This window comes from Podarcis gaigeae, assembly GCF_964106915.1.
Source record: "Podarcis gaigeae genome assembly, chromosome: 4".
In the NCBI taxonomy this organism is placed as follows: Eukaryota; Metazoa; Chordata; class Lepidosauria; order Squamata; family Lacertidae; genus Podarcis; species Podarcis gaigeae.
The window spans coordinates 84,680,610-84,816,962 of NC_139677.1; the positions used below are offsets into that span (position 1 = coordinate 84,680,610).

General features: G+C 43.0%; 2 protein-coding genes across 6 annotated transcripts; one reads left to right on the top strand and one right to left on the bottom strand.

Annotated features, from left to right (window-relative positions):
- The first annotated feature begins 9,213 nt into the window (after positions 1–9,213).
- ARHGAP20 (Rho GTPase activating protein 20) lies at positions 9,214–86,685 on the top strand. 5 transcript variants are annotated; one of them, XM_083736716.1, is made up of 16 exons: positions 9,214–9,610; positions 25,829–25,914; positions 59,493–59,663; positions 66,664–66,813; positions 68,892–68,933; positions 69,352–69,436; positions 71,561–71,638; positions 72,595–72,661; positions 75,042–75,230; positions 81,169–81,314; positions 81,502–81,663; positions 83,085–83,194; positions 83,576–83,765; positions 85,792–85,818; positions 85,879–85,906; positions 86,344–86,685. In XM_083736716.1, exons 1-16 carry the CDS (start codon positions 9,512–9,514, stop codon positions 86,601–86,603), a joined length of 1,890 nt encoding a protein of 629 aa, XP_083592842.1. In that variant the 5' UTR covers positions 9,214–9,511; the 3' UTR covers positions 86,604–86,685. The 5 variants fall into 5 exon arrangements, with proteins under 5 accessions (XP_083592842.1, XP_083592841.1, XP_083592845.1 ...); XM_083736715.1 differs by having other exon boundaries at positions 9,216–9,610; positions 85,792–85,906; positions 86,344–86,684; XM_083736719.1 differs by lacking the exon at positions 9,214–9,610 and adding an exon at positions 10,438–10,459 and having other exon boundaries at positions 85,792–85,906; positions 86,344–86,684.
- Positions 86,686–105,430: 18,745 nt separating this feature from the next.
- Positions 105,431–119,601, bottom strand: FDX1 (ferredoxin 1). The gene is made up of 4 exons (XM_083737512.1): positions 119,187–119,601; positions 110,342–110,466; positions 108,063–108,192; positions 105,431–106,741 (listed from the first exon to the last, which is right to left on the bottom strand). Exons 1-4 carry the CDS (start codon positions 119,339–119,341, stop codon positions 106,621–106,623), a joined length of 531 nt encoding a protein of 176 aa, XP_083593638.1. The 5' UTR covers positions 119,342–119,601; the 3' UTR covers positions 105,431–106,620.
- Positions 119,602–136,353: the final 16,752 nt, after the last annotated feature.

The window sequence follows — 136,353 nt, forward strand, 5'->3', positions numbered from 1 at the left end:
TGAATTCAACCATCAACCATCTGGACAGCAAGCGGAGGAATTGCACGAGTCACCTGTTTGGGTCTGTGTACACACTATACTTTCAAAGCACATGCAAAACGCATTCCCTGTCCCCCAGCAATTCTGGGCGCTGTTGTTTGCTAAGGGTTGCTCTATGAGAGCCCAGAATTCTTTGAGGGGAATATGTGCTTTAAAGGTCTACCCAGCCACAGTCTTAGTCTAGCCTCGCTTCAACACCATTTTAATGTGTAGCACAGTAGATGGCAGTAGGTGAAGTGGGGACAGGGTTGATCCCAACCATGGCCAGCCCAAGACATTTTGCTGCCTGAGGCAAAAGGCAAACTGGTACCCCTCCATGTCATGTACAGAAACTGCCTGAACTGGCAGATGAATCGCATTTTGACAGCAGTGACCACTGGGAAAAGCATACTAATGACAAGACAGCTAGCTATGGGGTTCAGGATAAGTCTCATACACACACATTTCTTCCCCCCAGTGTTCACCGCTGCTCCATTGCCCTGCCTTCCGCTGCCTAAGTTGTCTGCTTCACGCTGCCTAATGGTGGAACCACCCCGATATCTTTTAGGTAATCGCTAGCTTCTAGCATCTCCAATCTCATCTGGTTGTGTGCAGGAGCTCACAGGCTGGAACCAGATTTTGGTTCTAATGCTGCTAACTTAAAGGTAAAGCTAAAGGGACCCCTGACCATTAGGTCCAGTCGTGACCAACTCTGGGGTTGTGGCGCTCATCTTGCTTTATTGGCCGAGGGAGCCGGCATACACCTTCCAGGTCATGTGACCAGCATGACTAAGCCGCTTCTGGCGAACCAGAGCAGTGCACGGAAACGCCGTTTACCTTCCCACCGGAGTGGTACCTATTTATCTACTTGCACTTTGACGTGCTTTCAAACTGCTAGGTTAGCAGGAACTGGGACCGAACAACGGGCACTCACCCCGCCGCGGGGATTCGAACTGCCGACCTTCTGATCAGCAAGTCCTAGGCTCTGTGGTTTAACCCACAGCGCCTTACATTGTCCCAAGTGGCTCACCACAAGCTAGGTTTTCCACGTAGCTGTCACATGCTGATATGGTTGAGTTATTTTTGCTATGCTAAAGAAGAAAAACTGGTTGCACAATATGGGTGATGCATTTTTTTAAAAAAATATATTATTAGGACATTTGGTCAGATGTTAGTTCTCCTCCAAAAATACTAATTAGACATGAACGCTCAGTTCTATCCAGCATCTGCAGGAAAATTCACGATGGCACAACTGATGCACATGCCCAAGGCACCCTGTTTGCACCATTGCCTGCAGATACCTTAGTGCCTATGGGGTTTTTTTCCTGATCTAAGGGAGGCATAAAATGTTTATGAGGATCAGAAGCTAGGGTTGAGAAAACATTCCAGAATAGCAGTGGAATATCAGCTCAGTAAAAAATCCCAGTCCTCTAAACCAGAGCATCTCACCAGGAGCCCAGCAGATGGCAGCACCCCCAGGTTTGGTTTCCTTCTGACATAGGATCCAACTCCACAATTTCTGCCTCCTCAAAATACATTGGGCAAATTAACTGTCAATATCACTTTGGGCTTCTAAAAATCCATATTTGGAAGTAATGTAATAAATCATCATCATCATCAAACCTGTGCCAAGTGATGCCAACTTAAATCAAAATAACCTGCATTACAGCTGGAACACGTGACACCACTTCTGTGCCCTTTCTACTGGCTACCAGTGCAATTATGGATCTTTAAGGCCCTAAATAGTTAGGGACTGGATTAATTTGAGAACCATCTGCACTGGAGGAGACCCTTGAGAGTCCCATGGACTGCAAGAAGATCAAACCTATCCATTCTGAAGGAAATCAGCCCTGAGTGCTCACTGGAAGGACAGATCGTGAAGCTGAGGCTCCAATACTTTGGCCACCTCATGAGAAGAGAAGGCTCCCTGGAAAAGACCCTGATGTTGGGAAAGATGGAAGGCACAAGGAGAAGGGGATGACAGAAGACGAGATGGTTGGACAGTGTTCTCGAAGCTATCAGCATGAGTTTGACCAAACTGCGGGAGGCAGTGGAAGACAGGAGTGCCTGGCATGCTCTGGTCCATGGGGTCACGAAGAGTCAGACACGACTAAACAACAACAATATGCACCTGCACAACTGCCTGTAATCTAGGATCTGCTGCTGAGGCCCTGCTTATATGTCCTCCAGCAACACCAGTTAGGTTAGTGAGCACATGAGACAGGGCCTTCTGGGTGGTATCCTCACAGCTGTGGAACTCTTGCTCCAGTTAACATTTGCTTGGTCTCTTTAATTCTGGCATTGAATAAGGCCCCAAAATTATATTTTTACTATTGCCTTTCCTCAAGAACATTTAAGTGACCTAAAGCTGCAATCCTAACTTCACTTAATTGGGAGTACGCCCAGCTGAATTCAGTAAAACTGACTTCTCAATTGACATGATTAGGATTGCACTCTCATTCAGAATCTCTCTATTTGTCTGTGTCCACTCAATGCTCACTCAATGCTCAATACACTGCCTGAGGTTCTATTGCTTTGTTTTTCTCTGTACAGTGGTACCTCGGGTTAAGAACTTAATTCGTTCTGGAGGTCCATTCTTAACCTGCAACTGTTCTTAACCTGAAGCACCACTTTAGCTAATGGGGTCTCCCGCTGCTGCTGCACCGCCGGAGCGCAATTTCTGTTCTCATCCTGAAGCAAAGTTCTTAACCCGAGGTACTATTTTTGGGTTCTCTACCTGAAGCATATGTAACCTGAAGCGTATGTAACCCGAGGTACCACTGTACATCATTTTGTGAGGGCTCAGCCCCGAAAAGTGACTAATAAATAACTGGAATGGGATGAGTGAGTGAATGAATGAATGAATACAGTTCAGCTCCTTTTGATGTTCTTATCCAGCTACTCCCCTATCAGACCTCTAACAACAACAACAACCCAACAGATCTCTATTTATTCACATGAGATTTTGGCTCCTTTAGCTTTGAACAAAAAACACTACTTAGAATCTGTAAAGCTGCTGTGCAAAAAACAATTGCTTTCAGAACTCTTTGAATATTGTACAAAAAGTGACCTAGCCTTAACCATAACAAGATGAGCAAAGAGGTTCAGGGGAAAAGGTGCATATGTTTTAATATGAATTGCATGTTTTACGGTATATAGATTATTTGGCATATTTCCCAGGTACTACAATCTTTACCAGAATTTATACTCTTTTATTTTGGATTTTATGATTTATGGATTTTATGATGCAGCAGGAAGGACTGGAAATGTCGCCACCTGAAACTCTGGAAAGCCACTGGGAGAACATTGAACTAGATGGACCAATGGTTGGAATCACTATAAGGCGAGTTTCTGTGGTCTGTGGAATGTATGGTGAACCAGTGGTTGACCAGATGTTGTTGGGTACCAATTTCCATCAACCCCAGTCAGTGTGGATGGTGGTCAGGGATGGGAGCTGCAGCCACAACACCACAAGGTACCTTCCTGTGTTCCTATCTAGAGGACCAAAAGTTCCCCATCTTTGTTCTGTGAGATGTCTTTGGTCCATTACTTGCCATGAGGGTCAGTACTGCAGCCTTTGCTTGCTTGCTTTATGCTCCATGAGCTTAATAGAGCTAAGGTGGGGTGGCTGGCAGCTGGAGGGTCTTTATTTAGGTGCTTCCTCAGGATGCCTGCAGATTGCTCTCCTGTTCTTGCAGAGAACACCCTGTCCACTCCACGAAAGTACTGCATGTTCCAAAGCTCCTAGGAAGCGCAGTTCATAAATTGCTCCTTCCTCTGAGTCACTTCTTATACTTTTAGAACCTCCGCACACACTTTGTGACGGAGAAGGGAAGATGATCAGCCAACAAATGCTATCCAAGGTTACAAACATTTGAGTCTCACTAAAGGGCAGAACTACATGTTACATTGAGTCTGAGGTCATGGCATTGCAGGGAGAGCCAATGTGCCAACGTTGGACCCTGTCTCTCATCAGACCCTGCCAAGATGGCCAATGGTCAGGGGTAATAGAAGGTGTAGCCCATCAATATTGGGACTAGGGGCACAGGTTCCCCATCACTAACCTAGTCTATAGGTGGCTGCCTTCTCCAATAACATTTGCAGGCTATGCTTGCTTCACATCATTGACCTCTCCAGGCTAGGAATGCTATGAGATCAGAATTCACAGGTGGATCGCCCTAGATATTTCATGCAGATGGAAAACATTTAATGCAATACGTAGTTCCATCTTAGTGTTACATCAAGCCCAGTAACGAAAACAAAAAGAGAGAGAAATAACCCATAACTTAACTGAACTAAAACACATTGTATGTGGGAACCATAAATATACCAAAAAAATTTTTACCTTGTTGTTATACATAAACTGTTTGAAAAATACAGAATATTTCTTGTTGGCATTCATAAGTCTTGAAAGACAACGGAGTGCACCTGCAGGGGTGAAGTTAAACAGTTGTGTTAGCAGCACCAAAGTGACCTCCCTGGAGCACAAGCTTGGGCAGTGTGTATGGAGGTCCTACGCTGCCCAGATGACAAGACCCCCCTTCTTGGCCTCGCTGATGTGGTCTAAAGGAAAGCAGAGCAATACATTTGGCACCAGCTTAGCTGCAGGAGTTGCTGGAAGGGGATGCATAAGGCACCATCCACCCATCTTAGGGACTCCAGTCCAGATTTGTGTAGGGTTTACTCCTTTGCCTTGTCTTCTCCCAAATATATCCTGCAAGGCAACACAGATGGGCTTCCTTCCCAGGTGACAAGCCTCATCTGCCCATGACTTCCTCTACAGCTCATGCAGAAACCTCCTTCTTGACTGTTGTACCCATGATTGGTCTCATGAGAGCCAGTGTGGTGTAGTGGTTAAGAGCATGGACTCATAATCTGGTGAACCGGGTTCGATTCCCTGCTCCTCCGCATGCAGCTGCTGGGTGACCTTGGGCCAGTCACACTTCTTTGAAGTCTCTCAGCCCCACTCACCTCACAGAGTGTTTGTTGTGGGGGAGGAAGGGAAAGGAGAATGTCTTGTTTATAAAGAAGGAATGCAAGAAATATTTAAATATGAAACAATGGAATGTTTCTGTTTTTAAGACCATGAACCCTGATGTAAACTAGCTTGAAATTGTAATTATTCTTGCTGGGTGCACTCTACCAGTAGCTCCTATTTAATCACTGAAGACGACATTCTGCAATTTAATTCTAATGATGCTTAGAGATAAGTCAAATATGGGGGAATATGTATCTTCTTATGAATTGCCAGTGATATTTTTCTAGAAAAAGAGATGCCTGAATTCACCATGAACACCTCTCTCATTCTCTTAGAGAGGGAGCCAGTGTGGTGTAGTGGTTAAGAGCGGTGGACTCGTAATCTGGGGAACCGGGTTCGCATCTCCGCTCCTCCACATGCAGCTGCTGGGTGACCTTGGGCCAGTCACACTTCTCTGAAGTCTCTCAGCCCCACTCACCTCACAGAGTGTTTGTTGTGGGGGAGGAAGGGAAAGGAGAATGTTAGCTGCTTTGAGACTCCTTAAAATGGGAGTGAAAGGCGGGATATCAAATCCAAACTCTTCTTCTCTTCTAGAATGGCAATAGTGCCCATTTGAGATGTGCCAGAACTGAACTGAGTTCCAGCTGAAAAAAAGCACTGTAAACTACTATGAAGTACCTAAAGGAAGGGTGGCATAAATATGATTTTTAAATATTCATTAAAATAGGGCTGATGAACACAAACTCCCATCAGCTTTAACTAGCAGGAGGAATGACCAGGAATAACCGGAGCTGTATTAAAGGTTTGCATGGTATAATAATTCACACAATTCACTCCTCAAATGTAGCATATCTTTGCTGCTGTAGACATTTTAAAGGAGGGCAGAGGAGCTATGACTCCCATCTTCCCTGACCAGTGGCCCAGCACCCTTTTAAAGCTTAGAAATATTGTCTCCTCTTTTCCCATTTTTCAAACCTGATTGCCGTTGCTTATGTATCCAAAACAGCAGCATTCATACATAAGAGATTGGTTCTGAGCAAGCTTGGGGAAACCCCAAGGATTGGAGAACTCCAATTTTGCAGGGGAAGGGGATAACCTCAAAACAGACCAGCAGGCATGGAATGCTGACCGACCAGGGGACAAAAAGCAAAGGGGGTAGAAAGGGGATAGGGAATGGAGTATCCTGCAGGAGGGCATGGCTGGCTGGCTGAAATGCTGAACAGAAGCCCTATGCAGCGCAGCGCAGCATTTTGTTGCAGATCCTGCCTGTTTATTGTGCTTGCCTGAGTGTTATGATGCATGGCCTTACTTTGGCTTCTTACAGCTGATATGGAGAAGGCGCTATTTCAAATGAAAAATTAAAGGCAGCAAGGATTCAATGAGCAGGAAACATCTTTGCTCCTGAAATGTTAATGCTCATGCAGCTGAAGCAAATGTGCAGACATTTCTCTCTAAAGGCAATATGGTCTAGGACTAGAAAATAATTGTTTCACCCCAAAGCCAAGTAAACTAAGTCATACAGGTCAACTCCTCCATAGCAGAAGGGGTGTCCCAGGAACAGTGCAGTCACAGAATCACAGAATTATAGAGCTGGAAGGGACCCAGGGGGTCATCTATTGCCCATTCTCTGGACAGAGGGAAAGGGAAACACTTTCCAATTGCTAGGCAAACACAGAGAAAACTATCAGGCACTTATGGGAATTTGGAACGAGGCAACAAAAATAAAGTTCTATTGTTGTTTAGTCGTTTAGTCGTGTCCGACTCTTCGTGACCCCATGGACCAGAGCATGCCAGGCACACCTGTCTTCCACTGCCTCCCGCAGTTTGGTCAAACTCATGCTGGTAGCTTCGAGAATGCTGTGCAACCATCTCGTCCTGTGTCGTCCCCTTCTCCTTGTGCCCTCAATCTTTCCCAACATCAGGGTCTTTTCCAGGGAGTTTTCTCTTCTCATGAGGTGGGCAAAGTATTAGAGCCTCAGCTTCATGATCTGTCCTTCCAGTGAGCACTCAGGGCTGATTTCCTTCAGAATGGATAGGTTTGATCTTCTTGCAGCCCATGGGACTCTCAAGAGTCTCCTCCAGCACCATAATTCAAAAGCATCAATTCTTCAGTGATCAGCCTTTTTTATGGTCCAGCTCTCACTTCCATACATCACTACCGGGAAAACCATAGCTTTTATTATGCGGGCCTTTGTTGGCAAGGTGATATCTCTGCTTTTTAAGATTCTGTCTAGGTTTGTCATTGCTTTTCTCCCAAGAAGCAGGTGTCTTTTAATTTCGTGGCTGCTGTCACCATCTACACCATCATGGAGCCCAAGAAAGTAAAATCTCTCACTGCTTCCATTTCTTCCCCTTCTATTTGCCAGGAGGTGATGGGACCAGTGGCCATGATCTTGGTTTTTTTTTTATGTTGAGCTTCAAGTTATATAGTAGGGGCAAAATGCAAGCTACACATATTCCAAATGGACTGTGTTCCTTTGCGAACAGCCCTGCCTTAAGTTGTCCCTTTGTGGCTGGGGTGAGGTTTCAAAACAGTTTGGCAGACACAATTTCTCCCTTTGCTGCAAATAAAAGTGGAAGACGACAGTGGAATTGTGTCACAGAATTTCTAAAGGGGTGGAAATCTTATGCCACCTAGAACAGAACGAGTAATCCCAAGAGTGCCTACAAGGTAAGGGCTGCTGTTTAAGGTTCTCTTTGTCTGCCCAGCCATTTTCTCTGAAAATACAGAGTGGTAAATAGTGAAGTTAAAGCAAATGGGCTGTAAAAATACAAGCTGCTAAGCCCAGCCTTAAAAGGAAAACTTAGGGCAGAGCTGTTCCTACGCATGAACAATATGGATATAGGATCTGACTTGCAGGGAAGGCTTGCAGCTCCCTGAGACAGAGAAGTTAAAAGATGACGCTGGGAGGGGGTGGTGGAGATCCTTTATTCAGAAGGTCAAGACATGTGGTCTTAGCTCTTTGCTCGTATTTACATAAGGGGATGGACTTTTACCAATCTTTTCCTAGGAGGTCACCCAGCCCAATCCCCTGCCCAATGCAGGATGGAGCTGTAGCATTCCTGACCGATGGCAGTCTGGCGAAGAAAAGCTCAGGAAGGCTGTTCCAATGTCAAAGAGCTCATTCTATTAGGAAGCTTCTCCTTAAGCAAGAACAGGTGTGGGAAAGCTTTGGCCTTCCAGAAGTTGCTGAACTACAACATTCAACTTCCATAGCCATGAGCATGCTTGCTGGAGCTGATGGGTGTTGTAGTTTAGCAACATCTGGAGGGCCATGCTCTCCTGCTCCTCTTTAAGGTGTAGACCAGAGTTTGCATTTGCAGGAGCATCAACATCCTGGCTTGAAAGCCTCTCCCTTGAAGTGGAGTCCTCCCTAGCTAGTAAATTTTACAAGGGCAGCCGCTGCAGATATACCAGCTAAGGAAGGGCGAAATTTCAAGCAGGTGGAGCCCTCCTAAGATTAAGGATTTTGTTTCTAGGCACACTGCTGGAACACTGTTTTTGACTTTTGAAAATGGGCTGCAAGCTGCATTCTACACCATTCTGTTTACTCCTGATTTTTTATTATTTGCCTCACTGGGAGTGGGAGAGAATAAGGGAGGTCAGTTGCTGTCAGGAAGCATGAAAGGTCGTTCTGTTTACGATAATTGCGAAATTCCAAAGTTCACATCAGGGCAACACCTTCAGTTGGCCAACCTTAATATTATTTATTAGGCACACAGAAAAGTCCACATTAGACTGACGCCTTTATTGAGCCAACCCAGGTGCTTTTTCACTATTTCATGGCATTTTGGCTGCCCTAAATAAAGGTACACCCCACCCCCCTTACCGACACGATTGTTTTCCTTATAACAGCTCCCTCGGCTTGCAGTTGCAAGACGTTTCTTCAATGCTTACAACCCATAATAATAATGACAAAAGAAATAAAATAACCACCAGCGTTCCAGCGAGCCTCTTAATGAAGAAATTCAACAAGCAAAAATTAGCAACCATAATGGAAGACTAACAAACGAGCAAAATTAATCAAGCCGCTTTACTTCCACCGCAGATCCAACCACGCGGTGTGTGTGTGTGTGTGTGTGTGTGGTCCCGCTCGGCGGGCGTGGCGAGGGGCAGAGCTTGTAATTGCAGCAGGCGGGGTTGGAGAGGCGATCGCGGGGGCGTGGCTAACGTTGCTGTGGGGCGGAGCTTCGCGGCGGAGCTTCCCTGCGCTTCGCCCTGGGGGGCGTGGCCAGCTGCGCCGCTGCCTGCCGTACTCGGGTTGCTTCTATGCATTGGCGCGCGAGCTGTTCGTCGCTGCGAAGCTGCTGCTGCTGGGCTGGTGGAGATGCTGCAGTAGCGGCGACGTTGGCGTTGGCTGGGAAGCCTTTTGCTGCTGCTTCATTCATGGTGGCAGGAGGGGTTGCCGTGGCTGCCGCAGCCGCCTTCTCTTGCCCAGGACCAGCCTGTGATGACCCCGGGCGTATTTCGGGCTGTTTGAACGGCGGCGGCGGCGGGGGGGAAAGGGGAGCTTGATGAAAGCGATGTCTCCCCAACAGGATCACATTGGGCAGGGGCGCTCTCCCTCCCTGACCGGAGGGTCCCGGCTCTCCGTAGCTTCCGACGCCGGCAAGGTGAGTGAACCCGCCGCCTCCCCTTTGAAACCCTGCCTGGATCGGGGGACAGGGACGAAAACCACCTCCTCCTGTGCAGACAAGAGACAGACCGGTGGCCTCCTTCGCCCTTGAGTTTTGCAGCGAAGGCTCCCCGCTGCTAATAATAATAATACAGTAATATTAATAATAATAGCTTAACCTGCCCCTTCCTGAAACATGCAGGCTGGTCCTGTACGCGCAGCTCGGGGAGCAAGCCCTGTCGGTTTCCAATGGAGCTTTGCTTCCCTAGGAAGCCGGGCTGGCGCTGCAGCCTCTCCGCGTGCCCAACTTAAAGCACGCTCGTGGGGAAGCAGCTCCTGCAGAGTTCAAGTAAAAAGACCTCAGTGGCAACTGCAGCCTCTTAACTGGTAGGGAGAGCTCGAGTCTGTGAAAGCCCCTCGTTCACTTTTTTCATGACCCCCCCCCCGCTTCCCCCCTATGTAATTTTCTCTCCCTGTCCATCAATTTCGGGAAATAATGGGGGGGGGGCGGTGTACCCCCCCACCCTCGATGTCTCCTCTACACCATTTCCAGTGGGTTATCCTTGTCGATGCATTTGTCCTGAAGCGTGCTGGTGGTGGGCGGGGAAGGTCAGGGTGGTGGCGGCGGTGCAAAAAGCATCGCTGCAACCTGCGAAGGTTCCCGGTCCTTAAATGCTGCGGAAAGACGGTCCTGTGCGCGCAACGCGCACGTTTCGGGAAAGCGCAGTAGATGGAGGTCGCTTGCGCTGGGGGGTGGGGGGAGGGAGAACGGGGCTGCGCGCCTCGCGGGAAATGTGCTGCATAGCTAGCGCGGGGGATCGATCGATCTTTCCCTCCCCCGCCCTTGGTAAGATCTCCAACGGAGCGCCCCGCCACGCCGTTTCTTGTCGTGATCGAGAGAAACCACCGAGCTGCTGTTCTTGGCACATCGCGTTCCTTAAAAGGCCACCAGGGATCCCCCGGGAGGCGCGCGATCGCCTCCGTTTTCTTCCCCTCCGTCCCTCCCTCCGCGCCGCATGCGTGCTTCACCTTCCCTGCCCCAGGTTTGCATGCCTGGATTGGTGTGTTTTGCACTTGATGGATGGACAGACGCGGTTCTGTTTTTGAGTAGCCGCTGCTGCAAGGCGCTCTCGGGGCTTCTCTTTCCTTCTGCGCCGGCTGCTCATGGACGTGAGGCTCGGCGACCGGGGGACTTCGTGATCGGTCTGCTTTGAAGGTGGCATCGTCGCGACAGGCGGGCCGGGCGATCTCGTCGGAGTGGCATTTTCTACATAGATGCTGGCTGGATCTGTGGTGGCTCTCTTGGCATGTATTGTTCCAGGTAGTCTTATATCCTGGACTTAATGGTCTTAGTCGTCTACCTTCTCTCCCACGATTAATGTGTATTGATTCACTAGCGCTCCCCCACCATAGGAATGTGTATTAATTCACCTGCTTCAAATTGTGGGGTGATTGAGGGCCCACCTACTCATTTTGCTGAATGGGCACCTGGATTGTGTCCTAAAGCCCTGTCCTTGTGGTGCCATTTGATGCCTCTAAATGAGAATGGGACAAAAAGTGGAGAAGTGTTGGCATTCCTGGTTTGGCTCTCGCCTGCAGCTGTATTTCTATTTAAAATTACATATTTTAAATAGAGTTGTGCTCTTGCCCAGTGCAAGGTTATCTGAGATGTATGGGGAAATAAACCCCCCTTGAAAAAATAAGCATAAAATATTTGTGCAACAACCCTGTAAGGCAGGCCAGTATTGTTCTCCCCATAGTAACGACTGCAAGGTATGAGTGCAGAACTCAGGCTGAGAGATTGGGTCTGGCCTAATGCCATTTTGTGGTTGATGAGATTTCTGAACTTTTTGGAGAAGTGAACGGGAGGTGCACTTGTTCTTGCTTTTGCACGATGTTGTGGTTAATGTGTTGTTTGAATCAAGACCTGGGAGACCAGTGTTCAAATCTCTATGGAACTATGAAGCTCATTGAGTGACCTTGGGCCAGCCACTGTTTCTTCTCAGCTTAACCAACCTCACAGGGTTATTGTGAGGGTAATTGGGAACTGTGAATGGAGGAATGATGGGATTTAAATGGAATCTCTGTAATATACGCTGCAGCAAGGCTGCAGATAGATGGCTGCATCTTTTTAACATGTGTGTTCTGTGTACCTGCAGCCACTTCCAGCTTCTCGGCATGTCTGTGAGACAGAATAATGCAACTATAACTGTATGTGCAGCTGTCACACAGTTTTCTCTGCAGAAGTGACAGTAGTACAGGAAATCTTGCCTTTCAAATAATGGCCCCTTTCTCTGCATGAAATCTTAGGGTATTTCCTGGAGCAGGCCAGCAGATGATGGAGAGGAGGAGAAGAGTTGGGTAGTTCCTCTTCCCATCACCAAATAAGGGGAGTTTTAGACATTCCCTGCTGTTTCTGAATTGACTTTGGATAGTACAACGTTTTACATTGGCGTACAAATTGATTTTTATACCTGGTTTTTGTTATACTGCATAAGATTCCATATCTGCTTGTTTTTCCTTAAACAAACTCTTAAAAACTGCCCTAGGATAGTAATAAAGGACATGAACTTCTGCTGACCAAAAACTTAAGAAGAATCGCACCAAGGGTGCATCTTGTTCAGTATCCTGTTCTGGGAAGTCTGCATGCAGGCATGAAAGCAGCAGCCCTCTCCAATATTTGTCCTTCAGCAGCAACTGGTATTCTGAGGCATCCTGAACATAGAGGCCCCATTTAGGTTTTGCAAACTGGACCTGCTGCAACAAATTTTTGCAGTGTGGAGTGCTGCTTTTCAGGGTGCTGGTCAGCCCGCCCCGTCACCTTCAAGGATATTCTTTTCTATTACTCCTCCCGCTTGCTTTTCTGCGTACCTCCCCTCCTCCGCGACAGCTTGGCCACTGAGCATGCTCAGTCCTCATTGGGCTCTTTTGGATTCTTCTCCCTCCCCAAATATTTTTGTTCTTCTGCAGATCTTGGGTTTCCTTCAAAGCCTGCTGCTACCTCGCTTTTGTGCATAGGTGGCACTGTTTTTGCAGTGCCAGAATCCACATGCAGCAAATGAATGTGCTGTTAGAGTATAAATAATGTAATGTGGTGCCCTGAGGCTGATGGGATCTGTGGCAGGGGAGCATGTATGTGAAGTCTGGTATGTAGGTTGACTAGTAATATACAAAAAAGGCTAAAATCTTCAAAATCACACCCCCTGACCAAATAGAGACACCTGTTGTGTTGGAGTATTGCTTTTTCATATTCTTCCACCTGTTCTAACTCTTAACATTCAAAACATGTTTTGGGATGAGCCCTGGTTGAAAGTAAATGCTGCACTCGCTGTATTGACTCCGCTCAATACAGTTACACTATTTCTAGAGAACTTGTACATAAATTGATGGCTAAAAAAGACCATTTGTAAAATCTGTATTGTGTCCTGAAACACTTTTGCATATATGTTTATGGCAAATGGTGGTAAGCATTTCCTTTATTGTGTAGCCTACTGGTTTTCCAGTGGAATCCTGATCATGATACAGGTAACCTTTAACAACGTATAGGAATTCACTACCTTTTTATTGTTTCGGATCACAGGATCTGTGATCTTCCACTGCTCATCCTACAGGAGCTCAGCTTAAATTCTGGAGGTTAGTATTGGGTTATCAGTGTGGTGTAGCAGATAACATTTCAGTACTAGGCGTGAGAGACCCAGGTTCAATTATGTGTGCCACCATAAGGACCAGACCAGCAAGTCTCACCTTTTTGGAGGGATCACTTAGCTCTGGCCCAGCCATACAGTAAGGTGGAGTGACCAGGTTTGGGCTGCAGCATGAAAAAAACAGAATACAGTAGATGAAGACAGGAATTAGTGCTATAGCATCAGCTTAGCCAGCTGAGTATCTTAGGTTCAATCCCTAGTAACTCCAGGTATGGCCGGGCAGATGTGCGTGTCTGATAATAATAATAATAATAATAATAATAATAATAATAATAAATTTATTATTTATACCCCACCCATCTGGTTGAGTTTCCCAGCCTCCCTGGAAAGCGGCTGCCAATCAGTGCGAGTGAGATGGACCAATGGTTTGACTGAGTGTAAGGCAGCATTCTGTTTTGTTAATGGAGTAGCAAGATTTTTAAGAGGTTAGGTATATTGTTTGGGTATGTTAAATGAAATACAGGTAAATTAGAATAAGCAGAGTGTTATCAACCAAATGCACCACTCTTAAGTCGTTTGGATCATCTGTTGTGCTATAAACACCTAGAGAATTCGAGTGTAGAAACTGCACTATGCTACAAAATTTCCCTGCACTTCGGAACATGCTTTGGTGTGTGGGCTTGCCTTTGTGTGTGAAACCTGGCAGAAGAAAGAGTGTGATTTATGAGTCAGATATGTTGGGGGCTCAGAATATGTTTCAGCATACATTCTCTCTCCCCCCCATTTTTTGTTTTTTAAAAAACTGGCCCTGCCAGATACTATTCCAGAATAAATAGTGCGAAGACTAAAAGGAACCAAGCTGGGAAGGAAATCTCCTATTTGCAGGGTTTGCATTAAAATGTCATTAAATCCCCGCAAGCGCATTCTCCTTGGAGAATTGCTGCAGCAGGCTGCCAGATTGCTTATTGGGATTTTAATGCCTGCCTGGGTTATTACAGTACACTTCATAAATATTTCCCATCCTGATCATGTTGGGGAAAGAGGGAGAGAAATGGGGACTCCATATATGTAGTTTTATCCTGGACCACAGCCCTCAAGCACAATGTGAGACTCCTGTCCTGGTAAACATTTCATTTTTGCCCAGTGCATTGGCCCTTCAAAGTCAAGGACTTTGAGCATCTGAAATCCTGTTTGACTGTAGTTCTGGTGGAAATAAGAAATCATGCCTTAGCTTAAGATCAGAGGAGTAAGTGTGTTAGTCCTTTCTTATAAAAGCAACACAGAAATCCCAATGAAAATCCTCATCATTATATATTTTACATGTCTGCTTATTTGCACATATTTTAAAATGTTATATATGGATGTTTTATGATGGCCTATACTTATAATGCCTAGTAAAGGTTTGGCAAAGTAAAAGCAACACACATTCTTGAGGTACCTTAGTGACTATCAAATTTATTCTGGCATAAGCTTTTGTAGATTGGAGTCCAGTTAATCCAGTGCATTTGATAAAGTGAACCGTAAGCCACAAAAGCTCATACAGTAATATATTTACTAGTTTTAAGGTGCCACAAGATTATTTGTTAACATCAGTCGATACTGTATGGAGAATAGCTGAAAATGTTTTATTGTAGTACTGCCAATGCCTCCTATATAGATTTTTATTTGTGTGTGGGGCCAGGCTAGATTCCAGTGAGTATTTGAATTATCCTTGTCAAACTATTAGTGAGAGCATAAGTATATGAATACAAGTAACTATAAAATGAGACTGCACTATTTTGCAGTATCAAAATACTGCAGCAAGGAAACATTTGCTCAGGTATGTGTTCTCACTATGGTTGCCTGTAGACATCCTATTGGGAAGCTTTTATACAAGGAAGGAGTGGGTTCTTATTCCATGCATCTGATGTGCCACAAACATTTAAGTTACCTTCTTTGATCTCATCCTCCTGTAAAAAGTTTCAGTTCAACATTGGCATGCATGCTTCTTGCCACATCGTTGAGACAAATGGGATACTTGTGGGAATGAAATCTTCTGACCTTGGGGTTGTATCCAATGTTCGCCCTTCTCAGAGCAGACCCAATGAAACGGACTGACTTAAATTTAGCAGGTCTGCTCCTGAGTAGAACGTATTTAGATACAACCCTCGATTAGCAAATGTGTAAGTGGGAAGCCTCAATCCCTTATGAACAGAATTGAGCACACTATAACATTTTGTAGTGAGTCTAAGGAGTTGCTGGTTTTTAGAAAACGGTGGCAGGTGAATCAGTGTAAATATCAGCTTGTGAACATGTTCTTGCGTAATTTCAGATAACGTAGAGCTGAGTTCTGATAGCTACTTACAAACGTATCACACAGAAAATGTGTAGTGATTGTCCACACAATGAACTCATTTCCCTCTGTGGGTAGTAAGTATAACTAGCTTTACCATGTGGCCAAATTGTTACAAATACCTGGTGGCCCACATCTGTCCCATGGTGAGATTATAAGTCAGCACCATGTGGTGTTCTCCTTAAATTGCATAGACACCTTATATTTTAAGAGGATGCCTTGCAGTCATAACACAGGTATGCCCCTAATGCCTTTGAAAAGGAGCCTGTTTAGGCAGTGTTACTCTATAAGATAGAGCTGTTGGTTTGGTGTTAGTAAGGCTGGGGAAAACTGGCTGCCTGAGCCTCTAAAAAATGCTCTTCTGGAGCACAGGAACAGTATACAGTACAGTAAGCTCCTAATCACCTGATGATGGATGATAAAAGAATAATAATGCCGGCTTTTTGGAACTGAAAATATTTTTCCCCAGCTGTGGAGTTAGCTGGGTCAGATTGGGGATTTTGCTGTATACTATGCTGGTGATACCCTGTACTGCTTATTATTTATTAAGTTTCTATACTACCCTACATCCAAGGATCACAGGGCGGCTTACAATATAAAAACACAATAATACATAACTTAGTAACAGAAACAACAACAACATACCCCCCCCCCCAAAGTTTAAAAGGCCATAGATTGTTTAATTAGCCAAAAACCTTGGAGAAATGTTTTTGCCTAGTGCCTAAAGATATGTAAGAAAGGTGCCAGGTGAGTCTACCTGGGGAGAGCATACCACAAACGGAGCCACCACAGAAGAGGCCCGTTTTCATGTTGCCACCCTCCAGACCTCTCGTGGAGGAGGCACATGAAGAAGGGCCTCAGAGTATGATTGCAGGGTTCGTATCTGTTTATATGGGAAAACGTTCAATTGTAATATCTGACTAACCAACCTCCTGGGTGTATTCTGTCTCTCACAAAATAAATGCAGAATGCATACAGATCTGGGTGTCGGTGTGGGTGTGTGAAAATATGCCGTGAAATGCATCAGTGTTTAATAGGTTATCCCTAAACTGGAATAGACAGGATAAAGTGGGTGGGGTAGATTTTCCAGGAATGGAGTGAGAAACTATGGTTTGTGTCAAGCTTCTATCAAAATTTGGCCTATTAATAATTATCATTGTGAAGTCTGCTACAGGTCTTCTCTAATCACATCTTTTGAAACCAAGAGACAAATGACATTGTATGCTGGAAGATCTGTGGCTTCCCCCAAGTGGGCTAACTCCCCTTGGTATAAACAGTGCTGAAGAAATACAGGTACTTGGTGCCAATGGTAGAAATGTGAACTTTTTAGGTAGCCAACATTTTTCTTCAGTGCTGGGACTTGGGTAGTTGCCTCAGAGAATTTGAAAGAGAAATTCTGTGATCTGGAAAGGAGCTTGTGAGTCATCAAACTGAATAGAGAGGAAGATGTTTATATTAATTATCACATCATGTCTCGTGCATCAGAGAGAGGGTTTAAGGTTGGTTATTTAATGCAAATAATTTAAATTGGTTTAGGGAAGCAAATGCTTTGAGAATAAGACTTAAGCACTTCAAACAGATGCACAACATATTGACTAACAGGGGTTAGAAATTTGCAGTGACTTAAAGGCCCCTGTAGTATGTAATAGGCACATTTTTGAGAACTATTATACACATTTCCATTTAGGATAACAACTTTCCTAAAAGGTAACTTGTATAATAGTTATGCAAGTCAGAATTATCACAAGTGTAGGCTTTTCAGCATTCTAGAAGTGTTTATACATATTTAGTAGCAGCATGGCAGGCAGAAATTCAAAAGAGGAAGCTTTCTAAAGTGTAATCGCAAGAAAAGCTGCATATTTCGAAATTCTTCCTCATATCTGTTTGGCGCAGGAAAACAAAGGTTTATGTACCTGTTAGTGACCGCTGCTCCCCATGTGACAAGCTGTTCTTGTTCATAGATCATTTTTCTATGTGAATTCTTTCAAGAACCTAAGGACAGTTTGTTATAAAGCCGGTTGCTGCCAGGACAGCTCAGGCGTTGTAATCAAGTGAGTACATTACATACTGTGACAGCCATGTGTCGGTCCTTTGTATTCTCCATTGTTTGTTATCAGAGGTGTTCATAATACTGTACTGTAGTTGTGTTTCTCCGTATCTCACATTTGCTTTCTGCTGGAGCATAGCTCAGGGTGACGTGTGGCTGGCTGGCTGGGACTGATGGGAATTGTACTTCAAAAAAGTTGGAGGGCACCAGGTTGGCAAGGCCAGGGGATTCCTCCCTGATTCCTCTGTAACCGTGTGTATGTGAGTCGGGAGGAGGTAGGATGCTTTTTGAAATAGTATTGCTTCAGATGGCTTATATCTTTCTGGCCTGACTTCTTCTGGGCAAGAAGATTGGATCCTGTTTTGTGTGTCTGAGTGTTTTATTTGCTTTCCTATGCTTTTTATAGAATCAAAGAGTTGGAAGGGGCCGTAAGGGTCATCTAGTCCAACCCTGTGCGATCCAGGAATGTTTTGCCTAATCTTGAACCCACAACCCTGAGATTAAGAGCTTCATGCTCTGTTGACAGAACTATGTGTTTTTATTCTTATTGGTTTTTAGCTGTGTTTTTGTGTTATATATACCATTTTTTGAAACTTTAAGCTATTTATAGGTGCTTTCAAATAAAGAAAAATACAGGATTCCTTTAAGGCTGCACATTTCGGAGCTCATCACATTGAACACTGAAACATTGAACGTCCATGTAAACATGCCTCAAACAGAGTTGCAGGGATCTTGAAATGCTTCCAAAAACTTTAAAAATTGATTTTGTAAGGGTCAGCAGGTACGATCAGGTTCACTTCAGGTACTGGGTTAGGTTGTCTCCTTCTGCATGATTTTATATCGACACCCTTAGACTTTCAGACTGTGTCTATCAAAAAGCGTTCATGTGGTAATTATAGCTGAGACGACAATGGAATTCCGGCACCCAGATAAAATGGGAACGGTGACAGCGGCCAGGGTTCACTTTTTGGCCTTGTAGGAAGGAGGGTTGCTCTAGCCTTTGACATCTCTGTGATGGAAACTGGAGTAGAAAACCAGTTCAGTTTTTAGACTGAAGTGCTGGAGTCAGAGGGATGTTGGACTTTGTATCTGTTTCTGTGGTCCTTCCTTTGTTTTGGGCGTCCCCATTTGGGGGCCTGTTCTCTTCCTGGAGGCCATTTTGAAGAAGGAAATGGCAGCCGAACAAAGTCACTCGCTGTGGGATCCCCTGGTTCAGTGGAACTGGTGCTACCTTGACAAAATGTCAAGACAGGAAGAACATATATTGAAACCCTGTTTAAATATGGTCATATTCAAACGAAATTAGCATTTCGTGACAGGAACCATGTAAAGTGAGGTAAGTTCATAATGGAGGGAACGTGCTTCATTATATCCCATAAACGCATGGGCAAAGGCTGCATGTACAAATGTAACATTGGTTGTACATCAGTGCCAAAGTTTCCACACAGAACTCTGGAAAATTAAAAAGGCGGTTCTGCCTTAGGCCTCTTTGCAGAACTAACCACAAGACCTGAGTCGCTTCGAACGAGGCAGTCGGTGTTAACTTGTCTTTTGGTTTGCAGCTCAGGAATTTCTCGAGACAGCAAGGCCAAAATATTAAGAACTGGAGCTAGTGCAAGAGGTATTGATGTTCGTTTTTTGGAACTGTGTACGTATTGTGGCAGATTTATTTGTCTCCTGTCTCACATAAAGACATGTATCGGTGTGACTGGCTTCAGGTTTGCCTGAACTAAGATGTCCAGATTTGATTTTTAGTGTTCCTATTTCGTTGTTTCTCAAATATGGAAAGATAAGAACGAAATGAAAAGAATGTTGACCAATGAACAGGAGAAAAAGTGAATTTTATTTAAAACAGTGTTGACCGTGTCTGAGAACTTTCAGATTCACTGAGCACCTACATGTGGTATTTCTAAATAGAGCTAGAAAAACTCTAAATTTTGCTTATGGCAATGAATTCTTACGTAAACTCTATACAGGGCGCTTAGAAATTGAAAACATTTCCCCTGCGTTGTTTTGAAGCACACACTAGTGAAGATTTTTATTATTACTGTATACTGATTCCTAGGGTGGGCTATAATTGGGTGATACCTTAATATATTCTGTTTTTGGCTTGGTCCTGCACAGTTGCCTATGAGTTCAGTGTTGGATTCAGAGTAGGATTGTACATGTTGTAATTACATTAAAGATAGGATACTTATTTACAAATTAATAGTGTGCCATTGTACTTCCATGCTACAAACATTATAACTTTCATTATTACCTAGGTGAAAATTGAAGTAGTCTTAGGCTGTGACACTAAACACAATTTCTTTGGAAGCTGCATTGAAATCTTGGGCAATTTTATTATCCCAGCCGTAGGCCAATGTAAGTTCATCCAACAGCAGCTATGTGTCAGTTAGCACAACATACCATGTTTAAATCAACACTAATATGCCAATAAAAACTACAATATCAAAAGCAGAGAATACATTCTCAGATTGCCCAGGATAGCTGATTACATTAGAAACAACCCAATTGGACCTTAACCTCTGTTTAGCTATTGCAAAAGCTGCTTCTCCCCTGGCCACAAACCCATTTCTGTGCGCATATTTTATTCTCTGTGTCCAGTGATGATATTTTTTTTAGGAGTGGCCTGAATAAGGAACATTCTAGTAAAGACCAAAGTTTGTTTTTCCTCTTTCTTTAAAATATTTATATACCATTTTTCTATTAAGATACAACTAGAGTGTAGAACAGTAATAAAACACATAAAAATATCAAATATAGAGAACAATCACTGCAAAGTGGGTAAATGGCTTAGCCTTAGGATCACCTCTCTCCATATGCAGTTAGCCAGACTTTGAGATCATCCACCAAGACCCTCCTTTGTCTGCCTCCTCCACGAGACGACCCAAGGGTGACAACACAAGAACATTCCTTTTCTTCATTGGCTCCCCATTTCTGAAATGCTCTCCCCAGGGAGGTTTGGCTGGCGCCTTCATTATACACCTTTAGGTGCTAGACAAAAACTTTCCTCTTCTTCTAAGCATTTGGCTGATTGACATCCTTTTAAATATTTTGCAGGAGAGGGGATTATTCACTTGTTTTTGTTCTTGTTTTTGTGTTTTTTATATTATAATTTAATGTTGTGACCTGCCCTGAGATCAACAGGTCTAATAGGACTGTATATAATTTTAATAAATAATAAAATAAAATAAAAGTGCAGGCAACCAGCAGGTAAAAGAATTAACAGGCCCAGCAGCTTTAGGCACAAATTTATCAAGGAGGAATCAAAATAGCGGGTGGAGAAGCTGTGGCTCTTCAGATGTTGCTTGATTACAATTCATGTAGGTCCTGCTGGCTGGGGTTTTTGGGAGTTGGGCTCACAACAACATCACTTTTGCTACCCTTTCTATATGAATTACTTTAAAACAAGCAAACAGGTGGTCTTTACACTGCTCAAAAGGCCACTGAGACAGGCTTCCCTGGGATTTCCAAAGTTCAGCCACAGAGAAGTCTCTGCCTAGTTCATGCCAAACATCCTCATATGTTAGTGGAACATGTAAGAGAACCTGCTGTCCCAGGCTCTTTCAGGAGGAAGAGTGGGATATAAACTGAATAAATAATAACCTCTGAAAGTCATGATGAATGGGCGGGCTCATATTAAGAAGACCATTCTTCTGGTATTCTGGTCTCAAATCATATTATTATTATTATTACTGTATACCGCCCTATACCCGCAGGTCTCATATTGGACAGGAATGGTGAATATATGGCTCATGGGCTGCATTCAGCCTGTAAAGGTGTCTTCGGGGGCCTACCAGTCCTCTGCTAAACTTTGATGTCTCTTCTATTCCTGTTTCCTTAGCACTAAGTCATATTAGCAGGGTGCCATGCCAGAGAGAGAACAGGTTATTTTGCAAGCTAAGTGGAGGGCTTTCCTACTTGTTGCAGTGCTGGACTGGGAGAAGTGCTGCAATCGTGAGGAAAAATAATTGGTTCTGATCTTCAGAAACCAGTCTCTGAAGAGTGATCTTTTCTTACTCATTGATTCCCCTTCCACTGCTGCTTCTTACTGATCAACAAGCATCAATCCTCTCTGTATGTCTGGTATGTATGTGGTTGTGAATGACTGAGAGCCTACGTTTTAATGGTATAGCTTCTTCTTGGTTTTATTCATAATAAACCCAACTACTGGTGATTGAGTCAGGTTGTGCAGAAAAATATATTCCTGGTGAATCCAGTAACTGGAATACAGAAGTTGGTCATCCCTTATCTGGGTAATGCGGATTCAACATTGTGCATATGTGATGTGAATGGATACTAGTGTAGCCTGCTGTAGGGTAAAGATGTTTAGGACTTTCAGCTTCTTCCTTGGCTTTATTTATATGTTTTGGTATTTCTTCACACTTTGAATGAGTTTCACTCTGGGTGAACTTTTAAATTCACTTTTGTCGTCATCTCGTTGCCCTTGAGAGGGAGTTCACGCTGAGAAACAGTATCTGAGAGCCAGTAATTTGCTTCAAGCTTTCCTACATGTTTTGAGGTCTCTGAGTGGGGTTTCTTCGGCATTGGAACTTGGCACATTTTGCATTGGCTCACTTGCAAAGAGACGTATCCCTGGTAGCAGTTTGGAACAAGTTTAGGACTGTCTGAGCCATGTCATTTAAAAAAATCCTGCTGGGAAAGCCCTGAAGTCTAGGAGGATGGGCACACTCTGCCAAGTGTTAATCTACTTGCTTTGTTTGTGTACATTTGTGTGTGCATGCACACTCTTCTGGTTAAACAGAAGCTGGAATAAAGAAGCATGTCAAAGTTGTGCTGCAACACTACAATGTCGTAGTCCTGGGCTGAAAGCCTATTGGCAAAATGTCTTGTTTAAAACCAAGTTTTTTAAGCAAATGGTTCTTTCCACCCAAGTTTGATTAAATGGCAAGTGATCTCCTGCTGGCAAATGTAAATTATAGCCATAGTCTTGTATAATCTTTTCACCCTTCCACTATTGATGATACATAATGTACAGGCTTTTCTTTTCTCAACCTTGCAACAACCCTGGGAGCTGACTTGGGATGTAAGAAGCTGCTCTGTTTTTGTTCCACTGCAGTTCATCTTTCAGTAAAAACGATTTTCATCTTGCTGTTTGTAGCGCTGAAATTACATAAGTGACATTGTCATTATGTTATTCCATCCCATTCATTTACAGATAGGTAGCCGTGTTGGTCTGTCAAAACAAAACAAATTCCTTCCAGTAGCACCTTAAAGACCAAGTGCATGCACACTTCTTCAGATACACTGAAAGAAGGGTCTATAGAAGGGTCTGGAAACTTCTGTTTCAGTGTATCTGAAGAAGTGTGCATGCACACGAAAGCTCATACCAAGAACTGACTTAGTTGGTCTTTAAGGTGCTACTGGAAGGAATTTTTTTTGTTTCATCCCATTCATTTTATTGCAAAGGAAACAGTGCAAATGTGGTGTGGTGTGGAAGTTATCAATTTCATAGTGTTTGTGGACAGAAAGCAACAGTAACAGTGTATACTAATTGTATTCGCTGGATTGATTTCCATTCCGGGCATGGGATGAATAAGTGAATATTGGCAATTTGTGCTTCAATTTCCTCCAGACTTCTCCAAAATCCCTACAGCTAAATGAGTCACAGTACTCCCATTTTGCAGGTGGAATGAGGCTGACAGCTGATCTTCTGACCAAGGTGCTAGACTTGGGCTTGAACCCTATTTTCTAGGGCCCACGCTATGGACTCTCTTTTCTGGGCTGTACTTAGTTTCTTAGGACAGAGGGAGCAGTTTCATACTTTGACTAAAGGACTTCTAGCCCAGTACTGTCTCCTCTGATTGGCAATTGTTCTCTAGAGTCCTCAGCAGATGCCTTCTAATATATGCAGAAACATTTGTATGACCACTAACCACCCTCTCTCTTAATTTCCCTATGGGCTTGCTTCGCAAGACGAAAACATCTTGCGAGTCTTTTCGCTCCCCCCCCTTTTTCTAAGCCGCTAAGCCGCTAATAGCCTTAAGCCGCTAAGCCTTTAATAGCTGCTAAACCGCTAATAGTGCTAATCTGCTAAGCCACTAATAGGGTTGCTTCGCAAGACGAAAAAACCGCTAGACGAAGAGACTCGCGGAACGGATTATTTTCGTCTTGCGAGGCACCACTGTAGTCTGAAGGCGCCCAGTATCATTCCTAAAGTGTATATATTGATTGAAATGCAAGTAGGAACTAATGGGCCTCAACCCAGGCTCAGATACAGTAATGGGAAAATTTAGTTCTATTATCAGGGTTCTCCCCACCCCTCAAGTCAAGAAATGTATGTGCAAACTGGCTAGTAATTCCTGTACGGCAGGGGGTTGAACTATAAGTCCCTTGGGGGTTACATCCGATTCTATGATTCTAATAAATTTTGAGGACTGGTAACTTGTTTGCAAGTCTGCATATACTAGGGTTGTCATCTGGCTAAAGAAAAGTTAGCTGATTAATCATATAAATGTTAATCTATTTCAGCAGTTTAATATTGTTGTTTATTAATTGCCTTCTGCGCAAGCGTTTCAAGGTGATGAACAATAAAACTGTGAAATACAGTTAACACAAATGAAATACAAGGGATAGATTTAAAAAGCAAAAACAAAACGAAATCGACATCCATGTTATAGACCCATTCATTTAGTTGGGAAAGCCTGTTGGAACAAAACTGTCTTCACTTGTTCCAAAAAGGGCAAATGGTGAGCACTTGTCATCTCTCAACAGGAATGCTGTACCGCAGAGTAAGGACAGCCACACTGAAAGTCCTACTCTGAGTTAGTATGAAGCAGACTTTGATATCTTTGAAACTTTTAGGAGAGCCAGTTTCTCAAGTAACCTGATCCTGAGTTAGTATATATGAGAAAAAGATGTAGTTCTAAATTTTTTAAAAAGTTACTTGTTATTAGATTATGTATGCATATGTTGCAGTTAGGCATGAGTTTAGAGCAGGGGTCCTCACTGTGGGGCTTGCGGACACCAGGCTGCCCCCAATGCCCCCCATGGTGCCTACAAAAAGGTCCTGTGCCCATTCCTGCTCCTTCAGATGTGGCAGCCATTTTGTGTTTGTCACACACCTCACAGCCACCATTTGTGACTAGCGCCTGCACCGCTTCCTCAAAAATCCAAATGTGCACACTGGTGCAAGAAACCTCACTATCCTTTCGTAGAGGCCTTCTCCCTTCTCAAGCACTGGACTGAATGCCTCTTAACATATGCTTGCGATCTGCAGTTTATAAGTACTTATATTAAACACTTTGCCAAAATATTTTAAATTCCTTTATTTAACCGATTAAATGATGCCCTGACACTTACCAGTCTGTATAAGGCTACAATCTTGCAGTTACTTATTTGGGATTAAGCTCTAAGGAAGGGAGTGGTATTTTATTTTTTTATATTTGGTGGTGTCTCGGGAGACAGTTCTCTTTTCTCTGGATTTCATCAATCCTGCATGTTGGACATAGTTTAGAAGTGTATTTTTAACTAATCCCAGAATGTGTGTTCGTGCTGATATTTTTGTTGCTCAAACTGCGAGTGGAGCATGTTACCATGAAGCATTAATTGTGTTATAGTGGAACCTTATGGAAAGCAGGTTTCCTATGGTGAGTGTATGTAATATATATACAAATATAGCTAGTAGCAGGTGCCAGACTGGGACCTCCAAGCAGCAAAGTTTTGTAAAGTCCAAACAGGATATGGTTATTAACAGTGGGCACATTACTCTGTCGTCTTTATCTTGTTGTTGAACCTTAATCCATTTTTAAGGCAGAAAACTTTGAGTCTGCAGACATACAGTTTACTTTCTGTATGTGAGAGGACACTTCCATAAGAACAAGTAGGATCTGGAACACAATAATTGCCAATTACGACCAGAGATGTAATTAGTCAGTGGGCAAACAAGTTTAGTAACTCTTCCAGAATAAAACGTGCTAGAGTCCAATAGTCTTCTATATTCCCTTGCCTAGCGACCACCACATTGCCAGCATGGAATATTCTGCAGACATTTCTCTCTTAGCTTCTGAGAACTGGTGAAGCCATTTCTGCCAACCTGATGTTTTAGGACCTTCAAATGGAACTGATTTGGTTGTGGTTGTAATTTTTTTCCCTTTTGTGTTTTTCTTCCATACAGCTGCTGTTGTGAAACATTTCTTACATTTTAATTTTGTTTCTGTTTTTCATCAGAAAATGAAGAGCTTGGCCCAAAGGCGTCAATCGGCACCATCCTTGGTTCTCAGCAAAGCGCTGACCAAGTCCAGAACAAGTGTCAGGTAAGGTGGAATGTGTTGTTTCTGGCTGTACTGTTTTGCAGGTTTCCTGGCCCAGATCATAATGTGTTATTGACAAGTAGTTAACCACACAAGGCTGAAACACTGTCTGGAGAGAGATTGTAAGACACCCCCACAGCAGCCTTTTCCAGGTGGTATTCATTCTGAAAAGCACGTACTTGTATTGAGCAGAATGTGATCAAGACTTCATAAACCAGGCTTCCCATATTTGAATATATCTTGGATTAGAATGTTGATAATTGAAAAGTTATTTATTTACTTAAATGTATACCATATCTTCCATTCAACTAAGTTTTATTCAGAGTAGACCCATTGACATTAAGGAACATAACTAAGATCCGTTAATTTCAGTGTTCTACTTTGAGTAAAACTTACCGTATTTTTCGCTCTATAACACGCACCAGACCATAACACGCACGTAGTTTTTAGAGGAGGAAAACAAGAAAAAAAATATTCTAAACGAAATAGTGGATATATGATTTTTGTGGTTCATGCTGTGGCCACAGGCATGTGATCTGACAGTGAGTTTGGAGTAGCCCAATGCAAAAATCCTGAGGATCCATGTGGATCCATGCTTTGTAACCACGGAGGAGGGAAGGAAGGGGAACCATGGATCCTATGCTCACAACCGCAGCAGATCCCCACCGCTAACTGCAAGCATTCGCTCCATAACACGCACAGACATTTCCCCTTACTTTCTAGGAGGAAAAAAGTGAGTGTTATGGTGCAAAAAATACGGTAGTTTCATACTACCTCAAGGCAGTATATACAGACCTGCTTACATTTAGCATCTTATGAATTGCCCAAGGAAAGTTTTGTTCTAGGTTGGCCTATAAATGGCATACATACTTAATAAGATTTTCCAGTGGGGGATCTTTGCAAGAAAATTAGTTATTTGAAATCAAGTGCAAGTAGTATACGGCCTGCAGGCTGCATGTAGCTTACATACCCTTTCTGCAATTTTTTACCTCAGTTTGCTCTCTGAGGACCCCTGTCTGATGCTGAGTGGGAGCCCATTGCTATTTACCGAATGAACATTTTCCTTCCACCCTTTCTCCCAATTGATCCCAGTCAGCAGTGTAGCTAGCCGCTCGGGTGCCGGGTGCGGCATGTGTGTCCTTCAGCCGGGGGCAGGGCAAGCTGCCCATGGGGGCGAGGCGCACTGCATGGAGCCTCTCCACCACCGCCTCCTCAGCTGTAGGGCGGCTGAGGGAGAGGTGGTGGGCAGACACAAGTCCCACGCTGCCGTTTTAGGCAGTGTGGAGCCTTCAGGTGCTCAAGCCACCACATCACTCCCAGGAGACATGTGTGGCTTGGGCATGCTGCAGGCCCTGCAGTAAGTGCCAACCACGTTTCGTTACGTTTGTTGACTGAAGTAAAAAGTTTCATGATCCCAATTTTTATTAGTATTATTTTTTAAAACTCTTATTTTTGTCATTGTCACCCCCCTCAGTGATGACACCCAGGGCGGACCACACACCCCACACACCCCTTCCTCCGCCATTGACCCCAGTTTATCCTTTCCACCATCCTGTAGGCAGGTTATGCTGGAAAACTGTGTGTTTGGTCTTAGGCCTTTCTAGTCCAACCTCAACCATACTGGCTTTCCACTGAAGACATGGCCCCATGTTGAAAATGATTGATGGGAGTGTGGTTTCCTGCCTTACAACCAACCTACCCATTGTTTTGCTGTGAAAATTGCTTTCATTAGTCATGGATATGTTAGTTGGCTTATGAAGCTTTGAATTGTGGAGATAATTCTGGCCGCAGTTACAGTGGCGGATGAAGGGGGCGAGGGGGTGGTCCACCCTGGGCGCCGCTGCTGCAGCCATGAGCAGAGGATCCCTCTGCTGCTGCTGCAGCCGCGAGTGGAGGACCACGCAGCCGCGAGCAAAGGATCCTGCCACCGTCCATACGGTGCCGTCTGTAGCGGCGCATGCGCTGCTGGGAGGTTCGCCCCGCCCCTGTGGGCAGTTTGCCCCACCCCTTGACACCCCACACCAGGTGCCGGAGAGCTTCCTTCACCCCTGTGCAGTTATCCATGTGCTAGGAACAATTGCAGATAACTCAAATGAGCTGTATAGGAGACTATCTTATCTGCTAGAGATGGTGGGTTTCAAACTTCCCATCTTCAGGGAACCACTTTCACATTGACTTGCCCGTCCCAGAAAGCCTGTCTACTGAATTCCTTTGCTTGTGCAGCAATCTGGAGCATATAGGGTGCAGTCAGTTCATGCTGAGCACTGCATTGTAAACTTGCTCTTCATGGAATGAGTGAACCATAGAGCACCTCTAGTACTTTTCAAGGTACTTTTCAAGGAAGTTTGTACTTGATAGACTCGGAGCTCAAACTAATTTCTATGACACTGCATGCGACTTGAGATATATCTGGATGATAAGATTTAGCTAATGCTTGTGCAGCATTTTCTACCTGTGTTGTCTGTCTTAAAGCGCTTATGTATCAACTATCCTCAGATTAACTGGCACTAGAGAAAACAAAAAAAAATCCTTCCAGTAGCACCTTAAAGACCAACTAAGTCAGTTCTTGGTATGAGCTTTCGTGTGCATGCACACTTCTTCAGATACGAAGATATTGTATCTGAAGAAGTGTGCATGCACACGAAAGCTCATACCAAGAACTGACTTAGTTGGTCTTTAAGGTGCTACTGGAAGGAATTTTTTTTTGTTTTGACTATGGCAGACCAACACGGCTACCTATCTGTAACTGGCACTAGAGAGATATGTTTCTCTCTCCACATTTTAATGTTCTATCCCAATAACCTTTTGAAGCAATTCCTACTAATTTATATAATAGTTCATATAATTTACAGGGATTGCATCTGTGAAAGTAATTGGCAAAATTACATAGGAGCACAGTTTCAATGAACTCTGAGCTCAGTTCAGTTGATTATTTTTTCTCTTACTCGCCCGTCCCCCGCTCCCCATATTTCCTTCTCTGATTAACAAGAATTCATTTTCTTCATCAATAATCAAACAAATGGTGTTTTGATTTTCTGGTCTGTGCTCGGTAAATGCTTGACTCTTGTAGATAGCTCCTTTTTATAAGCAGAAAAGAGCAATGAGTGACATGACCTCTGGTATGTTCAGATCTTCAAATATTTTGTTTTTAAAGCTGTCTTAATACTTAGCACCCTTTTGTAGGCAAAACATTGATTTCAAGCTTAAATGGATTATAACTTTATTCTGGCACTAAATCCTGTTGTTGATACTTAGTGCACTGTCTTTTTAGTGGTTGATTAATGATCTGTAGATTACAAAACTCCTGTCCAAATCCAACTTACATCTGTGGGGGATTAATATGAATTGCCTTTCCTTAGCAGTTGAGTCATTTCTGTATTTATTAAACATAATGAGGGAGTTTGGTCAGGAAATATTTAGAAAACCTAGTAAGTTTATAGCTTCATACCATTTTATGGTCCATTCTCAAATGTCTTCTTAGTACATGTATATAAACAGTACCTCAACATAGCATTGGCCTATGGGATTATCCCACTTCCTCCTCCTCCTCCTCCTTCTCCTCCTCCTCCTTTAAAAACTCTGAATGACTGTTACTAGGATCCAACTATTCTAACGTCTGCATTAGCATTAGTAGGTGGCATTAGCATTTTATAGAAATTACAGCATGACTGTAATCATGCCCTGGTTAGATAAAGGTAGAGGCTGTTGACCTAGAATCATAGAATCGTAGAGTTGGAAGGAAATCTCAACTAAAGCATCCATGACAAATGGCTATTCAACCTCGGCTTAAAACCTCCAGTGAAGGAGAGTTCACCACGTCCCTAGGAACTCTTTTGTTGCAATACTATGAGCAAGATTGGACAGTGCTCTCGAAGCTACAAACATGAGTCTGACCAAACTGCGGGAGACAGTGGAAGACAGAAGTCCCTGGCATGCTCTGGTCCATGGGGTCACGAAGAGTCAGTTACGACTAAATGACTAAACAACAATGAGCAAGATAGATGGATATTTTTGTGCACATCTGCAATTTCCATTTTGTAGAAAGAAACGTGGCAGGAGGCACCCTATCCTGCTCTGTACCCAAGGTTCCAGGTTGATACCTTCAGAAACATTGGATGGTGTTCCCCTGCAAAGAATGGCCCAGCCATGTTTGTTAATTTCATTGGGTGTTGTTGTTAGTCATTTAGTTGTGTCTGACTCTTTGTGACCCCATGGACTAGAGCATGCCAGGCACTCCTTCTTCCACTGCCTCCCACAGTTTGGTCAAACTCATGTTGGTAGCTTTGAGAACACTGTCCAATCATCTCGTCCTCTGTCGTCCCCTTCTACTTATGCCCTCCATCTTTTCTAGGGAGTCTTCTCTTCTCATGAGGTAGCCAAAGTATTGGAGCCTCAGCTTCAGGATCTGTCCTTCCAGTGAGCACTCAGGGCTGATTTCCTTAAGAATGGATAGGTTTGATATTCTTGCAGTCCATGGAACTCTCAAGAGTCTCCTCCAGCACCATAATTCAAAAGCATCAATTATTCAGCGATCAGCCTTCTTTATGGTCCAGCTCTCACTTCCATACATCACTACTGGGAAAACCATAGCTTTAACTAGACGGACCTTTGTTGGCAAGGTTTTTGGTGTACTCTTGAGTAAAACTTAATTCACTGCCACCCATTATTTCCTTTAGTATTTCCTTTAGTAGCAAAGCTGGGTAATAAGTGTTGACATAGACATAATTAGAACAAAAAATGTGGCTACTGAGAAACAAGGGAGAGATATTGGAATCTTTAGGGGAATCCTGAGATTTGCAGAATTATTTTTTAAATCCCTAAGAGGACAACATTTTTTAAAAGCCCAGTGACAATTGATCATGCTTAGCACCAACATATAAAGTTCAGTTTCTCTTGGAAAAGGAAAGTGGGAAACAGAAGGAGGAGCAAAATGGCTTGATTGAGCTCCTTATAGCTTATAGTATTCCATGGGATGACTGGCACCAACATTTCTGGTTGGGACTAAGGATCACAGCATCATTTTATTGCAGAGCCTCCTTGCATAAATATAACATAAATCTAGTTAAAACTAGGATGCAGTCTACTTGCTAATGGCAGTGTACCAACTGACTATGGGAGGTTTAAGCACACAATTGATAGGAGCCACCCTACCCTTGACCCATCATTATTATTTCAGGCTTGTCTGGATTCAGTGTCAATTAGTTTTGCCAGTTCATAGTACTGATAGGACAGCATTGGTAATATTCAGATATCCTTTCTATTTCTATGTTTGTTTTTCCTCTTTCTTCCATCAGTGCTGGAAGATTTTACAAAATACTTGCAGAATTTTTCCCTATAAAAGGACTTTTGTGGGAAATGCTAAGCAGGTTTGCACTAGATATGTTGAAAATGACAGTCCAGGTTTCAGCAAAAACTGGATCTTGCATTTAAATCTGTGAATATCCGATAAAAGGATAGCTGGCTGTGAGTATGGTACACAGCTGTAATCCACTTGTTTACCATTGGGACCTCATTGTGTGGGAGGCATCTCAATGCTAACTCGTAATGTGGTGCTTGAGATATGCCTGAAACCAAATAATTCTATTCTTTTCCAATTCTAGTAAAAAAAATTACTAAATGAAGACCAGCTAACAAAGCCCTGGTGGTTTGAGCTATGCAAACACAGAACTTTTGGGCCAAAACTGTTTTGTTTTCTTCATACTTGCTTCCACTTCTACCCTGAGTGAAAGCATTCCAAAATTGATTTATTATTATTATTCATAGCCATGGTTGGAGGCAATATGCTTCTGAATACCAGTTGCTGGAAACTGCAGGAGGGGAGAATGCTGTTGTCCTGCTTGAGTCTTGCTTGCAGGTTTCCCATGAGCATTTGGTTAGACACTGTGAGAACAGGATGCTAGACTCGATGGCCCACACAAGCAGGATTGTAGCCTACCCATCATCTGCATTGTGTGGCAAACAGGTGGCACTCTGGATGTTGTGGACTGCAACTACTATTATCTCTATTGGCCATGTTCACAGGGGCTGATGGGAGTTGAAGTTCACAACATCTGGAGGATACCACGTTGGCTAGTCCTGACCTATATAAACAACATGGTAGGGTACTGTACAAAGCACAGACAAAAACACAATAAAATTCTAAAAGCACCAGCCAGCACATCAGAATAGTGATATGGAAAAACAAAGCAAGAGCAGCAGAGCAGGTCAAAGAGCAAAATTCCCTAAAAATTGCCAAGAAAACGAAGTACTGATCTGGCACCAAAACAACAACAATGTTGGCACCAGCTATTCTGCATAAAGAAAGCTGATCACTGAAGAATTGATGCTTTTGAATTATGGTGCTGGAGGAGACTCTTGAGAGTCCCATGGACTGCAAGAAGATCAAACCTCTCCATTCTTATGGAAATCAGCCCTGAGTGCTCACTGGAAGAACAGATGGTGAAGCTAAGGCTCCAATACTTTGGCCACCTCATGAGAAGAGCTCCCTGGAAAAGACCCTGATGCTGGGAAAGATGGAGGGCACAAGGAGAAGGGGACGACAGAGGACGAGATGGTTGGATAGTGTTCTCAAAGCTACCAGCATGAGTTTGACCAAACTGCGGGAGGCAGTGGAAGACAGAAGTGCCTGGCGTGCTCTGGTCCATGGGGTCACGAAGAGTCGGACACGACTAAACGACTAAACAACAACAACAATTCTGCATAGAGAGGGCATTCCACAAATGGGACAGTACCACAAAAAACGTCTTCTGTGCCAATGAATGATGAGAACATGGTTAAGAGCCCTCTCTGAAGATCTGGATCTGGTAGGAGTTCAGCATATAGAGAGCCACAGTTTCCTCATTTTTGCTCATTTTTTACTTGGGTCTCCAGCTGTTTTTGGAGTAAAATTTCCATCATCCTTGACCACTGGTGCTGCTAGCTGGGAATGGGACATGGATGGTGCTGTGGTCTAAACAACTGAGCCTCAAGCTTGCTGATCGGAAGGTCAGCAGTTCGAATCCCTGCAACCGAGTGAGCTCCCGTTGGCTCTGTCCCAGCTCCTGCCAACCTAGCAGTTTGAAAGCCACCAGTGCAAGTAGATAAGTAGGTACTGCTGTGGCGGGAAGGTAAACGGTGTTTCCGTGCGCTCTGGCTTCTGTCACAGTGTTCAGTTGTGCTAGATGCAGTTTACTCATGCTGATCATATGACTCTGAAAGCTGCCTGTGGTCAAACGCCGGCTCTCTCAGCCTGAAAGTGAGATGAGCGCCGCAACCCCATAGTTGCCTTTGACTGGACTTAACTGTCCAGGGGTCCTTTACCTTTACCTTTTACATGCTAGCTAGGGATGGTGGGAGTTGTAATCCAAAAACAGCTGAAAGGCCCAAAGCCACCCCAGTCTAGAATTATCAGAAATATATAGCTGCAGAATGAGACTTTATCACTGCACTATGATTATTGTTCAGAGACCATCATTTTAAGTTAAGCAACCTGTCTGTACATTTTCTAAGAGAAGATGGTGTACTTTGTACAGGCTGTAACCTTTTAAAAGGTTTCAAGTAACTTGTGGTTTTGAAATATCCTTTTGTAAAGATGTCAGAAATGGAAATCCCTATGATAGGCAATATAATACAGTAGTCTAGAGATGAAAACTACTTGTTCTAAAGGAAAATTTTTTAATAGACTTTATAAATAAATGTATTAGAATCCTGTTTATAATTTGAAGTTTAGATTTGCAGACACTGAGAAAAGATGTGGGTTTTTAGGCATTTCCCTTACTTTCTTCCATCCATGTTGAAGAATACCAAAGATCAATGTTTCATGGAAATCCTGCAGTTTAAATCACAGTAAATGATTTTGACATGTTATTTTATATCCTGTGCCAAATGCTAAGTATTTCTAGATAACAAAGATCATGTGTATTATCTGGTAATGCAATAGGCTTAGCTCTACTATGGAGATACAGTGTGTACCCTAAAGAATTGCACAGAGCGTTCTCAAGGGTTTAATCAGAAGACATGTGGATCATCTGAGCTATGTGACTCGAAGTTGATGACGGAGATCTATTAAATATAAATTGCAAATTGCCAGAAGGCCTTAATTGTCCAGTCCAAGTAGACAGTACTTTGTCCAAACTATTGTGAATAACAGCTTTGCCATTCACATTATTTTACATTTGTGTAAAAATGAGTTGTGTAAAATGAGTTTGACCAAACTGCGGGAGGCAGTGGAAGACAGGAGTGCCTGGTGTGCTCTGGTCCATGGGGTCACGAAGAGTTGGTCATGACTAAACGACTAAACAACAACAATCATACAGTTTTCTGAATTTTGGTTGGTATTCATGATAAACAAAAAATTAACTTTCTCATGAGTAATCATAGTACACTAAACTGGTATACCTAATCCTTAGTCTTTGTCTTGTAGATTACCCTAAGCCATTTTAATGCATAGACAAGAGGTTAAACTTGTGACCATGTTGGCTGGGATTGAAAGGAATTGAAGTCCAACAACATTTGCATGGGTCACAGTTTTCCCATCCCTGGTGTACAGGAAGACCTCCCCTCTGGAATGACTACAGCTCTGGGAGAGCTGATAGCAGCTATAAATGAACTTGTCAAGATACTGGCTAAAAGGGTACAAGGGTAAAACATGGTTAGTTTTGTAACTCCGGTTCACTCAACAAATCGTAGTCATCTCAAGATGAACAGACAAGCAGGGGTGTAGGTAGCTGCTCCGGCACTCGGAGTGGTGGGGGCAGGGCAAGCTGTCCACGTGTGATCCATGCCTGGCAGGGGCAAGCCCCATGCTGTCGTTTCGGGTAGCGTGGGGCCCGAGCCACCATGTCATTCCCAGGAGAGATGCGTGGCTCAGGCGCACTGCAGGCCAGGCTCCGCGGTAAGTGCTCCCCCCCCCCGCGGTGTGCCATTTTGTCACACCCTCAGGGATGACACCCGGGGTGGCCCACATCCCCCACACTCCCTTCCTACGCCCCTGCAGACAAGCCATGGTATGATTTTTTCCAAAGCTTGATTTGTTTTCCAGCCGCTATTACCTCATAAAAGCACCTGGGTTGAAGTGGCCAAATAAACCATGGTTAGGCAAAGCTATGAAGTTTGTTTATAATGCCAGATCATAGTTAAAGTAACCTCTGGCCTTGCAGAATATTGAATCAGATGCCCCTTGCAGTTCCTTATCCCTTGAATCAGATGCCCCTTGCAGTTCCTTATCCCTCTACAGTTCAATGATTCTATGAAGCCATGGCTTCATATCTGCTGGGCAGGGTTCAGACCTTCAGACAAACCACACTTTAGTTGAACAAATCATGGCTCAAAGCTATGTGTGAACCAGGCCACTGTCCCAGGTATTGTCTGAAATAATAATGATAATGATAATGATAATAATAATAATAATAATAATAATAATAAATAAATAAATAAATAAATAATTTATTATTTATACCCTGTTATCTTGGGTATCCCACACATTTTGGGATGCGGGTGGCGCTGTGGGTTAAACCACAGAGCCCAGGACTTGCTGATCAGAAGGTCGGCAGTTTGAATCCCCGCGACGGGGTGAGCTCCCATTGCTCAGTCCCTACTCCTGCCAACCTAGCAGTTCGAAAGCACGTCAAAGTGCAAGTAGATAAATAGGTACCGCTCCGGTGGGAAGGTAAACAGTGTTTCCGTTGCTCTGCTCTGGTTCGCCAGAAGCGGCTTAGTCATGCTGGCCACATGACCCGGAAGCTGTATACCTGCTCCCTCGGCCAATAAAGCGAGATGAGCGCCGCAACCCCAGAGTGGGTCACGACTGGACCTAATGGTCAGGGGCCCCTTTACCTTTACTTATCTTGGGTAGTTAAAAAGTCACCGTAGTTGCGGTTCCTTCCCTATTTGTATACTAAAGAAGATAACGAGGCTTTTTGTATACAAATAGCAGGGGAACAAATAGCAGGGGAGGTGGATAATAATGTCTTTATGCCCCTTCTATAAAAACTTATGCTGGTTATCTAAAAAGAAAATAAGTTCTACCTAGCTTTATCCATTACTGGTTTTCTATACAGGAAAGTGCTCTAGCATACAGTCTCTACCATTACTACTTACAATTTCTTTCTTGTAGCGTAATCCAGGAACACTTTTACTTCTCTATCTGCTATTTATTTAGACCAAAAGTCAAGAACATCATAGGCTTTTTTATGATTTTCAATTTTCTTCAACCTGAAACCTGTTGTTCTGTGCTGGCTGACAGGACACATAAATGGGGTTTGAGCCAAGTGATCAGCCTGATGGAAAAAATGGGGTAAAGCATGATGCCTCTTCTCTCCCACCTTATCTCCATCCCAGCTGCCCATCTTGTTTTAGGGCAAATAAAAAGGTCAGATTCAAAAGAGCCTTTACAAAGGACAGGGAATGTGGAGCACATATTTTTCAAGAGGGAAAGATACAACAGTGATGGCTATGGAAGCAAATGATAACTACTGAAGGTACCACAAGCCAAATGTTTACTGCAGTCCTAAGTGGAGGTGGAATATGCATACATCAGAGAAGGAGGAAGAAGACAAAGTTATTTTCAATGCCTGGGAACTGCTGTGGAAGACGGGAGACTGTGAAGCATTTTAATTTTGTTTTGAAAGGCTGTGTGTGTGATAATGAGAGCAAGCACTCTCCTTTTACCTGGTTATATCTTTTAGAAAATAAACTTTAAGATGGCACCAAACCCTCATTGGCGTTGTGTTTTGATACCAGTTATGTGGGCAATATTCAGGAACTTGTGTTAAACAGTTTCCTCCAGACACACATGTATGCACACTCTATTGTTGTGCTTTTGGATGGGAGGTTTTTAATATTAGCAAATATTCCTCCAATAATGCTATTTTCTGTGCACTCATTTGAAGTTAAGCCCCATTGGAAACACATAAAGATGTATCAGTTAGTTTGGGATTACTTAAAAGGACCTCACAACCAAGTGTGCCACTGGTGTGTGTAATAGTGGGGGGAGGTGTGTGTTATATGCACCGAGAAGAGGTTGAGTGCTTCTTCATCTCTAAAAGCACATAAGACAACCTCTGCTATTGAGTTTCAGAAGTTAAAGCTTTGAAAATATAGCACACTCACCCCCCCTACAGCCACTTTTGTAAGCAGCTGAAGAATTGCTATGTGTAATATTATCACATTGAGTAATTGTGCTATTGTATCTTCAGCTGCAAGTCATAGACAGACCCTGCAGGGAGCTCTACTGAGAGAGAATTACAATAATCTAACCTCATAGTTATGAGGGCAAATGTTGCTCTTATGGAGTTGTCCCAGGATAAATAAGGATATGACCTGCACACCTAAGAAAACACCTTTGCTCATCCCTGCACTGGCCTGCATAGTTAGAGAAGAGATGTAGTAAAATCAAGTGACCAAGTTCTCTTAAAAGCCAGAGACTAGGAGAAAACCCTGCCCTTTCCTCTTTTGATGTTTATCTTCCAGCAGAAAGCTAATGCCTGACGATACATATAATTTCAGTATTTTTCCATTTACCCAGATTGATAAATCTGATAAACATGGCATGGGGTATGATATGGGAAAACGTTGGGGGGGGGGAGACACCCAGAAAAATAAAACCACAGTCATTCTCATGTACTGAGAATATATTACACTCCAAAACTTGAGCACTTTAGCTCTGTGATAGGAACAGCTTGAACTTCTATCCTTGCTACTTTGTTATTCCAGTTTTGTTTTTCTGTAAAGGTAAAGGTACCCCTGCCCGTACGGGCCAGTCTTGCCAGACTCTAGGGTTGTGCGCTCATCTCACTCTATAGGCCAGGAGCTAGCGCTGTCCGCAGACACTTCCGGGTCACATGGCCAGTGTGACAAGCTGCATCTGGCGAGCCAGTGCAGCACATGGAACGCCGTTTACCTTCCCGCTGGTAAGCGGTCCCTATTTATCTACTTCCACCCAAGGGTGCTTTCGAACTGCTAGGTTGGCAGGCACTGGGACCGAACGATGGGAGCACACCCCGCCGCGAGGATTCGAACCGCCGACCATGCGATCAGCAAGTCCTAGGCGCTGAGGTTTTACCCGCAGCGCTACCCGCGTCCCCATACCCCTTGTAGCAAACGTCAAATAGCAGTTTCCTGTTTGGGATGTGCTACCTGCATCCTGGAGTGCAGGGCTGACCTAGGAAGCCTACTATGTGCCAAGCCAGTGCTTTGCTCCCTGTTACGTAGACCATACTGGTGTGGTTGGTGCTGTCATGCGGTAGGATGTCTTTACCCATGCGCACAACATTCTGCGCATATGAAATTGGCATGCTAGAGAGAAAACAGGAGCTCTTCTACATTAAACTCTCATGCTTCCCACATAACAATCAGAACTCATGGGTTAACTTTCTTTGGAATGTTTCTTTAGAAAGTTAACCCATGAGTTCTGGTGGTTAATGTTGGAAATGGCCTTAAGCCCAACTCAAGAAACAAATGGCAAAAATATAAGCAGTCCAGTTCCAAGCTTGGTTCATTGGAAGTCATAACACTGCCCTTTCTCAAAGTCAATGTGACTGATATTTCCCTGTGACTTTAGTATATCACGGCTGGATCCTAAAGGAGAAAGGATAATAGAAACAGATCTAGCTATGTATAAAAATGTGGGAGTGGGCAGAATGCCAGCAAAGCAGGGCGCTTAGTCCTCCTCATATGAATTCAATTACACCCAGTTCAAATGACTGACAATGCTATTGCACAAAATGAAATTTTGGATCCTCTAATTCCTGTTTCATTTGGGTCAATTATGATGCTAGTATGGGCTTTTTCCCCCTCTTCCAAAATTCTGTGCACTTGAACGCAGGGTATTTTTTGTGCAATAATAACGAGATAAAATTTCATTAAAACTGTTAATAAGGGACAACATGAACTCTCTGAGGCCTCCAGTAGGCTCTCTCCTCCCTCCCTCCACCCCAACCTCCAAGTTAACTTACAGACTTGAAATCCTTTCCTCCGCCTCCTCCTCCTGTGGTTTTCTTCCTTCTGTTTTTGTAGGACGTTTCAATTCTACGGTTATTACATAAAAGTGGCTTATGGCTGTGTTTGTACACCTGGAAAGTGAAATGGGCTGTTTCTCTCTCTCTACACGCACACACACACACTTTTTTATTAGAGCAAAAGGTAGAGTGAGGAAAGCAAAAGGAAGAAGGAAGGTTCCAAAAGTGCATTTTCTGAGAATAACTTCATTTTATCCAGTGTGGATCTATAATCAAGTTTTCTTTCTGCAATAACTTTGCCCCTTCTAAATCAAAGGGAAGATTGAAAATGTTTTGCCCAGCTCTGAAAATGTATTCACAGAATTAAATTTCTAGAATGTTTATTAGACCAGCATTTGACCAGTGTTCATCATACCAAATAGGGCATTAAGAAAAAGAAAAAAAAGAGTAGAGATGTGACTAGCAGAATACATTCTCCAACCAAAGAAGTTTCTGAAACTTTTTATTGGAAAACTAGAAGGGTTCCCAGCTAAGTGACCCATTATATACTGCTTCTAAATGGGCTTAAAATGAATTATTTGCTCTGTGTCTGCCTTTCTGCACAGCAGGTGAGTTTCAAGAATTGGGAAGACTTTCTCTGTCGTCTTCTCAACCAACCAGTGTGATACTTCCAAATAACAACCTGCTAAGGTTAGGTTCTCAACAGTCCAGTTGGCGTATATTTGAATGTCAGCCTCACCCACCAGTCTCTTGTACCAGATCATATGGAATCTGGGTCATTCTGCATTTACCACAGCTACCAAGTACCGTGGTACTTGGGTTAAGTACTTAATTCGTTCCGGAGATACGTTCTTAACCTGAAACTTCTTAACCTGAAGCACCACTTTAGCTAATGGGGCCTCCTTCCGCCGCCGTGCCACCGCTGCGCAATTTCTGTTCTCATCCTGAAGCAAAGTTCTTAACCTGAAGCACTATTTCTGGGTTAGCGGAGTCTGTAACCTGAAGCATATGTAACCTGAAGCGTATGTAACCCAAGGTACCACTGTACAGAGGAACTGATTTAAAGTGAATAATCACTTTAGTATAACAGAATAATTCCTATCCAGTGGGACATGTATTTAAAATATTGTCTAAAGCTCTACAGATCAATCAGGGTTATAGTTATTCATGTTAAGAGCGCATCCATTGTGGACAATTTGTGCTTGGAAATTTTCCCACAGTATCCGCACAATACCACCCTGGGCTCCTCTGAGAGAAAGAGTGGGATATAAATTCAAGAATAAATGAGTGTGTGTTCTCATCAGAATGCTAGACCATACTTTTTTGTTTTGTTTAATCTGGATTTCCCTTTAGTGCAGAAAATCTGGTGAGGCAGAAATAACCTGATATACTTCTGTAGTCTCTGCTGCTGTGGAATCATCCCTAGCATGCTTTTTGGATGGGCTGTTTGTCAGGTGTGTGGTGATGGTTCAGGGGATAGCATCTTTCGCCACACCCGTACTCCTCTTTACTCCTCGCATGAACAGATTTGTCATGCTCTGTAATTATATAAAAAAAAGTCTTCAGGGGCTGCTATGAGTGGGGTTTCTACTCTTTCTGCAAATTAAGATAGTGCCTCTTCCTTAGCCTTCTCCAGCTGATAATCAGCATCAGCTTAAAGCACCCAAGAATCCAGTTGTGCTGCTGGGAACGGTGAGAGGATTCAAATAACTCTTGAGCCACCTCTAACTGCTTTTTCAAACTTCCTGAAGATTGTTCTGCAGTAGGAGAACAGGTTTTTTTGGTGGGGTGGACAACAAGAAGAGGCAAGCATCTCTGTGCAGCAGGAAGGCCTCTTGCCCCCTCTAGCGGGTTTCAAACCCCACCCAACTTTTCTGATGCTACAGGTGACTCTTGGCATTACTTAATTTACAGAAAGATTGAGATTGGCGTATGAACAGGCTACACTTAGAGAAAGAGGCAGCCCCAGAGGATTGTAAACATTTAACAACACTGACAGGACTAATTTAAAGCACCGATTTACAATTAACATAATTTTGTGATTCCCAGAATTAAATAGAGAGTAAAGAGGGGAAATATGGAATGCAATTTAAAAAGATATAATTTAAAGTAATCATGGACTGGGAGGGAGGGGAGTCAAGTGCTCGCGAGAGCAGGATATAATGTGAAAAATTTGAGTATGTTATATTTATATAAAATGGAAACTTAATAAAAATGATTTTTAAAAAATAGAGAAAGAGACAGCCCCATTTGTTTTTATTATAGGTTTTTTTAAAAAAGAACAATCAAACAAAATAGATCATAGAATAGAGACATAGAATCATTGAGTTGGAAGGGACCATGAGGGTCATCTAGTCCAACCGCCTGCAATGCAGCAATCTTCTGCCCAACATGGGACTTGAACCCACATCCCTGAGATTAAGAGTCTCCTGTTCTACCAAATGAGCTATAATCCTACAGGATAGGGGAAGGGGAAGTGATTATAGGGAGGGACCAAAAGCCACACCTGGGAAATAGTCTGTCACACTCCATGCACTGGTGTGGACAGCCCAAGCCTCAAAGTAGCAATGGATATGTTGATTGAAAAAACAGAAATGTGTAGACTCTCGTGTACCAAATGCTCTCCTAGCAACTGTAGATTGGAATGACCCATTTGCAAAATACAGCCTCTGCCTGTACAGGGTCTAATTCTGTGGTCTTGGTTTGACCTTCCAGAGGCTCTTCAGTCGTTTAATATTCAGTTTGAGTTCCAGATTCCAACCTGGACTTCAGTTGTATTGAAAGATTTCCCTGGCACCAGTGGTGGAGCTAATGCTTTTTCTGAAACAATGGCGTAGGAAATGTATATCATACTGTGGAATGTGGCATCTGGCCTGTCAAATGGAATTGATTAACTAGAAAAGAGAATCTCCAGTTCAGACAAGCTGCATATTGCATATTTATCTGTAGGGGCTTCAGTGGTAAAAACAGAACTTCACAATACTGCAAACACCAAGGCATCCTCTTCCTATCAAGGGAGGAAGAACTGTCTGGTTGAGGTGCCAAAGGTTTCCCATTTGTAGATCTGTATCCTAGTTTGGAAATCTTGAAATGTACTTTTAACCCAGTGTACACTTTTGCAGTTTCGTTTTACTTGCATGTATACATTCATAGGGTTGAGATGTTAAACAGTGATAAAGAATAGGGTTTTGGTTTTTTTAGAAAGAAGAATCTAACCTTTTTCTTTCCTCTTCTGAACTCTGTTATTTGAGTTCAGGATCTAGTTGTTGTGATCGACATGGAAGAACAACAGAGAGATCTTTGTGCTATTTAAAAGAGATAGCAGTGCTATTTAATTGATGTAATTGTTACGGGAATGCTGCACAAGGTGACTTCTGCTATGAATAAAACTTTAATGAGAGTGGTGGTTTGGGAACAGAGGGTCGATTCTTCTGCAGTCTCTATTTCAGCATACATCTCTCTTTCCATATTTATAAATATTCTTCTGGGTTGATAGGTATGCTCTGTAGACAAGTTGCTTCTACTCTTTGGCACGGTTGAGTTCAGTGTTTGGGGTGGGATAGATGGCCTCTGAGTGATCTCTCCTCCTTCTTGCTACTGTTGGTGCTGCCCGTCCATTTGTCCTCTTCCTTCAGGCCCAATTGCAAAGCCGTGCCAGAGGGAGAAGGTAAAGCAAGTGGGGTTCACTCACCCAAAGAGAATAGCAGGTGGACAGGCAGCGGCAGCAACAGCAAGGAGAAGCAGGGCTTGAACTGTGCTAGATTGGGCTGATGGGAGTTGTAGTTTAAAACACCTGGAAGGAACCAGGCTGGGGGCAGCTGTTCCAAACTATGGAGGATATGTGCTCATGGATTTTGCTGCTTAACGTTTTACTACAGAACCTTGAAAGCCATTTTCCTCTCAGTCTTGGATTCTTTCATCTTGCTAGTGCTTAAAATCTTTTTCCAGATTCCTCTAGCCACCTCTTTTACTTTTCACTTCAAACATTAAGCACTGTGCTCTGGCTCAGGACTCCTTTCTCTCTCTCTCTCTCTCTCTCTCTCTCTCTCTCTCTCTCTCTCTCCCCCTCCCTAAGTTTTTTTTTATGATTTTCAATTTTATACATTTTAATAATTTTATAACCATTTTAACATTTCAAAACTTGACTTCCTTCCCCCTCTTTCTGCGGTTCCTAAAATTAATTTTTAATATTTTCTGCATATCCAAATTAACTTAATTTGCTCATTTATTCATCTACTTTAAATATATACACTTTTAAAACTGCAGGTTATTACAATAATCCTGCCAATGTTCTTATCTGTTTGCAGTTTATTTGTAAATATTCAATAAATCATTTCCATTCTTTTATAAAAAGTTTGTTTTCTTGTTTTTCTGGTAAGTTTTGCCATTGGTGGCTCAGGACTTCTCAAAGCACGCCTGTTCTGAGGCGTGCCAGAAAGGCAGGTAGACTTAGGGTTCAGGACTGCAATACCTCAAGGACTGCCTCTCTCCGTAGCAACCTACGCGGACCCTGAGATCATTATCTGAGGCCCTTCTGCATGTGCCGTCTCCACGAGAGGTTTGAAGGATGGCAACATGAGAACAGGTCTTTTCTGCAGTGGCTCGCCGTTTGTAGACTGCTCTCCCTAGGCTGTTCGCCTGGTGCCTTCATTATACATCTTTAGATGCCAGGCAAAAATGTTCCTCTTCAGCAAGGCCTTTGGATGATTAACATCTTATCCCCCTTTTAAATGTGGGAGGGGATGTGAAGAAAGAAGAAGAATTGGTTTGTTCTTTTAGTTCTCGTTTTTATCGAGTATTTTGTGCTTTTATATTGTATTTTTATGTTTGTGAACCGCCCTGAGATCAGCCAACAAAAGGCGGTATACAAATTTAAATTACAACAACAACAGTATTTATCTACTATATTTTTACCATGCTTTTTCAGGCAGTGATTGGAATGTGGAGGGGAAGGTTAGAGGAGAAAGATCAGTTCTTCAAGGCCAGAACAAAATGGTGATCCATAAGATGGCTTTATATCTGGTTCTGGCCAGTTCGATCTGTCTGTTGCTGGTGTTGTTGCTTGAATAACAACAGCTGGTGGTTCTTGTTCCACCAACCGATGGATGGCATCTGGTTGTTCTGCTAGTATCCTTTTGAATAGGCAACTGTCATTTGGAGAGGAGTTGTGGTAGAGCGAGTATTGTTTGATTGTTGCAGCCACAGTGATCTTTCTGGTAGAAGCGAAAGTGCCTTTCCAGCGATCCTTGGTCCCTGAAATATACTCAGAGTTGAAAGTGGATTTCATGCTCTTTATTCAGCTCATAGTGGTGAGGAGGAATGGAAGTTCCCCCACAATGTCTGCTTCATATACCGTATTTTTCGTCCTCTAGGACCCACCGGCCCATAGGACGCACCTCGTTTTTTGGGGTGGGGAATGAATTAAAAAAAATTATTTCCCCCCTCCAGCTGCAGTGGCTGCCCCAAGCCTTGCACATGCCTGCCCGAAGCACGGGGCACCCTCCGGAGGGCTCCGCGTGCTTCAGGCGGCAGGCTGCCGCCCCAAGCCTCGCGCGCCCGGCGGGAGCTCCTGCCAGGCGCGCAAGGCTTGCAGACACTCGCCCGAAGCACGGGGAGCCCTCCTGCCGGGTGCGCAAGGCTTGCAGACACTCGCCCAAAGCACAGGGAGCCCTCCGGAGGGCTCCCTGTGCTTCGGGCAACAGGCTGCCGCCCCAAGCCTTGCGCGCCTGGCGGGAGCTCCTGCCGGGCGCGCAGGGTTGCAGACACTCGCCCGAAGCACGGGGCACCATCCGGAGGGCTCCGCGTGCTTCGGGCAACAGATGCCACCCCAAGCCTTGCGCGCCTGGCGGGAGCTCCTGCCGGGCGCGCAGGGTTGCAGACACTCGCCCGAAGTACAGGGCACCATCCAGAGGGCTCCGCGTGCTTCGGGCAACAGATGCCACCCCAAGCCTCGCGCGCCTGGCGGGAGCTCCTGCCGGGCGCGCAAGGCTTGCAGACACTCGCCCGAAGCACGGGGCACCCTCCGGAGGGCTCCCTGTGCTTCGGGCAACAGGCTGCCGCCCCAAGACTTGCGCGCCTGGCGGGAGCTCCTGCCGGGCGCGCAAGGCTTGCAAACACTCGCCCGAAGCACGGGGAGCCCTCCGGAGGGCTCCCTATGCTTCGGGCAACAGGCTGCCGCCCCAAGCCTTGCGCGCTCGGCGGGAGCTCCTGCCGGGTGCGCAAGGCTTGCGGACAGCTTCCTGAAGCCTGGAGAGCGAGAGGGGTCGGTGCGCACCGATGCCTCTTGCTCTCCAGGCTTCAGCGAAAGCCTGCATTCGCCCCATAGGACGCACCCAGATTTCCCCTTCATTTTTGGAGGGGAAAAAGTGCGTCCTATGGGGCGAAAAATACGGTACATTATTTACACAATGGGCCAACGTGAATGGCTAATTCCAGGATTCTCCTGTAGGCCAATCAGGTTGCGGATTCACTTCCACCTGGAGCTGGATTGGGTGGCTCCTGTGGACCAATCAGACTGCTGCATTCTGGGTCCTATTGTTCTAGGACCAATCAGACTGCTGCATTTTGAATCCTATTCAACTCTGTACATAACAGTCCCCTAAGAGGGAGAGTGAGTAAGGCGGCACAGGTAGAATGAGTTTGAAGCAAGCTCCCTGTTGCTGTTCCTTCTTTGATTGTTGGTGCCACAGTGATCTTTGGAGAACAGTCAGTCACCATTTGACATACTGGCTTTATTAAGCTATTTTGCAAGGCATGTGCAAATAAACGCTGATTTCCAGTGGTCTGGCAGATCCAAGCTTTTCCAGATGTTGTTGGGAATTGTTTTGTTTGGCTATCAGATTCTGCTTTTTGTTTTTTGCTCATGTGGATAATTGCTGTTTTTTATATCATGGAAGTTTGTGCTTCTTGATGCGCTGTTTTAACACCAATAAACTTATGCTGATAATAAAATCCCGATTCCTAGCTGCATCTTTTCCAAAAAGTGCTTGTATAATGGTATTATACAAGTGGCAATTTATTGTCAATTCCTTTCCTAATCATTGCTGAAATTGAATTTGCCTTTTTCACAGCTACCACACACTGAGTCAATGTCTTCACTGAGCTATCCACTATGACCCCAAGGTTTTGTTCCTAGTAAGTCACCATCATGGGTGTAGCCAAATGGGGGCTCAGAGGGCAGTCCCCCCCATCAATAAAACTCAATAAAAATACATAGCAAACTGATGTTCTGCCCCCACCCCCAGCAAAAGGCCTGCCTCCCCCAACAAAATCCTGGCTACACCCATAGTCACCACCAGTTCAAAACACATGAGTGTATAGGTGAAATTTAGGGGGGGGGTGTCCCAATTTTCAACAGGAAACTGACCCTGAGCCCAAATCCTGCTTGATAGGGGCCCGTAGCTGCTTTTTCTTCAAAATAAGCGACCAGTTTTTAGCACACTTCCCCTCAGAATGAATACAGTTGTTTGACCAGTTTCTTGGCTGCTGCCGTACATTGGCTCTCTAAGGAAGATAAAAATTCAGCTTTCATCTCTACAGGTGAAATGCTTATTTAAAACTAAATTTTAAACTGGCAACAAAATGTATTTCAGGCACAGAGAGCTGCATCCTGTTTTAGTAGTGAAGAAGGGCCTTGCTGAAGGGCCCTTTATTTTTTCTTTTCCAAAATCATAAGCTTTTTTAATCACAGAACTACTTCGACTGTTACAGATTGGCCATTGTTAAACAAAAGGACCGCATTCTTGGAATGAAGCTGTCCTAGAGCTGAAGGGATCCGGTTGATGGTAAAATTTCAAAACAAGGTTGGCTGTCCTTAGGAGAAAGGAAGTTTGATGCTTTCCTGCATCCGTGTACTGTCTATTAATAGTATAATACAGCAACTTCATTGGAAATCTGGAAAGTTACTCTTATTTATCCCAACTTCTCAAAAGAAAAGAATCAAAACAAAAAATAGCTGGCATTTTTAAAATAAAATGTGTCACAGAGCAATGTTATTTAGGCCTACTCAGATGTAAGCTCCACTGAGTACATTGGGAATTGCTCTCAAGCAGTGGCCTTTGGGGGAGAACTTACCTGACCTGGCAGGTGAATCAGCACAGCTGCTTACTGGGAGGGTGGGGTAGCAGGAAGGGTGTTAAGGTGCAAACACACCAGTAGATCCCAATCTGGCACCCCTGCCAGTGTGTTTGCCCCACGCTGCCCACTTCACCCTCCTCTTCCTCCCAGTAAGCCGCAGCATCTCACCTGCTTGGAGATCAGGTAAGCACCTCTTTCCTCCAACACCATTTACTGCTGCTCCCAGGTAAGTAGGTCACAATCCTGTACATTAAACTATAATGCTGTGCCCATTAACCCAAGTGGAAGATCCAATGAACTTAGTGGAGATTACTTCTGAGTGACGTGATCGTAGAATTAGAATTATAGAGTTGGAAGGGACCCCGAGGGTCATCTAGCCCAACCCCCTACAATGCAGAAATCTCCACACACTGCTCCCCATCCAATTTCAAACCATACTAGACCCTGCTTAGCTTTGCAAATGCGCTGGCAGTTTTATTGCTGGTCTCAGACCTTTTTAAATAACTTACCGTAAGTATACTTGGCCTCTCTGTTTTTAAATCTGTGTTTTAGCTGTAGGTGGTGCAGTGAGTTTTGCTTATGTTTACATTTACGTAGTTTTCAACTTTATGACTTTGTCTTAAAAAGAACATAGTACAAAAACAGTAGCACTACTTCACTATGATGGAGAAGAACTAAAATATGGGAAATCAAGTAATTAAACCGTTCTACTTCACAGGATTGAGGGACGCAGGTGGCGCTGTGGGTTAAAGCCTCAGCGCCTAGGACTTGCCGATCGAAAGGTCGGCGGTTCGAATCCCTGCGGCGGGGTGCGCTCCCGCTGCTCGGTCCCAGCGCCTGCCAACCTAGCAGTTCGAAAGCACCTCCGGGTGCAAGTAGATAAATAGGGACCGCTTACCAGCGGGAAGGTAAACGGCGTTTCCGTGTGCAGCTCTGGCTTGCCAGAGCAGCGATGTCACGCTGGCCACGTGACCCGGAAGTGTCTCCGGACAGCGCTGGCCCCTGGCCTCTTTAGTGAGATGGGCGCACAACCCCAGAGTCTGGCAAGACTGGCCCGTACGGGCAGGGGTACCTTTACCTTTACCTTTACTTCACAGGATTGGAAATGGACATTGGGGCTGTTAAGAGATGCTGTTCATCACTAATTTCCCACTCATGTACATCAGGAGACACTCAGATGGGTTGAGCCTTAAAACAGGGTTTAATTACAGACACAGGAGCCCTTAAAAGCTTTGACAGCATTTTACCTGCCCACATTAGACAGGCTGACACTGCCACTGTCTTTTATTAGAATAAAATAACCACAAATCAGATCAGGGAAGGGAAGCAGGAAATGGAAAACAAAAAAGGGGGAAGCTACAATCTGACAGCAATGCTGTCTAGTTGGCTCCGTAAAAATAAAGAAAAATAGATTGGACAAAAGATGGCACAAAAAGACCTAGAGTGGAAGCAGCAAGTCTTCTCTTGCAGCCAGAAAGAGTTTGTGGTTTTTTGTGTGTGTTTTTTTGTAAGCTTCCCAGAGGTTTCTGGCTGGTTGCTGTTGACAGCTGGATTCTAGACTCGATGGATTTTTGGCCCTTCGAGGTTCTTCTCATGCTATGTTTTTTTGCCAGGCCAAAATGGTTGACCAGTCTGAGGGAATGATAGATAATAATAATAATAATAATAATAATAATAATAATAATAATAATAAATTTTATTTATATCCCTCCCCAGCCGAAGCTGGGCTCAGGGCGGCTAACAACAATCAAAATAATCCAACATTCTAAAAACATTCATTATAAAATTAATTAAAATCAAATTAAAATCAAATTGATGGCAACCATTAAGCAAAATTCTGTGCAGATTGCCAGAGGAGGGGGTCAGGCTGCGCCCTGACCAAAGGCCTGGTGGAACAGCTCTGTCTTGCAGGCCCTGCGGAAAGATGTCAGGTCCCGCAGGGCCCTAGTCTCTTGTGGCAGATGCCATTTATGGCCTTGTCTCAGAGCATGAATTTGCTTGAATTAAGCAGGACTTGTTTGTGAGTAAATCTTAGACTAAGATCTTGGTCACAGAGAAGTGATGTTTCTATGTAATGAGGATAAGGACCTTTTTCAGCCAAGAGCCACATTTCGTTGTGGGCAGCCTTCCGGGGGCCACTTGGGCAAAGCAATGGATGTGCATCTTATATTTGCACAATAGGCTACATTCCAAACAAGCAAGAGTTCCCAGTTGAAGGATACCTTCCAGCCAGGCAAAAGGATCCAAGGAGGTTGTGGCCTATGGAGAGTCCTGAGGTCCAAATAGAGATGCCTGGAGGGCCAAATTAGGTCCCCATCCCTGAGGTTTTTAAGCAGAGGTCAGATGGCCATCTGTCATGAATGCTATAGCTGAAATTCCTGCATTGCAGGGAGTTGGACTAGAGCAGGGGTCCCTTCCAACTCTGCCATTCTATGATTCTATGAACTCTAATGTGGAAGTGAGTATATATAAGGATGTAATACTCGTAAGATGCCAGCTGAATATAATTTATATATGTGGTCAAATGGATTAAATCTGTGTTTTCTTGCAACTGTGACACCGCCTTCAAGCGCTCTATAAATAGCTGTGGTATATGTTTACTTTTTGCCATATTCTTCTGTCCTCTGATACCTAGTTTGGAGGTTCATTATAAGATAATAGCTCTGAATGCAAATGATGTAGCAGGCAGAATTAGTTAATTATCAGCACTTTGAAGTCTGCTAATAATGAGAAATCAGTTTGGTTGCTAAGATCCAGTTAGTTACATGTTTAAGTCACATTTTTTCAAACAAGCTTTGAATTAATAGTGCACCAAAGGTTTCTTCTCAAGAGGAATTGTTGTGAGAATCTGAAAAACTGGCCATGAAATAGAGCAGAGGCTGCCATCTGCTCATCAGAATAATCTTTTTCAGAGTGAACTTGACCTAGCTTTGTCATCTTTGGATAATACCAAAAGAGAGCGTCACAGCATCGGTCCTCTCAATATGTGGCATGAAACGTTATTTGACACAGACTGGGTAATAAAGGAATTAGAGCAGGAATAAAATAAACTCAGGCGGAATGAATTGTACATTAGAGCACTGTGGCCTAAGTGGATGCAATGGGCCTAGTGGGTTCTGTTTGGCAGTGTTAGGGTTATATAGGTTAGCTGATGCTGGGTTCCCCATCTAAGTTTTCCCAGTTCTGTGGATGACCATCTGTCATGGATGGTTTAGCTGAGGTTCCTGCATTGCAGGGGGTTGGACTAGATGACCCTTGGGTCCCTTCCAGCTCTTAAGATTTGATGATGTATAAAGGAAGGAAGACATGAGTAAGTCAAGTGGAAATGGCAACCCTGGTATAGATAGATAGCTGTTGATAAGACAGTATTTAGTTTTAAATATTTATTCTAAGTTGAGAATTCTCCTTGGCCATACCATTATGAAAACTAACTAAGTTGGGGGTACTAGGGTTTTCCTGTTCTAGGCCAAATGCATGATAAAAAGTTTCCCCTTCCGTAAGCACAGACTTCTGGGCATGTGGCATGACTCCATTGCCTGCATTGCTCATAAAATCGTAGAATTGTAGAGTTGGAAGGGACCCAAGGGTCATCTAGTCCAGGCTTCCTCAACCTTAGCACTCCAGGTTTTTTTTGCCTACAACTCCCATGATCCCTAGCTTGCAGGACCAGTGGTCAGGGATGCTGGGAATTGTAGTGTCAAAACATCAAGGGGGGCCGAGGTTGGGGAAGCCTGAGTCCAACACCCTGCAATGCAGGAATCTCAACACATGGTCTCTCATCCAATTTTAAACCATACCAGGCCCTTCTTATCTTTGCAAATGTGCCAGCAGTTTTATTGCTGCACCTCTTACAAAGGTTAGGACTCTTATAAGGCTACCCAGTGGTCTTCATGGAGGAAAGTGCATGGAGCATATGCCAAAATCCACCCTGAGTGGCCTGCATTTGCACAGTTTGTCCAATTGCCAGTGCGGATGACTAATTGAAAGGTACAAGTTTGAGGTGTCTGGTGGATAAGTTGACAGGTTCAACTTAAGTGGGGAGGAGGAGAAACCAGGTTTGAATTCTTCAGACATGAATGCAACAGTTCTGGTGCTAGGAATAGTAACCAGACATCTTTAATTTACCTTGCTGCCATGATAGGTGTCCCTTGTGGGATATGGATTGGAATTTGCTTTTGTGTTCATCAGTAGTGCTGGAAGCAAAAGGTATTTTTCTCCCAGTCCTCTAAGATTTTCCCCCATTCCCCATCATTTGATGGGTGAAAGCCAACCCATGATAGGATTATCACCAGCAACTTGACTCTCATTGTTGGGTACTTACCTAAGATGATAAGAAGAGTGAACCATTATGACTCAGCGCAGGGATGATTGTTTATATTAGTTTCACACATTCTGGTAGTAGACGACTACAGTTGTCACTCAAAACTAGTGGCTCACGTCCCTTTTGCAATAGTGAGAGTTTTCTTTGCACAGAAAGGCTTATTCCATTAGGATGGAATAAAAATATATGAAAGCTCCCCCCCCCCCCAAGTCTTGTGTAAAATTAATTGGAAGGTGGTTTCCACAGCTCATCTAGATACAGGTAGATATCCTTGACTGTATTACCTGCTTCTGTCTTCCTGTTATCTTCCTTTCTCTCCCAGTCCCCTTTTTCACAGCTAAAAAAAAAATGGGGAGGAGATACTCTTAGATGGAAATGGTTTTATCTTTGAACAGTATGTTTTTAATTCTAAGGGCATAGGTTGGGGTGGAAAATCTGCTAGTAACAACCTTGATACTTGGCTAGAAAATATATTTTCTAGATTTTTTAGACTGCTGAAGATTCTAACTGTGCAACATACCCGCTGCTTTCTTTGATTTCAAGGCATGCTAATAATAATAATATTAATAATAATATGGTGATAGTTTACGGAATTTCTATTTCCAAGGGGTTATATATCTGGTTTCTGCCCAATTAAATTATTATCATGGGGCTCTTGCAAAGTAGAACGAGCAATTTGTGCAAAGTTGAGCTGAAAAACACAAAGTGAAAGGAATGCCACAGTTCTCCATGGTCCTTTAAGGTGGGAGTTGCTTTGGCAAATGAGACACATTTTTTAAAACAAAACCTTGCTGGATTGGACCAAAGCTCTGTTTCTGGCAGTGGCTGCCTGGAGGACGCTTCTGAGAGCCTTGCAACTTCTGAAGGCAACAATTCCCTCACTGTTCTCTATCCCCAGCATCTGATATTCAGAGGAATATTATAGGCTTGTAAGTAGTTATTTGTGTGCTTGCAAATGGCTAAAAATTATTGTCTCTGTTTTGTAGATGGCTTGATTTCAAATGTTCATGGTACTTCTCATAGATCACAATGTTGTAATTACCATATGGGGTGGGGACAAGCGAGGCTTGTGGAATTCTGACTTGCCTAAAATCAACTAGTTGCCTTGTGGCTAAGGGGGATTTGAACTAGGGACTTTGGCACACAACTCAAATTTTTGTCTGCTGTGCAGAAATAGTACCACCAAATCCTCCAGGGCAGCCCTTAATCATTCTTCATTCTTTTAAAAGTGCATTGTTACCCAATCTAGATTGGCTCAGTGTTGTTCCATTTCCCAGTATTTAACAAGTCCATTGCTATCCCTTTGCTACACTTGATTTCTATGCCTTGTAGATTGCAAAAGCCCAGTTCCAGTTTTGCTTCAATGGATGTTGCTGCTAGTGCTTCTATTTAAAATTATAGTAGGTTAGTAGGTTTCTAAGAGGCGTCATGATTTATTGGTTCTGTTTTCATCTAGCAATAGATATTAAAATATAGTATTAAAATAAACATTTTGGCATTCACATAATAAAGATATTGGTTTTATTTAGAAACACTGATGAAAGCTTTGGAGGAAGAAACTTTGCTTGTGGGCTCTTGGTTTAATTTTACTAGTGCAGATGATGTCATAATGATGTGAGACCGACGGTGTTTGTTTTCACTCTGGTCGCAGCAGGATGTTCTTTTCAATATTCAGCTGCTTCTTAATGCTGGGCGCAGAGTTATCAGTTACCCATATTACACAAAACCTGACCAAGCTCTTTCAGGATGACTTCAGGAACCTGCTAGCTAAGTCAGAGGTCAGGATGTCACATAATGAGGCAAAGTAGGGAATGGGTTTAGGCAGAATGCCGGATTTTGCCATGAAGCTGCATTGTGCAGAAAACCTGTCTTTGACCAATGGTGCTGTCCAAGCAGGGCTTTGGGGTCCAAGGCCCTATTTAGCGGCATGACCTGAAGGGCTACCGAATGCAGTAGGGTGAGCTTAACCACATTAAGTAAGTGAAGTAATAATTACCGGGGAGGGGGGTTAAACTGTTACCTACAGAGTCTAAGATTACTTATTGCACCGTCTTTCCCCTTTTGGAAGTTTCCATTTTACCAGATATATTTTAAAAAGGAAACAAAGCTCTGGTTGAGAATTACACTGTCATTTGGGGAAGGGGCATGGGCATGAATTGTCCACATCCAAGATGACACATTCCTTGCTTCCTGTCATTTCCTGTGTTCTTGGAGCAAGTTGGCTAAATCCAGAAACTGGGGAGGTGAAGCTTCTGTCAGACCAAAGCTGTCTGTCAAAATAACTTTCCTTAAGTAATTAAAGGACCAGGGGAATCCAGTTCTCACTCTGAAGGCAGCACTTGAGAAGGAGAGAGTTATCCCATACCACTGCTATATAGCTCCGTTGGTTAGAGCATGGTGCTGATATCACCAAGGTTGCTGGTTTGATCCCTGCATGGGACAGCTGCACATTCCTGCATTACAGGGGGTTGGACTAGATGATCCTCGGGGTCCTTTCCAACTCTATAATTCTGTTATCCTATCTTGTAATTCCCTGCTGATAGCAGAGTGGAGATTGCTCTCCTCACATACAGGGCTAGGAAAATTAGGAAAAACTGGTACCAATGGGGATCCCCCCAAACCCCCTCCAGACTGTGTGGCTAATCTCCATGTTGTCTGCTTACTGGGTCCTGGGGTGGGCAGTAGTTTTGACCGATCACAACAGGCCCTGATCCTGGGGAAGCAGTGCTGGGCTAGGTGGCCAGCCTTTGGGAAATTCCCAGGCTGGTCGCTTGGGGAGAAAGAGAGAATTGTTCTCTACAGTGAGCATTTGCAAAGATATCTGGGTGCCTTGTCCCTGTAGTCAAGGAAAATATACAAAGCTCCCTGCTACTTATTAAGCGCAGGTGTAGTTTGGACCTCAGTCACCAGCTTCTGGGTTTCTGTCAGTGACTTTCTGTTGGCCATCTGCCATGCTGCCCTGGAGCTAGATTGTATGTCTGAATTGTGGATAGTATCCAGGTGCTTCAAGTGCTAGGGTGGTCCTTGGTTCAGTTCCAAAGCTGGCAGCTGCTATTTTAAAAATATAACCAAGCAGTTATAGGGTTCTTTAAATTTCAGGAAAAGGTCATTCAGAGTTGACTGACTCGGTGATGCACCAGCAGCAGAGACAACTGCAGAGCAGGTAGAACCTTTGCCATCTTCCTGCTCTGCTTTCACTGCTGCCGCCTCAGGAACGACAAGAGAGATGCTGAAGGAACCTCCCCACCTACCTCTACTTTAAACCACCTGGCCTTGATGCCAGACTTCTTGATGGGTGAGGAGAAAACAAAAAAGTCACTGGGTTGATGTGGATGGTTTTTGGGTGAGGGAGGGGGGTGTCAGTGTTGAGCTTTTATTTTTGTCTGTTAGTGGGTGGGAGTATTGTTTTGTTTATTGTCTGTGTACTGCTAATGTTTTTTATTATTGTTATGGGGTGCTGGTGGGTTTTTTATTTCCTCAATATATCGTATGGCATATTCATAGAACTGTAGAATTGGAAGTTACCACGGGGGTCATCTAGTCCAGTCCCCTGCAATGTAGGAACTTTTCGCTCAATGTGGGGCTCGAATCCACAACCCTGACCTGAGATGAAGGGTCTCATGCTCTTCCGACTGAGCTATTCCTCACCAGATGTATTAATGTGTCATATACCCCTCCCCACTGCTTTTCAAGGTATAGTGTAAGTCACTTGAAGAGCCTTTGGGTGACAAGAAACTAATAAATAAAAAATGTTGAGATGAATTAAGCAAAAGCTTACTTCAATTAGAAAAATTAAGGTCCCTGTCGCACATGCACACACACATACCGAGCACTGAAAATTCAGGGGTTCTGGGTAAACAAATAATGTGATTTAACTGACAAACCTTTGTTTCTCTTCGTTGTTGTTGTTTTAAATAAGAATGCTTAAAGTATTAATAGCTGATAAGAAAGAATACATAAAATACTAACGATAAAGAATCTAACACCCTATCCCTACACCTTTTGGGACCCTAGGCAAGTCCCAAAAGCTCAGGATAAAAGCACAGGATGTGCCCCTTTCCCTTATGTCAACCCAATAGAATTACTTGGAAGTGACCTTTGATAACAGTCCACCCTGATGCCTGCTAATGCTCTCTAACTTGCTTGCTGTTGGGTTCCCAGTGGGTGGTGGAAATGGAAAGTGGCTTTTCAGTGACTCATTCAGCCACTTACCTCAGCCTGTGATCTTACACCTCTTCCAGAATCAGAGGTACTGTGTAGACCAGGCACCCCCAAACTCGGCCCTCCAGCTGTTTTGGGACTACATCTCCCATCATCCCTAGCTAACAGGACCAGTGGTCAGGGATGATGATGCCTGGTGTAGACAAAGCGCTGGAAGTGGAAGAGGGCTGCTGCCCTCATGCCCTGCTTGTGGGCTTCTCGTAGATAGGCATCCAATTAGCTACCATAAGGAACAGGATACGGGACTTTGGCCTGATATACCCGGGCTTTTCTTACGTCCTTAGGATATTGTATGATTTATTTTGTTGATGGAGAAGATTACCGATCAAGTCAAAGTTGGTAGGAGCCAAGCCAGTCTGGCATATTGGCTTGGTTGCTTTCCCCGTCCCCCTTAAGTATACAGAAACTTCAGCATGATTTTATCTTAGGGTCTAGTAAATATGCTTCTGTTTATGTACATTCTAAATGGTTTGGCTTTAATTCAAGCAAATATGTTCTGAATGTTTTACTTCGTGTGAGTTGATATCAAAATGAGGGATGAGAGCAGGCTTCTCAGTTCCTCCCTGTTTACATTACTATTTATTTTGGAGGATTTTATTTTATTTTTGTAAATGGTATTATCTGCACATGCCTGGAACGTGGTGGTGGGGGTCCTCAGTTGGTGGCATTTCTGTCCATTTTCTTATTTTATGAATAAAGTGAAAACAAATAGTTTGAAAAGAGAGAGAAGAGCTTTGCTGCTTTGCACCCTTTGGTGCATAATATTTCTCGGTCAAAAGTTCCATAGTACACTTGATTGAAGCTTTAACCCTTTGACTTTGCTTTTTTATTGCATGTTACTTTGGCTTTAATAAAGTAGCTCTCAAAAACTGTGCACACCCTTTGGCCCCATTTAAAGCAGTGGTTTAGCAGTTAATCTCACTTTCCAGGGAATTCTGGGAATTGTAGCTCTTTGAGGGGACTAGTCTTTTAACAACTCTCAGCACCCTTAACAGATTACAGTTCTATGGATCCTTTGCGGATAGTCATGACTGTTTAAAGTGATGTTACGGTATATTGCTTTAAATGTATACTGCAAATGGGGCCTTTCTACACTTGCTGCATTCTTCACACTGCACCTGAAAAACCCTCTTTATGCATATTTGCCCTCCTGGATAGTAATGCAAGAATTAAAAAAGGAGAAATTGCTTATTATCCCACTGGGGTTACAGTTACTATTTGTGAACGTCCTGAACCTTGGCTGTTACAGGATTTCTTAGTAATAAAGGCTTTCAAAATTGTTCACCTCACCTCAACTACCCTTTCCTCTGCTTGTCTCTCACCTCCCAGTTTGAGCACACTGTTCAGACATTATCACACCATCCAGTTTAGCATGTGAAATTTGAAGCTTTAATGATTTCTGCTTGCTTTTGTACATAACATAGGAGACTTGCCAGGCAAAAATCGAAATGAGACCGAAAATCCCGAACACTGTGCCACCAAAGTGTACCATAAAAAATAATTCTTGAATAAGTTTCCATAAATGCTGAAATCCCCATTAGTTTAATAATCTGAGTTCAGTACCCTGGTATGACCCAAATGCACCAAGCAAAGAAGAGTAGAAAAACTTCTTTGTGCATTTACTATCTTTAAAAAAAAATGAAGAAAAGAAAAAAGATGATAAATTGAGGGTTCTCCCTGTTTCTGAAGTAATGTCCCTATGTCTTCAGAAATGGGTACTTTTTCTACTTGAGCTTGCATGAAGGACTGCTGTTTATTTCTAGTTTTCCCACTGTACCTATTTAACAGCAGAATGCAAGCAAGAATTCAACAGATGCCATTTCCTTTACACTTTAGCTTCAGGGTTCCATTTCCATACGACTTTGTCAAAAAACCTTTGAACATCTGCTGTGGAACACTAGTGTGTTGTAGATGATTCGGGGGTGTTATAAGGTTGCATACACAGTTAATGCGGGGCCTGCTCTTCTGGGCCTCCCTGTTGATTTACATGAACTGAACAAGCAACCTAGAACATACCTCATATTCACTTGCAAACAAGAAGGTGATGGTCAATCTTATTCATTGTTACTGATCTTCCCACTGAAGGAACCCAGCTAAGTATGGAAGGAACCCCTGTGTTTCCTCGAACACGGTTTGAACACTGCATTATAGTATTGTGGTGCGTCAGCTATTGACTCGTTGTCATAGAGGCCTTCAAGGTGCAGAGGCCTTCCAGGAAAATAATGTGGTAATGGAATCCAAATTCAAAAGTTGTCTCAAGCTGTAATCTGTAGTGTTTTAGTCACACTTGATGAATTGCACATCATTTATAACTTTTGTTTAGTCTAAGAGCTGCAAATCCTATCCATTAATGGGCAGTGGTGGTGACAACAGGCCTACTTTTCATTGTTTAGGTCAGGCATAGGGAACCTGTGGCATTTCAGATGTGCCTGGATTACAATCTTCATTCCCCAGGGATGAGACTAAGAGTGCCTCTCCCACCAGATAGCCTTACCGGGTTTATGATCCACCCTGGGTGAGGGGCCACCCCACTCTCCCCAGACCAGCCCTGCTTCATGAGTGGAATGGTCAGGTTTATGAGAGCTCTGAGTGAACTCCTTTTTTAGCATAACTGTCCCTCCCCCCCTTTTCTTTTCCCTCTCCTACTTTCTTCCCCTTTCTGCTCTTTCTCTTGTCATCCCCACTCTTCCTTCTACCCCACCCACTCTCTCTAGCCAGGTGGGGGCAGGAAGAAACTTCCTGAGCAGCTTTGTGGCACGGTTATTCCTGATGATTGACTATGCTGGCTGGCTGGGAGTATCACAAAATCCGGAGGGCACCTGGGTTGTCTATCCCTGATTTAGATTAATATGGGGTGGAATAAGATAATAAGTACCCAAATTAGGACAGGGTTTCTTGATTAACTGTTCTCCTTCTTGAAGATTTAAACCAAGGAGAAAGGGGGCCTGTGGTATATGGAGAGAAGGGTTTTGTCAGTTTTGCAGAGTAGTTAAAAATGGCAGATCTGATCCAAACTGGATATTAAACCTGTTTCCTAACCTAACTGGGAATTAACCCACACAGTCAGCAGTTAATCTCTGCTAGTTTATGAATTCACCACTTAGATTCACCACTATAGAAGTGAAAATATTCATCAGACTTAAGAAATAATAAAATACAGCATTTTTGACCCAACAAACAAATGATAAGGCTGGATTCTCACAGTCAGGCAGCAACTATCTGCATCCTCCCTGTGGTTGTAGTTTGTGTCCTCTCAGCACCAGCTGTTAGGGTTTCCCAAGTCAGCATTGTCATTAGACACCTCTGAATTATCCAGCTGCACTCAGCAAGGGCCATAACAAACACCAGGATGGTGAAGCCAAGAAGCATCCAAACACAGCATGAGTCTCTCCACTCGGGGAACGTTCCTGCAAAGTTCTTTGGGTGGTCAGCTGTTTTGATTGTTGTTGTTCCCAGTAAATAGGATTGGGTGGGGAAGGATGAAGGATTCTGGGAAACTGTGTGCACAGCCAGATGCAGAAGAGGTGTGTGTGTGTGTGTGTGTGTGTGTGTGTGTGTAAAAATCTGGGTAAAGGAAAGCTGGGGACAAAGCTGGGTTTCCCCAAAGATAAAATAAATATTGCCCCACACATCTATGATACCAATAACTAAATCACAACTTGGATAAAACTGAAGAATTGTAATTTAGCAGATTTTGATGGTAAAATTAACACTAGAGGGTGTTGCATGGGGTGTCACTGATATTCAAATAAGAGTTTGTGAGGGGTTTTTCTAAATACCGTAGGTTCTGAGTGTGACCATTTTCAAAGATTTGTTTTTTTTTTTTGTCAGAGTTTGGAGGAAATCCTGTTCTGATCCCTGAAATGATACCTGAATTTCACCTCTGTTCTGAGTACATGAAACTTGTTTGGTTCTCAGCTGGATTTCAAATTTGAAATGGTTTCTTCATTCATATTGCTGTGTGGACAAGGATGGCATGTGGATTCTTTGGTTCAGCTCACACTGTCTTCCTTTCACATTTGCTACAGGGAAAGTTGCTTCTCTCCCATCAGTCCAGAGACATGTCCGCTGGTGCAGTCCTTCCTTTGTCCCAGCAGAACATTCCTTATGGATGGACATGTGCAGCTGAAGACGGGCCTGCAGACCCAGGAGCGACACCTTTTCCTCTTCACAGATATTCTTGTGGTCGCCAAACCCAAGTAGGTCTAGTGCTGAAGAAAGGGCTCTCTGTGATTCCTGATAATTTTCTTTCTTTATAAACTACTTTTCTGGGGTTTGAAGCTCAGAATATTCCTGTAGTTACCTTGTTATTACTATTTATTTAGCCATATTTATTACACCTAATACATGGGGATAGCTACAGCCACTGTTGACTTGGAAGTAAAAAGTGTGTCCAGTTCTATTAACAAGAGTGTACTTTTTGCACATGGCACTTAAAAGGAGCCCTTTTATTTAACTTGCTTAATGTGTCTCTTTTGAGCATTGTTATTTAAAGCTTTCACAAACAAATCCATGTGTAAGAGGAACAACCAGCTCATTTGTTGTTGCAATAGGGCCCTGTACAGTTTTTAGTTACTGCAAATGCAAATGTCATCTAATAATTATTTTAAAAATGTGAGAGCAACCCTGCTTTGCTGAGAACTCTGATCCCTAATTTAAGTATGCATTTTTAGCACCTTGGAAACCCAATCTGTGACTTTGGGCTAATGAAGGCATAACTGTAGTTCAGGAGTCAGTTGCAGCACTGCATTCCATATCACCTCCCATCTTCTTGTAAGAACTTAGCCACAACTGTAGCTGTTTCCAGGGAAGAAGTTTATTGCTTGGGCAGTTGCACTGGTGGCGAGTGCATGAATGCAGCCCATGCAAGCCCATTCATGGTGGGCCTGGGGGTTTGCTATTTTATGATTTCATTGTATTTATTGATTGTGCAATTGTATCTGTATTTATGGTAGTTTTGTTGTATTTTTTTGTATTAATCTGTTCACTGCTTTGGAGGCAAAAAAGTGATATATCAATAAACCAATGATGGTCCTACCTACTATACCAAACTTTCCCAACCTGGTGCCCTCCAGATGTTTTTCACTTCCACCATGGACGATGGGTGTACACCAAATTGGGGAAGGCAGTACAACACTTACTATATGACATCAGGCTTTTTCCTTCTTAGCTTCTTCCTCGCATATAATCACATGTGAAAGAACCCCCAAGGATTGCCTGAAACCACAAGCTCTACAGGAGGCTGGAATGCTAGAGCTCCAGCTTGTAAATTTGATTTAATTTGTGTATGGCTGAGTGAATAATCCAAGCTCAGTGTCAAGCCTGACTGCACACAGACGGCTTACCCAGACTCCTCGGTGCTCTCACCTTCTGTTTCGGAGCATCTTCCAAACAGGTCTTGCTAATACAAGATCATTAAAGCAAAAGGGTATACTCGTGATAACAAAGCAGAGAGTAGTACTGAATGAAGTTTTATTCAGAGCAGACCCATTCAAATGAATGAACATGACTAAGTTACGTCCATTACTATTAGTGGGTCTGCTCTAGTAAAGTTTATATGAATACTACTCACTTAAATAAATCTATTTATGAGATAGTTATCGATAGGAGCTCTCTTTGTTTTTAAACCACTCATTATTAAGAACTAGATAGATTTCCTTACCCGAACTCACTGCCGCTTGAACTTGTCGCAAATGCACTCTGAACCCCAAAATCAAATTAAAGAAGGATTTTATTAGAAATATGAAGGAGGAGACAAGAAGGGAAAATAGGTTGGTACTTTAAGAAAAGAAACATCAAATACCAAACACCAAACTTTCCTGTCTATTAGACGCCCCCATGTATTAGACGCCCCCTATTTTGGGGGGCTCACATTTAAGAAAATAAGCAATTGGGGGGGGGGATATGCCGAACCAAATGTCACTCACCCAACTGGCATACGCTAACAATCGCAAGCAATGCAAGCCAAATTGCTGAAGCGGAAGCCAATCCAAAGCAGCCCTTGACGCATCCGCTAATAACCCACCCATTTGACAAAGCAGCAGCCAATCCAAAGCAGCCCTTGATGCATCCACAAATAATCCACCTGATTGACAAAGCAGCAGCCAATAGAAATGCAGCCCTTGCAGCAGACACCATTCACCCACCCAATCGCTAGATCCTGCTTACGGAGGCAACTACCCATGTATAAGACGACTCCCCCCCCCCCCATTTTTTTACTTTATTTTGGAGTAAAAATTTTTTACTTTATTTTGGATTGCCAGGTCTGTTGCTGATACACAGGATATATAATCAAAGGCTGGCTCAGATTGTGTACTCAGTAGTGACAGGAGTTAAATGACTCGGTTCTTGGGAGGAATGGTGACTTACATGCCTCAAAGAAAGAAATTCTGACGGGGAAAATCTGCATCTCCATGACAAAGTAACTGTTGATGTTTATCAGAATACCAGACTTCCATATTGCTTCTGTGCAAATTTTAATTAATTTCAGGCGGAACAGTTCTATATATGTTTACTCATAAATGCAGGATTGCTTCCTCTTGTTTCTTTTGCTATCTTGTTTTCACATTCTAATCCACTACATTAGATCTTAGTATTTTTATGTTATAATCCATACCTCTGAGTCTGTGTGTCAGTCTTCTCCTTGCAAACTGCTGTGTTAAAGCACACAAGAGGGATACATTAAGATAAATAATGTGTTTGGGGAATTTTTCATCTAGAAGTTCAGAGGTTCCTCACCTGTATGTAGTGCATAAGGAAATGGCAATTGCTTTTCCCTGCTTACAGGAAACTTGAGGACCTTTGTGATGTTGGCAGCTATAACTTCACCTTCGATCCTGGCAATTTGCATATCTGGCAAAGATATGGGAGGAAAAGATCAAGAATGAGTGTAGACTTAATCCCACTTCAGAAATAACACGTCATGGATTCCATCAATACACAAATTAGCCCCTCTTTCTGGCATCTGAACATGCAGCCTGAACATCTGTAGCAGAGAAGCTGTATGTGTGAAAAATTCACATGATCTGGGAGAGGCTTTGGAGGGAAGATAAAAAATTCACAGCGTGCTATGATTTAAAAGAGAACTGCATGAAAATGCTCTATAGGTGGTATTTAACACCTGTCAAACTGGCCAAAATGTTCATATCTAGGCGAAACATCTGTTGGAAATGCAGGGAGGTGGAAGGCACATTGTTCCACATGTGGTGGAACTGTAAAAAGATCAAAAAAAATTGGGTGATGATCTATAATGAACTTTAAAAAAATTGTTTAAATGCTCTTTTCCCAAGAAGCCTGAAGCCTTCCAGCTAGGAATAATGAGTAATGAAATCTTAAAGAAATTCAGGAGAATTTTCATGTATGCTACACTAGCAGCCAGAATTTTAATCGCAAAAGGTTGGAAAGGAGAAGCTGTCCCATCCAAATTAGACTGGCAAAACAAATTGCGAGAATATGCAGAACTAGCCAGATTATCAGCAAGGTTCCAAGATGTTACCGATGAGAAATGTAATAGAGAGTGGGATGTATACAGAGTTTATTTAAAAGAACATTGCAAAAATATAAATTTGTTGGCAGGTCTGGATTGACTTTCTGCATGTAATAGGAGAATCTTATAAAATTATCGTAATTGAAACAACCTAGAAGAGACAAAGTTTAGTGTGCAGATAAAGAATGTAATCTGGGAACCACAATGGGGGGACTGGAGGTCATGTTGAATCCAACTACAAACTGTTACAACAAGCACCAACTATGGAATGAATGAATGTTTGTTTATTTTTATTTTCATTTTCTGTTGATTACTTAGGTTACACGGTTTTTAAAACCAATAAAACATATTATTTTTTTTAAAAAATCACATGATCAGGAGCCATTTCACCGTTCATTATCACATGGCACCCTTGTGTTTCATCTGTAAAGTATTTTTTTGCTACAGGTTTGCTATATGTACAGGTGCCAGAGGGCAGGGTCAGTCAGTAATACCCCCTCTCAGACTGGTCAAACATATGGGTGTAATTTCTGAAGAGGGCTATAGAAATGAGAGCATCCACCAGAACAGTTACTGTCTAGAACACAGCTGATTTGACTGTGCTGAGGAAGCAAGAACATACGTTTTAGTGAATTGGGGCATTTCACAGACACGGTCACCACAAAGATGGGGCTATAACTGAATAGAACAGAAAGGATATGGCGGGGGGAACTGAGGTAATGATACACGTGAGGCGGTGGACAGAGGCAATTAAAGAAACTCTTGGAAGCACTAGTCTAAATATGCTATTTCCATAGGAATTAGAGTAATGTTCATTTGAGTCATGCTCATTAAAAGTAAATTACCAATTGAGCATGGGACAGATCTGGGTTACAAGCAAGATTTTATAGTATCAGAAATTGGGAGCAGCTCTTGTTGCCTTAGCCCATAGTCCTAGGTGTGTAACGTGGTATCTGGCACCTGGGAGGAATTTACTCAACTTGCAATTTGCATCATGGAACTTTGTCTACAAGCTGATCTCATGACTACAACATCCTACTTGATTTTTATACTTATTCTTTATTTTTCCTTCCTGTGTAGCATATTGCCTGATTAAGAGTTCTCAAATCTTTCCCCAATTTTGTGACAATCTGCTTGTTCTTAATAAGGGCATTTCCCAACAGCAGATTTAGAAGGAGGTTTTAAACAGAGCAACATAGCTACTTTTGCTTTCCCCGTCACATTGTGATGGTTACAAAAAAAAGAGGGGTAGGAAGTTTACTTAGTGTATTTGAAATGTCGGTTCTTATTCAAATTTTATTTGAGGCTGGCTCCTAGGAGATGGCCATTAGTACCGACTCCATTATTGTAAACCACCTCTGTACCGTTGTTGATTCAGGCAATTTGTGTTGAAGTGGTTTCAACAAAGAACTGAGCTGCTTTTAATTGTTTAATTAGACAATTAATTGTCAGCTTGGCGTTCTGTGTTCAAGAGAGCTTTATAGCTGCCAACTTTTTGGCTATTGCTTCTGTGGCTTTAATGGCTGCTCAGTATGTGGAAATTTAACAGATAAAATGAAGCGTTTCCTGGCATGGGGATAAAGTGATGAGGAAAAGCTGTGTATCTCAGATTTTCCTGGGAAGATCCCTGCCAGGAAAAATAGGTTAGCCATAAGAATATAACATTTCCCAAAAATGAAATATCTGAAACTGAGATAGCAGAAGGGAGGTTTGGGGTGGATGTGACCAAAGTCTTGTGGCACCTTATTTTAGTCCCAACATTCGGTTTCATTGGATGCCCTGGGTTCCCATACCATGAGAGAAGAAGATAAACTTTTGTTTATCTAGTTTTTCCAAACCATATATGTATCTTCCACTTACTTACCTTAAAAAAACAACACAATATCTCCCAGTGTTGTAATCATTTCTCATTGGGAGGAATGCTCTATAGTCCTGCTGATTTACACTGCCATTTTCTGCATCACATTAACCCCTGATAATTTCAACATTAAATGCTGAACTAGGAGCAGGAGCTATGATAGGGAATACAGGAGCTATGATAGGGAATACAGATGTTTGATTCTCAGAAGGCGCTGTCTTCCTAGAATGCCTGGGGAAACATCTTACCAAGAACTAACTTAGTTGGTCTTTAAGGTGCTACTGGAAGGAATTTTTTTTGTTTTGACTATGGCAGACCAACACGGCTACCTATCTGTAACTGGGGAAACATCAGTGGAACTTGAGAGAATTGTCTAACGGAATGGCTGTGATCTTGCCCAACTCCTGTTCATTTTGGTGAGGTTTTAATTGGAGGCTCTTCCCAGTGAGTTGTGTCCAGAGCTATGTTTACATCTGTGGATATTTGAACTGGTGCCAGTTCCTCTGCGGCACAGCATCCAGCCACAGCTGTTAACAGACTAGATATTAAAAGCTTTGGAAAAGTAAGAGCATCAGAAATGTAGGTCAGTCCTTTGAAATCCACAAGGGTCAAGTGCTTTCACATTGGAGATCTAGATTGCTGAATGTGTCCTATGTTGTTTTTACTGCAAATTAGACTAATACTGAAGAAGGAATTCCACTTTGCCTATCCCTCCCGGAGCTTGTTCTGCCCTTGCTTAGCCTTTGGGAATCCTCTTGAAATGAGCCTGGGAATGTGGAATTAAGGCTCATGTGTACCTTCCCCATAACGAGAACATGGAGAGATACCACATTTATTTGAATGTGAGATCTTCCTTACCCTGTGATAGAGATCAGCTACAGCACCTTATAATGAGAATGACTGGTATGTGTGTGTATGGTATGGGGGGATTAAGGCATGCTCTCAGTTTCTAATGCATCAGATAACAGTAAGTCAAACACTTCCGGGCAGAAGTGACTGTTAAACAAGGCTATTTGAACACCAACTGGAAGGTAGGTCTTCTCTGAACTCCTAATGCAAGGCTGATAGAAACTCTCCCATCAGCATTTTGGTTGATGGGGCCTGCATATATAAAAGCGAAGGTGTCTAAAGTGGCTTGCGGTATAAAAACACAATATAACCAACCAAAAGCAAGGCAAATTAGAAACATCAATACTAATATCAGCAGCAAAACCACACAAAGCAGTAATAGTCAGCAAAATTGTGAATATGCTCAAGTCAGGCGTCTCTTCCATGTCTGTGGTAAGCCTGCTTGTCCCATTGATGCACATCTGACAAGAGTTGAGGGAAAGGCCAAGTACATGTGACCTTCCCCATACTTCCTACGTCAGCCTTTTTATGCTTCCACACCAGGCTTCACACACAACTGAGGTCAGCAAGTCTGTTCATTTTCGTTTTTATTTATATTAATGAGCTGCTTTGTACAGAATGACTCGAAGTGGCTTGAATACCAAAGTGGCATCAGAACATTCTCTGACCTTTCTTGACATGGCTTTGAGATTACCCTTGTTTCCACTTGTAAGGGCAGATATATACTCCTGGATTCATTGTTTTTCTTGAAATACAGCATTTGGCAGCAGTCTTTGTTTCACTAGAGAACTTGGTCAGGTCCAACGAAGCCCATTTTTGAATTGGTGATCATCTGTTAGTTCACCCTTTTTGCCTCCAGGGCTGTGGCAGTTGCCACTCCTGTGTGTAGTTCCAACAGAGTCCATTGTTTTTATAGTTTTTCGCTGGCTGAAATGTGCCTGTTTCGTAGTTATTTCTAACCTTCAGTTGCCAGGGATGTACTATAACAGACTTCTTTTAATTACAGGTCACACTTGCATTTCAAACTGAAGAGCCAGGCTCGTCTCTGTGACATATGGACAGCTTCTTGCCTGGAAGAGGTCTGTGAAGGTAGCACGGACCTGGAGAAGTCTTTTGTTTTAGGATGGCCCACCACCAACTGTGTTGCCAGCTTCAGGTATGAGAGACCATTTGCATTGGTTGCCCCCCTTCCTTCCTTCCTTCCTTCCTTCCTGCCTGCATTCATCTAACAGAGTTAAAGTTCATGAAAAACCAAGAGTTGAAAATACCCAGTACCCTTTTTTATGAATTACCTCAATGAGAGACCCTTCATAGCGCAAATGAAGTTGGTGTCGAATCATGATTCCTTCTGCAGCTTGGAATGAGTGGAGCCCTCTGGGTCTTGCTTTTCAGAGTAACAGTACATACATGCAAGTCAAACTTACTTTTCTCATGGTTTTTGTGGTGCATTTGTGGTATAGACTTTCTGCCTTTACAATTTGACTGTCATGGCTTCTCTCAAAATATTCTGGAAATTGTCATTTTGATAAGGCTGCTGAGATTTTTGTTAGAGATCTGTAGTCACCCTCACAGAGCTTCAGTTTCTAGAGTTTCTGGGGAGAGGGATGCTATTGAGGTCCTCCTGGTGGTCCCCGCAATGGATATAGAGCAGAAAAGGAAAACAGTTGAGCCAGTTGGTCAGTCTGATTGCTTTTAACAGCCAAGAAGGGCAGGAGAGATGAGAAGACATAAGATAGGTTGGACCCCTTCTGGTACTAGTATCAATTACTGTCCATGCCTGAAGGAAATGAACTTCTCCTTATGGAATGGACTTCACCTCCAAAATCTGCTCTGAAGGGTTAGGGAGCAGATTTTAGGGTGTGTAGAGGTCTTCAGGGCAAACATAGGAAGGTGAAGTCCCATTTTGTGAGTGAGAGATACAGTTGTGCAGTGTTGGATTCTATCCAGTGAACTTCTGTCATTCTATTCTAGAAATCTATTGGCACTTCACCAGTCATAATAAAACCTTTATTTTTAACAACAGCAAAATGAAGTCTAATTATATTGAGATAAATCCAGGTTTTTATCATGCCCTTTGGTATCTCTAATTCTAGGTAAAGATTATATTTTTGCTTTCATTATTGGAGAAGACTGGGGCAGGAGGCTCCCCTAAGAAGATACTTGGAATATGAGTGACAGTATAGGGCAGGCTTGTATGTGGAAGGCTTTTTCTCTGAGATATTCTGTCCAGGCCAGAACTATGTACGTACAGTGGTACCTCAGGTTACATACACTTCAGGTTACATACGCTTCAGGTTACAGACTCTGCTAACCCAGAAATAGTGCCTTGGGTTAAGAACTTTGCTTCAGGATGAGAACAGAAATCGTGCTCCAGCAGTAGCGGGAGGCCCCATTAGCTAAAGTGGTGCTTCAGGTTAAGAACAGTTTCAGGTGAAGAACGGACCTCCGGAACGAATTAAGTACTTAACCCGAGGTACCATTGTACCTTGAATCAAGCCTGGAAACAGATTGGCAGCCTGGCTTATAAATGTCAATGTCTGTATCTAGAGATAATGTATAAGGTGGCACTTTTATTTCTTGCCAAATAAATTTGACAGAAAAGTTTTGATTGTCTATGCTGCAGTCCACAACCCACTTAATAGGAATTTCACTGATCTCCACTTTTACAATTTTAGAGTAAGTAGGTTCTGGTTTATGGTGATAGCGTAGCTTTGATTTTATGAAAAAAATGTTTTAATAGGTACTTTTTCTTGACTGTCTTTTGTTGACTCTGAAATAGTCTGACTTTATAAATATTATGGCCTCTGTTAAAAAGGGAATTTTAGATTTTATGTAAGCCAAGCCATTCACAATGGGAGGTAAAGAGGGCATTTGAAGAATTTTACAAGAGTTGTTGTAAAGAAAAGTCCAAATATTTATGAAGTGCATGATGTGGAAGCAATTTATACTTCCCTTAACATTCTCTGAATCCATGGGAGGCTTTGAAACACTTTCTGAGAGATGAAAAGATACAAAGACAAGAGGTACATGAATTGATGGATCGCTTGCTAAGGCCACAGCTATTGGTGCCATTTACCAGCTGGCTTCATCCAACCAGTTTAGTTTCTCAGCTAGCTCTCAGCTTGGGCATGGAAGGAAGGATCTACTTGGTAATTTTGATTCTAAAGCTTTTATTAAGTTGGGAAATGTGGTACATAGCTATCATTTAAAACTTGTTGTTGTTTTTTGTTTCAGTTCCATCGAGCAGAAAGAGAAGTGGCTTACTTTCCTACAAAGGTATTTCTGTTTTGCCATAATAGCCCATACAAAGTCTTGTCTGTCATTTTAAACCTAGGACAGTTCCTTGTTGCCATCTAGTTGATATGTAGTTTCATTTTGTGCCTCCAGAAATTGAAAAAGTTTTGTGAAAGTAGATTAGAGAAACTGGCATGTTGCTTAGATAGCAAAATTGGATGGAGCTTTTCTTACTGAATAGGATTTAATTTTGCAGACTCCAAATCTACCATTTGAAGGGAATAATCAAACTATTTGTGTAGAAGAGGTCCTTCTCATTTTAAAGGTGCTTTTTAGAGGCAAACCGTTTCAGAAGAGCTCTTCGCATTTAGAGCATCAGCATAACATATTTTCCCTTCTATTATTCTGTTGTTTCAATCTCCGTTTTGTTAAACAACTCCATTTCTGCTTGCTTTGACAGCCGTATCAAGGAAGAGAAGGAAAAAGACTATCCCAAGAGCATTCCGTTGAAAATCATTGCAAAGGATATTGGAAGCTGTGCGTATGTAAGTGTTCATAACCCGTGCTGAATGAAGAGCGCGTCAGTGCTATCGTTGTGCCTGTTCCTTGGCAAACAGCTGTGAAAATTCAAATGCTGCATGATGTGTAACACTTATTTCTGAGAACAAAATTTAGGTGTTTGTTTACAAGACCATTAACCAATACAGCACAGAGTCTTTGCAGACTATGGTTTCACATTACATGAACAAGCCATGGGTTTGAACACCATACCCCATCTCATCTGCTATGATGGCAAGGAGGCAGTCAGGAGCATCTACTTTTAAACTAATCAGAACTCCCTACTGCATCCAAACATGGGGGAGCTGTGGTTAGTTTAAACTATGGCTAGTTCAAACCATGGTTTATGATCTTGGCTTCTTCACAAACCATGGTTTATGACCACGGTTGAACAGCTCTTACTGCCAGAAAGTTCTTCCTAGTGTATAGTTGGAATCTCTTTTCTTGTAACTTGAAACCAGTGGTTTGGGTCCTACCCTCTGAAGGAGGAGTTAACAAATTTCCTCCATGTGACAGCCAGTTAGATATTTGAAGGTGGCTATCATGTCTCTTCTCAGTCTCCTCCTATTTCCTATGTTGGAGACTGTTCAGCAAAGAGAAACCCAGCATCTTGCCTGTTGTTGTTTCTACAGATATATGTAGGAAACCTCTAGTAGGCATCTCAGAAGCCCTTTGAGATTTTCCCTATGCTGTACTCGGTACTCAGAAAATTGTAGTCTCCTGCGTGAATTCTGCTGGGGAGCATTCTCCTAATACTTCCTCGTTCCCCCAAAATTTCCTTGTATATCTCAGAACTGAATTCCAGCACTGGGATTTTATCCAGTCACATTTTACCAATGGTCCATGATCTTCTTTCTCATTTTTTTATCACTCTGGCTCATTATAAAATTGGCTATAAGGAACTGAGGATCAAAGCATGTATTTCTGATTATATCCTCCAAACAAAGGGCAATCATACTGGTTTAAGACAGTTTGAACAAAACTCAGCTGAGATGTTTGGGGAGAGGCATCTGTCAGTTTTGTGTACGCACAAAAAATGTGCAGTAGTTCAGAACCTTTACAACTGAGTCACTGGAGGCTCCCTTGGACTGGTCATCCTTGAAGTACAACACAGTAGTGCCAGAAATATCACTGATAAAACAGTAGAGTGGCAGATGGAAGCTTCCTAAAAATCTGAACACTTTCTATGAAGCTTGCCTTCCCTTTTTTTGCAAGAGCAGCTGGAGATCTTGGGGAATTGTTTCATTTTATGCTAGAGTAAGGGCTACTTAGGGAGGAGGCATATGCAGCACAAATTATTTTATTATATTCTCTAGCCAAAGGCAAGCCTTATGCAAATGTGCTGACCTACTCCTGGGTGCCAGATGTCATTGCTTTGGGAAAATGTTATCCCCCCCCCCTTTGTTTATGTTCTGATCATTCAGCTATATCCCCAGGCAAAAATAGACTGCGTTTGTACTCCTTCGCTTAAGTCTTTTTGTCAGTTTATTATTTTTCAGTAGCTCATGCAGAAGGCTGTATTTGATATTTTGCAGAGAAAAAACTGGCGCAAGATTCTGAAACCGAGAGGTCCTGTGGACATTTTTTTACTTTATTTGTCTCACTATCTGCTAGGGCAGAAGCTTTTGCAGTTAATTATGTAATTAATTTTAGTGCATTTCAGTGGAAGAGAAGCGTCAAAAGCAATGTAGAAGATAACATTATTCACATAATGTTTGCTGACTGAAAAAACAACAATTGCATCAAGCACTCCTATTCACTTACATGATTTCTGTTAGTGACCTCAGACAAACATGCAAGTTGTGAGAATTTCTGCTCTGGTTTCAGTTTCTGATGGAATTCTTCTATCTCCCTAATCACAGGTGTGGTTTCCATGCAACCATACTGTATAATTATTTAAGAATACTTTTGATCTGCCCTTCCTCAAAAAGGTTTATGGTAAAGTTAAATGTTGCTTCATCAGGTGTGCTTCTTGGATGTAGATATTACATCAAAGTTCCAGCTAACATTTCCTCCTGCAAAAGAATAAGCTTCGTGCAGTACTTAACTACTTTTAAAGTGCTGTGATTTGGGTAATAATGTTCTCTTCAACCTCTTTTCTCCCCCAACAGTCAAAAACCTTAACTATAACCAACACAGACACAGCAAGTGACATAGTCCTCATGGCCTTGCAGCAACTTGGAATCAACGTGAGTATTCATGATGTCATTTTAAAAAATGTACTCTTTAACAACTTGCATTATTGGCGGATGTGTGCTTACGTTATCCCATAGGTAGTAGAAAGCTATAGCACTCTCTAACTTGGGCCACCAGGAGAAATCATTGGTGGGGGAATGAACATTAACAGGACCCAGAGGAAATATATTTATTTTTCTGAGTTTTAATCCCTCCCCAATCTCTTTTCAGCAGAAAAGACAATCCACCTCTTTGCCTTAATGAATCTGTGTGTAGAGGAAGGCTTGGCTCTTGTTTCCACTTAGCCACCCACTTCTAAAGCCTCAGTTGGCCCAAGAACTCATTCAATATGTACAAAACCTACAGTGTGGGGCTCTGGACCAAGATTGTAGCTGGAGTCTGGATAAAGCAATTTGTTCTGCCTGAAATGATTTGAGATTCTTCCTCTTGCCTTAATTTTGCTTCTTAGGTCAGAGTTACGAATTGCCAAATCTGGTATATGCCCTGAATTGTAGGAGTCCCTTCCGTTAGCTGTGGTCCTCTGTTTCAGAGCCACGTGTATAAATAGCAGGACAATTGCACTGGGCTTTGAGCACTGATTCTGTGGGGAAAAGAAACTGCATGGTCTGCAGGCCACTGAAGTGAACCCTGCAATGGTATTGAAGTAACACCCATGGTACAAGATGTGTATTTTAAAGAAGACCAAGAGCCATGGGGATACCATCAAAGACATAACATTTCTTTCTTTCACCTATGTAATACCTAGCATAAAATACCACTCTGCTGCATATTTCCATACTCATGGGAGCAGGAAACCACAAAGCATAGTACCAGTTTCTGTGACTGCCCTGTATAATAGGAGCTGCCTTAACTGTGGAATTGCATTTCTTTATTTTAGTTTTATTTGGTTTTCTTCAATATAGAATTACAAACAACAAATTGCAATACCTGTGTGATTGTGTTTTTAAAGGGCTCTGAAAAAGAATATCAGCTTTGGGTGAATTCTGGTAGAGAAGATGCTCCATATCCCCTTATTGGTAAGTTTCTGGGAAGTTTATTTGTTAGTTCCTTTTCTATCCTGTCCCCTCCTCAGGGCTTATGAGCATGTAGCAACAGCCAAAAAGCAAGCAACACACACACAAAAGACCAAAAGGAAACCCAATCCTTACTTGCACAAGTTTGGTTGTGGAGAGCCAGAAATTTTTATGGTGTTCTCCATTTGGGATTTAAAATATGAAATATATGCATCAGTCCATTAAAGTTCCCTTGGGAGGGTGGCTAGTCCTTTTCAGCTGAAGATGACAATCAACTTACATGAGGCACAGGCCTACGGATGGTAATGCAGGTCTAGATCCACTTCTTTATTTCTGCAGACTAGGTAGGCAAAAATGTCTAGGATGGTGGTGTGTTTGCCCGTACATCACTAAAGATAAATAATTGACCAATGAAATCCAAGCATCCTCCCTCCACCCTTGCAGTTAAGAGCTATTGTAGTTACAGGCTCTTAATAATAGTAGTACTGCTTGATTACTAATAACCTGGACATTTTAATTGAGAAAGATACCCATTTGTCTTCTTAGATTCTGCACATGTTCTTTAATTCTATATCTGTTGGTGCAAAATATCAGGAACATGTTGAAAAGCAGATGGAAGGATGTTGAGTTCACAGAATCTCTTCCCCTGAAAGTTAGAACATAATTGTCTCTTATTAAAACTGTGCCAGATACTAAAGTGATACTCATTTTTTACATTCCCCCAGAAGCTTACCTAGAGCCCAGTTTCCATCTCTACTTGATTTGCAGTGGGAGTTGCACAGATGCAGATCAGAATCCAAATTGGTGGCCCTTGTTACTTCAGCTTTGTTCTCTGACTCCCATTACACCCACAAACAGATTTCCGGTTTCATAGCTTCCAAGTACATTTTAAACGATTAATCCCCTGCAAAATTTCACAGAAGTGATCAAGCGTGCTATTCCAGCATTAGACAGGATGTGTTTGAATTAATTTTGGAATATCTCCTTTTCCTTTTGGAGCCATAAAGTGCCTTGGCTGTTCATATTTGTTGTGATCTGAAATGTACTTCTCTGTGCAACTCAGCAGTGGCCAGACAATGCATCTGGAAGCTCCCAAGCAGCCGCACAACCACCCCCACTTGTTTGTCTACATGGTGGTTCCATTTAGCTACCATGGCTAGTAGCAGTTGACAGATCTATACTCAGATCCAGACCAGGGCAGTGTAGTGTAGTGGCTAAAGCATTGGGCTAGGACTCAGAAGATCCTGATTCATATCCCCACTCAGCCATGAAGTGCACTGGGTGATGTTGGGTCAGTCATGTTTTCTCAACCTAGCCTACCATAGTTGTTGTGAGGGTGAAGGTCTATGTATGGTACCTTAACCTCCTTGGATAAAAGGTGAGGTAGAAATGTAATTTAGAGGAAGGGCTTTTTTTCAGCCTGAACCTGCCAGAAATCAGATTGGGCACCATTGCCATTATAAAAGAACAAGGGAGATGTTCAAATTGAGTTCCAACACCTCTTTTTCTAGTAAAATAGCACTATTTAAATACAATGCAACATTTGGGTGCCTGGGGAAACAGACAAGATGGCATTCCTCACCTCTCCCAATTCCAGATGCTGAACTTTATAGGACTGCCAGTTAGGTATTATTTCAGCACTGGCGGTGGAACAGTGACCTCTATTGCACCTGAGGGCAGCACCTTGTCTTAAAGGGTACAAGAAGGTCTTTTGGTGGGAAAGATGGAAGTAAATGGGCAAAAGAAGCTAAACTAAGGAGCCCTAAGTTGAAGCTTCATCCGGTCAACTGGGCCACCAGAAACACATCCTTTGGCTGGCCAGTGCCAAAATGCATGTGTATGGGGCATTTCATTTCCCTCTATTTCTGATGTTTCGGGTTATGCAGCCAAAACAGCAGGCTTGGGAGAACCCTGAAGTTTGCCAAAGTAAGGGAAAGAAATATTTAGATAAACCCTAAAGGCTTGGGACCCAAAGCAGCCCAAGGACGGTTGAATGTGTTCAGTGCCCATGCAATCGTGACTGACTGTTGAGGTCAGGAGAGTAAAAACCAGGAATACAGTGGAGGAGAGGGAACCCCAACCTGGGGACATGCCATGCCGCAGCAGTCTAAAATCAGGCGAGTAAAATGAGCACCAAACTGCTAGCTAAGGTTTCGGGAAATGAGGGAGAACAGATACTGAGGCTTATCAGAAGAAACATTGCACGGAGATCATAGTGTAGTGTAAGTCTGGTAGAGAGCACTTATTCTGAGGCTGCTGTGTGTTTTCTTTCTTTGTTTTTAAAGAGATAATAAATATCATTGCAGCATCCTTGGGAGGTGCTCATTTGTTGCCTGACCGCCACTCGGTGAAAATTAAACCCTCTTCCTCTTTCTTTGATAAGGACATGAGTATCCATTCGGAATTAAAATGAGCCACATTCGTGACACTTTGCCTCAGACCCAGGAATCAAAGGACTGCGTCTGCCCTCTGGAAGTTCAGGAGGCCATCCTAATCGAGCAGCTGCCCCGTGAGCGCCAGTGCCAGTTTGTAATCAAGCCAAGGCGCCTGGCCACTGGCCATGAGCTGAATGGTGAGTCTCTCTGCTTACAGAAGCTTCGTTCAGAGAACATTTGTCAGATTAACTCTGTGTGGTAATAAGCCAGCATCCATCCTGGAGAATGGGCAAAAGGAAGCACAGGGGCATGCTTGACAGGGGGTCGTGCCAAACAAACGTCTTACTCCAGGGTTAGGTGGAGGTGGGGGCATTTTAAGAATTCTTTTCTTATTAGACCAAAGCTTACGTGAAGCCAGCCAAAGCTCGCAAGGAAATGGCCAGATTTCTTCATTATAGAGCCTGTGCTTGTGAATGACTAGAGCTTTTGTTCAAAGCAATCATACTTCAGCTTCAGAAGGCCTCCTTGGCTAAAGAGAGAACGCATTGAGTCTAGTTGTCCCTTTTTCCACTGTTTTTTTTCATAAGTGAACATTTCTCAAGGCTTACCTGAATGGTTTATCCATACTTTTGCAATTTATTTATATATCATCAATTCACATATCTGGTCTCCTCTTGAGGGCCTTGGGGAAGTAACAATACTTAAAATGAGGGAGGGTGAATGGGTGATGGACTGCACATTTGAACTCTCTCATTGCAGTGTTGCATCAAAGGTTGTGGCTTCTGGAACCTCTTTTTTATGAGTTGAGGAACTCCTGAACATTTGCAGAGGAGCTCCTGTGTGTGTGTCACAGAGGATTCTGGAAGGTGGTCTGGAATGCCCATGCAGTTCCCATGGGATTCCTGCTGAGCTTCTCACTGTTACTTCCTATGACTTTGGCCTACAGGAGGGAATGGGCTTCTTTTGAGAACTGCACTCCCTCAGATGTAAGCTGTCAAGGGCTGCCTACAGACTCTGGCCAGAGCCGGAGCCAGTGGTGAATGCAGCCACTCACTTCTCTTGCTTAGCCCCCCACCAACACCTCTCTCCTTTCACCACTTTCAGTCCTGGTGGGGAAGCTTGTTTGCTAGATGAAATGCTAGATAAGCTTCCAGTTATGAATTTGATGAGGTCCCATCCAGGCCCTGTTTATAATCTTGTAGAAGAGGCTGCTGAACTAGCCCAAACAGTTCCTTTGTTAAGATAATGGCTTTGGTTGGCCAGTTACGTACTGCTATTTACTATATCCAAAGAGGTGGCTCTGTTGGCATAGAGATGAATGGATGGACCATTTCCCATCTCACCTGACTGGATGCTACCATCATTTTAGGATGGAGAACAACAGGACGGGGGGGGGGGGGGCCTGTGCAAGAGAGAGTTGTATGTATAAGAATTTGGCTGAAACTGAAAGCTGGGGACACAGAAGCATGTCTTGCTTTGTGCTGATCTCAAACTGGCTGCGGGGGCTTTCCTGGAAACCTGGCAAGATCTGTTGGGATGTTGACGGTGCGAACTCCTTCAGCCTGTGCTCAGGTTGTGTAAATGAAACCATATATCCTAAAGGCATCACCATCTCTACTGACCATAATTCCATGGAAACTGAACCCTGGGTAAGCACAAGCGCCTCAGCACTTTCTTGCTGCTCAGAGATTGGAGTTGCACGCAACAATACATAGAAGACTTCGCCTACTGTTTTCAGGACTACAGCTTTGCATTGTTTTTGCGTAACAGAATGTAATGCCACTATCTAATGTAAGCGAGTGTATTATAGCATAGCTGTTCCAGTCACAGAAGACACCTGCCTCCTCTGCCCTCCTGCCCAGGCTCCTTGCCACATGGTTTGCTATTTCTGAAGCAACTTTGCAAGTATAAAGGACATGTTTATTCTCTTACCCATCACAGTCAGCAAAATGCTCCAAGTGCATTGACCAGGGCACCCTACTTGTGAAAGCGGAAGTAGTTTCCAAATTTAGCCTCTCTTATGACCTCTACAAAGACCTCTTTCAGATTCTCTTCTTTATTTTGTTTGGGGTGGTGATAATTTCCACATTCAAGCTTCATATAATGCTTCTCTGAACCTCCAGTATCTCTGTTTCATCCACACACTGCCCCTTCTTATCCACATTCATATTATGACCCTTTATAGCTTATCTTTTCCATCTGGTCTGGGCAGACACTTCCTGCCAGGCTGAAAAATGTAGGTCCTTTTCTTCTGTGTTCATCAGGAGTTTGTTCTCTGTTCTCTGCGGAGTTATTTGGCAACAGAAGCACCCCCTTGTGGTTATTCAGTGCTACAATAAGAAGCATTCATCAGTAAAACCTTCCGGACGTGCATATATTCATTATTTTTTCTTGAAATAATGATGGCTAGAAACTTAAGAATCTGAGGAAAGTGTCTGAAACTCCCGGCTTTGTTGCTTTGTGAAGTGGTTGTATATCTTTGCTATCTTTAGCCTCTACAATTGTTAAAAGTTAGCAGTCCAGAATCCAGAGAATAGTCTGTTGCTGCATCATTGCTGCAGATGTTGATCTGATTTTTTTATATGTAAAAAACAAACAAACATCAGTAGGAGGCTATTGGGAGCTGCATATAGAAGTGGGTTGTTATTTTTAAAAATGTTAGTGCAGATGTCTTTGGCTTTTGTTACAGAACCTGACCTTCCTTTGTCTCATTGTACTTCCTTCTGGACATCTTTTCTGCCTGCTGAGATGCCATATGGCAGCTGCCCAGGCTTTCCAGAATTCACCAGCAGTGTGAAATACGTTTGCATAGGAATTAGATTTTCAATCGCTTCCAAAATGGATGTGCATTGCCTTGCAAGGCAGACACTCGACAGCTCTGTTTTTTGACACAGTCAACTGGCCAAGTCACAACTTGAGTACAAAAATATATCCAAGCCATTCTGTGTAAAAGAAGCCTTTCCTTTCTGAGCAGGTTTCTACCACCCCCTCAATATTCATAGGCAGATGTCCCAACATTCGCTTCTCCACACAGTCTTTTATATTGATATTGCTAACAATCAATGTGATGTATTTTATCATTGCAGAGGGTCTGCCCTACAAGTACCGTATTTTTCGCTCTATAACATGCACCTGACCATAACACGCACATCGTTTTTAGAGGAGGAAAACAAGGGAAAAAACATTCTGAATGAAACAGTGGATGTATCATTTTTGTGCTTCATGCTGTGGCCACAGACATGTGATCTGATGGTGAATTTGGGGTGACCCAATGCAAAAATCCTGAGAATCCCTGTGGATCCATGCTTTGTAACCACGTTTTTGCACCATTGCAGCCCCAGGCAACAGTGGGTGCGTGATTTTTGGGGGGCAGGCTGTAGCCATGGACATGCTATGTGCTCTGATGGTGAATTTGGGGTGACCCAATGCAAAAATCCTGAGAATCCCTGTGGATCCATGCTTTGTAACCACGTTTTTGCACCATTGCAGCCCCAGGCAACAATGGGTGCATGATTTTTGGGGGGCAGGCTGTAGCCATGGACATGCTATGTGCTCTGATGGTGAATTTGGGCTGACCTAATGCAAAGATCCTGAGGATCCATGTAGATCCATGCTTTTTAACCACGTTTTTGCACCATTGCAGCCCCAGGCAACAGTGGGTGCGTGATTTTGGGGGGGCAGGCTGTAGCCATGGACATGCTATGTGATCTGATGGTGAATTTGGGGTGACCTAATGCAAAGATCCTGAGGATCCATGTGGATCCATGCTTTTTAACCACGTTTTTGCACCATTGCAGCCTCAGGCAACAGTGGGTGCGTGATTTTTGGGGGGCAGGCTGTAGCCATGGACATGCTATGTGATCTGATGGTGAATTTGGGCTGACCCAATGCAAAGATCCTGAGGATCCATGTGGATCCATGCTTTTTAACCACATTTTAAGTGGGGAGGGAAGGAAAAACACAGAACGGACAAGGAGCACGAGAGGGGTGTGCACAGAAGCAGCTGGCTAAGAATGCAGGACAGGGGTATAACAGGAGGGAGGAAAGGAAGGCAAAAGTTTTCCCTCACCTACCCACCCAAGCCAGCCAGCTCGCACGCGAGCTCTCTCTCTCTCTCCCTCCTGCACGGAGCTTTCCCTTCTGCTTGCCTGGAGGGAGGGGCTTTCCCTGCTCTTTGTTCCGTTTGAGCAAACACAGCAAGGAAACAGAGGTAGGTGGGCAGTAAGACCCTGAGGCAGAATGCAGGAAAGCAGCCACTTCCTCTTTTCAGCTTTCCCTTCTAGGAGACGCGCGATTTTTGCCTGCTTTTTTTTGCCTCCCCTTGCACCATTTGGCTCCAGGGACCACACATTCGCTCCATAACACGCACAGACATTTCCCCTTCCTTTTTAGGAGAAAAAATCTGCGTGTTATAGAAGGAAAAATACGGTACTTATATAGCCATCTCTTACAAGGCAACTGAGCACTGTCATTTGGTCTCAAATCTTAGTAACTGAAGAAACACAGAAGTCTGCTGCACAAGTAGAGCTGTAATGTTGGATACAACCCAGTATTTTGGATCAATTTCATGCCAATTACATTGATGCAAATTACATTTGTCTTCTCTTGCCTACGCAGCTTCCCCCATTCTCTTCAAATGCTGGTTTTAACTTATAAAGTGTTAAGCAGCTGCAACCCAGCACTTCTCCATGGAGCTCACATAGGAAAGGGGTTGAAAGTGAAACTGCCCAGATCATAACGCTGCTATACATATCTACAGTATCTGCCTGATGCAACCTTACTGAAAATCAGCAGGGCCTTCGTGAACTTGGGGTTACGTCAACTACTTCTGGTTCCAAGAAGATAACTGCTACTGTTGTCCTCTCCTCTGGCCAGCAGCCATGGTAACACAGAGGGCACAGCTGGTTGCTGAGTCTGGGGGCCTTGGGCTCCAGAAAGGTGATTGCTGACATTACCATCCAGTGCAGCATCAGATTCCTGAATGGTTAAGTTTTTAGATCTCATGGTTTGGAAAGACAATTAAGCAAAGAACTCCTACCTCAAAGTTTGCATTCAAAAGCAAGCCAAGCAGTGATAGTTTTCACCAGGCTGCTAGGCAGTTGGCATTGTTTTCATTTTTACATCACTGAATATTTTATGGAAAGAATTCGCCAGCCAAACAAGTTTAAGTCAAGTGCTGATGACTTTTAAGCTTAAAGTATTCCTCTCATTTCTATAGTTAAAGCAAACTTCTGTAACTACATGCTGTACAACGAAAACAATTTTCCCCTGCCTGAAATCATATAGGGTACTATTGCATGATCAATATTTTTCTGTATAACATGGCCAGGGATGGGTAACCGTTTTGGTTCTAATGATCTCACTGCCATTTTTTATCATTATTATATTTCTTTATTTGATGGGTTTCTAGTCTGCCTTTTAGCTTATATACACTCCCAAGATGGTGGCTTTGAGAGATGGAAGGGTTTGTGGCTAGAGCTGGAGGAGGTACATACGCCTGAAATTCTGTGCACTATCAGAACTTTAAAGCTTCAATCAGAAGTGGTCACCTTTTTGTACAGTTACATTGGACATAAGTAGACTTTCTGTGCTCCTTCCCCCTATGAAGTGAAAGCAACATGGGGAAAAACAAAAACTACCTGCACCTGCAAAAGTTTTGGGGTGGTCATATGCTTTGTTTGCAATAAGTGCATGTCCTGTAATTTCCTACTGAAATATCATAACTATTCATGCCACAAATAGTTGAGGTAGCGGGGTTGATCCCACTTGCATTGCACTAACCCACCCCACCCCCACAGTAATACTGTTGCAGCACTGGGGAAGTAAAGCAGAATAAAGCTGAATAAATCCAATCCTAATGCAATATTTTTGTGTCAAGAGCATGTTGCGGAATGTAGCTGCAAAATACCCATCTGGAGAAGGCCTTAGTGAGCTGGATTTTTAAAATATGCCCTTCATTGTATGAATGCAGCCATCGCTAAACACAGTTCTAGGAATTCCTCTTAAACCCATGGATGTTACCATATAGTGTGATAGACGGTTGGTTCATCGCAACCACTAAAGAGAAGGAAATAAAGGATATGACATGAATTTGTCTGGTGTAGTGTAACAAGAAACCTCTTTCTTTCCTTGCAGAGTGTAGCCAAAAGCCACTTAAAAGGAAAAGATCCACTATAAACTGGGCCTTCTGGCGGGGTGCAGAAGCTCCTCCTTCCCCAACATCTGCCCAAGGGAAGCTATTCGGACACCCTCTGCCAGACAAGCTGCCCAAGCCAATCTTTGTAAGTATGCCATACATTCAGTGACTGGTGACTGAACTTCAGTAGAATCCCTTTGGGTTTTTTTTTTTTTTTTTTTGAGATTATCTATGACGACTCATTTTACATGCCTGTGAAAAAGAGGACATGTCCTGGAAAAATAGGACATATGGCAACCCTAAATATGCATATATTTCTTTTTCTTTAACAGGACATGCTTTCTTTCCTGAACCAAGAGGGGCCTTTCACTGAGGGCATTTTCCGACGTTCTGCAAGTGCAAAATCTTGCAGAGAGCTAAAGGAGAAGCTTGATTCGGGAGCTGAAGTGAATTTACTCAGCGAGTCCATTTTGGTGATAGCCTCTGTGCTTAAGGTAGAGCCTCTGTGCATTTGTCCTCCTTCATCCCCTCTGCCACCCTCTAGGATTTATGTTATGGATTCTGTAGCCTGGGATGTTAAGAGCTGCCCTTCTTTCTTTTTTTGAACCTAGTTAGACTTCCAAAATAGTCATCTGTGTTGATCTTATCAACAACTGGATTATGGGCATTCTTGAACTATTTTTGGACTCAATAGGATTTCCTCTGGGCAGCCAATTCAGATCTGCTCTTCCATAATTGAGCCATCCTTTAGCCTTCTGTTGTGGCCATGGTAGATCTCTTACTCTCCTCTATTGGCAGGACCATAGTGCAGGGATGGGAGGCCAGGATGGTAAAAAAATTCCTGCCCGATCCTGTGATTTTACAGGGCTTTCAAAAAAAGAAAACCTTGTTAGGAATTTTAAAGAAAATGTAACATCTTAGTAAGGATGTATCTTTCATCTTTGTTGGAAGCTGCCCAGAGTGGCTGGGGAAACCCAGTCAGATGGGCGGGGTACAAAAAATAAATTATTATTATTATTATAAGGAGAGAGAGAGAAATCAGAGCAAGTGTCTTATTATAGTGCCTCCTGGTGGCTTTCAGGATGTTCTGTAATGGAATGTGGTGGTGTCTAGATTAAAATAAATGTTAGTAAATAGAATGAGCTACTTGTGGGAGAGTAAGCTGGGATAACTGGGGCCACAGGATAACTTCAGAGTGGGATAGGTTTCAAAATTCAAGTGCTTGATGCCAAACACATGCTGATGGATGGAAGAAGGAATAGCCACCATGACACCCTCCAGATGTTGTGGGTCCAACTCCCATCATCCCTGGCCATGCTGGAGGGCACCACATTGGTCACCCTTTCTTTAATACAAAAGGAGATGTTTTCTTTGCTCCTTTGGAATTTTGCCCTTCTTCCAAGGAGCTCAAAGGGGCTATCCAAATAGATTTGTGTAGTAAGCCTCAGAGGTTGATTGGGCTAAGAGGTGCTGAACTGCATAAGGCTACCCTGGCTGCGTTGGACTTAGAGACGTTTTGTGTGTTATTCTGCACTGGCTGATAACAAATTAATTTTTTCAGTCTCAAACCAGTGAAGGTGCTGTTGCACTCATGCCCTGCTCATGAGCTTCCCATAGGAATCTGGTTGACCTCTGTGCAAGCGGAATGCTGGGCTAAACAGACCTTTGGTCCAGCAGGGCTGTTCTTAGCATTATGAAGTAATTAGCTACTGTTTCATTTACTCTGTGAAAAATGATTCAAATCCATCCATAGCAATCAAAATGGTTCAGACAGGACCAAAATTATTCAATGATGCACTAGTAGACAATCTTATGGTCTACAGGGATTTTGTTCCAGTAGTTCCATGGTTTACTTCTTATGAAACAGTCCCCCACAAATGGTTGCTCATCCAAACTTTTCTTCCTTCTTCCTTAGGATTTTTTGCGTAATATCCCAGGGAGCGTTTTCTCATCCCAGCTCTGTGATCAGTGGGTTTCCTTAATGGATGAAGGGAACGATGAAGAGAAGATAAAAAGCACCCACAGGTAGAATTGCTTGTGTAACCTCCTGTGCTGCTTCCAAAATGAATATCCAGAAAAAAGCAGAATGTTTGAGGTGCAGTTCTTGTTGCAGACAAGCTTATGAATTTAGATTTGATTATTCAGCATTCCATTTTGGTCCCCTGGTCAATATTCTCACCTGTTCATGGCATGCAGGAAAGAAGATACACGGTGCAGATCTCTGTGCTTTAAAATAGAATGTGGGGAGATTTATTTCCTTTGTGGATTTCCACTTACCATGAAGTGGGCTCCAGATTGGCATAGCTAGGAGGCTAGGCTGGGGAATGGCAGAAGGAAGAGACTTGAGTGATTTTTTTTGCAAGCAGTCTTGTGTTCTGAAGAGTTGTGTGTTTTGTGTGTTGCTAGGCTAATGGAACAACTACCTGGAGCCAATGTGATGCTGCTGCGTTACCTGTTTGGAGTCCTACACAGCATAGAAAGGCAGTCTGAAGACAATAAGATGACTGCGTTCAATTTAGCAGTGTGCATTGGACCCAGCTTACTCTGGCTACCAGCTGCCACAAACTCTTGGACTGAAGAAGAATTCACCATGAAAGTAGGCTTAGAAACAGTTCTGCTTAGAGGTTCTGCCTCAGAGGTTCCCATAAAGTGGCAGAAGGGCCAGTTAGTCTGCCTTAAAATTAAGCTATTTGCTGTGTAGGCAGGGCAACCTTAGTGAGTTCAGACCCAAATCCCTTGCTCCTGATTTTCCCCAGCTTTTTAAGCTCCAGCGTTTACATCTTTCCACCATTATATTACCTGTTTTACTTTCCCTACTTCATTGGTCTTGCTCTGTGCACCTGGCCAAAAAGCTGGTGAGATGCATTACTTGGGAGGTGGTGGTGAGGAACGTCATAAGTTTCTAACCTAGTACCATAGTATACCCTGTTCCTTCTTCAGATATCGCCTTTAGATTTAGGTGTCATACATAGCTGCTTTTGAAGAAACAGATGAGCCTGTGAGCAGTATTCAGCTAAGTTTTACGTATGGTAGACCCATGGAAATTAATGGACCTCACTTAAATATGTCCATTAATTTCAGTGGGTCTACTCTGAATAAACCTTGGTTGACTACTAACCTGTATTACTGAGACAGTGAAGATTTGTGATGATCCAAAATCCCAGTACAACTTTTGTACTGGGAAGGCACAGTTGCAAGATGGGATTTGGGATGCAAATAGTGGCAAAGAGTTTGCCTCACTCCTGGTGCCATTTGCGCTACCTGCTTGCTTGGAGCAATTTCTTCAGTTCTTCCTAGTTTCTTCTACCCACAAGACACTAGTGTGAGGACAAGAAATGTGACTGAGGTCAGGAATAGGAAGTAATGCTTTCTGCCGTCTGTCTGGAATCACCTTTGGAGGTGCAACTAGGAAGCACTGAACAAAAAGCCTTCTCCACCCAGCCACCCCTGGCAGCAGCAAGGAACGCAACCTCTCCTGGCAGTAGGACCATGTGAACCAACACCAGAAGCAACAGAAATATGTGGGCAGGGGCACAGCTTCAGGAAATCTTACCACCACCATGACACTGACCACTCCCAAGCACCCAGCTTCAAGGTGCTGTTGTAGCAAAAAGGACAAGCTATGCACATTTCTTTTTAATGTCTCTGTTAGAGACAGGAAGCTTAGATGGATCTGTCATTAGCTTTAAGACCACTTTTGTACAGTTAACAGAATCAAGTAGTAAAGTTCTCCCTCGACTGTAGCCAGTGAGAGTTTGCTTGTGTGCATATTCTCACACACACAAAAAAGGAATCAACATTTTTATAGAATCTTTATTTGAGGAAGAGAGAAAGACATTTCCCCCTCTGTGCAGAGAGTTTTTGTTTGTGGACAAGTAGCCAAATGTGCAGCTTCCAGTGTGCAGCTTGAAGTGTTTTAATTTCAAAAAAGAAGAAGAGGAGGGGATCAAATTATTTTGTTGAATGCATGCATTTGCCTGAAGCCAGTGGTGGCTCCTGTGCTCTGTTTTGCCCAAAAAATGAATAAATGTTATTTTTGTTAACTGAAAAGACATGCCTGCACAGATGTTTAGCTAGGTGCTTTTAAAGTCAAGAGCACCAGTCATCCCACCCTGCTTTCCATATGCATCCAATAACTCTTATAGGGCACTTTCAGATTCCAGTCTAGTCTTTGGGAGGCAGCCTAGAACAAACAGGTTGAACTAGGAGGATTTGTGTGGGAGGAAAAGAACTGGCACAGAAATGAGAGCACACAACAGATGACAGGAGGCAGGCAGGCAAGGGAAATGTTCTAGCGCTAAGCAGAAGAGGAAGGCGTTGTGGAAAGAGCCTGTCCTGTGCCAAGGAAACAGCAGGGACTGGAAGGAAGGCTCATTTGCTTTAAAAAGTTCGTGCTAATACATATATATGCTTTCTGTAAAAGAAGCATTTGCATAAGTGCACATTTGTCTGTAGCATACAACCCCAGAATTAAAAATGATGCACTACATAATGTGATATACAGAATGTGATAATGGGAGGAACAAGAGGAACGTCTTGAGGATGGACCTGCCAAGGGAGGGCCAAGTTGGAGCTTTATAATAAACTATGTGGTTTTCACAATTATTTTTCTTTGCTTGCAGGCTTCTGTCCTCATAGAGTTTATGATTCAAAACGGAAGCAGGATTTTTGGGGATGAAATTAATTACATCTTTGCAGCCATGATGCCCCAAAATGACAACCAAGAAGATAGTTCAGGTAAAAGAAACTTTTTAAGAAAAAGGAAAGTGGAGAGAGAGAGAGAGTGAGAGTGATTATCTAGCATTTTGACTTGGACTCCATAGGAAGCCTGTTTGGCATCTTCTCCATAGTGGTTGTAATATGTACTCCAGGTCTCCAGGTCACAGTATGGTACAGGGAAGTGGGCAATGTGTGGTCTGGATGCAAGGCTCCTGGGATCAAATCCCATAAAGCTGACTGAGCAGCCTGCAGCAAGTCCACTCTCCTCTGTCTCTGTTCTGAACCATCACAGGATGGCTGTGAGAATGACCAAATTTAAATTAAGAATGGTAAAATACGTCGCCTGCTGCAAAATAGTCGATAAAATTCTGCTTATGTTTTAATTAAGCGATGTTGCTTTTGATGGAGTGAGTGACACCTGAGGGTGTGCTGACACCTATTTCATCCTCTTGCAGATCTCTCTTCTGTTCGTCTGCATGACTCCTCATCCGACAGTTTGGAAAATGAATTGAATGACTGCGCAAACCTCAATAAAAAAGAGGAGGGGAGCAAAGAGGTGGTGTCCCTGAGTGACATAGATTTGGACCTACTGGAAGCAGAGGACCCCCAAATCCGCTGCACCTCGTCAGGAGAGCACTCTGAAAGTGAGTCTGGGTATTCATCAACACCCATTTCTGATGCTCTCGAACCGCCTTCTCCCACCACCTCCACTTAAGTTGAATATTTGCTCAAGGGTGAGCTTATCATCCCTGCGCACTTTCCCTTCAGGGTCTTCAAGGGGAGACATTGAAGGGGAAGCGCCCAGGGATGATAAGCTCATCCTTGAACAAATAAGTGGCGGTGGTGGGAGAAGGCGGTTCAATGCATCTCTCTTTTCACTGCTATGGCTTTCTGGATCATCTTTGCCCACATCAATCCCCATAACCCCATGGCCTTCCACAAATCGCCACAAATCTTCTGCCAAGTTGCCAACCAAATCTCAGCCAGTGTCCATTTCTGCCGGCTTCCGCCACAAATCTCCATCAGGAGAGCACTCAGATGCATCAGAGTGCTCTCCTGATGGAGATTTGTGGCGGATTTGGGCGGGAGGTGTCCTCTGCTTCCGGCGGGTCCAAATCAGTGTCACTCAGGGTCAACATGGAGTCCCTACTCCTGTTCTCTTGATCTAATTTTTAAGATGCATCAGAGTGCTCTCCTGATGGAGATTTGTGGCGGATTTGGGGGGGTCATTGATGGAAACTTACATGAAACTCCGCCTGAGTTAAGAAACCCACTGATCACAGAGCTGGGATGAGAAATACAAGGAACTCTGCTCTTTTCACTGCTATGGCAAATATTCAGTCTAATTGGAGGAGGTAAATCAAGAGGAATCAAGAGGAAAGGAGAAGTCATTTTCTTCAGCAAATAAAGGACATACCCAGACTCGCTTTCAGAGTGTTCTCCTGATGAGGTGCAGCAAATTTGGGGGTCCTCTGCTTCCGCAATATGACACCATGGCAGTCCAAAAGTCATAAAGGCAAAATGTCACAGACATTTCCACACTTTCTTGGACCTTGGATCAGGGGTTGGCTCTTTCTCTGGCCTGCGTGAAGAGAGTCTGGAGTGGCCTCCGCCCCAGCATGTGGCTAAAAAGCAGAGCCTCCACCATGGAACGAGAAAAGAACTGTCCCGTTAAAATAACCTTGGAGTCACAAGCGTATCCTTTGGATGCCAGGAGAGTAGTTCTTCTGAGGGAGCTGGGCAGCTCAGCAGCCTTTCCTTTAGACACTTATCCTTGACTCTTGATTTTAAGGCAGAGTTTTGGTCAGTCTGGGCTCCTTAGCTATGGTATCATATTGCTCTTTCGAAGCTCCAAGGCGTTTGGTCCAATGGAAGTCAAGTGTCTCTTCAAAAAAGGGAAAGAGCCTCCAAGCAGGAAGAGTCCAGTCTTTCATGTTGGAGGTTCCGCTTTTTACCCACATGCTGGGTGGAGACAAGAAGGCCTTTTGTGAGGAGGCCACCCCAGACTCTCTTCACACAGACCAGGGAAAGAGCCACCCCCTGATCGAAGGTCCAAGAAAGTGTGGAAACATCTCTGGCATTTTGCCTTTATGACTCTTGGATTGCCATGGTATCATATTGCAGAAGCAGAGGACCGCCCCAAATCTCCATAAGGAGAGCACTCTGATGCATCTACACCCACCTCAGATGGATCAAACTGCCTTCTCTCACCATCTCCATTTATTTTCTGTCAAACTGTACAGAAGCCTGCAAGCAAAGAAAAATAGTTGTGAAGACCACCTAGTTTATTACAAAGCTCCAGCTGGGCCCTCCCTTGGCAGGTCCACCCTCAAGAAGTTCCTCTTGTTCCTCCCATTGTCACATTCTGTATATCACATCTGCCTTAAGAGAAACTCTTGATTCTACAGCACTTGCAAATAATTATACACGTGCTTGCTATTCTGTTTTTCTCTGATCCATTCCTGTACATTCTAAACATTTATTTTAAGGCAGTTTCACTCTTAAGGCAGAGTTTCATTTAAGTTTCCATCAGTGACCCATTGACCATCAGTGCTGAAGACAGCACCTGGCTTGGGTCTATGTTCAGCACTTCGATTAAGGGAGGAAGGCTGCCTTTTAAGGGCAAGGGGGAAATGAAGAGCTTTCTTCCTCTTCTCCTTCCTTGCTTTGCTCAGCCAAAAGCTCCAAGGCATATGGCCCACTCTGAAAATGAGTCTCTGTGCTTCACATGAGGCTATGCATCTACACCCATCTCTGATGGATCAAACTGCCATCTCTCACCACCTCTACTTATTTGCTCAAGGGTGAGTTTATTATCCCTGGGCACCTCCCCTTCAAGGTCTTCAATGAGCTCTCAACACCATCTCTCTGTTCACTGCTATGGTTTTCTGGATCATCTTTGCCCACATCAATCCCCATAACCCCATGACCTTCCACAAATCTTCCACAACAAATCAAGTTGCCAACCAAATCTCAGCCAGTGTCCACTTCTGTGGGCTTCCGCCACAAATCTCCTTCACGACAGCACTCTGATGCATCTACACCTATCTCAGATGGATTGAAGACCCCCGCTCTCTATTCACTGCTATGGCAATTATTCAATGTAAGTGGAGGTGGTAAAATGCACAATCAAGAGGAAAGAAGAAGTCATTTTCTTCAGCAAAAAAAAGGGACATTTTTAATTGAAGCATAAATCCTGCACTCCTATAACTTACAACTCCCACGTTTCGTGTGCATCTCCTTATTGTGTTTAATTTGGATATTACATTTTTCTTTCCCTTGTGAATTGTATTTAGGATTGTATAATATATATTGATAAAACTTTGCTATTGTATATGTTCTGAAATAAATGTGTATTTTTGTACTTGCAAAAAACGCTGCTAACTTTTTGGGTGGTTCGGGCTCTGATGGTGATGTGTATCCATTGAGTAGTGTATTTTGAAATAAATATAACATTTTTGCCATAAAGCTGCTGGGATGAAAACTGCTGGGCAAATGGCATTCTTCTTGGTGACTTTTCATGCTTATCTCTTCAAAGAATGAGACGTTCCTTTGAAAATAGAGAGCACAATTCATAAATAATGCAGTCCTCACAGAAATAAATTGCAGTCATGCAAGAGTCCTCACACCATTGCTGGATATTCCTGAGGATGACTTGGAAGTTATCCATGTAATATTGAGGGTGATCCATGTCCGGTCATCCTCTGGTTCAGTGAATATGATGAGGAGGTTGGGACATCCATCTTCAATTGCTGTTATAAAGACTTCTGGGTTTAAACAATCTGCTCCTCTCCTCTTCCCTTGGGGGTGGCTTGGAGAAATTTGCAATATAATGACACCTGTAGATGAATTAACATATATAAAAACTGTTAAAAACAATTGCAAATAAAAACAGTGTGTGTGTTTTTTAAAAAAGACAGAACAAAACTCTAAATATAAACAGTTTAAAAGAGCAACACATGCATAAAATCAACTCAGATCCAGAACTGATAGCAACTGGGATAAAGATTTTTGAAGCTTGTTGGAAAATGAACACCTTTAGCAGGTGCCAAAGAGCCAGTGGAGAAGACGCCCGTTTAATGTGCAATGGGAGGGAGTCCCCAAGAGTAGGTGCCACCACCCTAAAGGCCCAATTTTGACAAAGGACCCCTTGAAACTGGGATAGCTCAGGCAGTAGAGCATGAGACACTTAATCTCCAGGTTGTGGGTTTGAGCCCCATGTTGGGCAAAAGATTCCTGTATTGCAGGGGGTTGGACAAGACTAGGTGATCCTTGTGGTCCCTTCCAACTCTCTGATTCTATTACAGGGTGTTATCTGGAGGATGCTCTCTCCTGCAGAACACAGCAATCAGTATGTAGTGGATGGTGTAGCTACAAGGTCTTTATCACACTCGGCTCACAAGTTACGTTACCAGTCATTCATCCATAACTGAAAGTCTAAAATTGGTTTGTGTACATGTGAACTGAGTCCCCATCTATCTTTTCAGATTACAAAACAGTGGCTCCTTCTCTTTCCCTCGCAGCTCCCTCTGGTACAATGGCTTCTCATTTCTGTTACCCCTTTTCACCTCTGCCTCCCCTTTTTGTATTACTTAAACCTTCCTGGAATGGTTTAAGTTGCTCTGCCGGAGTGACAAAACAACAGCCAATGAAACACCCGCCTATCAAAAGCAAGAGGAGTCTTTTGGGTTGAGGGTGAAAGGCTGTAATCCTGGCACCAGTTGCTTCATGACCTTTCCTTGAAAATGTGAGGCTTCAGGAACATGGCATGCTAAGATTCTCATCATTTTAGCAAAGACTTCCTGAGCCAGGGGAGGGGAATGTTGTTTGGTGGGCTCAACGCAGCCTAAATACCATATGTTTATCTGAGCATATGGAAGAATCCAGAAGGGATGTCTAGTTATCTTTTCTCATTGTAATAGTTTGGGATGGTGTCAAAATTTGTGGTAGGGGGAGCTGAAAAACTCATTCCTGATTTTCCAAGGAGATCTACTAAAATGGCTTAAAATTGTTTTGCCCTTTGTCTTGTTTCATGGGTTAAGGCTCTGTGTAGGTGGGAAATAGAGCTGACCCATGTGTGAGTAATTAAAAAAAGAATTAGCTGAGTGTCTAGATTCAAAATGTGGGGCTTTGCACAATTTCAAGCAGGACAGAGCCCACAGCAGAATTTAAAACACTCTTGGAGTTAAGCAGCAGCAAAGTGTGGAATATAGATTGTTCAGTCCTTTTGCATATCCTGTTTAGTCTGCTTTAAAGCTCTTGCCCCTCTACCCCTTTAGCAATGAACAGGCCACACACTGTTGAAAAGCTTAGAAGCTTTACTTATTAAATCCAAAGATCAGGTTCATGTGTTATTCCATGCAGCAGCAAGGATAACATAAGTAGATTACTTGTGTGCAACAAGCAGAATGTAGTTTCAAACATGCAGTCTGAACTTGGACCAACTTGGTGTGGAGAGAAAGAGAATGGGAATAGAAGCAGCTTCACTTCCTCACAGAGAAGAGGGGGCATGACCCAGCCAAGTCTAGGAACAGAACTCTACAATCTTAACCCCTTCATGCATTAACTTGAGCTATCTCAGTGGTATGAAATTGCATCCCAGTTCAATTGCTCTTACATACAACTAGTCCAGGGGGTGGCTCTAGCTATGGTTGGCTTCCTCCTTCTTAAACCCTTATGTAGAACTGCAGGGAGGGCCAAAGTAGGGCTGGTTTTCTTTGTCTGTCATTGACTCTGGTGCCACCTACAGTTAGCCTCCCTGCATTCCACCTACATTTAGCCTTGTCCTGCATTCTAGCTCAGTGGGCAACCAGCCATCACTGTAGGAAAGCAAACTGCGTTTCTTCTGCTGGAAAAAAAGTATTGGTGTAAAAAAACCCAATAAGAGGGAAGGCTACATCCCTGCCTGAGAAATCTCCACTAAAGTACGTTCACTTTCATAGTTTCCTCAGGCAGAAATATGGTCTTTGAAATAGCTGGCAGGAAAGTCTGATCTTGAATTGTTGGCATGCATCTGTCTCGAGAGACAACTGAATGTGTCTCTCAGGGGGGAAGTCAGACCACTGCATTAGGGTGGCCTCCCCAGTGTGTATAGAGGTCCTGGGCTGCCCAGGAAACAAGACCCCCCTCTCGACCTCGATGATGTGGTCCAAAGCAAAGCAGAGCAATACATTTGGCACCAACTTGGCTTCAGGACTTTCCCGAAGGAGGCGTACTAGGTGCCAACCAACCATCTTGGGGACTCCATGCCAGATTTGTGTAGGATTTACTCCTTAGTCTTTCCTTCTCCCGAAGATATCCCACAAGGCAGCGGATGTTTAGGGTCAGAGTTTTCTTTCTCCTGGATGGGCTAACTTTCCAGGTTGATGAGCCCCAACTGTCCCTCACTTCCCTCCAAACCACATGCCTTCTTGACCAGTGAACCCAGTATTGGTCTCATCTGCCCAATTGGTCAAAGCCTGTCTTTGTATGCAGGCGAAGTCCCTAACTCAACCATGGATTTGAGACCCATCGGCTACCCTCACTTCGTTTAAATGGCGAGTTGAAGCCGTTCCCAGGGTGTTCCTGTTGTCGTATGCTGACAGCTTCTGGAAGCCACAGGTGAGAGCTGAGAGCAGGGTAGAGATCAAAGGTGGACAAACTACCCCAGAAGGAGCACAATATGTCCCCCCACCAGAGTTACTACCCCTCCCCTAACACAAAATTTACATCCGAAATGTGATGTAAATAAATATGATGCTCATTACTTACAAAATACTTTACATCCCTTGTTTCAAAGTACACTTCCTGTGCATTTATCAACATCAACTGCAACAGCAGGCGGGCACCATTGATCATATTTGATTAAACACAATATTAAGCACTATCACTATAAATGAAATGTGTTGTTTTTTATGTAAGGGGAGGGGTGGGCAACAATTTACCAGCCAGCTGATAATTACATACTTGCAAATGTATATAGCCTTGGTGCAGCATGCTGACAACATGTGAAATGTATTCTGGACTTGCGAAACTGTGATAGATTAAGAGGGAAGGTGGGATATCCATCACCCTCTGGCTGTGATGAAACAGACACAACCAGGCCAAACGCTTTGAAAGGAAAAACGAATTCTCAATACAAAGCCTGAGCAGATTCGGTTACTATTTGAGTGGCAATATTTGCTCGGATTTGTAGCTGCCAGGAGAAACATAACATAAATCCAGGGTCCTGCAGATTAAAACATTTTGCTGGCAAAACACAATAGGCCTATTTAAAGTGACGTTACAGCAAAATGATTTGTTTTTATTTACTGAATTCCCATGCCACCTTTCATCCAAAGATCAGAGGGCAGTTTACAATATGAAAACACAAAAATGCACACCATAGTAACAAACAAAAGCAATATACCACACACACAGTTTTAAAGGTCATTGATTGTTTACTTACCCCCAAGGCCCGAGAAAGAAGGAATGTTTTTGCTTGGCGGTTAAAGCTGTGTAGTGAAGGTGTCAGGTGAGTCTCCCTGGGAAGAGCAGTCCACAAGCGGGGAGCCACCTCAGAAAGCCCATGCATGTGTTGCCACCATCCGAACTTCTCACACAGGAGGCACATGAAGGAGGTCCTCAGATGAAGAGCTCAGAGTCTGGGCTGACCTGTAGAACATCATCTTTGCATATGTGGTGCTCCAGCACAGTTTACTCTGAATTTGTTCGGTGATGGTGATGGTGATGATCAAGTGAAAACCACCTATCACATCATTGGTTGCTATGGGCCACAAGTGAAGAATATCATTATGATGTCATGCTATGAGGTCAGTTCTTCCAGATGTTAAGACTTAATACTGAACATGCAGTTGCAGCCTGACTTTTACTATCGCATCTAGTTTTGCCTGCGGTGAATTGAAATGAAATATCTAGCTTTAATATTTGTTTTCTTTTATTTTGAATAGGTTAGCTTATATTTTCATAAAGAAATGGTTTTTTCTTTCTTTTGCAAATACAACCAGTGTTAATCTACCCCCCCCAAGCAAGTATGCCAATGAAAACTTTAGAGATACTTCCCTTCTTATCTTAGTTTGGTAAAAAAAGAGAAAAAAATAGTAATATTTAAGATTTGCTCATCCTCCCAGCAGCCTCATTCCATATATGAGGAAATAGTAGACAAGAGGTTAAGACCATTGCCTGAAGGCATATTGAGGGAATTGATGTGAAACCCAGCACTGAGTATTTGAAAACTTCACCAGTGTCTCCAGTTTTGACTTCTCCTCTGTAAAGCAAGGTCACTGTGATTAAGTATAAAATATGATCGCGTCAGAATTTCACTCCTGTGGCAACACTGGAATTACAGGCACATTCGGCAGAATGCATTTCATAACAGGTTATTTGACTTGAATAGTAAGTGACAACAGGATCAAGTGAAGGGAAATGTTTTCTGTGTTGAAAACGCGTCTCTTAAATAAGGTCACTGAATGGCTAAATTCTGGACTATTTAAGCTTGGCTACGGCTGGTTGTCCCCTAGAAACAGGTACCCGCCTACTTGTCCCCTAGAAACAGTTGACATTTTCAGTCAAGCCACAGAAATATTTTGATGTGATGGAAGCCCAGGGCAGCCCTCCCGTTGAAGGGAAGTCCATGTTCAGCATACAATTCACATTAACAAATTGAGCTCATGTGCCAAGCTTAATAGGCCTCATGTGGTAGACGTGTCCCATTTGGAACCCAAGAATGATGCAGACCCCCCTTCTATGTAAATGTGGATGAATTAATCTGTGTATCCACTGTGACAACAATATTGCAGCTGTTCTAGCAAAGCGAAAACATTTGTGGAGGCTGACACGCCTAGCTCTCCACCTGAGGGACGCTGCCCGTAAGTCAGGGAACTCTCCTGTTTAAATGCGCTTCAGATATGAACTCACCAGGCGTATTTAGGGAAGGATTGACACTTTTTTTGTTTTATAATAAATAAATGCTATCTTCAGACATTAGCAAAGCTGAATAAAGTGTAGTTGAATGAGTGAGTGGCTGAGTGGGGAGAGAAGAATATGTCAAAGCACTAAGAGATCTCAGCAAAATGACTTTCTTTTCTTTCCTTTTTGCTACTGCGCACACTAGGCATCTTCACATCTTTGCCCAGGGGGCTTTTTGTTAATTCTGGCCTGGCCACAGGGCTGAGGTTGTGAGAGTCTATGATTCTATGAGACAGTGACTTGCCTAAGGGTAAAATGCAACTTACAATGGCATGTTTCCCTTGTATAACATTACTGCAGGGTATTGGCAGGGGAGAATTGGTAGGCAGGAGTGGGTGGGTCAATGTGCAATCCTCCTCTCACTCCTATTTCCCCAAGTGAGTTATTTTTAATCATCCCACCACCCAGCCAGGCTCTGAAATCATCCTCTGGTGTGAGAATTAGCAGGCACAGGAACACTTCGAGTACACCTTTCTCTTTGTTCACCAATTCTCCCCTGCAAGTGTGCCCTTGCCATACATTATCTCCTGAAAAGGGTCTGGGAATGTGCATTTGCTGAAGTGATGGCTAGTTCCTGCCCTAGGTGAACTGCTGAGTTCATGCCTGGCTTCTTTATGGAAAGTGGACTACAGATATTTAAATAAATCAGCAGAAGTTGGGAGGCAATCATAAAGCTGGGTATGCGGGCAAACAGCTACGCAATAGGACTTTTCTGTTTCAACAATGGGTAGGCAATGTAGGTCAAGGAGCTTCCTGTGACCCTGCCTGCCCGTGTCTCGTTCTGCCGCTATGGTTTCCGAGCCAGCTGAAATAACATGGGCAACAGAGGCTGTCAATCCCTTGTTGACCCCCATGCAAATCCAACATTACACTCAGCAGATTGGGCCGTCACTCACAGTGATGTGAAGCAAACCGAAAGATGTGGTCTGCACTGTCAAGTCGCATTGCGAGCCGTCGTGTTAACGGCACACGACACGGTGGTGTTGTACATAGCCTGGCAGCAGATTGCATAAACTGCTGATGGGCTTGTGCTAAAGAAGGAACAAATGTCTCCCAAATTGTAGCATATATAGAACCTTTTCCCGGGCAACCTATGCATTGTGTAGTAGGGATGCTTCAACGACTCATATTTGGGAATTCCAATACCTCTCCCAGACTAGCATGTAGCTCAAAACTAACATATCCACGTTAGGCAAGCTGGTGCCCTCAGATGTAGTGGGAAGACGCTATAGAATTGCAAGCAGCAAAGGAAAATTAAACTACTACTAGCCTGGTCTTGCTGAGTGAGATTCTGGCCCAGTCAAAGGTTTTGACATCTTTGTGTATCCTAATTGTGTCTAAGACAAAACACACATTATTTTCCCTATGGTCCTAAAGGTAGCAGATAATTGATGGCTGCCACTTCCCTGCTCCGTGCCGATCAGATACTTGTTTCTAAGACTACCCCCGCCCCAATGTGTCACACATATTTGCTCATTTTATACGCTGTGATAGTTTGCCGCTCTGGGGAATGACAGAATCGCCTCCCTTCTGTTTTACGCATCAGTCATTCAGCAGCGATGCTTCTGGCTGAAGAGTGTGTTTCTGTATCAGGCAGGAAAAGGTTGACAAGTTGAATACTTATTAGCTCCTGCGGTCAACCCTGCAGGCCCGAGTGCATAGACATTTGTTTCCATTAGCAGACTGAATAAATATGACATAGATCTCCCCGCCCCCAACAAATAAATATAGAAGACATGAGTAAACAATAGAGATGCTTAAATGCGTCTCCTGGCATTGAATAATTGTAAAGAGTTGCTGCTTTGAAATTTGGCAAATTACTTCTACAGCCTTGTCACTTCTGTTTGATTGAATTATTCAGGGGCCCTCTCTGCAGAAGTCCATTTGCCCTTTCTCAAGAGAGTGGCTTTGTGGGCAGGCTCCCAAGCCTCCTCTCTGAACTGGCCTATTGCTGGCCAGATCATCCTCCTGCCACCAAATTGGCCAATGGTGGCAGGAATTACAGGGCATTTCCCTGGGCATGGGACCAGCTAACCAATGGTGGCGCTTGGCCCTGCATGCCCAGGGTAGGGATAAATTCCCATCCTGCTGGGCCCTTCGGTCCTCTCCCCAGAACAATGGCTCTGGGGTTGGTATCTCTCCACCATCCCTTGTTGTGAAGGCTGATGTGTCTCACTACATTATCGACATTTGCATATCCATAGTAATATGCCATTGCCTGTTTGTTGACTGATGTTTTCCTCCAACGTCAGCTTGTTGGTCAGATGCTACAGTATTACTCGTCTGCCATTCTGGAAGGAACCAGGTTGGCAAAGGCTGCCCTGATTATCTGGAGGACAAGGCAGATGCAACACTTTCACAGCAAAATCCAGGAGGCCACTCACCTGCAGGTTGTGTCTCCCTTTGCAATTTAGCTTGCAAGCAAATGTATCAACATGGCAAATGTTGCTTCCTGTTCGAACATAAGAACCTTGCGGGATCAGGCCAACAACCCATGTGGTCCAGTATCCTGTTCTCCAGGTCAGCCAGATGCCTGTGGTAAGCCCATAAGTAAGATGAGCACAGCAACACTGCTATCAGGTTTGCTCCGCCACACCTCCTGCAGGTGGGCTATGTACCTTAAAAATATTGGTTAAGACACCATATGCACATTTATCCTTCATATTAAAACAAAGGCAAACAATCAACTCTACTATTGTATGATTTTTAAAAAATCCAGCAAACTGGCCAAGGGCTTGTGAAGGAGTAGAGGCAGACATGTTTTAGTGATTTCTTCTTCTTCTTCTTCTTCTTCTTCTTCTTCTTCTTCTTTGGCAACCACTCATAGCTGAGTAAGATTGTCTTCCAGAGACACGGTCTTAACAGTGAGTCCGCAAGTGACTATGGAGGCCAATTCTGGATCAACTCATCCTCCCAAAGTGGGGACATAGGTTTCTGGGCGAGAGTTGATCATGGTGAGAGTTTGCCAAATGTGCCTTCCTCTTAACACATTTCTCCCTTTTGTCCTGAGTTTGAGTGTCTTCAAAGCCCATGACACCTTTGGTAAAGGCTGTTCTCCAACTGGAGCCCTCACAGGCCAGTGTTTCACAGTTGTTGGTGTTTATACTACATTTTTAAAGATTTGCCTTGAGAGAGTCCTTGAACCTCATTTATTGACCACCAGCATTACACTTTCTATTTTTAAGTTTGGAATAGAGCAGTTGCTTTGGAAGAGAATAATCATGTCATAGGTACACAGCCATAAGCACTTTCCACTATTGGCTTTTCCCTTGATTCAAACAGGACTGTGCTGAAAACATGCAAAACTCTGCTTTCAGAGCCTACTTTGGGACAGAAATTATGTTACCCTGCTTTCAAGACACAAGTCCTGGTCTGAATGTGTTACTTCACCCCCTTTTAACCTTGAATACTTTTCTGGGGAGGGGGTGGGAACCTTATCTATCTGTCCAACTGTTACATTTTGGAGGCAGCGTAATAATCTTTTCAAAGTGGATATTTAAAAGAGCAACAGCCATGACCTCGGCCATCTTTACAGCAAAGCAGGCAGCATGAAGTCTCCAACAATATGATCCGTCTGGGCTGCCCTCTTACTTGACTCCTGCGGTATGTTGACTTTCACTAACAGGGTGGATAGCATCACCCCTCTGGCCCCTGTCTTTTCTAAAAAGCATTTCCAGTAGGGATGGATGGTCCAGTTCTTTGGAAAGAGACACCAGTGGAAGTGTCAAAGTCACCTCCTGGGCACAACGCAGGAGACCGGTGGCTGGCTGGATGTCCAAGTCAGCTGAATACACAGCATTAACTGCCCTGTGGGCATATTTACGTTCCTTTCAGTGCCAGCTCCCCAGAAGCAGAGGCTTGTCAGAGGAAGACATATTCTTGCTAAGTGATAGCTCTGGAAGTGGTATGCCATTTGAAGCAGCTTTAGCGACAAGATCAGGCAATGGACCAAAGCTAGAGACAGACACCTACAAGGGGCACGCGGAGAAGCAGAGTCCAATCTTATGGCTAACAAATATAACTGTACATTGACACACAATTCTCACCTTCCTTCATACTAGGGGGGCCAGCAAGTGACTTTGGAGATTAATAGGATTAGTAGGATTAGTAGGCAACAGGCATTATGATAATTTTCCAACTATTTGCAGAGATGTTGCAGCATAGGTCTTAATACTTGGGTTCTGAGACAAGTTGATACTCTGTCAATTTCCCTACCTTCTACAAATCTATACTCCGGAGGCTCCTCTATTAGTATAGCAGACCAGGGGAGACAACACGCCTCCTAACTAGTTTGGGATTCTTCTTTTCTCTTCAGAAGAGCTATCCCCAATTGAGACCCAAGTACAGCATTCCCTTACAACTCCACTTCTCCTTTCTCAAATTCAACATCCCAGTTCTCAATTGTCTGTTTATTCTTAAAAAACACACAAAACCCTGTCTTTCAATCAATCCCCCAACACAAAGACTTCCTCCCCTGGCTGTAGATATTTCCTCAGGGCAAATTACACAGAGCTAAGAGGCTATACTTCTATCCAGCTGAACGCCAAGTACCTCAGCTTTTGACTGCTTTTCTTTTTCCCTAAGTACTAGCTGTACCTGCAACCAATCAAAATGAGTCTCCAGTCCATCACTCTGAAAGTTAACACCACCATTGAGAAGATGCCTTTGCCAGGAGTCCTTTGAAGGCCTATCAGAGGACCGTTCTCTATTTGAAGGTGAAGCAGATGGGGCTCGTCCACCCAGGAAGGTAGCTGTGATGGAAAGCTAAGGTAGACCAGTGTTTGGTGATGCAGTGCTGCGGAATTCCACCAGGACTTAAGTTACAGCAGATGTCATGGACTGGTTGGACACAGAGCAATGATGGGAGGAACCAGCTGGGAGACCACCAACCCCCCCCCCCCCCCGGGAAGAAGGCTCAGAGTCCAGGGAGGAGTGATGGGTAAACAATGAGTGGTTAGAGGGAGAAGGCTATGAAGAGGAGGTGTCAGAAGCTGATGAGGTAACAGGGCTTGGTGAGAAATGAGTGTGGCGGGAGGAGCCCAGAAGCTGAAGCAGAAGAGGAGGTAAGCCAAGAGGCAGAGATGGGTCTGGCTGGAGAAGCTGCATGGGTGTCTCCCCCTCCTGCTGCAACAAGCTCCCCTCCCAGAACCAGGAGAGGCATACAGAGGGTGGAGCATAAGTTCATACAGGCACAGTCTCAAATTGCTTGGGGAAAACCTGGAAGAGGAGGGGACTTAGGCAGCTGTGGGGAGGTGTGGACTTTCAGCCTCAGAAACTGCTTCATGGGGGCAAGATCTGCCAGAATATGAGTTGCTGTTCTCATTAGGCCTGACACTCCTGTGCTGATCCTGTTTTTGCTAATAGTTAACTCCAATTTGTGCAGTGTGGTTTGCTGCTGCTCACTCCTGTCAGTAGTCTATTTAGGTCTGTTTAGGGAAGCTTTTAATGTTTAATAGGTTGTTGTATTTTAGTGTTTTGTTGGAAGCTGCCCAGAGTGGCTGGGGAAACCCAGTCAGATGGGCAGGGTATAAATAATAAATTATTATTATTATTATTATGGAGAGGTGGGGGGGGGGGGGGAGAAGCTAGGCCAACCCTTCCCGCCGTCTCCTCCACAAAGCACCCCTCTTGTAAAAGTAACCCAAACCAGCCTCTCTCAGAACTGGTGCACCCTTCAGCTGTTACATTGAATTGCCTCTGTACAAGGGCAAGTTCCAAGGCTCTTGCCATTTAAACAGTTGCATTGGCTTATAAAGAAGGGAAGTGACTCTATTAACACTGTAACAGAAAGGAGGAAGTCTCTGTGCGAAAACTGACATGGAGAGCATTGTTAACAGGAGATGGCCAGCTTGCCTATGCACACGAAGCAAGGAGAACTAAAGGTAGAAAGAGGAAAGAGGCTTTTTGTTGCCGACTCAGATCTTGCAGCACAAGAACATTTCTTTCCATCTCGACCGAAACTGGCTTTCTAAAATATGCAAAGGAACTCGCAGCTTGCCAGACATGAAGCCCTGAAGTCAGGCTAGACAGAGTATTATCATATTCGACTGCAGCCGCCTCCTTCTGCGCCTACGGGGCCTTTGATGGCTAGAAGTCTTGGACTCCTCCCGTGAGAATTACTCAGAGGAAATGTCAACTCATCCCGCATCGTTCCAATTTATTCTGCAATTCTCTTCCGCTCCCCATCTCGCAGTAGGAATGCTGCATCGGCTGCTGGCTGGGAAATTAGCCCAACGGAGCAAGCCGAGCCGCTCTCTCTGCCCAAAGCCAAGGAGAAAATTGAATGGAGAGACTTCTAGTCTGTCTCCTCATTAGGCCAGCCAGCAGCAGCAGCAGCAGCAGCAGCAGCAGCAGCAGCAACAGCGGCCTTTACTTTCTCCAGAGTTGCTGCAGGACATGGCGGGCTGGCGGGTGAAGAGAGGGGAGCCAATTTGCTACCCACGCTTGTTAGTGTTCAGCACGTGAGTTGATGAGTTTAAAGGCCAGACAGCAAAGTTCTTTCAAACAGCAAACCTAGACAAACCTTCCCTTTACACCACACCAGCGGTAAGTTGGGAAGCAGAAAGAAAATTGCTGTGCCCTAAGAACAAAGGGTAACTTATTCTCCTTCATGGCACACAGAATAATCTTCAAGATCTTAAATTTCCAAGGCAGAAAACCAGGCAATTAATTTTAAATGCACTGGCTTTGCAAGAGAGAGATGTTTAATTCTTTACCTAATAAGAAACCTATTTCCCTATAGTACAAGCTTTTCAATAATATTAGCACTAGGTTTTTCTCCAAGGAGTGTAGACTGCTGCTGTTCAGGTTTCCAGCCATCCATGCCTTTTTCCGGGATACTCCATTCCAGTTCCCCTTCCCCTGGTTTCCCATCCCCTTAACAGTCAGTGAACTTTCTGCACCCACTGAGCAGGCTCTTTTTAGTTGTTCTCCACCACTTTTTAAAATGTTGTCTGAACTTTTGGAAACCTTCAGGTTTTCCAGCTTGTTAATACCACCTCCTCCTGCTTTCTTGACAGTGGCATTTCACCTCTGGCTGTCCAGAGCAGCTCATAGCGCCAGAAGGTAATGAAAACTGTCTTTGGTGGTAGGGTTCCACCCTGCCCATTATAGGTTAATGAGGCTGAAATGTGGAAACCCTGTTATTTTATGGGTGGGTTTGATTTTCTGTTGTCAAGGTGGTGTGTTAGAGCATTTTGTCACGTCCTTGTTGGACACAGAGCTTCAAGGGCATTCTCAGAAAGTGGTATAGACTAAAAAACAAAATTGCTGAAACTAGCTCCTATATTTGTTCACATAGCAATTGACTGAATGAGGGAACAATTAACTGCACCGTAAATGCTCTGTACTTACCTTCTGTGTAAAACTTGATGGTGCGCATGCACGCACATGCACACACACTGGAAAGTATAGTTTTCAGGCATTTTTCTTGCATGGTATTCATTCATTCATTGAGCTGGAGGAGGTCTATACAACCCCTTGCTTAACACAGGAAATCTAGAGCACACTCATGATGCACTGGGGTGAAGAAGAAGAAGAAGAAGAAAAGAAGAAGAAGAAGAAGAAGAAGAAGAGTTTGGATTTGATATCCCGCTTTATCACTACCCGAAGGAGTCTCAAAGCGGCTAACATTCTCCTTTCCCTTCCTCCCCCACAACAAACACTCTGTGAGGTGAGTGGGGCTGAGAGACTTCAAAGAAGTGTGACTGGCCCAAGGTCACCCAGCAGCTGCATGTGGAGGAGCGGAGACGCGAACCCGGTTCCCCAGATTACGAGACTACCGCTCTTAACCACTACACCACACTGGCTCTATAATATATCCTGGAGATTCTTTAAGTTAATTTTTTCTGTCTCCTGATGCAAAACACAGACACACCATGTGATAGAACCCAGGTTTGATTTAAAAAGGCACCTACCTATTCAGCAGAAGTATGTGGCATAACCCTCCTCAGAAGACATTAACTCCATGCGCATGGAAAACTAGCACATCAGGACTAGGCTATGGAACCCTTCATCTTGATATGCTAGTTGCTCTGTGTGCAGGGATTTTAACATGGGGAAAATATTCACTCATTCCAACCCCCCATTACCCAGGATTATAGCACATGCTTTCTATGAATACACACTTTATCCCCAGAAGGCTCTGAAATATACCACACAAGAATAACTCCACAAGCTGTCAGCCAAGTCTTGCACCTTACGTATGACTATATGTTAACATGCTGAAAATGCAAGTTGTTTTTGCAGCAGAATTGTGCCTGTGATTCTTCAACATGTGCATGCAGTGTGACATTCCAGCTCAACACACGTTGTAAAGCCTTCAGGACATGGAGAATTGTGAATTCAGCACACAGGAATCCACTGAAATTATGTCTGCTGATCTTGATGACGTGGACTTGGCTCTCGGTAGTTGAATAGTACCTTAGCTTAAAATACTCTTTGCTGTTAATTCTTAAAAGTCCAGGTTTTTTTTAAAAAAACACACACAGTTCTTCCACTGGTCTTGCTTCCAAGGCCAACAAATCTCAGTCCAGTCTTTGGCAACAGCTTAAGCGTAGAAAATTTGATGGATGATGTAGCTATTCAGGTTCCGTACTACAGCCACAGTATATGGAGCAACCAGGAGTTAATTGTACCCCCTTGTCCAACCCATTTTTGACCTCCCAACTTATACTGTAAAAATATCAATGATGGCAAATCTTCTAAACTGTAATCTGGACTCTTGAAACTATTAGCGAATTCTTCCTCCACTTGAAACCAATAGCTGATAAAAGAAACACAAAGCATAGCCAAGAGTCCAGGAATGAATTTCTGACTACTCTATTAAAGCCAGATGTATTGAGCTTCCATGCATTACACACAAGGATACTCTCAAATCCTTTTTGCAAAGGCTTTACAACTATTTTTGCCAAGGCAGAAAGGGCAAACAGAACACTCAACTGATCTGTGAATAGCGCTTAGTGATGGCGTTTCTCAGTCAATTCATTCAAACACAGCAAAAAAGATGGGCTTTTTTCGTCGGAAAGGGAGTTGTACAATGTAACCGAGATGAGAACACAGAAGGAACAGTGCTACCAGAATTGTCCTTTACCCCGACCTGATAGAAAGAACAGCTGGCTATTTTGTGATGCAACTTTGAAGAACGCTGCGAAATTCCTTGTCCTTTCCATCAAAGCTGACATTTAAGCCCAGCAACTGCAGCAAGCAAAACATTACAGATAAAAGCGCTATTTTTGGAAATACCTTAGTGCCATCAATCAATTTTCAAGTTCAAGGGACTACTTTGTGTCCATTAGTGATCATTTTAGAAATATGATACACAGAAATGCAAGCCACATTTAGCCAGCGACTGTATAACTTATGAGCATGGTTTGTTTGTCGTTAAGCTGCTAGGTCAGGTTTGGATGATCCAATAAACCATGGTTTATCTGTGAATCAGGCTATTGAATGCTGAATGGAGTCCGACTTTCATATGTTAGCAAACCATTCATTCTATTCCAACAAAGCAACCCTATGGACTCAGAACGAACTCCCCAACAGCACAAGAGTTGCATGTGTGAATACCCTGCCCAAGACAGGTTGGTGGGTAGCATTCAAACCCACCACTATGTTCCTGTAATAATAGAGGAAGAGACCAGCTCCCTGCCCATTTAGGCCTGCAGACACCCCACTTCAAATAGACAATATCACCTGTTTTGGAGTGGATGGGGAAGAATACAGATATTCAAGCATGTAGTGGTACTGTGGAAATCAAATGCTTTTCCAGCCTTGTAATATAGTAACGGGATGCGGGTGGCGCTGTGGGTTAAACCACAGAGCCTAGGAGTTGCTGATCAGAAGGTGGGCAGTTCAAATCCCCGCGACGGGGTGAGCTCCCATTGCTCGGTCCCTGCTCCTGCCAACCTAGCAGTTCGAAAGCACGTCAAAGTGCAAGTAGATAAATAGGTACTGCTCTGGCAGGAAGGTAAACAGCGTTTCTGTGTGCTGCTCTGGTTTGCCAGAAGCAGCTTAGTCATGCTGGCCACATGACCTGGAAGCTGTACGCCAGCTCCCTTGGTCAATAAAGCAAGATGAGCGCTGCAACCCCAGTGGGCCATGACTGGTCAGGGGTCCCTTTACCTTTAATATAGTAACAGTGCACATACTATTTTAGACATGCTTAAATTTCTCTTAGGACAGAACCCACATGGTCAAGAGTTTGCCATAAGTAAGGGATGGAGTTGTCCCTCCATTAGGTTTACATAGCTTTAGATGTGGGCATATCAACTCCTATGCCCAGACAACATTAAATGAGACTATGTTATCACAGGCAAAATACGCCAGAAGTGTGTAGGATTTAGGTAACAAATAATGCAAGTGTATATTAATATGCTTCAGGCTCTGAGGATCAAATGAATTTTGAAATTGGAATTTCAGGCCAAAATTATGTGCAACTGTGAATTTCCAATTGGAACTTACTTCAATGGGACTTACTTCTCAGTAGAGATGTATTGGACTGCACTGTTATTCTCCAAGAAAGTCGGCTCCGCTTTCACTGCTTAACACATTTGCTAACTAAACCTAAACATGAAAGACACTTCCTAATTACAAAAGCAATAATAGAAAAAGAATTTATTTTCAGATTATTAAAACTGAGAAATACATACATCTCTGAGTAGTCCATCACCAACATTTACAGGATAATTACAGGACTGGAAAGAAACATTGGTCTCTTTCTGCCTAGCTACCTAGGATTAATTCAAGAAACATTTTCTTTTCAAAGGAAGCACAGGTAAACTTTGCATTGAAATGCCACCACAGAAATGCTCTTTACCAATCCAAAGCTTACTATGTTTGCCACTTCACAATCACATTCATTTGATATTGTGGCAAGTTGCTTTAGGATAAAAGATTTCATCCTACAGTATGCAGAGTATAATGTTTCTGTGTAAATAATTGTGGCTCATGTTGGAAAAACCAACGTTTGCATGAAAATCTTCTCTGCAACAAAAACACCAACTCTAGAGCATTTTAAGTCGTATTGTTTATGCATTTATTCTGTGCCACTGGAGTACAAGATGCCTTAAAGGAGGCAAAAGAGGCAGAGCAGGATAAATGTGGCTCTTTTTCATTATGCAACTGTACAGTCCTCATGGACCAGTGGAGGAAGACAGTAATTATTATCATCTCCCTTGGCTTATTTCATTTCTTGATTCGTTCTTTTATGCCCTGGTGCATACTTGGTAAATGTGTTCTCATAAGATGTGTTATTTCATGTAATATGCTATTCTAGAAGAAATCATAAACAGGTTACGGGGCCAGAAATCCGGAAGGCCCGTATGCCAAAGCCCTCATTTGGGTAATCCCGCAGTCAGAAAACAACTGGTAATGAGGAACTTCTCATTAGCAACACCCATTTATGGAATTCTCCCCCACAAAGAGGGGAGAATTATTAGCAGTAAATGCTAATAAAAAGGAAGCATTCCTCTAGGAACAAAACGGCACAGTTGGTGAAATCCTCTGCATTTTTGTGTAGAAGTTACACTGTGTAGAGGTCACACTGAATTAAATGGAACTTGCTCCTAGATTAGTGAGTATTGGACTGTAGCCTGTGTGTCTAACATAGTCTTTCTAAGCGGTCTCTAATTTTAGATTCAAAAACTCTAAGGCTAACAGATAAAGTTAATCTTTACAATCTAATCTTTATAATCAAAAAATGCATATTTGTGTGTATTCTCTCATTGCATTAAAACATTTAGAAATAAGTTATAAAAATATTTTATGTCCCCCAAAATACCCTGAAGGCCTTATTTTAAAGAGTTATTGCTCATATCCATGGACTGGCGGGCATCAGCCACAGCATCAGGCACTCGAACAGTCATATTGTTCATAGACTTCTTCAGGCAGATCTGACAACCCAGTCGAGATCTACAGAGGAGAAAAGAGCATTTACATAAACTTGTATAAATGCATGGATGCGGCAATATTTGGGGGAGGGGAGGAGGTAAATTCAATGGGTTGTATCCAACGAAGTTTTACTCTGAGTACTCCTGTTGAAATTGATGGACCCAAATTAGTTATGTCCATTGTTTTCAATGGGTCTCCTCCAAGTAGGATTAGCACTGGATACAACCCATTAAATATGATATGTACAAGGGCAGAAATCAAGGAAGAAAAGGCTGAAATTCACATACATTAGCTTGTTGTAATTCTTCTAACAACCCTGTACGGTAGGCCACCATTACTATCGTTTTACAGTGGTACCTCGGGTTACATACACTTCAGGTTACATATGCTTCAGGTTACGAACTTTGCTTCAGGATGAGAACAGACATCATGCTCTGGCGGTGCGGCGGCAGCAGGAGACCCCATTAGTTAAAGTGGTTATTCAGGTTAAGAACAGTTTCAGATTAAGTATGGACTTCCGGAACAAATTAAATACTTAACCTGAGGTACCACTGTACACCTAAGGCTGAGGGAACATTTCCATTCCCAAACTGTTAGTCTAAAACTGCATCAATTACTGAGCTTCTGGGTTGGTTGGTTGGTTGGTTGGTTGGTTGGTTGGTTGGTTGGCTGGTTGGTTGGTTGGTTGACCAAATTAATAGGCATGGAACACCACAGGAGAAGACTATCTGCCAAAAATGTCTGCTTGTCAAGTCACACTAAGAGAAACTGACAAGGGAAATGTTTTTGGCTGATAGTGAAAACCTGCATTCAAAAATGTAAAGAAACTCAAGAGTATTGATTTGCTTTTGGCTCTTTCGTTGTTTTGAATAGTTGATTCCAAATTTTAGAAGAAGTCAAAGAAGCTATAGAGCCAGAGCCAATCTTACAGGTAGGAGCCTGCATCATAGATTGATAAAGTAAAGAGTAACCCAGAGGATGCATGGCTGCTTTTACTTTGGGGTATCATGATTAACCATCACAAAGGGAATGTGTCATAGGAAGCTTTCTAGCCATGCATTTCTTTCCTTCCCTGGCAAGGCAGTGAGTACATCAGAAACTTTTGCTTCCATTTTTAATTAACTACTGTTTAGTCCTAAAATGTGGTTAGTATCAACTAAGGTTTGTTGAAACAAGTCAGCTTCATAATCCATAGTTTGAAATTGTCTTGTTTCCAATAAATCGAAGTTATGATAAGCCACTGTTTGCAGGGTTCATATACTTAGTATGACCTACTAGGTATGTCAGTTCTGGAGTGATACTATAAGATCATTTGGTAGATTTTAAGCTGGTTTCACGTTACCTGTCTGTCAATCCATAGGCAAGGTCCAGCATATCCATTTCCTCATCAGTGATTGCATCTAGGTTTTTAAATATATTGTCTTCAAAGATTAAGTGGCAAGTGGAGCAGGCAAGTGTTCCTTCACATGCACCTAAAGACAAACGTAACAATTAGGCAGACTAATAGGCAGACATTTAAGACTTCTGCATTAAATTCTACTGTCGGTAAGATGACTCTCCCAGAACACTTAAACTGGAAAACGTTCTGGAAGTTTTAAAAAATGATTTAAATTGGTTTAGCCAATTTTACTAATATTTAACAAACACTAAACACGTATGCCATGTTAAATTATCTCAAAACTTTCCCCATTATCTAAAAGTATCTGAGTAGCAGTATTTTATCATGCCAAGTGTGGTTTAAATGTTGAATTAAAACAAATCCTAAGCTTAAATTTATTTTTATAGGTATGTTTGTAAAAAAAATTAAGGCTGGACAGTTAAACAGCATTCGTTACATTTAAAATTTTAGGAAAATATGAAAACACTGAAAACTAGTTCTTATACTAGTTTCAGCAGACTTAACAAACTATGCATAAGATAATACTGAAGCTAAGATGAAAGGAATAAGAGAACCTTTGGCCAACTTTGCAAATCTTTCAGAAGCAAAGACAGAACTGTAAAGCAGGCCTATTTCATTTGCAGTCTTTGCTGCTGTATTTCCCCCTGACCTTTGGTATCATATCATCATATCTTAAAGAAACTGGGTATATATTTACTATTCAAGTGGAGGGCAATATGTATCTTAAACTTGACAAGTGGGCCCAAATGCAAAATGTTACAGCTTGGAGTGCCTCCCTCCCACTGGAGAGCCAGTGTGGTGTAGTGGCTAAGAGCGATAGACTCGTAATCTGGGGAATCGGGTTCGCGTCTCCGCTCCTCCACATGCAGCTGCTGGATGACCTTGGGCTAGTCACACTTCTCTGAAGTCTCTCAGCCCCACTCATCTCACAGAGTGTTTGTTGTGGGGGAGGAAGGGAAAGGAGAATGTTAGCCGCTTTGAGACTCTTTCAGGTAGTGATAAAGCAGGATATCAAATCCAAACTCCTCCTCCTCCTCCTCTTCTTCTTCTTCTTCTTCTTCTTCTTCTTCTTTTGTCCCACCCAAGACTATTTGCATTCTGTTAGCCACTAACCACTCTGTTCTCATTGTGGGTGGGTGTTTGTGTGGGGTGTTTCATAGTGGTCCTGTTTTGGCTACAATTATATTACAATTATATTTGCAATTAGAAAGAATGGTTTTGTTTAAAATGAACGTAAGGTGTTCCTTAAACTTCTAACATAAAAATAATTCATCAACCACAGAGGGGTTGCAGAATCCTGGCTTTCTTTCTCCTTGTTAAAGATATTATAGAAAACATGAACTGCAACAAGTATTAATAACCAAATATTGGGATAGTTTCTGTGAAATATGCATCAGGTAATAATCGGCAACAGAAATAAAGCCAAAATAATTAAATATAAAAATGTAGTTGTAAACACCATCTTAAGAGCAACAGAACATTATGCTAAGGGAGGGAAGATCTGCATGAAGCAGGCAAATATGTTTTAGTCTTTCAGGAGCAGTAAGCTATCTAAATCTGCAATGCCCCCTAGTGACAAAATTAAAGACACAATTTTCAAAAATATAAGAAAAATCATTTGTAGGTATTTTAACACTAACTGGTAATCATTTAAGATAGTCAGTGAGAATTTCCAACAGGAAAACTAACTTTTTCCTAACTTTCTAGGTATTGGTTGTTTTTCTTGTTTTCCCTTGTTAGTTAGATAACTGAAAATTTCATATATTGGCATGTCAAACAGTATAGAATGGGCGCATCTTACGCACATTTAACTTGCATGATTTCAACCAGAGAAATTGGAAACATATCCTGAATAATAAAATACAGTTACCTTATAGTCATGAGGCAACCCATTAAATTTGGAAATCTCTTGCAAAATGCACTGTACTGCAGAATAAAATTAAACCAAATGAATTTTTGGGAAAAGACAATTTCTTCAGGGAAAGCTACCATTTACTCAGAGACCAGTGTCAAATGAAACTTATGCCTGTTTCAGAATGCCCTATTTTGGTTAAAATTCACTGGCTTTGGAGCTCTCTAGTTAAAACTCGTCTCTCCCATTCAAATCAGTAGGACGTAGATAGAGGAAAGCATCCAAGACTAGATCCAACTAGTCAAACAAAGTAAAACAATATTTCCTTCCCCTATGAACTCGTATTCTCTAGTTACAGGGAAGTACTTACCAAATCCATCTATATCTAGGTTGTTATCAATCACAACATCTAGAAGAGAGTCTCCAACCTTCCCTTGGGCTGTTAGCTTGTCACCATCACGATTTATAAAGTGCACAGTAACTTTATCTTCTGAGCTGAAAAATAATAATAAAGAAACAACGATCTTTAGCAGCCTTTACCTATAGTAGTGTGAAGGATTCAAAAGGATCACAGAATCATAGAATTGTAGAGTTGGAAGGGACCCCAAGGATCATCTAGTACAAGCCCCTGCAATGCAGGAATCTCAGCTAAAGCGTCCATGACAGATGGTCACCTAACCTCTGCTTAAAAACCTGCAAGGAAGAAGAGTCCACAACCTCCCAAGGGAAATTGTTCCTCTGCCAAACAACTCTTGATATCAGAAAGTTTTTCCTGATGTTTAGTCGGAATCTCCTTTCTTGTAACTTGAAGCCATTGGCTGCAGCTCCCTCCTTACATCATTTATTCTCTAATCACCAGGTTGAGAATCACTTTCCTTTTGTGTGAAGACAGAGGCAAAGCAGGTGTTGAGTAGTTCTGCCTTCTCTCTGTCACCCAATAGCGTTTCTACGTCTTTTCAATGCAGAGGACCTAACACTTTCTTGTTCTTCCTCTTACTTCGGACATAGCCAAAAAAACCTTTTAAAATTATTTTTAACCCCTCTTGCAAGCATGAGCTGATGTTGAGCTTTAGCCAGTCTGACCCTCACCTTGCAACTGTTGCCTACTCATGTATACTCCTCCCTTGTGTTTTCCTCTTTCTTCCCTTCTATACATGCCCTTCTTAACTCTCATCTTATCTGTAAATGCAGCCACACCAGTTTCCTCAGATGCCTAAGGATATTAGTTAAGCAACCCAACAACAAACTGGGAATATTTGTGGACCACTTTGATGAGAAAATTGGTTGAAGATTAGAACACTTTTGATAAATATGGATCTTTTACTGCAATCCTTTAATGTAGCTATAAATATATTTAGTGTACTTAAATATATCCAAAAACATTTTTAGTTCTCTCAAGTTGAGACTTTTATTGTAATTGCTCAGTTTCTTTAGTAGTCATTGCTATCAGAATTACTGAATGCAACCTCTTATTGTGATCCCTTTAAAGTGGAGAATGTTCTCTGCTTAAAAAGCCAAGGTATAGATGAGCTCCAGCTACCTGCATACTGTCACTGTACATGAGCAGCAAAATTAGCAAGAAAGCTGCAGAAATAATAATAATAATTATTATTATATTATATTATATTATATTATATATTATTAATATATATATACACACACATACCCCGCCCAACTGGCTGGGTTTCCCCAGCCACTCTGAGCGGCTTCCAACAAAATATTAAAATACAATAGTCTGTTAAACATTAAAAGCTTCCCTAAACAGGGCTGCCTTCAGATGTCTTCTAAAAGTCTGGTAGTTGTTTTTCTCTTTGACATCTGGTGGGAGGGTGTTCCACAGGGCGGGTGCCACTACCGAGAAGGCCCTCTGCCTGGTTCCCTGTAACTTGGATTCTCGCAGTGAGGGAACCGCCAGATGGCCCTCAGCGCTGGACCTCAGTGTCTGGGCAGAACAATGAGGGTGGAGACGCTCCTTCAGGTACCGTATACTGGACCAAGGTTGTTTAGGGCTTTAAAGATCAGCACCAACACTTTGAACAGTGCTTGGAAGTGTACTGGGAGCCAATGTAGGTCTTTCAAGACCAGTGTTATGTGGTCTCAGCGGCCGCTCCCAGTCACCAGTCTAGCTGCCGCATTCTGGATTAGTTGTAGTTTCCAGGTCACCTTCAAAGATACCCACTGCTTCCTAGTTATGTCCAAACAAAGAAGCTATGTTAAGAGCTTCCAAACAAAAATAAATATAAAAGTGGTTTAAAAGTTGGTTTCCAGAACTTTTGTTTGATTGGAAGCCATTAAATTAACAGTAGTTAACCATGGATGTAACTGAAACTCTGCTTTGTAGCTTTTTATCTTTGGTATACGGTTGATAAACTGCATTATAACCAAAGTTCTCTAGCTGGTTTTAGAGATTAAAAATATAACAAACATTATAATCAAACAATAAAATGCAATCAAAACAGTGCCATCATAATATCACAACTTGCTTTTAAAACAGAGTGGAAAAGGAAAAAAAATCTTACAGAAGCAAACCAATACAAAACAGAGCACAGCACACCTGGAGCAGCGTTCGGAACTCCCATAGTTCTAGGCACATTTTGTGACAGGGAATTTCATTAATACAAGCAGTTTCTGAGCTCTGGGAGAAGTACTGTGTCTAAGATTTCAGATTAAAACTGCTGCTGCTGGAACGAAAGGACCTTTTTCTGCCTCCCCACTTCTAGCCATTCTCTGAGGACTGGAGAAGGGACCCTCATAAGAAGATTAGGGGGTGGGCAGGGGAAGTATGGCTTTGCAGTCTTCAAATGAGGACTAGACCATGTGAAAAATGAATATAAGATTTTAAAGGTAAAAGTAAAGCTACCCCTGACCATTAGGTCCAGTCATGGATGACTCTGGGGTTGCGGCGCTCATCTCGCTTTATTGGCTGAGGGAGCCGGCGTACAGCTTCTGGGTTATGTGGCCAGCATGACTAAGCCGCTTCTGGAGAACCAGAGCAGCACATGGAAATACCGTTTACCTTCCCGCCAGACCGGTACCTATTTATCTACTTGCACTTTGACGTGCTTTTGAACTGCTAGGTTGGCAGGAGCAGGGACAGAGCAACAGGAGCTCACCCTATCACGGGGATTCGAACCGCCAACCTTCTGATCGGCAAGTCCTAGGCTTGCCACCCGTGTCCCTTATATAAGATTTTAGGTGCAGTTAATTCATTTTCAGCTTTGTATTGTTATTAAAAAGCGCACCTAGACATTCTGTTGCAGCGCACATAACCTAGGTTTAAGCTGCCATTTAGCTACTATTTTTCATATCTCAGTTTCTAACATTGACCTAGAGCTTCTTCCCAGTTAGAAAAGTGAGAAGAATGCCTAGCAATATAACAGAACAAAGATACCACAGAAATATTAATAAAAAATAGGTTGAGATGATGTTGGTGCCATGTAGCCCTCCCTAAGGAGAGCATTTGATGGATGGTGAGCTATTACATAAAAGGTCTGCTCTCTTGTCACCACCCTCCAGACCTCCTTCCCAGCTGGCATGCAGAAAAGGTCTTCAGAACTAGTTCAAACACTTATAAGAAACAGTTTCTATCAGATCACTTGCTTGCAATGCTTTCAGCCTCTGTAGGAGTAGCTGTAAGCATGAGATCTACTCCTTTGTTATGAGGACTTGTTGGGCTGCTGGAAGGAGTCTTATTTGTCACAAGCAACCACTTTTCTTTTGTCACAGTCTGAAAATTCGCAGTTTTTGCTATGTGTATGTTTTCTGTTGGCTAAGAATAGGTGATAGGTTAGAAAGAGCTCGGCTCTGATCATTGTGAGTTGCTTAACAGGGAGATTTAGTTTTGTGCATTGCCTGAAGCTTTCCCTCACAGTTCAAGTACCGGTATTTCTGTAATTCACAGGATTCTTTTCTCTATGGATTATTCAATGTGGATCAGGATTTCACAGAAAAGCTTGTGTTTTTCAGTAGGTATAGAGCTTTCTTCCTTTGGGGGAAATTGAGCTTTCCATGTTCCAATCATTTAGGGTTTACCTGTTGAAAGAGTTCTCCGATTTCTTTAAGGACTGATTTATCATAGAAGCTCATTGCCACAATCCAAGCATGCATATGGTTTCTCTCCTGTATGGTCTTTAATATTGTTTATCCCTAGACTAATGCTTTTTCCTCACTCCAAAAATGTATATACTGTAGTTTCCCCTCATGTGAATTCTTAGAAGTGATACAAGGTTGTGCATCAAAGTGAACATCTTTCCACACTCCAAGGATTTAAATGTTTGTATGCTTGTTTGCTGTCTCACATAGAGGGAGAATCAAAGCACCTGTGTGCAAGGAAATAATATCTAAGACACAATATGAGAGAGAAAAGGAATGGGGAGGGATGACTAAGGCAAGCAAATTCAAGGACTGATCCCATAAAGCAGTAAACCCTTTCTTGGAATGCTGATCCTTCTATTGCTGAAAGAGCACCATCCAGAACCTTGGGGGAACCTCAAAGTTTGCATTAGCACAAAAACACTTTAGTAAAACAAGACAAAAGAAAAACATAAGGAAATGAACTCCTCCAAACATCCTAACAAGGATGGTGTAAGCTCAGTAAAATTATAAAGATAATTTTGCTTTTAGAGTTCAAGTGACTGGCCTCTTAATTTTACCTAAGATTTCTGACCTGACCTATTATCACCAAATAGGTCAGGTACAAAATTCTATTTTGTACTAAAAGGACAAAAGTTATTTTAAATTAAGCATGGTGGTATCCCCTATAAAATTATTCAGCATTGTGTGACATGATTTATTATGATGCCACATTCAATATTATGATGCCATTTTCAATTCTTGTCAAATATCCCCATTCCCTCTCCCCACTCCAGAAGACAGTCACAAGCTGTTCTCAGGAACAAGGATGCATGCCATGAGACATAATCAAGAATGAAAGAGTGACGTTGTTTATCTGCAAAATTCAGTCAAGTATGTGCTAATTTTATGGTTAGTTAACGTCACAATTTTTACAAAGCTTAAAACAACAGTGTTTAAAGATGATGAATTTCTACACACAAACACTCCAAGGTCTTTTTGCTTCGTATGTTGAATTCTATCTACAGCAAGATCAGAGCAGACTTGAAATTCATGCATTTTCCCCCTCTGTACCCCCTAAAAGAGGTAGACAACTGTTATAGGAATATCCTATGTTTATCTGAACATTTATTCATTTTTAAAAAGTATACCCTGCTTTTCACCTCATCTGGGTCTCAAAGTAGCTTATCAAAAATAAAATAATATGCAAAATTTAAAACATAAATGAGAACACTGAAGAATAAAACATCAGCACATAAATGAAAGTACAAAGGCCCCCCGAAATAAAATCATTTTCTCCTGATGTCTATACTTGGCAGGGACAGTGCCTGCCTGACTTCTAATGGGAGTGAGTCCATAGTGTTAAGTCCACTACACTGAAGGCACGAGTCCTCATTGACCTCAGTTGTGCTTTTGTGCTCCCATATATGATCTCAGTAATCACCTGGGACACATAGGATTAGGTAGTCCTTAAGGTATCCTGGGTCTATGTTGCTCAGGGCTTTATACATTAGCACAAGAAATCTGAACCTGGTCCAGTAGTAGATGGGAAGCCAGTGCAGGTCTTTTAACACTAGTGTCATGTGCTGAGGATACTGCAGTTTGTTCCCACCGCCAGTCTAGTTGCAACATTTTGCACTAGCTAAAGCTACTGGATCAAATCCAGGGGCAGCCTCACATAGAATGCATTGCAGTAATCCAGAGCCAGTGTGGTGTAGTGGTTAAGAGCGGTAGTCACGTAATCCAGGGAACCGGGTTCGCGTCTCCGCTCCTCCACATGCAGCTGCTGGGTGACCTTGGGCCAGTCACACTTCTTTGAAGTCTCTCAGCCCCACTCACCTCACAGTGTTTGTTGTGGGGGAGGAAGGGAAAGGAGATTGTTAGCCGCTTTGAGACTCCTGAAGGGGAGTGAAAGGCGGGATATCAAATCCAAACTCTTCTTCTTCTTCTTCTTGCAGTTACCAATGCATGGACCATAGTGGTGACTGTCTCTGTTTTGCAACAGCTAGCATACCAGCCAAAACTGACAAAAAGAACTCCTAGCCACTGAGGCTACTAGTGCCTCAGGTAACAAATATGGTTCCATGGGATGCTTCCATGAGATCAAGCAAGAACTTGGACAGCTCCATGAGATACAGTGACAGCATTTGGCTCTGGAAGCCCAGAGATGCTCAAACGGGGGTGGTTTCAAGGGTCTGAGTATATTTTTTTTTGCGTATACACAGAACCTTTGGAATCAACCCCCCGCCCCCCACATAATATGTGATTGTAAAGGTAAAGGGACCCCTGACCATTAGGTCCAGTCATGGATGACTCTGGGGTTGCGGCGCTCAACTCACTTTATTGGCAGAGGGAGCCGGCTTACAGCTTCTGAGTCATGTGGCCAGCATGACTAAGCCGCTTCTGCGGCTTAGTCATTATACATTATACATGTATTATACATTATACATTATACATTATAGATGTATTATACATTATACATTATAGATGTATAAAAGCAAAACTGTGGTGCCACAAGTCAAATCCATGTTATGGGGAAATACCACTCTAGTACACACTACAGTACATACACAACAGCATCTCTTGCACTTTTGTCTCTAACCTACAAGACCTGAGGAGCAAGCAGTAGCATAACATGACAAGGGGCATGTGATGGGGCACTGTCATAGCTCACAAGCCTATCATGTTGGAGAATCTCTTTCTAGCCTCACTTTTCACCATCTCTGGATTCTCTCTTTCAAAAGCATCTTCTTCTGTAACCCTGCTCACTGTGGCAAAATTGTAATATGGTTTGGAAAGGAAGCAGGCAGCAAAGCAGGAGTGAAGACCACCCTTCAAAAGAACATGCAACAATTTTAACATGCCTGGAGAAGCAGCGACTATAACATACTATTTACCTTAAGCCCACACCATCCCAGGTACAGTGTGCAACTTTCCTTGTCCTGCATAGAATGTTAAGTTTGGACAAGCGTCTCAGTCAACTGTAAATAGTTGATTATAGTCAGCTTTCTTGTAGAAGATTATACCAGCCTATCTTGCATCACCAAATGGTGGTTAAAGAAGGAACTTACCTCTCCCAAATGTGTCCTCTAGACAGCACTGTATGTACCAGCCTAGGCTTGAGGGACAGTGTGTGGCTATCTTTGAGAGATAGCCTACATGTGAAGAGATGTAAAAACTGTAAGAGAGTGCATGAAAGTAGGATAATTGCTTACGTATATCAAGAATGTGTCAAGGATCTTTGTGCAGTAAAAGTTCAGCCTTGAGCTGGTTTGATAGGAAGTAGGGACCCTGAACTTCTTGCTGAATTAGGCATCCAGTTCACAATGCAAGCATGCTATTCCTCTGAGAAATTGACTTAATTTCTATGCTTGTGTAAAGCTAAGGCAAGGGATCGACTCTATATAAGCCTGTATAAACATCACAACTGTGTGCTTATTGAAGAAATCCCATACACAGTAATTTGATCTCACTGACTATGTACCCTGTCCAAACAGTCATCCAGATTTGAGGGTTTGTACCTGTGATAGAAGGGACGCGGGTGGCGCTATGGGTTAAACCACAGAGCCTAGGACATGCCAATCAGAAGGTCGGTGGTTCGAATCCCCGCGACGGGGTGAGCTCCCGTTGCTTGGTCCCTGCTCCTGCCAACCTAGCAGTTCGAAAGCACCTCAAAGTGCAAGTAGATAAATAGGTACCGCTCTGGTGGGAAGGTAAACGGCGTTTCCGTGCACTACTCTGGCTCGCGAGAAGCGGCTTAGTCATGCTGGCCACATGACCTGGAAGCTGTACGCCGGCTCCCTCGGCCAATAAAGCGAGATGAGCGCCGCAACCCCAGAGTCGGTCATGACTGGACCTAATGGTCAGGGGTCCCTTTACCTTTACCTGTAAAGAGTGGCTGGGGCAAACCAGCCAAATGGTCAGAGTACAAATAATAAAATTATTATTATTAAATTGACAGTGTGTGAGAGAAGCAGAGTGTGTGTTAACAATGGGGGGGGAGGCGAGAGAGCATGAGAGACAGAGAGTGTGCAAGACTTTGTGCTCGGAAAAGTTCAGCTGATAACGCCAAGGTTTCAGGTTCATTGGAGACAGCTGCCTATTTCTGCATTGCGGGGTGTTGGCCTAGAATAAATGATCCTCAGGGTTCCTTCTAACTTTATACAGTAGTACCTCTGGTTGCAAACGGGATCCGTTCCGGAGGCCCGTTTGCAACCTGAACAGAACGCAACCAGCATCTGCGCATGCGTGGGTCGCAATTCGCCACTGCTGTGCATGCATGTGACATCATTTTGCGCGTCTGCGCATGCTGCAAAACCCTGAAGTAACCCGTTCCGTTACTTTCGGGTCGCTGCGGGATGCAACCTGAAGCAAACATAACATGAGGTATGACTGTATAGTGATATTATAGTCAACAGTTATATGGGATATGGATGTTTTATGGTGGCCTATACTCCCATCATAGGGACGCGGGTGGCGCTGTGGGTAAAAGCCTCAGCGCCTGGGGCTTGCCGATCGAAAGGTCGGTGGTTCGAATCCCCGCGGCGGGGTGCGCTCCCGTTGGTTGGTCCCAGCGCCTGCCAACCTAGCAGTTCGAAAGCACCCTCGGGTGCAAGTAGATAAATAGGGACCGCTTTCTAGCGGGAAGGTAAACGGCGTTTCCGTGTGCAGCTCTGGCTCGCCAGAGCAGCGATGTCACGCTGGCCACGTGACCCGGAAGTGTCTTCGGACAGCGCTGGCCCCTGGCCTCTTGAGTGAGATGGGCGCACAACCCCAGAGTCTGGCAAGACTGGCCCGTACGGGCAGGGGTACCTTTACCTTTACCTTTATACTCCCATCATCCCTGAGCTCTGGCCTTGCTCGCTAGGGGTGATGGGAGTTGTAGTCCAACAACATCTGGAGACCCACAGGTTCAGAAAGGCTGAGACAGAGAGAAGGGGCTCTGTGTGTGAGAAAGAGTCCCCACTCCCAGGCCCCCCTCACGAGAGGCAGCCTCCCCTCCGCTCTTGAACCGAGAGGCTGAAGCCGAGCGACCCTCTCAGAAACTCCGTGAGGGGGGGGGAAGTGCGGGAGAGGCAGCAGCAGAAGAGAGGCCGCGAGGAAACGCGCCGCTAAGGGCGGCCAAGCACAGGCTTCCCGCTTACCTGAGCGGCGCCCGGGCCGAGGCGTGGAACAGCCGCGACGGGTCCAGGCTGGCAGCGGCAGCCCAGCCGCCTCTGACCCCGCGGGAGGCCGAGAGAAGCCGGCAGCCGGAGGAGGCCGCAGCCCGGAGGAGAGCGGTGGTCCTGGTAGCAGCCATCGTGCAGCGGCGGTAATCGAGGAAGGGACTCTCCGTCAGTCTCGGCAGCAGCGGAAGAGGCTGGAGCTGCGGCGTCCTTTCACTTTCCCCTCAGGACGACTAAAGTCCGAAGGCCGAGCCCTCCCCCTTACGCAACCGGCACCAGCTGCGGCTATTCTCGTAAGTGTTTAAGTATGCGCCGCCCGGCGGCTGGCTTAGAACGACGCCCCGCAAGGCGGGCGCTTTCCTTAGCGTAGGCGGAGCGCTCCCAAGTTGCGCAAAAGGCGCCTTCGGCTTCACAGAGATTGGTTTTGAAGGGCGGCTCTTTCTTTCCCAATTCTCCGCCTCCACCGAGGCCGTCCTGCTGCTTGTGTCAGGGGCGCGCGAAAAAAATACTGACTAAGCCTTGCAAGTTTGCTTGCAAGGTTGAAACCTGACAATTGAAGGCCGTTCTGCATTGTTTTATGCCTTCTGGCTGCCCCCATCACCATATTATAAAGTTGTGTTCTGTGTTATAACTCAAGCACCGCTATATGGGTTTTTTTTTGTTTTGTTTTTTGTTTTGTTTCCCAATGTATTTCTTATCAATAAGAAATTAGGTGTAAATGTTAAGTCTCCATTTCGGGCACACCAAAATCTCACTCTGCCTGCCTTTTCTTCTTGCAAGTTTTGTCACTCATTCCTTCAGGTCAAGTGCTGTTCAAATGATTTAGTTGCCAGGCCAACTAGTCTCATTTTGCAGCAACATTATTGCAAGAGTTTTTTTATACTGTATAAGTTTGTGCTTTGAGAATCTCCGTTCACTGCTGGCCACTGGGTGTGGAAGTGTGAGAAGAATCCTTGGAGCAACAGAAACACCAGGTACGTTATTCATAAGTTTTTGTTGCATTATGAGGAGAAGTGCTCATTGTGGTGGCATGGCAAATTCAGTGCCAAAAAGCTGAAGTCAGAGGTAGGCCTATGTTCTAGAGCCTGCTGTAATTTATTTAATTGTGTTGTGTATATTGCGTTCATTACAGTGAAATACGCAGTAATTTTATTTTCTGAATGTTCCTCCTGTTTCTGTTGACCTAAAGGTAGAGGTAAAGGGACCCCTGACCATTAGGTCCAGTCGTGGACAACTCTGGGGTTGCGGCACTCATCTCGCTTTATTGGCCGAGGGAGCCGGCATACAGCTTCCGGGTCATGTGGCCAGCATGACTAAGCCGCTTCTGGCGAACCAGAGCAACACATGGAAATGCCATTTACCTTCCCGCCGGAGCGGTACCTATTTATCTACTTGCACTTTGACTTGCTTTCGAACTGCTAGGTTGACAGGAGCAGGGACCGAGCAACGGGAGCTCACCCCGTCAGGGGAATTTGAACCGCCGACCTACTGATCGGCAAGTCCTAGGCTCTGGGGTTTAACCCACGTCCCTGACCTAAAGGTAACCTAACTTAAAAGCAAATGGTTGGAATTTAGCTATCTTGGAGCTTCCAGTACTTAACCATTAAATACTGAAACAACAAGACAAGGATTCCTGGGTAAAGTAACTGGATAGTCCAGGCCTGCCAAAGCACACCCTGAATTTCATCATTGAGCCTCACAGTTCTTTATCCAATTACCCCAAGTGACTGAAATAGAACAAACACCTCCTTGCCACTCTTCTTCCACCTGGACTGCTTCCCAAGTGGTAAACTGAATCAACTGGTGTCAAGCCCTATGGCACAAAGGCAAGGATTTGGTGAAAGGCCAAGCAAAACATTATGCAACTCATTTCTGCCTCTTCTTAGCTGGTACACACACACACACACACACACACACACTCACTGACTCCAAAAGGTAGCCTGCCTGCAAACAGGCGTTCTCTTTGCTGGAACAGGTATGTGGTGAGTAGCTTGTGCTCCTCTGTAGAGTTCCAGCCAACCTCCCGAGACCATTTTAAATTCTTTTGCTCTTAACTTGTTTTTAGTACTAATTTCTTCCAACATACCCTTGTTTGCATGCAATGTTGCATAACGTACACATTTTTGCAAAGCAGTTTCCCCTAATATAACACTTTTTTGTATGCTGTTTTCACAAATACAGGCTTTACCCTAGAATTGCTGTGTCTGCAAATAAGATGTGTTCTCCTGTAAATGTGAATTGAATTGAATTTCTCCCCCCATCCCTAGTAACAAAAAGGGGGAAATGGAAGCAATGGAGGTAGCAGAGTTGGGTTGTGGTGACCCCCATCCACCTATGGCTCAACCCTGCCCAATGAAGCAGTCTAAGTCCCACAGATTACCCCAAAGGCTATCTGTGGTCTCAGCAGGAAAAAAAAGGTTGCCTATCCTGGTCTGATGCCTCCTAATGGATTTTTATTCCTCTGGCTCAGCTCATATATTCAATTAATTACTCACCATAACTCCAAGCTCTCTTTGGTTCCATCTGCTCTGTACATTTGAAGCAATGCCACACCACTTTAAAACATCTTTGCTTCCCCCTCAAGAATCCTAGGAACTGTAGGTTTGTCTGTTTTTTTTAAAAAAACATGTTTATTAATTTTTGGAATATAACTGCAAAAAATCAACAGGATGTGCATATCAATCAAAGAAAAACAAAAACAAAACCCCATAACTGTAGCCATGACTGTGACTGAGGGAAGTACAGAGATAGTTTAGATCATCTTCTTCATAGGTAAAGGGACCCCTGACCATTAGGTCCAGTCATGACTGACTCTGGGGTTGCGGCGCTCATCTCGCTTTATTGGCCGAGGGAGCCGGCGTACAGCTTCTGGGTCATGTGGCCAGCATGACTAAGCCGCTTCTGGTGAACCAGAGCAGCGCAAGGAAACGCCATTTACCTTCCCGCCGGAGCGGTACCTATTTATCTACTTGCACTTTGATGTGCTTTTGAATCGCTAGGTTGGCAGGAGCAGGGACCGAGCAACGGGAGATCACCCCGTCGTGGGGATTCAAACCGCCAACCTTCTGATCGGCAAGTCCTAGGCTCTGTGGTTTAACCCACAGCGCCACCCGCGTCCCTATTCTTCATATTCAACAGTAAAAAATAAATATGGTGCAATGGATTGTGCATTGTTAGGGGACCCCTCTATTCCCCTCACAGACTTATGATTCCCAGAGTTCCCTGGGAAGAGTGACTGTTAAACGATTCTGAGAACTGTAGTTGTGTGAGGGGAATAGGGGTCTCTTAACATCTTTCAGCCCCATTAGCAAACTACAGTTCCTAGGAATTTTGAGGGAAGCCATGACTATTTAAAGTAGTGTAGCATTACTTTAAACATATAGTGCAAATGAGGCCTGAGTTTAACATTCATTGCACAATTAATATTAGCACAAAATGTAGTAAGATCCTGTGCCATGAGGGGGCAGAGCAAACCAAGAAAGGACAATATGTGGTGAGGGAGGCTGCACACTGTTTTGTGTACAGTACAATAGGAATCCTTCAACCGTTTGTTGTATTAGAAATTGGTACGCCTGCTGCACACTGAGAGAGGTGCTCCTTACAGCAGGCTAGCAAACAAGTGGCATAAGCAAAGGAGCCTTTAAATAATTTTTGAAATCATAACATGACCATAAAACAATTATAATAAAATTGACATGAATCTACACTTACTTTAAGTACCGTAGGAAGCACAGGCAGCCATTGGTGAGGTCTGCAGTCTGTTGGTGAGGTGAGGAAATCACAGTAGGGCAATGCCTTCACTGGGACCAACTTAAATGCTAACAGATAGTGAGCAGGCTTTTATGTCAGTGGCTCTCAAAGGGCACACTGGTGTGGCAGGAGAGGATGGCAAGTGTGGCGTGAAGATTCAAGGACAATCAATATATATTGGGAATGATTCATGTTCTTATGCAGCTGCATTGTTTTATACTTTCTGGATGTCCCACAATCATAAAGAGGTTGTGCTCTGTGTTATAAAGCGCTGCTAGGAGTTTCGTTTTCTTTTCCAATGCGTTTCTGAGCAATAAAAAAAATCAGTGTGGCGCAAGCACATTTTTATTCTGAAAATGTGGCCCAGATTTTAAAAGTTTGAAAACCTCTGTTTTATGTTCCTACTTCTTATAATGACCAGTGCTTTTTTTCCTATAAAAAAATGTTAAGGGGGTACTTTCATTTCCCTACTGATATTGAAATACTGCTCCTCAATGAGGCCAAACTTAGATTCACAAAATGTTTAGGGGTATGTGTGTGCCTGTGTCCCCCCAGAAAACAAGCATTGATGATGATGATGGTTTATTATTTGTACCCGGCCCATCTGGCTGGGTTTCCCCAGCCACTCTGGGCAGCTTCTAACAAAGACTAAAAATACATTAATGACCCATACTTAGGGGTCATCATGGCCCTTGCCAGGCTAATTCAACAATGTGACCCTTCATTAGATTTTAACACTTGCTGGATCCAGGAATTAGAAGGGATTCATGTCGAAATAAGAGTAGTGAAATCACAGCTAAGAAGCTTAAATCATATATATGACTGACACCAGTGCTTTTTTTCCTTGGAGGTACTCAAGGATACACAGTACTGGCACAATTTTTTCTAGAAGGAAAGCACTGACTGACACCCTCCTTTGGAAATTAAACCCATGTCCAGACTAGTGGTTGCTCTGCTCTCTATCAAGCCCTAATTGGAACACACAGGTTCTGGGCAGGGATATGTGTGTAAGAACATGATAATCTTTACATTAGCTCTTATTTCAGCCTAGGTAAGGCAATACATTTATTTGGACCAACAAAAATGTCTCAAATATTGAGCAAGCTTTTGAGTTGGAGTAGCTCAGTGACAGAGTGAGCGCTTCACATGGAAAAGGTTCCAGATTTAATCCCTGGCATCTGAGGTAGGCAGGCCTCATCTGCATTATACATTTAAAATTATATCATATCACAAAACAGTGAATCCTGGAAGCTGTCATTAGTTAATGGTGGTGCTGAGAGCTGTTAGCAGAACCCTATTCTCTACACAAGGCTACAATTCTCAGAGTTCTCTGAGAAGAGAAATTGATGGTTAAACCACTATGGAAACTAGCTCTGAGAGGAAAAGAGGGTTTGATTGTAACTTCCTGTATATTTGCTTTGGCTCTGTATGTAGATCGACCTGCCGACCTGAGTGTGTCCTTTGTCTTTGTGGTTTTCTTGTGGACTTTGGGCATTTACAATAAAAAATCCTTGATACAAATTCAAATAAAGAGTTTCATTTAATCTGTCATAGATAAACATGTTGTGTTTAGTTAGCCACATGTTAAGTTTGTTTGCATAAGGAAAGCCCATTCAGTAGCTAGCTTATATTTCTTATCAGATAGGTCTGGCATCATATACTCTAATATGTGCCCTGCCAGTTATAAACATTACAGGCTTCCCCTGCAAGAACCACACCTTCCTGCAATCTAGATATGGCCTCAGTTGGTTTGCCCACATCCAGTTAGCAGTGCCAAGACTACAGGACTGAGGTAAGGTAAAAATAAAACCCTTTACTTTGATACAACACCATTCAGTAATCCCATTTACACATCTTCCTCACAGGCGGGCCTGATGCACCCATGAAGCAAGGTGAGGCAACGACCTCAGGCAGCAGGATCCACTGGGGCAGCAGATCTACATGCCAAACCTTATTCTCCCCTTATTCCCGATGTAGATCTCCGTGCATCCATTCTTCCCTGGCAGGGAGGGGAGCACCATTTTGGGGTCTGGCTTGGGTGCCAACATGGCTTGGACTAGCCCAAGAATAAGCATAAGGTGACCATATATTACTTGGTTGGTTTTACTTACAGCATTTTTACCACACTTTTTACCCATGAAAGCTCTCGGAGCCGCTTACAAGGATCCATAGTTAATCTTGCTTCTGTTTTTTTGTTTGTTTGTTTGTTTTTTTAGATTGTATAAGCTCCTTGGTGTAACCTGTTCTTTTAAAGGCATCATATACAGATGGCAGTATATAAGTAATTAAGTCCTAAACAGCCTGGGCCTAGAATGCCTTGAGGACCTGGATGGCTCCTGAGGCTAACTATGGAGGCAGCACTCTCAGTTCAGTTATGTGGGGCTGGGCGTGCAAGCATGAAAGAGAAGGGGTGGGATCCACCCCCTTGAAAAAGGAACTAATTCTGTTCCAGTTCAATTCAGAATTCATTCATGGGGTCCATTCTGCTTATGCACCAATAAGTTTGGGAAATAACCATGGGTCTTTTCAGTGGTCATGCTGTGGCTTTGGAATGACTGCCCAACCAGTGGATGCTGGACCATTAGGACGAATGAGGCCAAAGTCAATCTGCCTTCAGCCAGCCCTCACCTGCCTGCCTTATTCCTTGCATCCAGTCTAGGAGGTGACACTGGCTGCCAGTTTTCTCCTCCTTGCTCTCAGTATTGCCCTTGTACTTCCAGGAAGGTTAGGGGCAAAACTAGAATAATTTGGCTCTAATAATCATTGTCTCTGGCTTCAGTTACACTTCAGCTCCCGGCTTTTCTTGTATTTCATTATTGAGCTTGCGTATTTCTCTTTGTTATGTATGTGGCTCTGGGTGCAACTGCAGAAGAGGAGAATATAAATAAAATGTGAGGAATGGCTTTTATGACACTTGTGGGACATTCCGATACCATGCCAAATAATGGTTTGTGTGAAACACAACCATTAAATTCTTCTGCGGCAGTGGCATGGAAATGAACAAAAGCTGAGCGAGACCACCATGAAGTTTTGTTTGGAGGAAAAAAAATCAGCCAAACAAGACAGAAAGGCAGCAGGTTGGAATTTACTTCCTTTCAAGTCTCCAGACCTCACCCTTGCCAACATTGGCATATGTGACTATCAATGCTGCTCCAAGCATTAACATGGCTTTTGCTGAAGGATTTACGGCAGGTATTTTCACACACCCAGTTGCAACATGGGTCAGATAAGCCTGAACCATGCCTGGGAACAGATTGCGAGTCTCAGCAAGCTAAGGACCTGAGTTGGTTGAAGCATCAGGGGCAGATATTTAGAGGCAGCACCTTTTGCAAGCCAAACACTTGGGGCCAGGATATATAAGGAACTGGACTGCCTCACCTGTATCCCTGCCCTGCCAGTACAGAAACAGTGTTTAGGTGTTGCTTCAGCTTCAGCTTTTTCGAATCAGTCACCAGTCAAAATTAAACAGGCACCTCATATAATGATATTGAGATGCCTGCTGAAGATTTTTGTTTGTTTAAGAGGGCTCTCTAGAGCAGTGTTTCCCAACCTTGGGCCTCCAGCTGTTTTTGGACTACAATTCCCATCATCCCTTGCCACTGGTCTTGCTAGTCAGGGATGATGGGAGTTGTAGTTCAAAAACAGCTGGAGGCCCAAGGTTGGGAAACACTGCTAGAGGTGTGGTCCAGTCACTTATGGAACAATTATATTTCAGATGAAATTGCTTTAATGTTTTTAGAGTTTGCCGAACTCATTTTGTCGTTTTTAGAACTTGTGTTTTCATGGCTTATTCTGTTTTTAATCTTGTTTTTATCTTGTACACAGCTTTGATGGCTTTATGCTATGAAGCGGTCTGTACATTGGTTAACAACAATTAATAATGTAACAACAACATCTGGAACTGGGTAAGCAGCCCTATTGGAACAACAATTGTTGAACGAAAAACAAGCGGTACAATATGGTCTGTGACCCTGGTTTGTGGGCAAATAATAGTTTCCAGGGTTCAGACAAAATTGCAAACTGTGGTTTGCAGCAAATATAGACAGGATGTTCTTTGCACATAAGGGGGAGAGGGCAGATAGGAGGAAGCACATGAGCCCAAGGCTTGCCCTTGCTCATTATCTAAACCATTTCCATAGTCTCATAATACTAGAAGCCAGGGTCATCCAGTGAAGTTGAATGGTGAAAAAAACAGGGCACACAAAAGGAAGTACATAATGTAATTCATGGAACATGTTGCATCGAACAAGTTGTGATCATCACTAGCCTTGGCCGCTTTAAAAGGGAATTATACATACTAAAGGGAGGATAAGACCTTGGGTCCCTATAATGTAGTTGGACTACAATTCCCATCATCTCCAGCCAGCTCCGACAGCGGTCAGAGTTGATGGGTTTTGAAGTCCAGCAACATCCAGGGACCAAAGCTTGAAGGATACTGGTATAGATCAAGAGTTCCCAAACTGGTCTGCAGATCATCAGTGGCCGACAAGCTTAATTCAGGTGACTGATAGCTGACTCAGTATGCTCCAAAATACTTTTCTGTCTGACCCCTGGGCAAAACTGCTTTAAGGAGCTTTGTTCTCCACCCCCTCCCCACCAATCCAGAGGTTATATGAATTGTATGAAATAAATAAATAAATGCTAACACCTTTTGCCAAATGTGCATTTAGACCCATCCTCAACAGGGTGATATTATTTTGGTAGGGCTCTTGAAGTAGCCACGATACATTTTTTTAATCATCGTTTGTGTTGTGAAGCAAATCCATAAATCAGAACTTAATTATGGAATTAAAAGCTAACATCAGCTCTGCAGACAAATTCTGCAGACAAATTCTCAGATGACCACACTACACAACCTGTCTAGGGTTAAAATAGCTGTCAAATTAAAATGGGTAAATAATCTAGCAAGGATGGGGGAAGCATCATTTAGGAATGGTTATAAATAACTCAGGAATAGCCTATCATTACTTTACACTTTCAGCAAGTATGGTGTTTTGAATGTTTATCAAATATATGTGTAACCAGCAAAAAGAGGCTTTACAGCAGAGTGCCCAGTTTTAGTGCACACTTCCCCTGTTCAGGGCTCCAGCCAGCCATGCCTTTTTTCAAGATACTCTATTCCATTACTGTTCCATTACTATTCTTAATTATGTAATTGTTTCTATTGATAATTGTTATATCCAATCTATGTTTATCCACTTCTTCCTCTGGCCCTGAGGATCTCAGAGTGCCAATATATTCTTACTCCATAGCATATTTGGGGGGCGGGCAGTTGCTACAGGAGCTCAGACACTCTTTTCATCACCGGACTTGTCTTTTATCCTACTTTTCCTATAGTCTACCAATGTCCTGTTATAAGCTTGCCACTGGGACCTTTTTGTCCCAGCCTCTGACTCTAGTATCTCTGTTCCTCATTTCCTTATTATTTGCTCTGTGAATTTCCCCCTTTCTCTTCTTGCCTTTATTTCGATGCTGCTTTAGAGGACTCCACCCTTTTATCTCTGTTCCTCTAAATTGCTCCCTCTGCACACAGGGTGGAATGGGTCCTGACAATTCTTCTGCTTCTCTCCAGCCTCCTGATGTTCCCAGTTTTGTTAAGTTGTGGGTGAGCATATCAGACGACACAGCGATTCTTCAGGCAGCCCTTGTTTATTCACAGGCCAGAACAAAACTGAACTGAAGGGCTCAGCCAACCTGCTTATATTGAGCTCAACTACAAGCAACAGTAACAACTTTCTGTGACTATCCAATCACTGAACGTCACTTTCAATTCCTTATTTGCAAATGTTGACCTGAGTGAAAACTATCTACGGTATCCCCCTGATGGCCCAGGGTGAGAACTTCAGTACATAACAAGTTTCCTTCCCCCTCCCCCCAATTCCTTATCAAACCCACGCCTCCCTCTAACCATTTGTTTTATCTGCATGCTGAGAAAAGAGGCCTACCTCTAGCCTGATTTATTGCTGGTAAGGCCTCCTGCAAAGACTTGCACAGACAGAGCAGCATCACATCTACCACCTCACACTGATGTTTCTGATGTGAGATTCAAATAATTTTATGGGAAGTGACTCATAAATGCAAATAAATAATGCCCTGTCCTTATCGGGAAGAATCTCCCTTGCTTCTCACCCCCAAGTTTTTTTCTGAAAACCTTGGGATTCTCCCAAATCTGTTGATATCTTCCTCTTTTGATAGGTGGTACTGCTTTGGCTATGTAAGTATTGGCATTTGGAGTTTATAAGTACATACGACTCAGAATATAGTTCTGTACACAACTTTCCCTTCCTTTGATCTGAGTTATAACAGATCTTCAGATGGCTCTAGCTCAAAGCTCTGTTAAATTGCCTTGGTAGTTCCTTATGAATCTTAAGTACAGAGATGGACTGTTGGGGTGAGTCATATTTCCAAGGTCTTCAAGACAGATTCTTCGGCTAGCTCTGAAACGTAAGACAGAATAGGCTTTAAAACTTGGGCTCCTGTCCGGCATAGCATAGCCTTCCTAGGCAACAAAGCCAAAGGCCCAAAGACCTTGGGTCAAACAACTTATTCCTGTGCCTTCTCATTGGCCTGAACAGGATTGCTCCTATGTTAAGCCAAAATGTTTTGTTCTCACGATTTCTGACTCGAGTCTAGGAATGTTCTCACACTGGGGCATGTCGGCAGTCTAGTCTGTGTACACACCATATATTTAAAACACATTCTCACCCTCTGAAAAAAGAATCCCAAGAACTGTAGTTTGTTAAGGGTGATGGGAATTGTAGCTCTTGTGAGGGGTAAACTGCAGTTCCCAGGAGCATAAGCGCTTAAAATACTTTGTCAGTGTGCTTCAAAATATCCCTTATTTCAGATTTATTATTATCAAAAATGTTCAGATCCACAGTTTGAGAAAGTAGATTGCAGAGAACAAAGTTTATCTGTGGCTTGTTAGAACAGTTTCTATGGCATTGTCTTCCCCCACCTTTTTTTTTTTATTTGCTTTTTATTGAAATTTCCACAAGAAAAACAAAAGACATACAACAGAGGAAAAATAAACAGACAAAAACAAAAAAGAAAACACTCTTATTAATCAGTTATAAGTATCATCCACTTATTTACACAACGTTAACACCCGTCTTGACTTCCCTCCTATCCTGTTGCGGTTTTCTTACATCTTTTCTTCTCCTGCAGTTTCTAACTCTGTGATTTACGCATAGCAAGGTTTATGTTAGGCCCACTGTAGTATTTAATTTGCTACAATTACTTTCAATGTACTTCACAAATTTACTCCATTCTTCAATAAACTTTGTTTCTTTTTGATGTCTAATTTTGTTTCTCATTCTTGCTAATTCTGCATATTCAAATAATTTCATTTGCCAATCCATAATTGTGGGAGTCTCTGCTGATTTCCAATTTTGAGCTATCAATATCCTCGCTGCCGTTGTCACATACTGAAACAAATTCTGGTCTTCTCTTTTAATTTCATCTCCGATTATTCCTATTCTTTTTTAAAATGTACCTTTTCAGCACTGTGCATCAAAACCTGTAGTACATAGTGAAAGGCAGTTCACAAGGAGAATAATGTGGCATGCACACAGCAAACAGCTATGTTTGTGTCATTAACTTTCTTACCTGGCACGATTCCAGAACATTTATTGACTCTAGATCGTTTTATTATGTTTATTATGTTTCACAGCCTTGTGAAAGGGAAGGAGGGGAAAATCCAAAGCAGATAAAACAGCTCATTCTTTATTTACATTATCTACTTTTAACACAACTCTAAACATGTTTTATTGACTCAGGAGATTAGATCAGCCTGAGATTGCAAAAATTAAAAAAAGGCAGCCCAGTCCAAAACAGTATTAAAAATGATTGGCAGCGTTTGGTATCTTCTGCTGCTTCTTAAAACCAGTCGAAAAATGCTGACCTATTACAAACAGAAGGCTTACTTTCCATTCACATTAAAATTTCAGGTCAAAGGAAGGCTTTTAAAAGTCATACCTCCATTTCAAACCTGGAATTTATTTTATTTTTGGACTTGGTCCAGAACTGTTGCTTCTAAAGATTTAAATGAAAAGTCAAATGTCTACAATGAGGAAGCTACTTGATACGTGGAAATATGGGAGTATTTTAATACTCCAGTGCCTTTCTAACAGTATAATTCTGATCCAATTATGTGTGCATGGAGTCTTTATTAAAAGAGCATAATAAATCCTAAGTATTTGGTTCAGTAGAGATAAGGTGAATCCTGCTCCCTTCTTTTAGCTGCTGATGGGTGGATTAACCTTTCTGAAAGGGCTCTGCAATACATAACCCTGCCTGGTTGATCAGAGAGATATGTGCGTACAGGACCCATTTCCGCATGTAGTTCCCAGCTGGATTGTATGTGTTTTAAGGTACATTTGTAAGTAATTCACATACTATGATTTTTCAACCAGGCTTGCATATTGAGTTGCTACAGTTCCGAGTGTGATTTAATAACCCATCTCTTTTTCCAGTGGACTCTGGGAATTGTAGCCCTGTGTGGGGAAGGTTGTCTCCTAAGAACTCCCAGCACCTTTAACAAACTGCAGCCCCCAGAATTATTTGGCATAAGCCATGAGTGTTTAAAGGAGTATCATAGTGTTTAAAATGTATGCTGTGAGGGGGTTGATTTCCAAGAAGGATCATTCCTGTACTTGCTGCATTTACAGCCCAGTTAATTTGGTTTTGGAACTTGCACCACCCCCAGGAAAAAGCCTATCTAAAAATATCCAACAATTTAAATATTAAATATTAATCTATACAAAGCCATGCAACCTCCAAGTTAGATTTGGTAAGTGGTTTCCTGCGTTGTCCTTGCTATTGCAGTCTTGCTTCAGTGACCCTACTTCCCTGTCCATATATCCACATTCTTCACCCCAACTTTTCATTTTCTGCATAAGGTAACACTGTAGGTCATTTGTGAATTGTGCCAATTAGGGTTGGACGGATGTCTCCAGTTTGATTTCCTTGTTTTTCCAATCTCTTGTTCTCCACATTTCTGCATCAGTTTATTTATTTTGTTTTTTTTTTTAAACATTTTTTATTGCTTTTTTAAAAGTACAGAAATACAGAAAAAAGAATAAAGAGTGGTTATAAGAAAGAGAGATATAAATAACAAATTTCCATACTCTTTTCCCATCTAACCTATAGGACTTCCCCACATCCTCCGAACCCTGCGTTCTCTGTCTTATAAAGCATCAGCAATTTGTTAACTTATTTCAAAACTTATTGTAACTTCCATTTTATCATGTTCCCTATTTTCAATTTTACTGTTGCTCAATTCTTATATGTTTTATATTAAACACAATAAAATTATTTCGTTATTTTGCCTCTGAATTCTTGTGTCTTAATTTTCATTCCAATAACTTACATTTGCTGAAGCTAGAATTTCCTGAAAGGTGCATTTTTTTTTTTTTAACATTCATACAACTTATAGTGTTTTTTCAAATAGTCCTTAAACTTTTCCCAATCCTCCTCAGTTGTTTCTTCTCCCGCGTCTCGGATTCTGCCAGTCATTTCAGCCAGTTCCATATAGTCCATCAACTGCGATTGCCATTCCTCCAGCGTGGGTAAATCTTGTGTCTTCCAGTATTTTGCAATCAGGATCCTTGCTGCTGTGGTAGCATACATAAAAAAGGTTCTGTCCTTCTTAAGCACTCTCTGGTCCACCATGCCCAGAAGGAAGGCCTCCGGTTTTTTAGGTAAGGTAAATCTCAATACCTTTTTTAGTTCATTATGGATCATTTCCCAGAAGGCCTTCACTTTCGGGCAGGTCCACCAGAGATGAAAGAATGTCCCTTCCGCCTCTCCACATTTCCAACATTTATTGTCAGACAGATGATATATCTTGGCTAACTTGACTGGGGTCATGTACCACCGGTATACCATTTTCATAATATTTTCCTTCAAGGCAGTAAGTTTATTTATTTTGAAAAGGTCCTCTCAATTTCATGAATAAGGAAGCCCTAAATATATGGTTAAAGTCCTTTACCACGGGAGTTTAGTTCCCTTTTATTAGAGAAATGAAAAAGACTCATTAAAATGTCTAATATATACTTGCTCTCTCCACCCCTTTTGAGCATGCAAGCATCTTCATAGCCACATATCTGTCAGTGATTTGCCCTGACTAATTTTAAATGACTTTAATTATGGAGACTGTGCAATTTCCCTAGGGACATTATTTCCATAACCGTATGCTTCCTCACAATGAGATTTTATCCCCCCTGCCCCAATCACAGATCTTTTTCTTCTTGCTGCTTCTTTTAATTGGAAATTCTTCTCTGTTCTTCCCTCAGCCTTTAGAAGACTGCCAGGGGCAAGTTATATTAATAGCTCCTGCGTGTTTCAGAATGGGTAACTCAATTGGCTTACTCCTCCCTTTGTACTGAACTGTCTCTCTCCTGCTTGACTGTGACTTGAACTGTACTTTCATCCCAAACCAAAAGAAAACAAAAGGAAAAACTTGGCTTCCCCCTGTAGTACACTGCATCTGTGTGGTTGCTACCCCTGGGAAGAAAAAACAATACACAAAGGACAACATTCAACACTGGTTGTGTACAGAGTTTTAATTTTTCTGGTTCACGGGAAGTTTAGGTGACAGGGGAAATGAAGGGTGAAGCCTGCAACAACTCTTGTTTTATCTCTGTCCTAAGCAACAAGGAAAGGAGGGGAGTAAGAAAATTTCAGTAGCTATGTTGCATGGTCTGTACAGCATGCCTAGCCATACCGCAATAAGTGGTGGCTACAAACACTATCTTCAGTTCTTGCACTCACAGGGGGTTGTACTGCATGACCTTTAAAGTTTCTATTAACTCTACAATTTATTTTGATTATTATGTATTGGATTTCTTACCATATATCCAATTTCTTCACCCTAATGTCCCAGGCCAAGTTACAACAAGCTTGTTCCCTCTTCCATGTGACAAGCCTTGAGATATTCATATCATATCTCCTCTCAGTCTCCACTTTTCCAAGCCAAACACATCCAGCTCCTTCAACTGTTCCTCATAAGGCTTGGTTTCCTGACCCTTGATCACCTTAGTTGCCCTCCTCTGCACACATTCCAGTTTGTCAACATCCTTCTTAAATTGTGGCGCCCAGAATTGGACACAGTATTCCAGGTGTGATCTGACCAAGACAGAATAAAGCAGGACTATTGTTTCCTTGAACTGAACACTATACTTCTGTTGAAACAAAAATAATTCCTTCCAGTAGCACCTTAAAGACCAACTAAGTTAGTTCTTGGTATGAGCTTTCGTGTGCATGCACACTTCTTCAGATACACTGAAACAGAAGTTTCCAGACCCTTCTATATAGTGAGAAGGTGGGGAGGGGTATTACTCAGAAGGGTGGTGGAAATGTCCTGGGAGATTGAAGTGTTCTCCTACTGGTTTCTCTGTCTTGTGATTCCTGATGTCCGATTTATGTCCGTTTATTCTTTGCCAACAGTGTCCTTCAGCTCTCTATATTGGACAAACAGGCCAGACCTTACGCCAAAGACATTCTATACAAGATCTCAAAGTAGCTGTTTTACTACAAAGGAATTTCAGAAATAGACTGGAAAGAGAAGCTGCTGAATTGCAACTTATCACCAAACTTAAAACCATGGAGAGACCTGGTCTGAACAAAGACCTTGGATTCTTATCTCATTATACATGACAAAGCCATTTTTCACCTTCTCACCCCTTGCTTTTTCCTGTAAGACCTATTGCAGTCGTTAAGAGTCGTCAACAGGCTCATCACAGCTATCTGCCAATCACCCATTCCCACCACCCTTCTGAGTAATACCCCTCCCCACCTTCTCACTATATAGAAGGGTCTGGAAACTTCTGTTTCAGTGTATCTGAAGAAGTGTGCATGCACACGAAAGCTCATACCAAGAACTAACTTAGTTGGTCTTTAAGGTGCTACTGGAAGGAATTTTTTTTGTTTTGACTATGGCAGACCAACACGGCTACCTATCTGTAACTATACTTCTGTTGATGTAGCCTAGAAAAGCATTAGCTTTTTTTTTTTTTTTTTTTTTTTTTGCTGCAGCATCACTGTTGACTCATGTTAAGCTTGGGGTCCAGCAAGATCCCTAGATCTTTTTTACATGTACTGCTAATAATCCAGGTGTCCCCCATCTTATATTTGTGCATCTGGTTCTTCCTGCCTAAGTGCAGAACCTTACATTTGTCCCTATTGAAGCACTTTCAATTATAAAAATGCTGTTCTGGCTGTTTATATGCAATGTTGGCACTTTCCTTAATGTGTATGGGCTAATAGCTTTTTCTGATCCAGTTCTGTTAGCTCCACATGTTAAAGCTCTGCTAGTCAACACAATCCCATACTTTCAATCCTTTCTTATTGTATGTAGAGGTGTATTTATTAGTGACTTTACCTAAGATAACCTTGCCTTGTTCATGTAGAGAGTGATTGTTTTGATAATGGTTACTTGCCAGTGTTTCACCTGAATTGCTAGGACAAAATTATGTGCATCTAGTAGGATATTTCCTGACAGTTGGGGATCAAATGATTTGCAAATCAAACAAATATTTACATACTTGGGCATCTTTAATCACACAGCTGTAAGACTGCTCACAAAGGCAGTAACGTTCATCATGTGGAAATGGCTACAGGATTTCTACCCTTCTGTTTTTGTGTATAAATTTAAAAGGCCCCTTTCTACAGCATATTTGTGGCAACATATAAATAAACATACTTAACAGGAATAAAAATAATAAAACAACTAAGATGACAATAAAAAATGGGGAAAATCCATTGTGTCCAATGGACAGCAGAGTTCAGACATGATGGTAACCCATGATTAATCAAAAACAAATGAAATTTGTGTGCACGCCATCATCTAGCCTTTCTGCAACAGCAGAGCCTCGTCAAACTCACATATAAAGCAAATGGCTTTCCCACAAGGAATGCTGGGAACTGTAGTTATGGAGCATGGGAATTGTTGCCTTGCGAGGAAGCTACACCCCCCCCCATAATTTTTTGATGGAAAGTAATGGGCTTTCAAACCATGTCAGATGTGCTTTAAATATTTCTTATTAAGATTTGGCGGTGCTACACTCCTAGAAGGAAAGGGGTATGTGTGTGTGCACAGAGGGACTCAGGTGATGCTGTGGGTTAAACCACAGAGCCTAGGACTTGCCAATCAGAAGGTTGGCAGTTTGAATCCTTGCGACGGGGTGAGCTCCCGTTGCTCGGTCCCTGCTCCTGCCAACCTAGCAGTTCGAAAGCAGGTCAAAGTGCAAGTAGATAAATAGGTACCGCTCCGGCGGGAAGATAAACGGTGTTTTCGTGCGTTGCTCTGGTTTGCCAGAAGCGGCTTAGTCATGCTGACCACATGACCCGGAAGCTGTACGCCTGCTCCCTTGGCCAATAAAGCGAGATAAGCGCC

Coding starts and splice junctions, on each gene's coding strand:
- ARHGAP20 (XM_083736715.1), top strand. CDS start 9,512: ATGAAAGCGATGTCTCCCCAACAGGATCACATTGGGCAGGGGCGCTCT. Junction 81,664..83,084: donor TGATAGCCTCTGTGCTTAAG/GTAGAGCCTCTG, acceptor CTTCTTCCTTAG/GATTTTTTGCGTAATATCCC. Junction 85,907..86,343: donor CAACCAAGAAGATAGTTCAG/GTAAAAGAAACT, acceptor ATCCTCTTGCAG/ATCTCTCTTCTGTTCGTCTG.
- FDX1 (XM_083737512.1), bottom strand. CDS start 119,341: ATGGCTGCTACCAGGACCACCGCTCTCCTCCGGGCTGCGGCCTCCTCC. Junction 110,467..119,186: donor TCGGCCCGGGCGCCGCTCAG/GTAAGCGGGAAG, acceptor ATTATTTTTCAG/CTCAGAAGATAAAGTTACTG. Junction 108,193..110,341: donor CCTAGATATAGATGGATTTG/GTAAGTACTTCC, acceptor GTTTGTCTTTAG/GTGCATGTGAAGGAACACTT.